This window comes from Camelus ferus, chromosome 3 (genome assembly GCF_009834535.1).
Source record: "Camelus ferus isolate YT-003-E chromosome 3, BCGSAC_Cfer_1.0, whole genome shotgun sequence".
NCBI lineage: Eukaryota > Metazoa > Chordata > Mammalia > Artiodactyla > Camelidae > Camelus > Camelus ferus.
Genome location: NC_045698.1, coordinates 2,293,876 through 2,436,017, shown reverse-complemented (window position 1 = coordinate 2,436,017; position 142,142 = coordinate 2,293,876). Strand labels below are relative to the sequence as shown.

General features: G+C 52.7%; 1 protein-coding gene and 1 long non-coding RNA gene across 8 annotated transcripts; one reads left to right on the top strand and one right to left on the bottom strand.

Moving 5' to 3' along the window:
• Positions 1–47,434: 47,434 nt before the first annotated feature.
• IRX1 (iroquois homeobox 1) lies at positions 47,435–91,369 on the bottom strand. Of its 6 annotated transcripts, none has more exons than XR_004315834.1 (6): positions 90,871–91,369; positions 86,999–88,019; positions 86,554–86,626; positions 55,175–55,309; positions 50,592–52,324; positions 47,435–49,743 (listed from the first exon to the last, which is right to left on the bottom strand). XR_004315834.1 is itself a non-coding variant. In XM_032469661.1 (5 exons), the coding sequence occupies exons 1-5, from the start codon at positions 91,141–91,143 to the stop codon at positions 52,162–52,164; spliced, it is 1,665 nt and encodes a 554-aa protein (XP_032325552.1). In that variant the 5' UTR covers positions 91,144–91,369; the 3' UTR covers positions 47,435–52,161. The 6 variants fall into 6 exon arrangements, 3 of the variants coding, with proteins under 3 accessions (XP_032325552.1, XP_032325576.1, XP_032325571.1); XR_004315833.1 differs by lacking the exon at positions 47,435–49,743 and having other exon boundaries at positions 50,355–51,369; positions 51,962–52,324; XM_032469661.1 differs by having other exon boundaries at positions 47,435–52,324.
• Positions 91,370–100,301: 8,932 nt separating this feature from the next.
• Positions 100,302–103,081, top strand: LOC116660372. Of its 2 annotated transcripts, none has more exons than XR_004315851.1 (3): positions 100,302–101,089; positions 101,218–102,223; positions 102,797–103,081. It is a non-coding gene; the product is annotated as an uncharacterized LOC116660372 (long non-coding RNA). The 2 variants fall into 2 exon arrangements; XR_004315849.1 differs by having other exon boundaries at positions 100,302–101,708; positions 101,895–102,223.
• Positions 103,082–142,142: the final 39,061 nt, after the last annotated feature.

The following is a 142,142-nucleotide window of genomic DNA, read 5'->3' as shown; positions in this document are numbered from 1 at the left end:
CAGCCTACTTTGCCCCCTTGCCTTCATACGTCTGGCTTCTGTGGTATGAATTCTGTTTCATTCAAATAGAACAGAATTCCAGACAATGTCTGAGAAAAGTCAACTTTAAAACAATTAAGTTTTACTTCAGCAGCTTGGCTATAAATCGCAACCTGACCTTTAGATGCTTGAGACACACGCATGCCATACACTGAGAAAGTCAAACATATGCGCAGTGCAATCCCAGGCAGCGTTCATTATCCTTTCCCAGGGGAGACATGGGAGGTCAGGCAATGTGAGCACAGAATAAAATCAGGCCACGAGCATTTAATCTGTAAGTAGCTAAGGAAGGCCCTTGGCTGGGGCGGCGGGGAGGGGAAGCTGAATTGTTTTAGAAAAAGATGAAGTCAGCACCCCGGTAGCAATGAGCACTCCCAGTGCACAGACTTTGATGTCTAAGACCCTCTCCAGTAGAAGAAACCAAGGTTCCTTGGAGAAATGGCTGACTCCTGGATTGAGACTGGAAATACTCGTGATGAACTTGGAGCAGCTTGTAGTAACAGAAAGTAAGAGAGAACTCAAAAAAAAAAAAAAAAAAAAAAGAGAGAAAGAGAGGGAGACAGAGTGGGGACATTTCAACAGAACACAGGAGACAACCGGAAAGTGCTCGCAAAGCTGGCCAGGGCTGGACTGTCTGAGCAACAAGATGAACAACATAGTATTAAATTTAAACCAAAGAATACAGGAAACATGCATGCTCCATACAGATGAAAATAAATTATTGAATAAATAAATAAATGAGGGTGAAGGGACAAGTCTTTTACATAGAGATTTGGGAATAAAGTATGTGGATACTCTACTCCCGGGGATGTGCAGTGTCACCCCACCTCCCTTCTCCCCCTGGGGTGTGGGCTGCAGTTAGTGACTTGTTTCAAGAGAGTACGGTTTGAAAATGGGGTAAAAAGAAACTTTACAGAAACTTGACAAACGCTGCTTCTGTTAGCTGCTCAGTTACCAGCACCAACGGAAAGTCATGTTGTGGCATGTGCCCTGGATAGGATACGTGCAGATGTCACTTTACCTCTATGTCTTCCTTCCCCAAATCCATACGCCCTGTCTAACCACAAGAAAGCCCATGCTGAAGGACATTCTATAAATTCCCTGACCAATACCCCCCAAACTTCTCAACATCGTCAAAACAAGGAAAGTCTGAGAAACTGTCATTGATCAACAGATTTACAAATGAATGGAATGTGGCCTCTGGTTGGGGACCTGGGATGGAAAAAGGGCACTAGAGAAAAACCAGCGGTGTCCTAATAAAGTGAGGAGTTTAGTTCCTGGGAGCGAGGTGGTAACATTGGGTCATCTGCTGAGTCAAATGTCTAGCCAGGAAAAGTGTTACCACTACGGGAAACTGATGGAAGGGTGCAGGGACTTCACTATGTTTGCAGCTTTTCTGCGAGTCTAAATATATTCTTAGAAGTTCGTTAGAAGTTTATGAAACACGAAGTTTTCATTGCAATTCTCAGACGCACTCACCTTCTGAGTCATCCTGTCCCTGAGATGGATGCCCCCCACAAGGTGATGGGTGACTGGTTTTCAAAACAAGGCAGTGTCTGCAGGATCAGGACCAGCATCGCAGGATCACGCTCCTGAGGCACAAAACAGCATTGCGACGGCTGATCTCTGAGCTTCGGCACAGGAAAGACAAAAGCCATCTAAGTCCACTCTTGCCGTCCAGGGAACTGCGCCCTCGAGGATGTTTACCTCACAGGGCAGGCGCGGGTGCTGGGTTTGTGTCATCCCAGGACCTGGAGCAAAGAGCTCGTTCACGATACACAGTCAGCAAAGGGGGAGGCCAGGGAGAGCTTTGCGGAATCGTGGCTCTGGGAAAGCAACGTCCGCCGGCAGGTGGCAGCACGCTCACTGCAGGGTCTGAACTGTCCGCTCTCAACTGGAGCCGTTATTGTTCACTCAGGTGGGGGTGGGACTTCAGGCTGAAGCTAAATTTCACACTGTTTGTTCTGTTTGTATAAAGCTCTCTTCAGACATGTAACCTAGACCTGGGCTTTTGCCAGAGCGAAGTCAAGGGAGCTTTTTATGAATAGAGTTTTACACCAAAGAACATTCTTTCCAGGTGAGCTATATGAAAAATCCTTTCTCTAAGCACAGAAGGATTAACGAATAATTAAATGCTCCCAAGCTCCAGTCTTGTCTGTTCTCCCTGTCGCACTTTGAGTTTAGCCGTCCACCTCAGCACACGCACACGTGCACGCACACACGCGTGCACACGCGTCCCAGGCTGGACTGGGGTCCCCGCTGTGGCTCTGGCCGGGTTACCGCTGCCCTCTCAGGGTGAGGCTGTGGCGATGGAGGCGGGCGGGGTGTGGGCAGAGTCAACAGAGGAGCAAGAGGGGAGCTCACCTCGTCTTCTGGAAAGCCCGGGTGCGGCGAGGAGGCCCCCGGCCCTGCCGGGGTCCAGCCAGAAGATGGACTCGTCCGTCTCTCCAAGGGAGGATGTGCGAGGAGGGAGGTCGCGAGGAAATTGGGAGGTCCCAGAGAGCACTCTGCGGCCCTGTGGCCGCTGCAGGAGGCGGCCGCGCACCCTGGGGCCGGGGGACAAACAGAGAGAGCTGAATCCTCAGCATTCAGAAACAGGAGGGGAGCCCCACAACGCAGAAACTCAGACCTTGGGGGGGGGGCTGTCCCGCCAAGGCTGCTGGGGTTGGGGTCACCTCGAGGCTGATTCGAGAAGCTGGGATATGCTGAGGCCGCTGGAATGGTCTGAGTCCTCCGAGGGGACCGAGCACGGCTGGAGCGATGCTGATGGGACCAGGAGACAAACGGGAAGAGACGGAAGGCCCCCGTTGGGCAGCAGACCCAGCCTCTTGGGGCGGCTGGTCCGGGAGACACGGGACGTGGGGCCCAGCCCAACACCGCAGGGAGGGTGTGTCGCCCTCCACCGGGCTCAGCCTCTCCCCCGGCTCAGCCTCTCCCCCCAACACTCGGTGAGCCTCTCAATCCGGCTCCTCCCGTCAGCGGTGCATTTCTGGGGCTCTGTCACCCACAGCTCAGGCGGCTCTGTTTTTAGTGACATGTCACTGGTGGAACCAGAAAACCCTTAGAGAATGGCGTCCAGAGCTTCAAAGTCAGCGCAGGGCCATCGGCAGCAGGGACTCAGTGCTGGAACAGGGGAGGCCGAGCCGAGAGTCCATTCTTAGTGCGGACCTTTCTGTGGCTCCGGGTCATCTCCCGGCGCGTGTCGCCGTGTTGCCAGGCCCTCCGACGCCACGTCCTCCGCCAGTCAGCACACGCCCTCAGAACACAGCGGCCGCGACCCTCGCACGTCTGAGCCTGGGGCAGGGAGCGTCCTGCACTCCCCGGGCACCCCCTTCTTAAACGTGCCCTCCTGTCCACGCCGGGCACAGGGAGGTGGTCAGAGCAGCGCCCCCTTGGCCAGGAGCGCCCCACATCGCCGTGGAGGCCCTGATGGAGGTGGGCGCACTGGAGCCGAGATCTGCGGCTGTGTCCCCGCGGCCTGCGGGCCTGGCGCTACCAGGGCCTCAGAGATGAGTTAGTATGCGGAATCTTAAAAAACAAAAAGACAAATGAACTTAGTTACAAAACAGAAACAGACTCACGGACCTAGAAAACAAACTTATGGTTACGGGGGAGGGGGAGGGGTGGGAAGGGATAAGCTGGGAGTTTGAGATGTGCAGATACTAATTACTACATGCGAAACACATAAGCAACAAGTCCATACTGCAGAGCACAGGGAACTACATTCAGTACCTCATAGTCACTTGTGGGGAAAAAGAACATGAAAACGAATGTATGTGTGTTCTCACGTGACTGAGCTCTGGGCTGCACACCGGAAACTGACACAACATTGTAAACCGACTATACTTCAATTAAAAAAAAAATTTAATTTAAATTTAAAAGTAAATATCCAAAAAAAAAAAAAAAGCAACGGGGTGCACAGATGTGCACCGTGGCTTCCGTCCCTCTGTTTGCAAGCATTTCCGTCCCAAGGTCAGTGGTTCCCAGGAGCAAATCTTTCTTTCGAAGCAGGAGGGAGGCTCTGCGAGGGGGCACATGAGCCGGGGGTGGGGGGTGGGGGTGCCCCGCGGGGAAGCCTGCCCCAGGGCCCTCGAAGACAGAGACCCCCAGTGACACGCAGGCAGCGGGAACTCAGGCCGGCGGGGACTCCACCTAGGTTGGCCGAGGCGGAACTTCGTTCCCTTTGTAGCCGTTTCTTTGTATTCTCTATTTATGTTTCAGATTGGGTTAAGGCAAAAGCAAGGTCTGTTCTGGACAAGCCATGTGGTTCTGAATAAACAAAGCATGTTTAGCAGTCAGTAAACTGGGAGTCGCCGTGAGCTCTGAAAGGAACTTTTGTGAGCACCCAGCGCGGATGAAGTTCTAGTTTATTCTTGTCTTCTGCACACGGAGGGCTGGAACAAATGTTCATCTCTGGCTTGTTTTGTTTTGAAAACGTCATGGGAAGCACACTGGTGTTTCTCTTTGGCTTCCCGTCCGACAGGGGCACCATCACGCCTAATGGTTTTCCCAAAGAGATGGGGACAAGGAAGTGGCAGGACCTCAGGGGCAGTCCCAGAGCCAGGACCCGGCGTGCGGTTCCTGGAGAGATGCTGAGGGGCGAACTGGGGGGAGCTAGGGGGAGGCCAGCCTGAGCCGGGGGGACCCGGCTCCCTCCCAGGTGCCCCTGGGCTGTGCTGACGTTGCCTCCCTGACGTCTGCCGGGCCCCCCAGCTCTCTCCGATGGCCCTCTCCACGCTCTCTGACCACTCTTGAGGCCTCTCTGCAGATTTCGTGTCTACCTTCCATGATCTAACTTTCACAACCTGTCTCTTCTTGAGTGTGAACCACTGTCATATGAGACCCCAGACAACCGAGACGTCCTAAGACACCCGCAGTGGGGTCAGACACACTGTGGTGACAGACATGGTGGACGTGGCTCTGAGTCCGTGACTTACCTACTGTCTCCAGCAGAAGTTGGGGGGACTCACCCCGGGCCAGAGACCCCGGAAACCAGTTGCTCACAGGACACGTAAAATACATATATACCCACTCCCTAGGGATTGGCATGCGAGACAGAAGTGTGTGTGTGTGTGTGTGTGTGTGTGTGTAGATTAACTGGTTAGAAGGAAAAAACGGCAGCCTTAAACAAGAATTTTTTTTTCCCAAAAAACCTTTGACTTTAAGGTGCAGGAAAAATCTCGCTGCAGGGGTGTGTGCCGGCAGCAACGCGAAGGGGACTGAGAGCAAAGGCATAAAGACTGACGGACACATTCTCCTGCCACGTCTCCCCCACGCCACCCCCGGGCTCACTTCCCGGGGGACGAGACTGGGCTGTGCGCGGCGGCCGGAGCGCTCCGCTCAGTGAAGGACAAGGGATTTCAGCGTCCGCTGCGGTTCTCGCGGGCCTCTTACAGCACCTGAAAAATAACTCCCAAGAGAGGGGGCAAAAAGAGAAAGACGCTGACACAGGCCCCGTCTGGGGAAGAGGGAGACCGAGAACCCCACCCCCGTGACTGTCCCCTGACGCCGTTTGTTCTGGGCGCCCCCTTCAGACGGCTGACAGCCAGATTTGCATTCACTCCGGACAGGACCTCCAGCAAGTTCCATTAGAAACACTTCAGAACTGCAATGGCCGGCCGGTGGCCGAAGCACATTTTGTGTCTCACACACACACACACACACACACACACACACGCACGTGCACACACACACATACAATCAGAGGGCATTTCTGAGCTGGAGGGGCAAGCACAACTCTCTCCAGGTCTGCAGACTGACGAGCTGTCAGCAGCCACACGACCACTTGCAGCAGAGCAGGCACTGAAACCAGGCACCTCAGCTGTTGTCGCATCCGTGTACGTGTCCAGAAGCCAAAACGGCCCACACACCCTTACTCTCGTCAGTGCCTCCGTGAGCCGGGCGTTCTGTTCACAAGCACCTCCCACACGGGTGATGTCCTGCCCACTTCAGGTGACGCTCAGAAGGGCATTCTCTTCCCCAGGAGCCCTTCGCTTCTGCCAGGTTCATGACAGGGACTCGGATCTGCCTCACGGCCGGGCATTCCAGACTCTGATCTCTGCGCCCGCCTCCGACGCCTGCGCGAGGATGCCCCAGGCTCCTCAGGAAAACAAGGGGTTGCTTTCCCCCATTTAAATGGAAATTAGTTTCCTAAATGTTTACCTTTAAACTTTATTAGTTAGAGCTAATTAAAATATTTAGGATAAAACTAACAAACTGAAAAATTTCTACTGTGAAGCAAAAATCAGTTTATTTGGCACCCGGACCATGACACTCAGAGGAAGCAGGGCTCCTTGGAGGAATGGCCGAGTCCAGGTCTGGATAAGCCGAGGACAAGACGCGCCTGTGGTGTGAGAGGAAGGATGCCACGCTGGGGTCAGGTCCAACGGGCACAAGAGCCAACTTGAAGTGGCTCCCGCGGGCTGAAGATGGGCACTTTGGCCTTATATGATGCTGGCGTAAGTCCTGCTGCGCTCACAGCGCGGCCCCGAGCTCGCCTCCTGCTGCAGCGCGGAGCGCCATGAACTTCCTCTCCACCGTGGCACTCCAGTGGGTGAGGGGTAGGCACTGATTCTCACATGTCATCCATTCCCCAGCTCCCGGGATAGCAAGTTGCCTGTATTCCACGCTCGATGATTTTTAAGGACCAACCTGCTCTCTGAACGTGGGTCCCCACAACTTGGATGCAGAGCTTGCAGGGGTCATCACTGCACGAGGGACTTGGGACCATCAGCTCCCTCTGAAGGACTTCTTCCTGCACTCCGTGATCGTGTTAGCTTGCCTCCCGGTCACCAGCTGCAAACAAACTGTTAACTGTTGTGCATCACTGACTGTCAAATTCAATAGAAAAAACTTAAAAATGAAATAGTGCCAATTGCAGCAACATGGGAGGCCCTAGAGATGACCATATTAAGTGAAGTCAGTCAGACAAAGGCAGATCTCATATGATATCACATATGTGGAATCTAAAGAAAAAAGATACAAGTAAATTTATGCAAGCCAGAAATAGACTCACAGACACAGAAAACAAACTGGTTACCAAAGGGGAGAGGGGTGGGGGGGAGGGATCAATTAGGAGTTTGGGATTTGCAGATACACACTACTGTGTATGAAATAGATAAACAACAAGGGCCTATTGGAGAACACAGGGAACTATATTCAATAGCTTAAAATAACCTATAATGGAAAAAATCTGAAAAAGAATAGACTTACGTATATGTATAACTGAATCACTTTGCTGTACACCTGAATCTAATACATTATAAATCAACTACACTTCAGTTAAAAGAAAAAAAGTTCTAGTTGGCATGAAAAATGTATGTTTCCGGGGTCCTTTGCAGGGCTCTGAGAAGGCAGTAGGGGGTCTCCGCGTGCTGAGCTGGCGCCTCCGTACGCAGACGCACCACTGGCACCAGCAGACTCTATCCATAGCCGCATTTTTGCTGGCGTCACTGGCGTTCATAAATGTACGCCATGATAAAGCGGACCACAGAGCACTTGCCAATCAGAGCTGTCAAAAAGCTACAGCCAAGAATTTTCAAAAAGAAACCATGAGTGTTTTTAGCTGAAAGAGGAAAAATTAAAGAGAAGCCAGTCTAGGTCGCCCTAATTTTACGAGCACTCCCCCCGGGAGGGCTGGGACTGGCGCAGTGACACAGGAGACACCAAGCTCGGGGTGGGTGGAGACTCCGGTTTGGTTTAAGCCTACACCAAACGTTCAGTGGTTGAAAACATCACTAAATAGGCAATATCACTGTTGTGTCCCCAAACCTCAACCATCTGAAGTCTGTTACGCAGACCCAGCCACAATTATCAAGTCCATCCTCAGACACATTTTTTCTTTCAAAGCAAAATACGTTCAAGCTTCTCTCGGGGGGATTTATGTTCAAATCTTGTATCACTTTGGCCTCCCTTCTGGAACTCCCTACGCGCTCATTTTTCCTCATTTCATTATAACTGCCAGACTCAACTCCCCCGTAAGGAATTGTGACAGTCAAAAAACGAAAGGTTCAGAGCGTCTGAGCCGGCGCCTCTCATGTTCTGTTTGGAGGGCCTGGCAGCGGGGCAATCTTTGTGCTAAACAACCAAAAATGCGACATTTAAGTGGGGACAGATGCCTGCCTTTCTGATGTAATAAACGCCGGGCACCACCGCCAGAAATCCGCTGGGCGCGCAGGTAGAGCTACAGGTCACTGTCCCCAGCGACCCCGATCCTCTGATGGCGACGTACCGCCTCACCGATGACCTAGCCAGGCAGGCAGCTGCCCTCGCGCTGTGCAGACCCCAGGGGTGAGCAGAGTGATTTCACACATGATACAAGCAGCCACTGAGAAAATCAAATCAAATCACGGAAACCCGTGGTGCAGACACAGCCACGGCCGGGGCTGACGGCTTCCAACCACGGAAGTCGCTTTCTAGTCCAGGAAAACTCACCAACGGTGCAAAGCCGGGGGTTGGTGTGCGGCCCGCGACAACCCACAGAGATCGCTCATGTTCGCAGACCCCTGCGTTTACAGAGAGACGGTTGTGGGAGAAAATGACGTCAGGAACAACCAAACTTAAGAGGCACGAGTTAAGCCTACAGGTAATACTTGCTTCGCTCACACATCCACAGTGACGCCCTCTGGTCCCGACGCTGTTGGCCAATGAGCAAGTCTATCATGAGAAAACAGCCAAGTAAAGAGGAGTCTGGGGGAGGCTGTCGCGCCAGTGGTAGAGCACGTGCTCAGCACGCACGAGGTCCTGGGCTCCATCCCCGTTCCCTCCATTAAAAACCAATTAAATAAGTAAATGCAATTACCTCCCCCTGCAAAATTAATAATAACAATTTTTAAAAAAAAAGATATGTCCTTGCCTTTGCCCTTTGAACTACTTAAAGAATCAACGACCATTTGATTAAAAGGTGCGCTGAGGGTGAGAAAGCCAAACAACCAGGAGCGGGCGAGACGGTCTGCACGGAAAACCCAGAGGGCGAACCCCTTGCACAGAAGACACAGCCTCGCTGTTACTGCACTCTGCTCTGAGCTCAAGAGTGTAGAATCAGAATATTCTTAGACCATTTTTTTTTCCAGAATAATAAGCTAGGTGGGCGTGAAGACACGAGTCACAATAATTCTGGTGTTAGAAATTACTCTCAGAAACAACTTCTTTAAAAAACTAAGGCTGTTTGAGGTCATTTTATCCATTAAGCTTTTGCTATTATGAGTCAGTAACCCCCATCTTTCTTCCTCTCCCTGCTAGAGACAAATTTTCCATTGCTCTTGGTTCTAGCGCATTAAAATGCATCATTATTTTAATATTCATCAAGGAATTTATTACCTATTTCTGGAAGCAAATACCAGCTGGGGGACTGGAAGGGAGTAAGGACAGTGTGCAAAGGGGCTGTTCCCTGAATGACCGCGGTCACCTCTGTGGGGCACTTCCGCCTGTCTCCTGGGTCGTCCTGAGTGGCCCCTCCTTGTCCAGGAGGCTGGAATTCTTCATGGTTTCCTTTGGCAGGGATGTTTCTAATAAGAAGATGTTTTCATCAGAAAATTTCCAGCACACCTTCGTGTTACTCCTTAGAAGCAAATTATGGTACAGTTGCTACACCTTCAAGCACAGTGAATCCCACCCATTCGCTCTCAGAAAAGGGCCAACGAGTTCAAAGTGCAGGCCCCCCACGCCCCCCATGCACAGGAGAGCTGGCTGCTTGGAACGGCGCCCTCCCTTTGCACAGCCTAACACAAGAGCCCCTGGATGACAGTCACAAGGAGGCCTCCTCTCTGAGGCTTTTGTGGCTTCAGGAATCCACGCTCAACTGTGAGATAAAAGGATTTGCTTCACATTGTTTTGAAACTGTGCTCTTTCCCGGTAGCGAGTGTGTAAACTTCATTTTTTGTTTTCTTTTTTTAAACTGGTTCCTGCCAATCCAAAATCATGGCAAGAAAGAAACATGAGGTCTAGAAGCCGTCCTTTTGTGGAAAGCATTCATACGGAGCCAAACTGCAAAGGGGGTCCTCCTGAGGGGGCGCTGGGAGGAAGCTGGAAGGTGCACCATGGGTGAGGAAGCACCCCACTCAGCCCAGCGGGAGGATGGAAGGGGACTGTGCCCGGAGCACAGGAGATCCGCTAGGTGTGTCCCAAGGTGGTGCGCGGAGGACGGCTCACTACCAAGGATCTTCCAGGGAGGAAGGAGCACGTACTGCATTCTGATCACAGCCCTGGTCACTCTGCGGGGACCTGGGTGCTCAGGGGTCCGCTCTCCCCACTGGACAGCAGGCACAGATGAGAGTGACAGTGTGACCCCGTCCTGTCCCACACCAGCACCGTGCCTGCCACCAGCAAGGAAATGAACGACTGGATGAATGGCTTTCGGTTTTCTCACCTTGATTTATGTGCTATTTTATAAGCTGTCCTGCTCACACAAACAGCACGTCCCGGTGGTTTGGGAAGTTGGTACCTGTCTCCAAGGGCCCTGCAGCCCCCGCAGACAGCCCGCTGGGCTGGGCTCCCAGGGCGGCCCGCACTGCAGAGGTTTATCCTCTCACAGCTCTGGGGGCCTGAAGCTCAAGATCGAGGGGCCAGGAGGGGGCTGCCTTCTGAGACAGCGGACCTCTCCCTGCGTCCCCGCATGGTCGTCCCCCGTGAATGCCTGTATCCTGTCCTCTTCTTACAAGGACACCCGTCAGATTGGACCAGGGCCCACCCACACACCCTCACGTCCACCTTCACGACCCCCTCAAAGATCCTGTTTCTAAGTGCGGTCGTGTTCCGAGATGGTGCGATTAGGACTTCAGTGTCTGCAGTGTGGGGATCTGGAGCCGGGGACACGTTCAGCCCATATCACCATCTTCTGCTTTCCGAACTCTCAGTATTTTCTTTTCATCGGCAATAAATTATTCCTGATCAGTTCTGAGAGGCCAGGAGTGAAAATGCCTCCTGTGGCCGCCTCCGACGGAGCTGCAGACAAAGGTCTACTCAGAAAAACGCAGTCTTTCCTCCAAGTAATCGCCCGCTGCTTCCTTCAGAAACTGCTCTAATTCAGCTACAAATTTATTTCTTTTACTAGTACTTCTGGTTACAAATAGATGCCTATTCTGAAACAGAACTTTAAAAATTAATGACGTCTTTAAGTAGAAGACTTTACAGCTTTTAAAACATAAATTTAAAGTGTTTCCATGACATAGGGTAATAGCTCTCTGAAGTGAGAATGGAACCACTGAGTCTCAGCTCCCCTCCGTGTAATTCCCGGCGACACACGCACACAACGTTTATAACGTATTTCAGAAGCAACGTTAATACTTCATCAAATCCGAAGCAAATAGCCTTTCAATCCGTATTATAAAAATCCTAACAGTCGCTATTACACTGCAGGTTAAAGGCAACGATAAACCAGGTGGAAACAGGCCCATTCATCTCCACCCAGAGTGCGCGTGTTCTCAGCAGATTCGCTGAGCCGTCGGCTCCCTGACAGCCCTGCTCCTGAGACGGCTCATGTTTATTGTATATCTTTATGGAAAAAGTTAAAAATATTATGAGTGAAATCTTAATAGACTACAGCCTGGCAAATCTCTAAGAAGGGAAGAACTGTTAGGAGAACATTGTTTCAAGGAGCAGAACTATGGGAGGTGGTGAAAACTCAGCGTGACGTCTGAGTGTGCCCTGCCCTCTGACGGCGGCCAGTTACAGGCTGGCGATGCCAGGGACCCTCGTGTCGAAGTTCAGCCCCGCAATGTCAGAACCTCATGGGAGCGTGTGATCGAGAAAGGCGACCCAGTGGTGAGTGGAGGGAGGCGTCACGCAGTTACAAAAACAATCCCAAAAGAGCTTTTTTACCCCTGAAAAATAAGTCACCTGTGGTATGTGTTGCTCTTGATGAAATGCTGTAAAACTGGGCGTGCTTTTTTTTTCATCTCATAAGCTATTTCGGGGAGACATCTGTCTTCTTTTAAAAGACATTTTAGCTTTATGCAAAGTATGTCTCAACTCAACCTTTAAAAGTTAGCATATTTGATTTTCATTCTCATTATAAATGCATGAGTAAATGTGTGTTTGTCTATATGTATCTCCACAATCAAAAAATTAGCTAGTAGTCACTTTGATGGTACAAAGATGAGTAATGTTTAAGGTAAGTTAAAGCAAAAGCCGATATATTTTTACCATCTTTTGAATTTTGAATTGCTTGCATCAACTGTTTAGTTTTTTAATTGCAAACTTTTTAATGCGATTCATTTAATTAATTTAACTAATTTAATGTGGCTTGTGTGGCCCCTTCAGAAACTGCACTTTGGTACACGTACGTGTGTAACGGATGAAACACACAGCTGGATGAGAACGTCTGTGGACAAGCTGGGGGCTGCTGTCATTATTTACCTGGAGACCACACGGCATCCGCTTTCCATTAGCACTGGGTGTTGTTCCAAACATTCTTAGAATTTGTAATTTAGACCCGTCCCCAGAGCCTGCCGCATATCCAAAGAAAGTAAACATTTGTAGAGTGCCTGCCCCATGCCAGACAGTGTAAAAAGCACAATGTAATCGCAATTTATTTACCCAATCCTGGAGAATTGTCATTTGTTTTCCGCCTGTTTGTTTGTTTCCATTTGGTGGTAAGTTCGTGTTGTTATTATATTTTTACAGATGAAAAGGCTGGGCTTGGATGAGATTAAGTGATATAAATTACCTCGGGGGTTTGCAGACTCCATTGTAGGAAGATGCATTTGGATTTGGGGAGCCATTCAGAGCCTCGTCTGTTAACGGATGTGGTAATCGAACTGGCGAATTCTGTAAACTTGATTTTTTTTAAGTTGTTCTAAAATACACTGCTGTGCGTTCACAAGGCAGCCTTCGTGCCAGCTCCCCACATCTGAGGTCGTGCCCCCCCGTGCGGACATCCCCAGTTCTGTGACTTTCAGCATCTCAGGCTGCCTCTCAAGGAGCCCTGGGGCCCGCCCGGTCCACGCAGCACACAGGGCGGGTTCTGGTCTGTCTCATTGTCCCTCCCAGGCCCGGATCCACGGCCGTGTCCTTCCTTGCACGTGATTGCTGCTTCTCCTATTTTCCCTCTGCTTGTTTAAGTTCTTTCAAAGTAACTACCTTAGTTCTTCCCCAACTTTAAAGAGGCCCCTTGAACCCCATGCCCTCTGTCTTGTGGGTGCAGATCAGTTATGCCCTCAAACTTTGCCCCAAAGCGTTACATTGAAAGATAGTGCTGCTTGGACCGTGTAAGTACTGATGCCTTGAAAACTGGCTCAGCGTGAGAGGGTGTGGCTCAGTGACGGGGCGCACGCCTAGCACGCACGGGTCCTGGGTCCAATCCCCGTGCCTCCATAACAAAAAAGAAACTTAACATAAACATTTTTTAAAGGACTCAAAACTACATATGAACCCTCCATATCAAATAAACACATTGTGCTGTGTTGAATTAGAAATTCAAAAGTTTAAATTAAGGCTCTTACAAGTGAAGTGGCAGACGGACAACTCACTCGGAACTAAGAGCAGAAGGCTGATGTGGAGATGTCTTTGGAAATGTGTTTCCCTCGCCTCCTACTTCTGTTCACCTGAGAACCACAAGCCCAAGAGCAGAGAGGCGGCAGAGCCCTCTCCTCACGCCCCTGCCGGGAGGGTCAGGGCCCGGCTCACAGGACGCGGCCTGAGCCGCTGGGGCAGAGGGAGGCGGAGCGGCTCCCCGAGCCAGCAGGGCGGCCACGGGCCAGTTCCGTGCCGGGGGCCCCACCTGGGAATGTCTGGACCTCCGTCTCCCGCCCTAGGTTTTGGGAGGGGGGGCATTCTGCATCCCCCAGCGTCTTGCGAGAGCTGTTCTCTGATTCCTCCCACCCTGAATCCCTTTCCTGGAGACATGGTTCCAATTAGCTCCTCAAGGCAGAAAGCGTGGCGTGTAGTTCGGCCTCAGCCCCGCTCCCACTGCACACATCTTTCGTGAGGCCGGCGGCTTGAATGTGTTCTCCCGGACACTCCAGTGGTCTGATGGGACCTCCCTACTTTACACCGGCCACAGACAGAGTCCTCCCCTGGAAACCCCACCTCCACTTAGTCTTAAGCCCACAAAACACCATGGAGGAGAGAGGAAGCGCCCTGCAGCATGAAGGCTTCCTCTCAGCCTTCCTCGACCTTGAACACGCAGCCAACCTGTGATGCTCTCCACAGCCCGCGGGACAGTAGAGAGTCAAACGCACCCTCCGCCAGCCCCGAGCGGATTTAGTGTCCCGGGCTCAGGAATGTGGCGGGGAGGCGGCGGCTTCAATGGCAGGTCCACGTCACTATCAAGACGCCCCAAGGGGGGCAGCTCACCCCCCACCCAGGCATGGCGTCACTCACAGGAGACCCTAAGGAGGTCCCGCCCAGTGTAAACCCGGGGGGCCAAGCTCTTAACCAAGCTTTTATGTTACGTTGTGTTGTGTTGTCTTCCACTGCAAATTGGATGACCTCACAGCCTGAGCCTGCCTTCAACGTAGGCTCAGGGGATTCCTTGTGTTCCAGCCCCTCTGCCCTGGATCCAGGTCAGGGGCAATGTTCCAGGGCATCCAGAAGGAATCTGAGTTCATCCTGGACCACTGGAAATTGATCGACTTGGTAAGTCCAAAGCCCACCTTGTCCTCAAGAGTCCCCGGATTCTAACACCTGTGTCTCAGCAGGTGACGAGACTAAGATGGACACCCGTGACCAAGATGGACACCTGTGACCCAAACGAGACATCCGCGCATCACAGACGCCTACCCTGGAGGCCTGTCATTCCACAAGAAACAGTCACAGGGACTCACATCGATTTAAAAACCATGGTGCCTGGAGGTTGGAGAAGGAAGAGACAGCATGAGGAACAGGTGAGGAAGGAGCAGGGCTTCAGGCTTCCCGGAGCCATGGAGATGTGCGGGTCAGGGGGGAGAGACCCCCTCCTGGGGCAGGTTTGCCCAAGGGAGGGTTTGTTGAGCCTGGAATTGATACCCCAGGGCTGCTTTCTGGAAATCCTGGGGTGGCTCCAAACCTGAATGGCTACCTGTTCTGTCCGCTGACCGAGGCGCACTGCAACAGGGCTCCGTGGACGAAAGCCCTGTGCTTAGTTATGTTCTGGTTCTTCTGTCAAACACTGACATGACAGCCTCTAGGCTCCAGACAGTCCTCAAAGGGCTAGCCTGTGTGGGAGGCATCCCCATTCTACGGATAAAGAAACTGAGGCACAGGGAGCTCACACAACTACTGGGTCAAAGATCAGGAATTCAAGCCCAGACAGTCTGTCTCAGCATCTCAGCGCTTCACCGGGACCCTGCGGAGCCCTGGCACAAACGTCCGGAGGCCAGGGATGAACCCTGAGGGGAGAGCAGGCTGGCTGTCTGCAGAGCCTCATTCCTGCCCATTGGAGCAGCCACGGCATCAGTCTGCATGTCTGCTCACATCTGCCCACCTGGGGGACAGCCCGGCGGCCTCGCCTAGCGGGTCCCTGGGCCTAGCCTGGCACTCCCTGCGAGCTGAGGCTCCTAGCACAGGGCCTGCCTCCTGGGCAGGCAGTACTGGCTTTACGGGGAGAATTTTTTAAAGCGAACAAAAGTGTCCATGTGAGTGTGTGATTTATACTTCGGGGGCTGGAAGGCTGTTCCATTTTCTCCCCACTTACGGCCCAGAGCGCACTCAAGTAATACTTCTATTCAGTGGGAGCAAATAGAATCACCCTAAAGGAGAGTCTGACTCAGGACGGAAGAGCCACAATTCATGGCATAAGGCATTTTAAAACGTAATCAAGTGATTTAGAAATAAATGTGCAAACCATCAAATTCCTAATTTACCGAATCAGGAAGAGATATAATTTGGGTTCTTAAAACCTAAGACCCACAGCAAATGCTCACCAAATGGAGAGTGGTTTGCAAGTGCAGGGGGGTCTCACGCCCGCGTTTGAATCACGTGAGTAGGTTCCTCTGGTGACGCACGCTGCCCACCTCCCTTCCTGATCAGTGAAGCTAGTGGACAGCCTTTCTGTGTCTGCAGAAAGCGCTGAATGGAGCAGTGAAGGGGAGGAACGTGGCCCTTGCGGTCAGGGACCATCAGAGCGTCCTTCCAGGCAGGGCCTCCACACTGACACTGGTCACACATCCACCTGCCTGACCACCCCCAGGAAATGATTTTGTGGTTTGGGCTCCATTCCCGGGAGGCAGGGCTTCCACCCCAAAGGGCTTCCTGGGTTCTTGTCCTGAGCCCCTGCGGAGAATGGAAGGGACAAAGGAACACAAGCTTTTGGCTATGGAACCTCCAGGGCGCACTCTCCGCGGGGCAGCGTGTAAATGTGTCAGGAGAGACCCCACACTGAGGCATTCTGAGGCTGGACAAAAGGCTTCCATTTTAATGGCACCTTTCATTAAAATTTCCTTTAAGGAAAAAGAGATATTTCAATGCTTGAAAGATTACAGACCACCTCTGCACCCGCCTTTGGACATGCATGAAGCTTGTTAATTACCTCGCAAGGTCACGGTTGTATCAGCAATAAAGTTCGCTCCGTGTGGGCCACCCGATTTTAGAAATCTCTTTAAGCTGATGAGGAAGAGCAGGAGGGGCCTGGAACCAAAGCTTCCGGGACATCCCACATTTTTCTGATTTTGTGAGGTTCGTTGCGCCTGACCCACCGCCTTGGCACGGATTCACTCCGTCTGTGTGGACTTCCATCCTCACACCAGCTCTGAAAGCAAAGCAGAGGTTTGCTGTGCGCCATAAATATGTAACAGAGAAGCTGTGCTGGCTGGCTGGCTTTGTGTTCCAGGCTTAATGACAGTTCTCAAGGTGTGAGCTTTGCAGATCCGAGATACTACAGGTGCCTCTGCCACCAGGCTACAGTCACGCTCCTGTGGACTTCATTTGAATATTTCAGCATCTAAGCCATTTGCGTGTGTCCAAGGCTAACCCAAGCCTGGAATCTCTGAGTCAGTGCTCCTCACAAACCTGGCTTTGGAATCACAAAGGAAAAACAAGTCAAAAGCGGAGACCAACTGAAAAGGCTCTTACAGGGTATCCGGCCACTCCAAGGGCAGAAAGACCCCATCAGAAACGAAACTTGTCCCAGTTTTCCAAGTCGGGCACAAGACGAAAGCACGTGACGAGTTACACGCCGTGTCTGAGCACAGGAGGCACAGAGCACGGCTGGAGGCGCAGAGCCGGGCTGCAGAGTCTGTGTGTGCGGATGGCTCGCGGGGGACTGTAACCCGGTGGCAGACCTTACCGCTGTGAACCCCTAGCTGCTGGGCTGACAAGTGTCCTGGAGGCAGAGGGGTGGGACAGGACAGGAATCCCCACCATCCTAATGCAACCTGTCTGTAATTATGACCTCCATCCAACTGTAACCTTTTGCTTATGATACCCCCATCGGAATGTAATAAGGTGGGGAAGTCCCTCCTCGCCCCCTGGGAAGGTGGGGCTGGAATGAAGATCAGGAAAGAGAACCCCAAGCCCCTCCCACCAATGAATACTCTGCCCGTTCACTTTTACACTCACTTAACAAGCTTGCCAAGGAAACCTGGGGCAGCCACCCACCTGGGTCTGCCCGCTCTTCCCTTGAGGGCGTACTTCCTGTCCCTCAGTAAGTCCTCGCTTTGCTTCCTCAGCCTCCACGCCTTCTCTCTGAAGTCTTTCTGCAGCAAGACAAGAGGTTCTCAACCCCAACAATGCTATTAAAAAACATAAGGATAAGAAGAAATGTCTTCCATATTTTAATAAGCCATTCTAAGTGTGCTTATCAGACCTCAGTTTTAACTTCTCAAGAATGGAATTGATTCCGGATTTGTTTCCGTCCAAGTTAATTGCAGTTTCATTGCTGGCTCTCACCCGCTCCAGCTCCCCAGACTGTAGCAGACACTACAGAACAGCGCTCATCTAACTGACACGACGGGTTCTTACCTTGTGCAAGGTCTGTTTATCGTAACAGGCGTAATTGATTGGTAAGGTGAGTTTGAGTTGGCACTAGTGTCTGAAGGATCTGGAAGTTCAGGATGAAAGCGGAATGCAGGACAGGATGGAGGGTCCAGTCCCCTCTGGGCCAGTGCACAGGGCGACAGGGCACTGACCTGTGCGTGGAGAGGCACCGTCAGGGTGAGGGGGTCGAAGCACCTGCTCACGTTAGGAACTCACCCTGCTTCATGTCTCGGATAGAAAAATGAGGCTCAGCTCGGTTACGGACAGGTGTGCAAGTGTGCTGTGACGCCTTTCCCTGAAGGGTGCTTATTTATATCCCCAATTTTAAAATGACAAGGGCTCCATCCAATAAAATCAGAACAGATGTGATCTGAAGGCTCTCTGAGATCTCACTACCGCCTGCCACGAGACCTCTCCCCACCAGCAGGATAGAGAATTTACTCCAACATGTCATAATTTAGTGAGACAAGCTTCACCCCTCATTTTCCAAAATGGAAATTTTTCCTCCCAAGCTCTTTAGAAACAGTTCTACACTTACCATGAAAGTTGGCAAGATTCTCCCAACAGGTGTGAGAGTGTCTGGATCAGACATGATTCCATTCCAGTTGGAGTCTTCCGATGATGGACAAAACAGTGTATTGTGAGTGTGTGATCAATGGAGAGGCCAGAAACGATCAGAATTTGAAAAAATTTTATAAACTTCAATCAAATGTTTTCCCGTCACAAAAGAAAGGTTAGATACATTGTAAACAATGAATTCAAAAGGCGTTGCCCTGTTCTTGGGGTTTTACCTGTACCAGCACCTGGGCGGAAGGCTGGGACAGACGCACCGTTCATCTACACGTGGGCGGGTTCTGGTTCCATCTCTTACACGCACCTCGACGGGACTGTGTTCTTCTCTGCACTCACAGCATCACGGTCTTTGTTGATTTTCTCAGCTCCTTAAACCTTCCATTTGTTTTACAAAATTATAAAGAGGAGGAAAGTCAAATGTTAACATACGATAATGAAAACCACGGAACAAGGCTGCACGTGTTGTGATCACAAGCTCAGCACAGCGTGTCCACTAAGGGCGGACACACGACTGACACCTGCTCCTGAGGCGGCACAGGAGGACGGGGAAGGAACGAGTCAGTCTCTGATACTGCAGACGGGACATTAGAAACAGAAGGCCCGGGGGAAGCAAGAGAAAGACGAGAAAGGGAGAAGGGAAGGAAGAAGTGAGAGAACTAGATTCAAACTAGAGCATTTTGCCTCCGGACCAGAAAATATCAGAATATTAACATGATGAAAAATGTAATGGTTGAAGCACAAACCACAGTACACGAGGAGGGCAGAGGACAGGCAGGCGACGCAGATGATTGGCCGGAGAAGCTCCCCAGGAGGCAGGAGAAGACGCAAAGGAAGTAGAAACATGAAGGAAAAGATAAACACGTGAAATAGAGGAAAAAACATCACAGAGAACATTGTTCAAAATGGAGACGAAAGAGCTTATGTTGCAAGTATTTGCAGGGACCAAAGGGACTAGGGAACAAACCCATTTAAGACACGTCGTAGGAATAACAAAACAAGGGGAAACATCAAGTAGCTTCAAGAGAAAAAGGGCAAATCAGCTACAAAGAAACAACAAGAACGTTGTTAGATTTCCCCACAGCAACACAGGACGCAGAAGAACATGAGTTAATATTCCCAAACTAACGGGGGGTTCCTGCAAACTGTTATCACCTGTCCAGTCAAATTCTTGTTTAAATGTGAAAACAGATTTAAAACGTCCTCAGACGCACAGAATCTTAGAGGATTTGATACAGAAAGATGCATCTTGAAAACATTCTTGGAGAAGGTTCAAATGTTAAAATATTATAATAATAATAATAATAATAAGAAGAAGAAGAATAAGAATAAGAATATATCCAGAAGAGTTCTGCAAGAGATGGTTAGAGAGATCAGATAATTTAGTAAAAGTTTTTATACAAAAAGTAAGAATAAAAGAAAAGAAACGAATAAATCCATATTCACCCAAAACTAGACTTGAGAAATTCCTCATAATGTAAACAGGAAATAGGCAAAAAGAAAAGCTCTCAACGGCACGTGAGAACATGTTAAAGTCTTGGAACGTCTGACAGAGACGTGGACATCTTCTAATGCGTCAGGTTGCCAGTGTTCCCCAAACTGATCTATAGATTCCATGCAAACATTAACAAAATCCCAGAAGGCTTTTTTAAAAAAGAAATAGGTAAGCTGATTTTACAATCTGTATGGAAATGTAAAGAATGTAGAGTAGTGAAAATGATCTTGAAGAAGAACGTATTTGGAAGACTGACACTATCTGATTTTAAGACCTACTGAAAAGCGACAAGACCACTCGATATTGGCATACGGACAGGCCAACAGGTCAGTGGAACAGAGCAGGCAGAGCCCAAGCAGACGGTCACATATAGTGCAGACTGATTTTCGTCCAAAGTAGCAAGTAAATACAAAAAAAAAAAAGAAAGTATTTTTAATAAATATTGTTGGAACAATAGACAGCCACATAGAGGGGGAAAAAAAAAAGAAACCTGGATCTCATCTCTCTCCATACATAAACAATAATCCAAAGGTGATCAGACACCTAAATGTGAAACCAAAACTCATGTTTCTAGAAGAAAAAATAAGAATATTTTCTGTCTTGAGGTAGATACAGATTTCTAGGACAGGATATGAAAAGTAGAACCTACCAAAAATAAAACCAATTATTCAGCTTCATCAAAATTAAAGATTTCTGCTAATTAAAAGGTATCCTTGAGACATTAAATCAATAAATCACAAACTTAAAAAATCCTGGTAACATGTACATCTAATATGTTTACATAACATTTTTGAAAGTTCAACCAAAAAATACAACCAAATGTTTTTAAATTGAGTAAGCAATTTAAATAGGCATATAACCTTTGAAGGTATATGAATGGCCAACCAGCACATAGAAAAATGCTCAGTGTATTAGTCAACAAGGAAATGAAAATTAGAATTGCAGTGAGATACCATCTCATAGCTACTGAAATGATTAAAAGGCCAGGTAACAGAAACACAAATGTGGAGCAACTGGTAATCTCGTCCTTTGCCAGCACATGTGTAAAATGGTACAACACTTTGGAGAACTGTTAGTTTCTTTAAAAGTTAACCATGCATATACCCTATGACCCCCCAGTTCCACTGGCGGGTGTTTACTCAAGAAAAATGAAAACGTATGACTGTAAGAAGACCATACAAGAATGTATACAGCAGCTCTGTTCATGATAGCCCAAATCGGAAATAACACTAATGTCCACCAAAAAAGAATGGAATTTTAAAAGCCATGTATATGTGTAAATTCATGGGGCAGAATGCTATTTAGCAATAAAAAGAAATAAAATACAGATAATTGCATCTATGAATGATCTATAAATAAGTGTTAAACAATGGACATCAGACACTGAAGACCTGTATAATTCCTCTTATCAGGGGCACAAGAGCAGGCAAAGACATCTGTAGAAGTCAGAATACCACCATCTTGGGGGACAGGACAGGCTGACTTGAAAGGATCTTGAGGGCTTCTGGAGTAAAGGAGATGTTCAAATTACAGGAGTGTATACAACTGCCAAAACTCATCAAACTAAAGACCTGAGTCAAGCGTTTTATTGTAAGTAAATTTCACCTCAATTCAAAAAAAATTGATAAAAGATAATAAACATAATTGTGGGTTTATATTTCTAGGAAACCAGGACAAAAATAAAAATAAAACATATAATTCCAACTTGTAATTTAAGCCTGACCTGTCCAATAAAGAAGATGAAAGAGGAGTAAAAAATAAACAAGTAGAGTAAATTGGAAGCATGAGCTGAGAGTAGAAGTAAGTGCTAATATAATGGTAGTGACATCAGTGAGAATGTGTTGGACTCAGCAACGGGAAGACCAGGGATGCCAGATGGGGTTCCTAACGCGATAATCCACTAGCCCAAAAGAATGAAGAGAGGTTAAACAGAAGGACGGAAAATACAGATAGGGGAATATTATCCATACAAAGATATAATGACAATTTTAACTTCTGACTAAATAAATATCAAGACAAAATTACTCAGAGGAAAAAGAGTAAAGTTATACTCATAAAAATAGCTTATGACTACGTGAATCTAGATGCACTTAACAATATGTCCTCAAATATGCAAAACAACTGGCGAACTGAGAAGATAAATAGATGTATAAACAACACTAGTTGGAGATTTTAACCCCCTTCTTCACCTGAAAGATACAAAAGTAAACAGATAGAGGCTATATGAATAATGCAATGAGTAAACTCAAGTGACTTTATCTGGAACTCTAACCCTGACAGACAGAGGGCACGGTCTTTCTGGTTACTTGGCGCCTGTCCGCCACTGTTTCTTTCCCGTCTGCAATGAGATAAATATAAAAACTGAGAGTGTTTAAAACCTTATAACTATTTGTTATTGTTGAGACCTCCACTTACATGATCATTTTCCAGTATTTCATTTTGTTGAATGCTGCAAAATAACGATCTGTAACTGATTAGAAATTAACAAAAACAAGACACCCAGATCCCTGGCCCTTCACCGCGGAGCGTTTGAGGAGCACGGTTTCTGAGTGTACGAGGAACAAGCACAGACGTTGCCCGGCATGCTAGCCCGCAGATGAGCGCTCAGCCAGTGTCATAAAACGATGTCCTCTTACTACAATGAATAAAACTATACATTACTTTGTAAGGTAGAAGCACACATTCTTTATTGCATTTCACTCCATTGTGCTCCGCAAATACTGCGTTTTTTACAAGCTGAAAATTTGTGGCGACCCTGTGTTGAGCAAGTCAATCATCCAGCCCCGTCATTTCTCCAACGGCATTTGCTTACTTCGTGTCTCTGTGTCTTGTGTTTATAATTCTCACTCTGTTTCAGAATTTCCCTCACTTTTATATGTGTTAGAGTGGTCTGTGGTCAGTGATCATTGATGCGATTATTGCAAAACTATTGACTTGCTGAAAGCTTAGGCAATGGTTAGCATTTTTTTAAAATAAAGTATTTTTTAAATTAAAGTGTGGACTTTGTTTTTACAGCCAGTACTATTGCACACTTAATAGACTACAGTACTGTATAAACATAACTCTTATACATGCATGGGAAACCAAAGAATTTGTGTGACTTCTTTTTGATAATCACTTTATTACAGTGCTGGTTTGGAAACAAAGCCAGCAGTATCTCCGAGGTGTGCCCGTGTAACTCAAAGGCTTCCCCTATTCCTAGGATCTCAACAATATACACTTTGCTAGAAAAGGAAGTAATAGAGGAAATTGTGAAATATTGAGAACCGAACAACATAATAATGTATTTTAAAATGTGTGGATACATCTAGAATAGTATGTAAAGTAAAATTTATAGGTTAAAATACTTTCTTTATGAGGCAAGAAAGATTGAAAACAAATGATCTAATCAAAGGGAAAATATGTTCAATTTATTACATTAAATAGGGATTGATTTTAATGAAAAACACATGGGCCAAGTTAGAAACAGATAACAGATTGAGAGAATATATCTGCAATGTCTAAAACCAACCAGGGGCCATGTTATCTAGAATATGCAAGAAATGTCTATAAATCAAAAATCAAAAGCGCAACAGACACGAAGGCAAAGAGCAAGAAGAGGACATTCTCAGGACGGGGAAACCCGAAACGCTAACGAGACGTGAAAAGATGCTCAGGTCCATTGGTGACTAGAGAACTGAAGGTTACAACAGCAAGACCTCCCTTTGTACCCACCGGACTGGCAAGTATTTGGAAGCTGAGCTGACACGTTTTGGCAGCTAAGCAGGAGAAGGAAAGCAACCCATCCTGCGGCGGCCCCGGGATGCTCACAGCCCTTCAAAGAGTAAACTGGCGCGACTGAGTTAAATTTAGTGCATATACAGCAGCGCAGCCAGCAATTCCACTCCCGGGAGCAGACAGTAGAGAGAACATAAGGGGCATGCACAGTGTGTCCCCGCAGCATCCTGCGTGGTGACGGGGTCGGAGGGATTGTAAATATCGACACTTTGGGAAAAGGTGGGTAACACATGGCCATTGCGCACCATGGAACAGTGAGTAGCAGCGGCCAGAGGCCCGGGACCGCACGAACACTCGGTCCTAACAGGGAGAGATCTCTGAAGTAAAATGAGGTTTAAGCGTTTTATCATTAGTATCTTGTTTTTTTACAAAATGGTAGTAAAATACGTAAAATACAATTTACGGTTGAAATCAACTTACCCATGCAGAGTTCTGTGTCATTAAGCACATTCACGAATTTGTGCAGCCACCACCCTCCATCTCCGGAGCTTTTTCATTACCCCAGATTGGAACTGTCCCCGTGAACCGCCAGCTCCTCAGCCCTCTCTCCCCCAGCCCCACCTTCTTTCTGCTTTCTGTCTCTATGAATTTGAAGTCCCCAGAAACCTCAGTAGGTGGGACCATACAGCATTTATTCTTTTGTGACTGGTCTAGCTTACTTAGTGTCTCTAAGGCTCATCCATGCTGTAGCCTGTATCAGAATCTCCTGCCTCTTTGAGGCTGAATATAGTCCCTGGTGTGGACAGGAGCACACTGTATTCACCCACTCAACTGCTGACAGACAATTGGGTTGTTTCTGCCTTTTGGTTGCTGTGAAAGATGCTGCTGTGAACATAGGCTGACAAATATCTGTTTGAGTCCTTCTTCCAATTTTTTTTGTGTACACACTCAGAAATGGATTTGCTGGATCACAGCGTAATTCTAGGTTCAGTGGTTGAGGAACCTCCACACTGTCTTCCCCAGGACCTACGCCAACTTGCATTCCCACTGGCAATGCCATTAGTGTCCATGTGAAGTACATGCACGCAAGACAACAGTACTCATCTTTGTAAGATCACACGGCTGCACAAAGGTACACATCTCATGCACTGCACAGGTGTGGGTTGAGGGGGTGCAAATAGAGAACGCAGATGCAGCAGAAGTGCACCAGGAGATGGGGGGTCTTCCTCAGACAACTGGAGTCCATGAGTGAGAAGCCCGGAGTCTGAGCAGTACCCCCCAAACCCAGAGCTGGCTCTTTGCTTATTTCAGAAACTTCAAACTTCTCTCTCTCTCTCTCCCTCTCTCTCTCTCTTTCTCTCCGTGGCAAAAGCAATGTCTACTTAACAATTATGCCGTTGGATAACTTTCCATTTCTTCATTAGAATTTCTTGTTTTATGAAATGGGAAGGAGTCAGTCTAAGCAGACGTGGAATATTCTTAGCAGTAAGATGCTGCCTTCCCAGCAGAGCTGCCAGGGCGCACGCTGTTCCTGGAAGGACGCTACCATTCCAGGTCATCAGCATTCCGTGCACTCCCCGACTGTGCAGAAAGTTCCCTGGAGAAACTCCACTTTGGAGAGTTGCAGTGTGGAGTGCTTCATTACTCCTGCAAGAATGAAAAAGATCTCTAGAAGATGATCTAAAATTATTTGTATCTACCTTTGCTTGGACATTTCCAAGCTGCCTCCACATACATAATCAGATGACTAAGGCATGGTGGCAGCCGGGGGAAAAAGCCAAGGGAGCACCATTAAAATGTTGAATGAAATGGTTTATTTGGCAGCGTAACTTTCTTCTCAAATCCTAAACTGCATCCCTGCTTCATATATATGTGGCTCTTGGAAGAGACTGGGAAAGCATTTATGAGGAGGGCTGGCAAAACTAATAATTTGTTTATGTGGAAATTTTTTCCAGAACAGTGCACTGGGGAAGCATCTCCGCAATGAAATCGTGCAAAGGCAAAGGCAGCCCGTTTGCTTCTTTCCTACCACAAGGCATGGCACTCACAGACCGCTGCTGTTTAAAAGAAAGTTCTGGAGCCAACAGCAAGTGGTGCTCTGCCAGCAAACAGCAGACTCCTGCCCTGTGGTGCTGCAGTCTCTCTGGGGTGCATGGCTGGTGTGGAAAGCTCGTGGCCCGCACCCTGGACAGGTGGGCCAGAGGGAACACTATTTGCCACCTCAAAGGGGATGAGAGTTTTCCCTGGAGCATCTTGGTGGGCTCAGATGGGAAGGCCTGCTGGAGCAGACCACACCACCTGCTCTCCAAGTCTGCCCATCTGTCCCCAACTGGGGAGTGACAGGACTTCCAGGCTGCAAAGCCGTTCCCCTCCTGCACAGTAAGCAGAGCATCCGGTGCCCTGGACACAGAAGGGACACACAGGAGCCTGTGGGTGATGCCACAACTTCCCTTTCTCATCCCATTGCTTTCAGGGCATCTGTGATTGCATGAAAGCTCCCCAGTGATGCAGCTCAGTCCTCACACTGGAGCACTGCAGGAGTTTGCAGCGACTGGTGCAAATGGGCAGACTGAGTCCTGGGAGCAGGCTCCGTGGCTGAGATCTCCAGCACGTTCCGGGCTCGATGGGAGGAAAGAGTGCTGTGCTGGGACCGAGTCCAGCATGAGACGCCCCCCAGTGTACCGCTCAGCAGGAGACTGAGTATCAGCCCGAGGGCCTAGAGCTGGAGAGGACAAGTGAAGACAGAGAAAAAGCCTCAAACCAGGCAGAATGAGCCATGATAGAAACACACATTTTTGCCTAGAATTAGGAAATGACTAGATAAGGAATGTAAGACGTACGAATGGAATCTCAGTTTTCTGGTCTTTGCACTAACTCCCTTCCTTCCAGTAAACAAAACAAAATCACCTCAGGAGGCACTGTTAATTACAGAACGTGCTGTTTTACGTGGAGCAGAATTTCAATTAATAAAAACGTTAAGAAGAATGGATCTTCTAACGAATTAACGGGTCAACTGAGGATTAAGCACAAATCATTTTTATATCAATCTTATTGTTGGAAAACTTTCCAAAACATGTTAGTTCTAGGTCATTATGTCTCTACTCAGTAACATTCCCAGCAGAAATGTTTGAGATCTTTCCGTGGATTCACTTACTCCTGAAAATCGAGTGTCCGCTGTGTGTGAGGCACTCCGATAAAGCCCTGAAGGCATAGAAATAGAGAGCTTACTAACAGCACGAAGTGAAGAGTCTGGTTTTCAGCCTTGCCAGATGGTCTCTGCTTCTGAACTGAAGAATCTGATTCCTTTACAGTTGCTGCTAGGATCCGCACACTTGAATGATATCCCTTCAATCTCCCTTTGTTGTTATTATTTATTTACTTGATTGCCTTCTTTTCCCTCTCCCTGAATTTTTTGTTGGTTTGACGCATTCCTCCTCCCCCTCATAAATTTAGAAATCCACTTACTCTTTATTCCTTCCAGCCTTACCTGCTCTTTCTTCACTCTTACAACAAGCACGTATCTCTTTAAAATATGAAACCAAGATAGTGATTTATCACATTATTCTATTCTCCACCTCCCCACCCCTGCTACACACACACACACACACACACACACACAATGTCTGCTCACATAAAATGTTGTGTTGACATGTTTAAAGTGTTTTCACTTCAGCACGGTTCCCCGTCTACCCTAAGATGTATTCTTTGGAACATCATTACTTCTAGCTTTTGGTTACAGAATTTAGTCGATTTTACTCCAGATTGCTAGAAGAATTTCCCTGGAGGTGTGTCTCTTCCATTCCCAGACACATAACTTACCCTTTAATTGCACACTGCCGGGTAGCGCATGATCATGCAGAGAGACGCCTGCGAAGGCTCAGCGTGGAGTAGCGCTGGCCATTTCTGCTCTCTCCAAATCTGACCCAATGTGTTTGTGGTCCATCTAGAGGCCTCTTCAATACCTTCCTCATACAGACTCCAGTTTGTACATTCTGACAGGCATGTATCTAGGAACATCTTTCCCCTTGTCAGGTCAGTGATAGCTCGGCTGGGTCAGTTACAGGCTGAGCCACCTGTAACTGACACAGCTATGTTGTGCAGTGTTTCCCTGTGTTTCATTTGCTCTGCTTGTACTTGAGAGAACTGATGGCGATGTGATGCCTCTGTTTTGTTAATGACTGAGTCATTGAGCCTAGAAGCTTATTAGAACTTTTCCTTAATTTTAGAGATGTCTAGGTCTATGCATTCATTCACTATTACAATCAAAAAATGTGCGCATCTTCTCAGCTCAGAAATTCCCATCTATCATTAGCTTAAATACTTTTCCCACATACCCCGTTTCTGCCTCTGGAACACCAATGTTTCCTAGCAGATCTCTCAGATCTTTTTTGCTCACAAGTCTTGTCTCTTGGTGTTTTAGTTCTTCATTTTACAGGCCATTAATTTCTCATGTAATAGCATCTGTATTCTTCCTTAATATATATCTTAATTTGTTATTTTTTTGCTACTTTTATTCTTTGGTTCAGGCCTATGTCCTTGGGGCTCCCAGGTCATGCTCGTTCCAGCAGAAAGAAAGTGTGAAAACAAATGTGTTCCTTGCTCTGCCTGTCAGCCTGGCACCCCAGGTCCTCTCACCCCAGGGATGGTGGACAGGCTGGCCTGAGCACCTAGAGCTGACGAAAAGGCAGATGCACAGGCCTTTGCTCAGAATCTCCACAAAAATCAAGATACAAAGGTTAAAAGTACAGAAGGTTCAAACAACCTGAAAAGAACCAGGAAAGTGCTTAGCAGCCCTGCACTGCACAGACACACATCATGCACTCACACTCACCCCGCAGTCTATTCACCAGGGTTCAGTCATAGCGAAACCACTAGACATGATGTAGTATTAAGAATTTCTCACAAAGATTTGACTTGATGCCGTTGCGGAAGCTGCTAACACATCTTTGGTGTCAGGCTCTGAGCCTGAGGTTCCTGGGCAGGTGGCTGAGATTGAAAGACGGGCCTGAGGTGGGAGCTGCTGGAAGAGCTGAACTTCCTGGAACCCATGCAAAAGGAGCTTGAACCCGCACTGAGCTCCCCCAGGGACCTTTGGGGGTCTCTCCCCCTCCCCAGGCCTCCAGCCTGGGTGACCCCCATCCATACAGATGTGCCTTTCAACAGAATCTGCACCGCCTCCAAGGCCACCATCATCCCCACGCTCCTTCCATCAGAGCCCAGGCAGGACAGATGCTGGTTAACATGACCCCCCAACTGTGGCCAGATATCAATGCAATCCACCCCACACAAGGCACAGGACACCACGTCCTCCCCAGAGCCCAGGGCTGGGAGTGTGGACCCCAGCTCCCGGTGACAGTGTGGGTGCCAGCTTCCCACTCCGGGTGGCGACCCCTAACCCATCTCTGCCAGTAACACCATTCTTTCCACTTTCCCCCTAGAATCGTCCCTTTCTTGGGAAGGAATGCCCCATTTCAAGGGCAAAAAAAATCATACCAAACCAAAGTGCTCATGCGCTGTTCTGTGTACCTAAACCCCGGGATTAAAATTCGAGTGTTAGGTGGAGTCAGAGGTCCATTAGCAGCTGGCCTCGGTACGTAACGTGTTCTTAAGTTATACTTAGTGTTGGAAGTAGAAGAAACGGAGGGGCTATGATTAGTGTTTACATTAAAGCCGGTGGGAGCACGGTGGGTAAGCGTGCCTCCCCTCACTAAGGCTCGGGCTAACCCAGATCCAGGCCACACTCACCTGATGGGTTTAAAGGGCTTTACGTGAAGTGTGGTTCATATTGAATTTCTTTGCTTCTTGTTTTGAAGGTCCCTGAAGACACGGCAACTACAAAGCAGCCCTGAAGAACAGGGATGTGGAACAGATGCTACGTAGGCACTTCCACATAATGAAGACTCCTGATGGTCCCCGATGCCCAATTAGCCGGCAGCTGTGCCGCGGCTCCCACGCGGGGCGTGATGGGTGCAGGCGGCACTGACTCGAGGGAAACTGCGATTGCTCTGGGCACAGGCGACGCCAGTCAAAGGGGATGTCTGTGCCAACTGACCCCACGGGCTTTCAGACCCAGATTAGCCAGGAACCCAGCTTTGCACTAACATAGACCAAGTAGTCAAGGAATAATTGTGTGATAAAGGCTATGTTCTCTGAGAGGGGAAAGAAATCTGGTATTTTCTGCATCTAGATCCAAACTCTACCTGACGTTTACCAGTAAGCAAGCATTATTTGGTGGTTGAAGGCATTTCCATTCTTGGCCCTAATCAGAAGGTAGTGAGGGACAGTTTGGGGAAAGACACTGCCTTTCTGCGGGGGTTTCTGTGCTCTGAGTGGGAGGTCAGGGAGAGTTGCCGGGCTGCTCAGAGACGGAAGGCGCGGCACCTGCTTTCCTGGTTTTTGAACAGTGAACGCACCAGCAAACTCCACAGATGTCGCTTCTGAGAAATTCCAGCTTGAAGAATAATTTCACATGAACCAAAGCAAGAGATTTCCACGCTTTCTCTTCGGGACCTCCTAGGCTGACACCCAACTCTGTGCCCTGACGATCATACGACGTTTAGGTCGGCCAGAGCTTGGAAGACCTGCCTCAGCCTCATGTCAGAATTCAGTATTTTTGTGTCAAAAGCCAGCGAACTGAGGGTTCATTGAGCTTCCTTAATGTCAAGATTTTCGTCTTTTACCGTCTTTGAAAATGACCGCCAGTCATCATCTCTTTCTGTTTCTACCAAATAGAAAGTACTTAGGAGATACAAATCCAAGTGTATCAGATAGAAATCCTAAGAAATGCAAACCTCTTAAAGACACACAATCCAGATTAGATATAATGAAAGTTATCAATGTGATTTTTAAAATATGCATCATTTAAGAAAACATATAGAAAGTTTGAAAGTTAAAAAATTAGAAGAGTAACAGGCCAATCACTAACACACGTAAAGCAGATACGATGATATTAACAGAGAGCAAAACAGGTGTTAAAGAGAACGGCAACACGAGTGCACACCTCAGCTGTAGAGATTTCAAACATTTAACTCAACAGGAAGAGATATAAATTCTAATCTTGTATAAACTTAGTTGCATAGCTCCAAATTAAAGCAAAACAATAAATAAATAAAGTCAAACTGAAGTTTCTACCGTGAGAGAGATTATAATATGCTTTTCCCAGCAATTGAAAGATCAAACTAAAACTGTCCCCAAAACCTTCAATATGCATGCAATTTGAACAGCAAATTAAATTTGAACGGCGTGATTCATAAGGTTTGACCAAGTAATGGGCTACATAACAAGCATCAAACATTTCGAAAGACCAACACCACACAGAGGCTAGTCCTAAAGGAGAAGACCGTGGTGTCCAGATACCAGGATGTAACCACAGCAGTAAGGAGTTTGTGGGATTCGCAGTGGACTTCAGTACAGCTCTGTGACAGAAGAGAGTCCAGAAAAAGCCCTGCACACACACAGGGAAGACCGCGGCAGACGTGCCTTTACTCATCAGTAGATTAAAGAACTATTCAGTAAGATGTTGCCGAAACGGCCATCTACACGGAGTAATTAATCACATACAAAAACCAGTTACAGACGAGGTAGAGTAGAAATTGACATAGGCAGGGTATCTCTTACGACTTTAATGCAGGAAAAGATTTTTTAACAAAGAGAAAAAAATAACATTTTAGAAGAAAATATATATCAGTTAGGCTGCATTAAAATTAAAATTTCCAAAAAGCCCTATGTAAAAATTGAGGGAAAGGTGCGGAAAACTGACAGAAGCTATTGACAATGCAGACAACAACAAAACGTCAGGGCTTGGATTTTCTAAGTCTAGATACTGAATGTAAACCTCTTTACTTTTAACTTTTTTTTTTTTTAATGGCGGTGCTGGGGATTGAACCTAGGACCTCATGCCTGCTAAGAACACACTCTACCACTGAGCTACACTCACCCCAACTGAATGTAAGATTCTTCTAGTACATAAAGAAATAACTTAGGAAAATAAGTGAAATTATGAAAAGGCAGCTCACAGCAGAAGAAACACACACACACAAAAACGAACACATGAAAAGACACTCAGCACCAGTGCGTTTACAAATTAAAACCTCAAAGAGAGCAATGCGTATCAGTATCCGATTGGAGCAGCCGATCCATCCGAGACCAGTTACTGGCGACGACAGCGCAGCGACGGAAGCCCTCGCGCAGAGACGGCTGGTCCGGCCTTTCTGTAAAGCTGGTCAGTACCCACCCACCCGGTAAGTGCGCTCCTAGTCGCGGGCACCCTGAGAAACTCTCACACCTGCTTCAGGAGACACGTACAAGAAAGTTTCTAGAAGAATGTTTGTTGTAGCAAAAATTAAAACAAGCTGAACGTCAAAGGACCAGAGGACGGCTACGCTGCAGAATTTTCATGAGAAGAAACGGCACACAGAGTGAAATGACTGAACTCCAGCCCAGCCCCACGTAGATGAGCCCCTGAAACACAACGCTGAATGAAAAAGGCAGGCCACAAAGACTGACTAGAACGGACCTTCATCTGCATGGAGTGAAAACATGCAAAAGTAAGCAGTCTGCGGCTGAGGTTAGATCCCTGTGCGACAGAACTGCGTGCAGGGAGCTCCAGGGAACTACAGCCACGGAATTCAAGATGGAAGCCGGGATGTGGGCAGGATCAGAGAAGAAAAGCAGGAGCCATCAAAGGTGCCGGCACTCCTGGTTCTTAAACTGTGATACGCGCTCAAAGGTGTTTGTTTTACTCCCCCTCCTTTGTATTATATTGATTCTTTTGACTACCTGTTACATTTCAGTAAATAAATTAACAACACAAAAAGGCATCCTCTAGTATGGGTGTGGAGCTCAGTGCTGCAGGGGGAAGAGAAAAAAAGAAGAAAAAATATTACAACATATGGGTGTCTCCTTAAGATGTTGCATTCAAGTCAGAAATGCAAAATGAGTTCAGCTGGAAGAATTTAAAATGGATGTTCAGTAGTAGCCAGGTTAAAGAGAGGGCCCCCGGGCTGGAGAACAGCAGGCGGGGCGTGAGGACGAGATGCACCGAGGAGGCACACATGAGGCCTTGGCCTTGGGCGCCTCCCGCCCGTGGTGCAGGGCTGTTCATGAGGGAAAGGCTCCTGAGCTCTGGGTGCCTGAAGTCCCCGGGGAGGGGGGGTTCTCCCAGCCCAGGCCGACGGTGGCTCACGGGGGTAGGTCTTTCCATGGTGCTCAGCTCCCATCCTCGACTCAGCCTGGCTGAACTGGACCCTGGACCATTCCCAGCTGGGAGGAAGGAGGAAGCAGGCATTGGATGGAGGACAGCTAGGCTGGAGAAGAGGAGGAGCCATTTTTCCAGCCCTTCTGAAAATCCACAAGCCTCATGACATTCTGTTAGCAAAGATTTCCCCAAGCACCATGAGTGGAGGTGATGGTCAGGTTTTCAAAAGGCTCAAGGTTGCACAGGGCTGCCTATTTATAGGGTGGCTATAACCGGTTTCAGCAAAGCCAAATGAGAGTCTTGGTCTAATCTTTCTGCTCTGTATTTCTTCCTGTGACCTGAGGTCTACTGGTGGAAATCTATTAAAAGGCTTCCTGATAATGATAAAAAAAAAAAAAAAAAGTTGACATTTCACTTGGTCAAAATTGAAACCCCAAGGGACAACCTCAATTTCTGATGAGCTGGGACTGACACAGCCATCGCAGCCTAGCTGCCCAGACTTCAGCCTCAGAGCACAGGAGGCCAGACCAGCCTGCCTGAGCGTCTCACGGGGGGACCCGGACCCAGCAGGCAGCGCCCAGCCAGCGCGCACGGCGGGGCTGCGGGGTTAGGCCTGGAGCACGCTCCTCGCATCACGATGCTGGAGCCTCTCATTCATCCCACGTCCACGTCAGGAGCAGACCTCACACGCGGGCTGGAGTGACGGGGGTGCCCGGCAGCGCCCACCTTCTCAGTGCTGAACGAGCGTCAAACTCTGCCTTGTTCTTGGGAGGTTTTCACTGTCTGACCCTCTTTGTGCCTCTCATGTAAGAGTTACACAAGATACACGAGGAGATTCATGCAATAAAAAGTCTGAGCTCACGGGGCCTGAAGGTTGACGTCCATGAACAACAGAGCTTGGTAAAAGCAATGACTTACACTGAAGCTATATTTTTTACATTTTATTATATATATATATATATGTGCGTGGGGGGGTGTATATATATGTGTATGTGTGTGTGTGTGTGTGTGTGTGTGTGTATTTTGGTGGAGGGACTGGGGATTGAATCCAGGACCTCATGCATGCTAAGTATGTGCTCCACCCCTGAGCTATACACACCATCTTGCATTTTCCACATTGTAAATTGCTCTCGCACTCTCCCTCTGTCCTCCTCCCGCTGAGTGAAGGGGGAGGGGGCCCGCTGTCTCCATGCCCCAGGGGAGGAAGAGATGCGACCTCCTGCCCCTTTCTGCCCTTTCTCCCAAAAAACCATCATGTAAATTGGGTCACGCAGCTGGAAGAGCGGCCGCTGGAGCAGAGGCGTGGACCTGGCCTCTGGGAGGGGTTCACTCGGCACAGAGACGTCCTCGTGATCAGCACGAGGCCCGCTCTGGGCGTTGGGTGAGCCTAACACAGGACACTGGCCCTTGGTCCTGCATGTGAGGGGGGCTGTGAGTTCATACAGGCAGATAACTGAATTTAAGTTGGATTTAAAACACAAAGGAATCTGTCAAATGCAATCATAAGTATTTTAAATAGTTTTTATGAGAGAATCTTCCAATTGAATGGAGGCCACCAGTTTCAGTACTCTGAGGCTTGATTCCTGGCTTCAAGGTCCTAGGGAAATCAGCACCCTGGCTCCAGTGCTGGCTCCACCAATATGTTGCGTTCAGGATGTGTCCCTGGCTTCTCTGCAGAGCCCCACCAGCCTCTGAGCACCCACGGGAACCAGTACAGTTGAGAAAGAGAGAAAGAGAGAGTCCTAGAAAGAGACAGAGGCAGAGACAGAGACTGGCCCGTGAAGACAAAGAAGCCCTAACCCAAAGACCACCCGTGGCTGCAACGCCCACCGCCGCGGGCGCGGGCGCGGGCCAGGCCCCAGCTCCCGGGTGAGCGCTTCGCGCATCAGCCCACTGGCTCCTCACCGAGGCCTGCCTGGCGACCCCGACTCCACCTTACAGGGGAGGAAGCCGACACCGGAGAGCCGAGGGCATGTGCCCCATGTCACCCGGGCAGTGAGTGGCGCGCTGCAATCGAAATTCTGTCCGAGGGCTCCGGGAGCGACCCGCGCCGGTCGCCATGATTAGACATGAGTTCCCTGTAACATAATCTAAATGCGAAGGTCTCACTATCTCACAGAAGAATGACTCTGACTAGTCAAAACAAGAATCACAGTAGGCACCATTGTTCCGAACGTTACAAGTCATCTTGAATCAATTCCCCACAACGTAAAATTAAAACGTGTCATTTATCAACCAAAGTGAGACTAAAACAACTCTCGTCCTGCCAAAATTAACTCAGGGAAAAAACTCACTGTTATAGAGACTCTAAGACCATTTCTAAGCTTCTCGAGGCCGCCCGAACAGGAAAGGAAAATAAAATTAGAAGGGAAAGCTAAGAAGAGCTCCCTGGAAGCATTAAAATGCAAAATAATTCCTTGCCCTCCGCCCCCTCCAAACTGGATGACTGTTGACTCTTCCTTTATGTCAACAGACTTGGGGTCCAATTAAAAAGCCATCAGCCCACCACCCGGGGAGCAGCCAAGCTCTCCCGGCCTGGGGCAGGGCCCTGCGCCCCTCTGGGGGCCCGGGCACCACAGGGAAAAGATGTGGTCATTCCAAACCAACTTTTTACCTGGTGGAGGTACTGACTTCCCCCTGGCCACTGATGCTCACAGCACTCAGCCTTGGTGTTAGAAGTGTCCTTTCCACCCTTGGGCAGCAGGGTGCAAACAAATACCTTTAGCTGGCAACACAGGGATCCTGGGGTCCTGGGGACAGCGGTCCTCCAAGCGAGGGGTTGTGAAGTTCCACGGAGCCCCACAAGTGCTCCCTGGACAGGTCCTCACAGCATGAACTTCTCAGTAACTAAGCTGTCCACGAGTGGATGAAACTCTCCACTCCGCTAGACTCCTTCCAAACATTTTTTGTACCCTAATACCACAAAGGGGACTTTCCAGATATTCATCCTGAGCCTGGCAACTTTATAAAACTTTCTGTAAGTGTTCCTGCCCATCCTCACAACACCTACAACAGGCTCTCATCTACTGTCCCATTTTACATACGAGGAAACTGACGGTCCTGGGACTTCCCTCCACCAGCTGGATGGTAAGGACAGGACATACAGCCAGAGTCTGGCTCCTTCCTCATTTCCAAAACTGTTCATATGCTAGTAAAAGCTGAATTGGTTTAAATATATATGTATTTATTATTTATTTATTTGCAGGGAGAGGTAATTAGGTTTATTTATTTATTTAGCCCTTTGGTGGAGGTACTGGGGATTGAACCCAGGACCTCGTGCATGCTAAGCATGCACTCTACCACTTGAGCTAGACCCTCCCCGCTGGTTTAAATATATTTTTAAGTTTTCTAAATACAAATTGCTTGATTGGCATGCTAAACTCAGCTGGTTTTTATTTCACATTATCTTCTTGAAGAGACCAGACCCACAAAGAACCGAAATGATGGGGTTGCTCTCCTATCTGGAAGCACTTGAAAGTATGAGATGTTTTGCGTCACTAGGCCTCCCTCTGATGGATTAAGTGATCAGGAGACAAAGCAGCGACTGCTCTGGAGGCGATCCAGGAGCTGCTCCAGACGGAATCCCATCTGAAACTGAGAAGAGGATGCTCTGTGTCTGTCAGAGCCCCTTACTTCCCCATGTCTCAGATAAATGGGGCTGGGACCCCATAGTTGACATGCACTGGTCATTCTGCTGCTAACGCTGAAAAAGTTGTGTCCAAATGCCTCTCTAATAAAAATAAAAGAGAAGAACCCCCACAGTACTGCCCTAGAGGAGTCAGATAAAAACCTTATCTGTGAATTAATTAGTTCTCCTCATATTCCTAAAATACCATTTTTCACAAAGAAGAGCATAGAGTAAAGAATTTCAGATTTAAAGCAATCAACTAACTCCATGAAAAAAATACAAATTTGTTTTTAATGTTCGGCAGTTTGGGAGTTTAATTTCCATTTGTGCCCCTAATGACTTGTAGATCTAGATCACAGAAACAGAGGAAAATGTATCCAACAGAGGTAAGTAGTCAGGGACTGATAGAGTGAAAAAACTTACTGTGAACGATCTTCCATGCAATTCCATCCCATGAGGAAATGTAAATTCAGTGGGAATCTTGAATATTTGTCCCATTGAAAATATTTGTGCCATCAATAAAATTGGTCATTTGATTGCAGGGGTCTTGTTTCCTGGAGTCATTTTTAAGAATGAGCCAACTAAGAACTTCATGGTTCATGGATATTTGAACAGATAGATTGACTGGTTGAATGAATGGAAAGACCATGAATGGAAAATAGAAACACAGAAGGAAAGACAAGTTGAAGAATAAAAACTATATGATTATTTCAATAGATGCAGAAAAACTTTTGACAAAATTCAACATCCATTTATGATAAAACTCTCCAGAAAGTGGGTATAGAGAGAACATACCTCAACATAATAAAGGCCATATATGACAAGCCCATGGCTAACATCATAATTAATGGTGAAAAGCTGAAAGCATTTCCTCTAACATCAGGATAAGACAAAGATGTCCCTTCTTATCACTTTTATTCAACATTTTATAAGTTCTAGTCACAGCGAAAAGAAAGGGAAAAGATAACCAAATTGGAAAAGAAGAAGTAAAACTGTCACTGTTTGCTGATGACATGATGCTATACATAAAAAATCCTGAGGACACAATCAAGAACCTCCTAGAGCTCATCAGTGAGTTTGGTAAAGTCGCAGGATAAAAAATTAACACACAGAAATCTATTGCATTTCTATACACTAACAATTAACTATCAGAATGAGAAATCAAGGAAACAATCCCATTTACCATTGCATCAAAAATAATAAAATACCTAGGAATAAACCTACTTAAAGAGTTTAAAGACCTGTACATGGAAAACTATAAGACACTGATGAAAAAAATTCAAGATCATATAAACAGATGGAAAGATATACAATTTTCATGGATTGGAAATTGCTTAAATAACCATACTATCCAAGGCCACCTACAGATTCAGTGCAGTCCCTATCAAAATACCAATGGCATTTTTCACAGAACTAGATTAAATAATTTAAAATGTGTATGGAAGCACAAAAGACCACAAATAGCCAAAAACCTTGAGAAGAAAAAACAGCTCTGGAAGTACCATGATCCCTGACTTCAGACTACACTACAAAGCTACAATAATCAAAACAGTATGTACTTCAATTTTTTTAATTAATAATTTTTTAAATAAAATTTTCCTTTTGCTCATGAAAAGAAGTATGATACTGGCAAGAAAACAGACATGTAGATCAATGGAACAGAATGAAGAGCTCAGGAAAAGTCTATGCACTTATGGTCAATTACTCTGCAACATAGAGGCCAGAATATACAATGGAGAAGACAGTCTCTGTAGTAAGTGATGCTGGGAAAACTGGACAGCTACCTGTAAAAAGATTAAAATTAGAATATTCTCTAACACCATATGCAAAAACAAATTCAAAATATATTAAAGACCTAAATGTAAGACTGAAAACTATAAAACTCCTAGAAGAAAACATAGGCACAACACTCTTTGACAAAACTCATAGCAACATTTTTTTTTGTATCTGTTTTCTAAGGCAAAGAAAAGAAAAGCAAAAATAAACAAATGGAATCTAATTAAACTTAAAAGCTTTTGCACAACCAAGGAAACCATCAACAAAACAAGAAGAAAAGCTATTGAATAGAAAGAAATATTTGCAGCTGATATGACTGATAAGGGGTTAATATCTAAAATTTATGAAAAGCTCATACAACTTAACATCAAAAAAAAAAAAAAATCCTGAACAACCCAATTAAAAATTTGGCAAAAGACCTGTATAGACATTTTTCCAAAGAAGACATATAGATGCCAACAGGCACATGAAGAGATGCTCAGCATCACTAATCATCAGAGAAATGCCAATCAAAACTACAGTGAGATATCACTTCACACGTGCCAAAATGGCTATCATCAAAAAGAACGCAAATAACCAATGCTGGTGAGGATGTGGAGAAAAGGGAATTTTTGTACACTTTTGGTGGGAATGTGAATTGGTGCAGCCACTGTGGAAAATAGTATGTAGGTTTCTCAAAAGACTAAAAATAGAACTACCCTATGATCCATCAGTTCCACTCTTGTGTATATATCCAAAGAAAATGAGAACACTAGTTTGAAAAGATAGACGCATTCCAATGTTCGTAGAAACATCATAGAAGCCAAGATATGGGAGAATCTAAGTGTCCGTCAACAGATGGATGGATAAAGAAGATGTGATAGATATATGGATATGTATATAATGAAATACACAATATTTATGTTTAAAACTAGTGAAATGTTGCCATTTGCAACAACATGAATGGACCTGGAGGGTACTATGCTTATTGAAATAGGTCAGACAGGGGAAGGCAAACACTCCATGTTATCACTTATAAGTGAAATCTAAAAAAAATAGAAAGAATAAATATAACAAAATGAAAACATACTCATATAGAGAACACATTAGTGGTTATCAGCAGAGAAAGGGAGGGACCAGTTAGCGGTATGAGAGTAAGAGATGAAATCAGTAATCATCAAGGATAAATGGAACAGCAACGGGAAAGGTAGCCATTGCTTTGCAATGACTTTAGATGGAGTACAATCTATAAAACTAGTGAATCACTATGTTGTACACTTGAAACTAATATAATAATGTGAATCAACTAAACTTCAATTTAATGAAAGAGATTTGGTTCTGATTTTGTTTATCATAGTATATTATGAAATAATGCAAGCACGTGTTATATGATACATTCATTCATTCATTGGACAAACATTTTTGAGTGCCCGGAATGGGTGAATGGCTGTTCGAGCACTGGGCAGTGGTGCGTAGGGGGCACTGATGGACTGGATGGCAAAATGACTGCCCCTGTGAACTTCACCTCCATGAATGATGCTTTAGCCAGAATGTAGCTCTCATAACCCTGTAAAGAACTCAGCTCTTCACTCAAAGTCCTGCTTGCACGTGCACCCTTACACACCTGTTGAATTTTCTTCTCAAGTTAAATTTGTAGAAGGATGCCTTTGGACCTGCTAGACTCCAGGCCCATTTGGAAGGACAGGAAGGAGGTATGTGTGGTTCATGGGTCAGGATTTTAGGTCTATAGCTCATAGATTTTGTCTGACCCCCAGAAGTGTCCTGCCCACCCATTCAGCTCCTGTGATCAGCACCCAGGTGACAGGTGTCACTCCTCTGCTGGAGGAAAAGCCCTCCTCACGGGGGCTGTTTGCGCTTGTACCCCTGTCAGTGTCACACAGGCATCACTGCTTCCAATCTTCTCCCCACTCGGAGTGAGTCCATAACTCTGCCAAGACAGCTCCCGGCCAGATCTGTCTGGACCCCTCCCAAGCCCTTCGGTCTTACCCCCACAGTCCTGGGCCTGGTTGCGGGCTGGATTGTGGCCCCTGTGGAATTCATATGCTGAAGTCTGAACCCCCAGCAGCAGGACTGTACTTGGAGATGAGGCCTCTGAGGATGTAATTAAGGTTAAATGAGGTCATAAGGGCAGGGTCTCAGCACGGTCAACGTCTTTACAAGAGGACACACCAGAGGACTCTCCCTCTCTGTCTGTCTGTCTGTCTGTCTCTCTCACTCTAAGCACATGCACGGAGGAGAGGTAGTTGAGCACACAGAGAGAAGACAGGCCAGGAGGAGCACTCCCGCCAGAACCCGGATTGGCTGGAACCTTGACCTTGGATGTCCAGCCTCCAGAAGTGTGAGAAATAAATTCCTATTGTTTCAGCCACCCCACGGCAGCCCGTGCTAATGTGAGTGGACTTGGAAGAGCAATGGCCAAGGCTGAGGGCGGCCCTGCGATGGGCACTTGGAGAAGATGTCAGGGGCCGCTGCTCCCAGGCTGTCTGGGGCCCCGCAGCCCAGCTGGACACTCGGACAGGCCCACAGGCAGACTCTGGGAGACGGTCGGTCACTGGCTTGGTGGGGGAATCGAGTGTGAAGCAGACAGTGATCTAGGATTAGGTAGTGATGTGTCATCTCTGAGTCGGGAGGAGAGGCTCTGAGAGGCTGCAGACATCACAGGGAGAAGGACTCAGTGGGTTCCCATCTCCTCTGCCTCGACTGCAGCCGCTGCTGTGGCTCTGAGGCTGAGAGGAAGTCAGGAAGGGATGTATCAAGGGCAGGGGAGGGAAGGGGGTCAGGACAGCGGAAAGGAGTTGCTTCCCCACCAGACAAGAAACATCCCTGGAGGCAGGTGCTGCAGAGAGAAAGACAGACGCAAGCGGTCTCCTGCCAAACCGCACCGGGACGCCGAGCTGCTTCCGCATGGAGCGCGGCGTCCCCTTCTCTCCCAGTCAGGTGGAGCCGGTAGACACTGAAAACCCAAGGAAAGCATCCGAGGCTCAGAGAAACGCACAGGTTCCACACAACGGCTGCCTGCCTCTGACAGCCTGACAGCCACGGTCTGGGGCTCCTGAAACATAAATATATTTATTGACTTCCCAATTCAGAGGAGAGAGAGCTCAGAGGGACTGATGCCTCAGATCCACCAGTGATCTGGTCTCCGCTGCCCGGCACTCAGCTCTCACACCTCCTGGCTGGAGGACCTTCGGGGGCCACTGCGTGGAGGGTGGACGGAGGCTGGGCCTACAGCCCTCGGGCAGCGGCTCCTCCGAAGGGACCGCCCAGCGCTCGGCCGCCTGCCGGGCCCCTGAGTGGGGCATCTGATGTGTGGTGGTGAGTCTGTTCTGCCGCTTGGGAACCTAACATCAAAGCACAGTGAGGAAAGGGGTCCCCAGGGCGTGGTCCCCCTCAAGGAGATGGATGTGCTTATCAGCTCTGTAACTCCTTCCCTGCCTCCCCAGCACATGGGAGGTACTGAGCGCATTTTGTGGTTTAGAGACAAAGGCGTCACATTCATGAGTTAGCTGTTTTTGCTTGTTTGTTTTTGTGGGGGTGGGCAATAAGGTTTAGGCTTGTTTGATTTATTCTTAGAGTAAGCGCTCGGGACTGAACCCAGGACCTCACACACACTAAGCCTGCCCTCTACCACTTGAGATATACCCTCCCCCTAAATTTTAATTCTTTCCATTTAACAGAGGCACTGGGGACTGAACCCAGGACCTTCGTGCGCACCAAACATGCGCCCTACCAGTGAGCTCTGCCCTCATCACACTCAAGAGTTAGAACCTCAGTGTGGGGCCGGGGTCTCGGGGAGGACGTGGAGCGCCCGCAGAAGGGGACGCAGAGCAGCTCTGGGCTCGGGTCCCACCGGGTGGCACACTGGCTGCCTGAGCCGGAGGACATCCCTCAGCGTCTCTGAGCCTCTGCCTTCTCATCCAAAAATGGAAGTTATTATAATCATCTCCTCCCAGCTTCCCTTGCAGCGTCCTCTGTAGCGGGCGTGTAGTTAACCAACGCCCCGTCCCCATCAGCCCCGCCACCTCTGGGCTTCTCGGCCAAGCGCGTGGCATTTAGAATGAAGCCTTTTTGCATCAGACATCTCTAATTTTAGGTCTCGTCTGTTGAGTAATGGTGGGTCCTGGGTCTGCGTTGGTCTATTTGAGACTTTGTTTCCCGTCTCTAAACCCTTGGTAATAACACCCAAGTTCTTTTACTGTTGTGAGAATGAAGTGAGATGCTCTATGGAAAGAGCTTAGCCCAGGCCAAGGCCATCATTAGCCTTCAGCACATGGTAACTCCTGGCATCCTTCCTCAGACGGAGCTCTCGTGGAAGGTGGCTGAGCAACCAGCAGAGTCTCTGCTCAGAACGAGCTGGGAATGTAGAATAAGCCACCAGATTCTAGCACGACAGGAATCCCGGACACTGAGAAATTCTGGTTAGGAAAGCACTACACACAGGGCCGCACCGTCAGCCTCAGAAAAAGCAGCTCGTCACGGCCGACGGGGCGTGTGCCCTCGGCTCCCTGTGGCGCTGTCAGTGGTGTTCGGTTGGGCTTATTTCCTCGTCCTGAAGTCACAGGTTCAAAAGACAAGATGACGCTAAGACAAGATTTACCCGTAAATGCTTTCCCAAGATTGTTACAAGCTGTTTAAAGTTTCCTAATGATTTTTCTAATAATTCTAACCTCAAATTAATTATACAGTCATTGATGTACTAGGAAGTGCATTTCACCTTAAACGGGCGAGAGACAAACAAGGAAACAGCAGAGAAAGAAGACGCATGTGAGCCTTGAGTCCACTCTGGGAGAATTTTCTTTCACAGTGACCAGGACGAAAGTCTAACTAACTCTTGCTCGATCTGGGGTGAGCCACACGCAACGGAATTAATCTGATCAAATACTAATTTTTTTTCTATTGAAACTGTGCTTCCAGAAGATATTTTATTATTGAAAATATGTTAGCAGCAGATCAGCAGGACCAAGAACGGAATATTCAGCTTTCATCCCGTCCTGATTGGCAGTCCCCCGAAGCTCTAAATAATTTAACAAAGAGGAAACTTCTAACAGCTCAGGAGTGACATGTGCAGACGCCACCTTCAAGCAGGTGAGGTTCCGCACACAGTGGAAGGAAGCCCTGTTCTCAGTCACACGGCTTCCCTCCTCCGCTCCAGAACCTCCTTCCTGTCTGAAGACAACAGTCCTGGTTTTATGGTCTCTCCCGCTAAGAGTTTGTTTTATAATTTACAACAGTGAGGTTGAGAGGAGACCTGGCAGACGGGGAGCAAATGGCCCGGGGTACCCCGTCATCGCTCACCTGGGGAAGGGGGGCTGTGCAGGCAGGGGGGCCCCGCCAGCTCCGGCCTCTGTCAGGGGTGCCCTGGCCACTGTCCTCTTGCCCAGACACCCTCCCATGTGCACGGTCATTTGGCAAAGACGTTTGTCTTAAGGTACTTGGGGTCCATCAGGGAACAGGATTAGCAAGGCTCCCCGATCCCTCTCTCCAGGGGGGGTGCATTCTGGGTGGGAGAGGTCACCCGCAAAAAATAAACATACAGATGAGCAAATCATCTCTGTGTGCAGTGCAAAAATACAAGAGAAGCCGAGACTGTCAGGACAAGCTGGTGGGAGGAGGGTGGTCTGGGCAGACTTCCTGGAGAAGGTGGTGTTTGAGGAAGGATGAGGGGGCGGGGATGAGCCCTGCAGAGAGGTGGGGGTGGGGCAGCCAGCACCAACAGAGCAGGTGGAGAGGCTGGGTGTGTCTGAAACCCTAAGGGGCAGAGCAGAGCAGAGCAGAGCAGAATGACCCCGGGGGGAGGACAGGACTGAGATGGTAAAAGGAGAGATGGAGAGGAAGGGCAAGCCCCAGCAGCCCACCCCAGGGACTGGCTTTCTCTGTAGGGGAAACTGGGAACCTTCACTGGGTTAGACCTGACAAATGAACCAAATTAAACCAGCAATTCAGAAAGTGAGACACCAGAAATTGACGCAGTATAACCGACCATACTTCAATTAAAAAAAAGAAAAAAGAAAGTGAGACAAACAGCATATTTAAGACAGGGAGCAACGGACAGGAGAAACGCATTTGCAGGTGGGGCTGGGAGGGCACTGTGTCTCCCCCTCCACTGTCCCCAGGGAGCTGCCGCGGAGCTGCGGGCTGTGGCTCGGGGCAACCTTGTCCAGATTCCGTTTGTCCTCCTCGCATGAAGGTCCAGAATCACACCAAACAAGCGACTATTTGGACAAGCATGGGTGGGAGAAGTGTTCAGACTTCTCTGATAATCACTGGTTTCCCAGTTTCCAGGGGGGCCTGTTCTTAAGTCCCAAACCCACATCAAGTCATGTTTAGGAATCTACTGAGAATAACCGAGATGATCCTGGGATGGTGAGCATCAACATTATTACTCGAGACGAGAGTATTTAAACTGTACAGTTTACATTTATGAATATATGGTCCCTATATCGACATGAGGGCACACAGTTACATAGGAACTTAAAAAAAGCGAGAACACAGAGGTGCAGAACCGTGCTTGGTCTGCACCAGCAGTGCATCACCACGTGTGCAAAAGCATTTGAACAGGATTGTACGTTAAAAAACAAATTCCTCGGATGACGCACGAAACCACGTAACATCGCTTGTTGGACAAGGAATGATGTCCAGCCTGCGAGAGTCAAAGGGGGATTTTATTTTTTTCCCCAAGTGCCCTTTCACTTATTTTTTAAAATTTCAAACCATAACATTGCATGATACATTCCAAAAAAAAAGTCAATTGAATATTTTGAGGACAGTAAGATTTCTTTGAACGGAAGATTAAAAACAGTTGAATTTGACCTGTGTTTCAATGTTCTCATTTATTTAAAAAAGAAAAAGCAGTTGAATTTGTTTGTGAGGAGATGCTTGGTGATGAATCATCACTGAATCATCCCTGACTCAGCACACCGGGAGAGCTGACCAAGCAAGGGAACTTAGCACCACTGATATGACATAATATAATATTCTTAAGCCACTTCCCTATCAGTGTCCTAAAAGTACATCCCCACAAGGACATCTCAACCAACTCGAGTTCACAGCTGCATACTCTTCAGAAAAGCTGGTCGTTAGATGCTCTGACTCAAAGGCTCCAGAAAGTTTATTGTTTCTTTTTTGTTTGTTTGTTTTTTAGGTTTATTTATTTATTTTAATGGAGCAGCTGGGGATCGAACCCAGGACCTCATGCATGCTAAGCACACGCTCTAGCACCGAGCTATACCCTCCCCCCAACAGTTTATTATTTCCTGAGGAGCACGTCCTCCGGACCAGGAGGACTCGACACACTCTCGGAAACCCACGCATCTGTCCCGTTGCAAGATGTTTTTAATTTTGCATTTTAGCTTTAATGACAATTAAAAGCGTAAGGACCTATAGGAGCTCTGCTTTATGGATGAATTGACCTTGGTTGTAGCCTGCTAATAAGAAATAATGAATTGGAATTTATTAACAAGTCATTCTTTTGTGCCAAGCCAGGTCCATCTGACACCGCGGTGACCGAAGGGCTATGTCTCCGTGCTTCAAGGAGAAGACAGCGATGAGGAGTTTTGTCACCACATAACCCAGAGTATGCTTAACGCAAAGGAAACAGAGCCCTGGAGGTCTAAACGGTGTTCACACGGAGAGCAGCAACTTAATTTAAACCAAACAGCATCATTTGATGTTATCAACGTAAATATGACTGACAGTAATCTTTCCTTGCGTCTAATTTTCAATTGTGTATATATCATGGCAAGTGTACAGGGTACACTTGTTTGATTTGTGCACATCTTCAAGTAACAGAAATTAAGCTAATTTACGTCAGCACACCAAGGACCTTGGAGGAGATGTGTCCTGCTACAGAGAGCCTGCGCAGTGCTCCTGTCTGAGGGCGCTACGTGGTGGAGGGCCCTACAAACAAAGAAAACCAGGTCCCTTTCTTACCTACTAAGAAAGCAGAGCCGAGCCGCCCTGCAAAGGGCCGTTCTCAGCCACGGTGGGGCTGATGCTCAGATTTTCGGCATCACCTTGGAAGCACACGTGTGAGGCCACATACCTCCCCCTTCCACTCACCTGTCCGGGTGCAAGCATCCAGGTGGGGTTTGGGCACCCTAGAACGTCTCCACTCTGAAGTTCAGCTGTGCTGTTATAGAACAATTCCTGACTGTTCTGTTTCCCCCCTAATTGTCCCAGTGGGTGAAGAAACCAAAGATAATGCATTTGGCAGCAGGTAACAAAACCCTACAAAGAGCACCTTCCACAGAAGGAGGCTTAACTCTCCTCCTGTAACGGAATCTGAAGCGTGACCGTGACGGTGCCAGGACCACATCTCGGCGAGTCTCTCAGCCTCTCTCTCCTTCCTGGAAGTCACCACCCTCCTAGTCTCAAGGCAGCAGTGGGGCCCCCAGGGCACACGTCTGCACTGTAAACTGGGGTAAGGGGTTTCAAGAGTTGGGACTATTTCTGTTCGCAGACTCAGGATGCAGGCAGACCAGCCAGGATTTTTCCTCTGACCCCTTGACCTGCCCAGGTCCCCTGAGATCTCAGGAGCTGCGCCAGTGACCAGAGAGGAACGGACCAGAGGAGGGGGCAACCCTGCCACAAATGAACCTTTTATTTTCATTTTTTAAGATACTGTCACACTGGCTGATAATTCTAAGAAAACTAAGAGTTGCAGGAATGTCCCAAATTTATGAAAACAAACTAAAGTTTTATAAAAATGTGCTCAGAATATCAGTCTGTTAGATGTAATAACAAAAACACCCATTTGGTGTATCCAATATTGTTTGGACAAGATTCAATTCTATTTTTAGTCAATTTCAATTTCCTTTCCCATAAACTCTATGAAATACTGTATGTGGCATATTTATAGTGACCCTTTTGAAGAGTGTTATACTTTTGGACCCTTTAATAAGTCTAAATGAGATGGTCCCCCCTTCGCCTCCCTGAGCAAATAAATAGATGCTCGTGACAATCACAGGAATTAGACCCCACGTCCCTTTTCCTCCCAGGCTGCCCCATCTGAAGGCTCCCCAGTCCTCTACCAAGATCTCTCTAAAGACAGTTCTAGGCAATAAAGACAATATTTAGGGCCTTCTGGTGATTCCATTCAATTTGTTTATTTGACAAGACGTATAAATAAGAAGGCATAATTTCCAAAAGCAATCATGAAATTTACTATGCAAACCACATGCGACCGGCCCCTCTGCACCTCTTCCTTGTCAAGCACAGGGGGCTTCTCGCCTCGTGAGCATTTTACAGCTCTTGGCGTTTTCAGAGCACTCTGCAAAATTAACCAATTTATTCTCAGAGCGGAGGGTGCTGTCCCCACTGCAGTGGGGTAAACCGGCAGGAAGTTATCCCAGGCTCACACGCCCTGCAGGGAGGCACTGCCCCCCAGTCCCTCTGGGGCCTCCCGTTCCACACAATGTGCCTTACGTTCTGCAGGGAACACAGCATCCTGGCCTCCCTGAGCTGTGGGAGCAGCAGGACCGCTGCCTGGTCCCCAGGGGAGCCCAAGGCCACCTCCCCAGTATCATCCGCCCCGAGTCAGCCCCAGGGGCCCAAATGGCCAGCAGCTGGAGTGGTACCCACTCCTCCCAGTGACCCCCTCGCTGAGCTGGGGCGCTGGCTGGGTTGCATGGGGTTCCCTTCACTTTTCTACGTGAGCCCCACCAGCTGTACAGCCACATCAGTAACAGCTCCTGCAATGGTGTACATTTACCCCAGGGACCCTGAAGTCACTCAGGACGTGCTGGGGATCCGCCCTTTGAATCTCTTCTCAGGGACTGTGATAACGAGAACCGTGTTTTAGAAAGTGCCTCTCCCACTCACCCCCGGGACGTTACCCAGAATGAAAAAGGAGTGAACTGTCAACACACAAGCCAGCCTGCGAGAATCTCAGGGGATTCATGCCGAGTGAGGAAAGCCAGACCCCAAAGGTTACGAACTGTGCACATCCATTTAGATAACATTATTTGAGAATTCTGGAAATCGGGAACAGACTGCTTGCTTCCAGGGGTGAAGGAGGGCGGGGCAGGAGGGAGTGGTGTGGCCGGGAGAGGGCAGCGCATCCTGTGGAGTCCCGGGGGTGACGGAGTGGGAACATCCTGGTCGGGGCGGTCCACACCTGAACTTGCACAGTGGTAACACCAGACAGGTAAACGAAGACACAAGAGTGTAAGCAAAATTTTAGTTGGACAGGACCAGGGTTCTAGCAACGTGGATGTCTGCTGTGATTTTTATGCTGTGGTTTTGCAAGAAGCTTATCGTTGAGGGAAACCAGGCACGGGGGCTGTCTCTGTATTATTTCCCACTAGTACAGGTCATTCCACAATTACCTCAAAACCAAGTCAAAACTTTAATTTAGAACAAAAGTGTTCGGGGTCCCAAGACTGCCTGGACGGCAGGCAGCACGCATTCAGTTCCATGCGCGTGCATTCATGGCGGAAGGCGCTGCCCCTTCAGTCCTGAGCGGGTGCTGTGATCCCCGCCCCGGGTCAGCATCTAGGAGGGTCCCGGAGCCTGGCGGGCGGGGTGGGCAACGCTTCCTCGCCAATTTGGGAGCATTGATGCTGCCTTCCGGTTGTCTTTTGGCCAAATCTGCGTCTACTTTCCCGGAGAAAGGCGTTTCAAAGTCGTTTCCATATTGTTATCAAATGTGGTCTAGGTCCCCCTGGCTTGGGGGTGGGGAGATGTTCCAGTAACTCTGCACCAATCTGAACACCCTTGGGTGCAGCCTGTGGAAACCCTAGGCTCCCACGGCAGCTGGAATCAACCCAGAAAGTGTGAGTGTGACCAAGATAACCCTCTGATCCAGCGCCCCCAGGGACCCCCATTTCTCTCTAGTGGAAGCCCGAATCGTGACCAGGGCTCCCCCAGGCTGCGTGCACCGTCCATTCACTCGGCACGCCCCCTGCCTGGCAGTCCGCACTCCGCACTATCTCCCCTGTCTCTGGAGAGCTCATCCCTGGACCCCTGCCCGCGGGGACAGAGCCAGTTTCTGGGGACAGAGCTCACACAGGGTGGGGGAGGGGAGAGAAACGGAGGCTTTTTAAAGAGAAGAATACAAAATTACCCAAAAAATTAGGCACAAAAGTGGATGTTTGTTTAGAATAAGAACATGAAACAAATTACACATTGAAAAAATTTGCAGACCACATAGACCACAAAACCCAAGACGGTAGCAGATTGTATTAGTCAGCGGCCGACACTGCTTCTCCGCATTTTTATTGCTGCTTCTTATGGCAGCGATTTACTAACATCACCTTTCTACAGAGAGAGGAGATAGATGATGTCGCACGGCTGATCTGAATCTGGTTTTTGTCTCTGGTGTTTGGAATCCGCAACCACGTGTGTCACACACAGGTGTGCTTGCTGCCCGTGGCGACGCAATGCGTCTGTGCTCCATGAATGAATTCTGGTAAACTCTGCTTTGGTTCATTTTCACTTTTAAAAAGAAAGAGAGAGAAAGAAGAAAAAGTATCCTGCATTCACAGTGGAAACCGCTTCATGAGAAAGAACATTCTGGAAGGGCAAGAGTTCCTGTTCAGAACGAGCGTGGAGAGGACCTGAATCCCTGCCACTCACAACTGTGCACAAGGACGAGCAAGGATGTCTGGCACCCCGCACTTCAGACCCGCCTTCCAGAGGGACCCCTGCAGCACCCGGGCAGCGAGCTGGTCCCTCGTTCTAAGATCCTCACTCCCCTAACGGTGCAGGGGCCTCACTGGGGTCCAGCACCTGCCCACTAACTGAGTCACTACACGACGCCCTGTTCACCGACCACATTGCATTCACCACACCCAGCTAGGGGGCCCCAGCTCATCCCGATCCAGATCCCCATATCCTGCCCGACTCCCCCTCACCCCAGGGAAGTTCTGCAGAAGGGGTCTCAGAGTGCGGAGGGTCCCACCTGCAGGGCTTGGTCGCCTGCTGTTCTGTGAGGCCCCTCCGGCCCCCAGGCCGTGCAGGAAGCCCTGTCCTCAGCACGGTCTCGGTTTGCACTGTGATGGCAGGGATGAGGAGGCTCCTCCCCCCCACTCTCCCCACCCCTCCTGCCCAACTTCCGTTTTCTCCTTTGCACCTGCCAATACCCTCTGTGTTTCACGTGAACGTCCTGATCGCTTCCTACCACTGGAACATAAGATGCCCATTCTATTGGGTCCATGTTGAGTCTCTGAGCCTAGAAGAATCCTGGCACAGAGAAGATGTTTGGTGAAGATTTGCTGGATAAATGCATCAGTCAGTAGCTCCCGTGTCCCTAATAACCCCTCCGCGAGCCTGTGCGTGTGCACCTGCGATGCGGGTCCCCGCGGCATGAGAGTGCGGCACCAGGACACTGCTTCGCTGTGGGCGTCACCTGCAGTGGTGGCTCCACCTTTGAGGACGTTTCGACTCTTCAGGAAGTCCCAGAAACAGGACGTGGAAGAACTCAGGGGCAGGGCTGGGAGAGCCCTGGACGCTGGAAGCCCACCGGCAGAGGAGGCCCTGAGAGGAGACGGGGACACAGGAGCCTGGAGGCAGGAGAACATGAGGCACAATCCCCTGCCCAGGCTCGGCACCGGGGGGGCACCTGAGTGGCTGCGCAATGCTGAATCTCCCTCGTGGCCGGTTTGCACCGGAGGTTCCCTAAGGAAAGCGAGGAACCCAACAGCTTTCCCAGCAGAGAGGAGCGCTGGGATTCGGCTGTTGGAGGCTCGGACGCCCGCTCCTGGGGTGCAGCAGCTCACAAGCAGCAGACACGGGACAGGCAGGGACCCGGCCGGGACTGCTGATGGAGTGACCGATCTCCAGGAGCGCCCCACGCCTGCTGACGTGAGTCTGACAAACTGCTGGCCGTCCTCGCGGAAACGGCAGTGACGCTGAGCACGCACAGGCTTCGGGTCGTTCTGCAGGAAAGACGCGCTCACCTAATTTAACCCAGTGTTTCCCAAACTCACCAGATTTCCTGGGGTTGGTGTGCTTTTTAACAGCAATTCTGAAGTCACCCGGGAAGTACTGTTGCGTCAAACGTCAGGTGAATTCCAGAAAAGTCATTACTAAGTTACTGGTGCGCACTACAGTCGTCAGCACCTTAGAATTAAGGAAATGTGATGTTTCAGTATTCACTGTTTTACCGTTTTTCCCCCTAAATACTGAGGCTGAAGTTTAGGAAAAGCGCACTGGGAGGAGAGCTGAGCTGACACAGAACCTCGGAGCCGCGCTGATAAGAGAGGACAGGGTAAAACCAGCCTAGAGCTCCGACCTCCTGCGGGGACCCCCCTAGGTGCCCCCTCGCTCAGCCCTGCTCTCTCTGCCTCCAGCTCAGGCTCTGAGGGTGGCGGCCCCTTCATGCAGGTGGGTGGATGCCCTGACCACTGGTCCTGCTTTTGATCCCAAGTCATGGCAGCTCAAGGCCTTCAGAATGGGGGCTGAGGGACCCCGACCTCAGCCCAAAATCCGTTATCCCAGCCCAGTCCTGCCCTTGGCCCCAGAGAGCCAGGTTCCTGGGAGATTTGCCTCAATTCTAGGAAGGCCGGTCTGGGCACAGGCAGGCGGGTCCTCAGGGGGCCTGTCACACCCACTGGGAAGCTTAGGGGACCCCAGGCTCCCCGTGTGCCAGCAACAGTAGGAGGCGCTGCTGCTCCAGCCTGGGCTCCAGGGGCGGGTTTCATGGGGGGCACACCTGAGAGTCTGAGACACACGCGGACTGTCTCCCCATGAGCCACAGAGACCTCGTGATTCTGCTGGAAACACAGTAGGGTCTGTGTCAGAGCCCCGTGGGGCGGGGGTCCCCGGGACCTGTGCGCACTGGACTGAATTCTAAACCGTCCGGGCCTCACATTTGACTTCAGAGCGTATTTCACTGACTTGCATCTGCTTGAATTAACAAGGGAGGAAGAGCCCCCGTTGTGAAGCAGTGAAGGGGTGTCCCCAACGGCCTTGCGGTGCCGCCAGGGGCGGACCGCCGGGAGCGGACGCCCTCTGCGGCTTTTTGTTGTGAGAGGCAAACGTTCCTCTGACTTGTTCATTTTGAAAAACTTCAAACCTACGAGAATTAAAGATAAATAAGTAAATAACACAATGAACATTCGTATACGTTTCACCTGGATTCATCAGCTGCTGTGTGGAGTCCCATTTGCACCTTTCCTGTCTGCTTGTCGTTTCTCCGTCTTTCTGTCTCTGTCCCTGTCTCACACACACACACTCACACACTTTTTCTCTGAAGCACTGGAAACTAAGCTGTAGACATCACGACACTTAATTCCTTCATCAGACATGCCCCTAGACTGCAGTGGGCCGCCGCCACCAGCACAGCCAAGGTCGGCAGCATCACTCAGTGCAGGTCACATTCACACGTCCTCAGTCGTCTCCACAATGTCCTTTAAAGCGCTCCATTTTCCATGCTTCCCAGGACCTGTCCCTGTCTGTCTTCATCTCCTTCCTTCCCCAGCTCCGCTCCTGGTTGTCGCTCCGTCTTCCCTGGTCTTGACTTTCTGGAAGACTGTGTCACACTCCGGCTTGCCTTTGTGTCCCCTCATGACTGGACTCGGGTTAGGCTTCTGGCAGACGTCACTTCCGGGAAGTGTCCCGCGCGCCCCAGAGGCCGCCAGGCCTGCGTCCCACCACAGGGCACTCCTTGGTGTCCTGGTTGAGGTGAAACAGCACAGGTCCCTCCCCACAAGAGAAAAGGTGAGCAAATGCTGCTGCGCCCGCACAGCAGGGTCCGCACAAGTGGGAAGGAGAGCCAGGAAGCCCTCTGTGCGATGACGTGAAGTGACTTCAAGGGCACTTTTAAGTAAGTTGCCAAAAAAAAAAAAAAGTGGAGAAGGCATTACTGTATATAAAGCAGCTAAACAACTAGGACCCACTGTAGAGCACAGGGAGCTATATTCAGTTTCTTATAACAGCCTCTGATGAAAGAGAGTATGAAAAAATACATATGCATGTATGTATCTGTATAACTGAATCACTTTGCTGTACACCTGAAACGAACATTTTAAATCAACTAAACTTCAATTAAAAAATAAAATTAAAAAAAATTGGAAGAAGAATGTTACTTTTTTAAAAAAGAGGATACCAAAGAAATGAATGTCTCTGTAAATTTGCTTATTTTTGCCAAAAGAAGCCAAGAAAGAGACCCTAAAACCAGTGGGAACGGATGGCGCACAGGAGACAGGTGGGGTGGGCGGAGAGACGTAAGGAAGAGGCTGAGATTTAAGAACTCCCTGGCATGTGATTTTAACTTTTGACCTGGACACATTTTCATCGCCAAAAGAGTAAAATTCAGTGGAAAAGGGATTCTGAAAAAGTGAATTCTTACACTGAATTCACCAAAAAATAAATAAAGCTCTGATTTATGGATATCATAACTATATAAAAAAAAAAAAAGAATTCATTTCCTTTACCTTGGAGCCGGGAGCACTTTCTGACCCCACCGCCCATGGGAAGCCCGATGCTGATGCAACCGCAGGTGCGGAGCAGGGCGGAGGGCCGCCCAGCGAGGAGGGACCGCGGGGGACAGGGACAAAGGAGCGGGAGCAGGGCCTGGGGACGGCTCCTCTTCCCAGCATGTGGTGGGGCTTTGATGGAGGCTCTCATTTCTTTGTCAGGGTTCCCCGCAAGGGGTGACATGGGGTGGCAGGGAGTCACCCCGCCACACTCACCAAACAGGCATGACACGGGGGCTTCGTCTCAGAGAAACGCTACTGTCGTGAACTGAATTAGCAGCCTGTACCCAGGACCCAAGGGGATGGTCCTGCAGCCCTGGGCACGGTCAGCGCTGTGGCAGGTCCTGTGTGTGGCGGCCACGCTGCCCAGAGAACTCAGGCAGCTCCAGACTTTGCTTCGGCCCCACGCTTTCACGTTCCGTAACGACTGTGCCGCCGTCATGCGGCCAAATGTCCCGGGAAGGCCGTTCCATCTCAGCAGACGTGGTTTAGAAGCATGTAAGTGGCACCTCCTGAGAGCGGTAATGGACTTATTTCCCGGGCTCTAAATCTTGACATAGCGTTTACTATCTGGATTCAGATGAAGACCATGAAAAATGTGCAAACACAGACATCTCCGTTAGGCAGGCCATCAAAGGCACGTGCTGAATAGCTTTTCAACACTTTTAGTGTCCTTCTCCCGACTCTGGAATTTGGTGACACTGTCGTGACTGGTTGGGTGACCGGGTTGCTGATCACTCTTATCACTGAGTTCCCACTGGGATTTAATGAAGAGTGAGACGCAGGCCCACAACATACAAAGCCCCCTGCATTTTTTATAATTAGAGGCAATATTCCACAGCGGGTTATGCACGTCTCGTCAGAGGTGTAATGTGATGGAAAAAATGCGCTTTTCACTCCAGCACACCTGGGTGCACCTTCCAGGCCTGCCGTGTTCTTAGCAAGACCTAGACCTTGAGTAAGATGTGTGAATGATCTGAGCCTCAGTTATCCCGTCTGTAAAAGGGGTTATTCTTCTGTCAACCTCTGTGAAGCTTGGAGGAGATGACAAAAGGGTAAGTGGACGTCTGCCACCTCAGAAGGGCTTACGATTTGATCACTGTCCATTGTCACCGTCTGTGTCCTAAGCAAGTCCCTCGCCTGGGTTAGGGGGCAGGACAACACAGGAGTCACCATTTCTACATGGCAACTTGCGGAACCAGTAGGCGTGACTTACCCGTCTCTGATTCTGAGTTTATAAGAAGGATGTCAAACCCCATCTGGCTCCCCAGGTAAAACCACACCCTCCTTCTAACTTAGTCCTTCGTTGTGTTTGTCCCGCTGTACAAGGCAGTCAGTGACATGGACTAAACTGACCAGGATATTTTGTCACAGTGCAAAGTCCGCTTGGGAGCTGCGTTTTAGGCACTGTTGATGTATGTGCACAGAACGGCGGGCCATCGACTTACCCTGACGTGACACACGGGCAACTGAGCTGCGTTATCAGGAAGCAGGGGGTTTTCATCGATGGCATCTCCAGCCTAGACCTGGGTCCACCGGAAAGTGCGCGAACGGCCTTCCCCTTCGACGGCTCCCCATCACACCTGGTCGAAAAGACCTGTGTCCTTTTCTGTGGTTTCCATAAGGACTGGTTTTCACACCCCATCTTCCACTTTTTCTGCCCAAAACTTCATCTTAGTCATCATCAATGACCAAAACTACAAGATTTTGTTGGTGAAGGTTAAAAAAAAAAAAAGAAAAAGCCGACTCTAGGTGAGAAACACCCTAAGACTATACATTACAGAAAACCTCAAATTAAGGTGAAAGTAGTGAAAAATCAGGGTCGGAGAGCGCTCAGGAAGCCCGACGCTGACGAAGAAGTAGGGGCTGAGAGTCTCAGGTGGAGAGGCTGACTTGCTTGTCACTCCGGGGCCTTCCTTGGAGCACCTATCACCGAGTGCTCCCAGTGGTCCAGGTCCTCCCTAACGGAGCCATTTCAGGGTGGACTTTTCCGAAATGAAATGGCAGGAAAGAAGCAGCAACTATCTGTCAGGGGTGATAATAAACAACTCGGAAGGAAACGTAGGGGGATGGCAGTATTAGCTGTGGACGGCGTGACACTGCCTTTCCGAGGACGTTCCAAACATCGAAATGCAGGACTGTGTTGCCGTCTCAGGTCCTGGTGTGGAAACGGCCACGCAGGAAGCAAAATGATGGCAGTCGGCTTTACTTTCTCTCTAAAAAGAACCGCAGTTACAATTTGAACTGCCAAGCCTGCTTGAGGAGTGAGTTTAAAGTCACAGCGTGGGCACGACACACATTGCTTTGAAGCCTGTCCCCTACACCCCCGGTTCAGGGTGCTACCCACCCTGGATATCCTGACCGGTCTGGGGTGCAGTCGGACGCACCTTGGGGGAGCGGAGTGGGCACCCTACTTGGGAGCCTCTCCCGAGGGACCTTGGAGCCCAGCTGCCTTCTCAGATGAGATTGAAGTGGGGCTGACATAGGTCGGACAGCCCCTGGGACTGCAGTCGGCTCAACACTGGATCAGCCTGGCGGGGACACTTCCCTGCCACCTGCTGGCTGCTTGACTTGGGGCAGGCCCCTTAGCTCTTTCCCTCAGGCTGCCCACCTCTAAGATGGGCTTGCATGGCCAGCAGGGTTGCTATAAGAAGTCGGCTCCCTCTTGTCCACGATGGGCCGGACGGGACACCTGGGACACCCCTCCCTGAGCGCTGGCCCCTGGAGTTGACATCTAGGGGCATCCTGACCGTCTGCCATCCCCTGGTCCTGGAGGTCCCCCAGCACCTCTGGGGGATGTCCCCGCATGCCCGGTCATTACTGAGACGGGGGCAGGAGGGTGGGGTTTCTCACGGCCTCCTGGGGAAGGGAGGACCCACAAGAACCAAAGAGCAGGGAACCTGCCATTCTTGACTCAAGAATGAAACCATGGTGGGTCTGCAGGCCCGGAGTCTCCAGGGAGGCTGTGACATTTGCACTTTGATGTCAGTACTAACCGGAGCAGGCTGAGCCTGGAATACTACTGCGGTCCTTCCGAGACACGGTGGCTGCGGGGGCCATTCCTGACATGGCGCGAGCTGGGCCGGTTCAGCCGCGCCCCCACGCAGTCAGGAAGGGGGAGGCCGTGAGCAGGCAGAGCTGTGAAGGACACAGGCTGCCATGTCAGCGGAGGGGAGGAGGCTGGTGGAAAGCTCAACCATTCCAAAAACGATGCTCATAAAACATTTTTGAGCAAATGACTCTGCTTTTACCCGTTATTGACTGGATTTTATGCCCCAAATGTTAACTGAAGTCATAAAAATATAATGACTTTGTGCAAAAGTAGCAAAGCTTTTCAGTTTTCATCCCCAGAACAGCAATGCAAGGCTTTCATGTTTAGTTGGAACTGTTTGAATGTCCCTGAATGTCCCAAAAATGCATTATAAATTGCTGTCAAAGTGAGAATTAATTCAACAGAAGTGGAAGGCATCGCCTCTGTCCCTGCCCTTCTCCCCACTCCCAGTCCAGCACCCCCGCCTGCAGGGCCAGCCCCGCCGGTGAGGCTGCCCCCAGGCAGGGCGGGAGCGCACCGCTCAGCCTTTCCTGGCACTGGAGCTTGGTTGTCTCCCAACCAAAGCAGCCGCGTCTGTGCCGGGCCTTCGGAATAGGGGAGGTTTGTTTCTGTTCTCGCTGACTTCCTGGCAGAGGGACTGTTACTGCTCCAAGTGGCACAAGATCAGGTTGTCCTCAAGTCAGGGCAGCGTCAGCTCCTGAAAGGTAAAAATGCCCCAAAGACCGGAAGCTCGAGCACACCTGGAGCCCGGAGCAGGAAGGGAGGTGCCCACAGGTGCCCGCCGGCCAGCCCAGCTCCGGGTACATGAAGGAGAGACTGGCGCAATCCAGGGGGTGCCCCGGCCCGCAGCCCCAACTTAGCCCCCACTCCCCTCACTTCCACTTCTGCTTCCTCACCAAGTTCCATCGGGAGCTTCCGTGGGCTTCTGAGTTCTGAGCCGCCCAGGGCAATTCTTAGGGAGCCCCAGTCTACGCCTACCGGGGCAGCCTCCCCTCCTGCTCCCGGGACAGAGCAGGAGCTGCCGTGTGCGGCCTCCGTCTGCTGAGTAATGAGGCTAACGGAACAGAAGCTCCGATTAGAGCTAAGTGTCTGCTGACAGCCACCGGCCCAGGGCCGGGCCGCGGGGCTCACCTCCCCTCGGTGGGGCCAACCAGGCTGAGTCCTCACTTCCCAGGCTCCCTGCAGGCATGGCTCACAGTGACAAATGGTCCTGAAGGCCCTGTTCCCCCAGAAAGACAGGTGCGAGGGGAGAAGACAGGATCCATCACAGGCAGGGACAACTTCCTGAAGCCAGGCTGAGCGATTGGCTGGCGCCCTCCTTAGAAGTCCAAACCTTGGGGAAGGCTCCAGAGGACTGCCGGGATTTTGCTGAGTCACAGACCATGTGCTGGCACACGGAAGAGTCCTTGTGAGGGCCTCTTAGGACCCCCTCCTCCACCCCGAGGACAGCGAAATGCAGCAGGGAGCCGACATCCATCAGACGCCTGCGGTGTCCCAGCGGCTGTGCTGAGAGCGGCCCTGCTGCTCAGTCCTCTGGTCCCCCGTCTGGTGCTCAGGTGGGCGGGCGTGCCCGACACTCAGGGATGCTGAGCTCCCTCCCAAAGCCTGGCTGTTACAGGGGACAGCGGGGCTCCCACCCAAGTCTGCACGGTCCCTCCCCCTCAGCCACAGCATGATGGATGTGATGGATGCAGGTGGATGGTCCTCACGCCGGGACAGGGGAGCAGGGAGCGACCCCCTTCTAAAGGTTAGGCCCCATCTCTGGCCCCCAGATCCTTGTCTTTTTGAACAGGGAGACTGAGGAGCAATCGGACCCCTGGGGGCCATGCCTGTGTCCTTGGGGCTGGAAGGAAAGTGCCCGCCTAGGGTCCCTGCCTTCACCACAGCAGGTGGACATTGCGCTGTTTCCACTGTCAAACAGGGCATCTACCTCTCCTGCAAACAGCTAAGACCGGACTGTGAAAAAGGCTTCTTGAAAATGAATAATCTCCACTTACATTTATCTTTCACACAAAGGGTCTTTTATCAGAATGCAGCAGGTTACCAACTGCATGTTCTGGGCTGAGGGCTCGCTGAACACCCGCTGATGAGCTAAGAGCTTGGAAAGACTTCACCTCTCTCGGTGGAAACAGCGCCCACCAGGACACCCCCTCCCAACCCTCCCGGCTTGGGGGCATCCCGCATCCTCGGGCCTTTGCGGAAAAGGGACGTGGCAGGGGAGGCCCCTCCGGAGTCCCGTGGGCCACAGCCAAGCCGGCCGTGTTCAGAGGAGGTGGTGCCCTCAGGAACACGGGCACGGACTTTGGAAGGCGCACGGCCCCTGCTAGGAGAATAGAGAGATTTTTAAAAATCTAGATTCTAACATTATGTAAAGTATGCCAACCTGGAAAACGACCATTCTTTTCATGTTGGACCATTAATCTATGAAATGGAGACTATCTCTGAGGACAGAATGTTATGATGTTAAAGAATGAATTTCTAGGTGTGTAGCCAGTGGGCACCCCTCACTCCCAGGTCCAGGGTGGGCAGCGGGGAGTCGGCCACCAGCTGCGGCATTTCCAAAAGCGGCCGGACTGCCTGTGGCATCCCCTGCAGGTGGCGGGTGTCGCTGGATGGGAGCAGTGCAGCCTGTCCGAGGGGATTCTCGTTAGAGCAGCAAAACGTGGGTGTGAGAGGGAGGCTGGGACTTGGGGAGCCAACGTCCTGGGGTCTGGGTGGCCCTCGGCTTAGGAGAAAAGGAAACCCTTGGTCCCCCAGGAGCGGGAGTGTCCTCGGCCCCTCTTGCCAGCCCCGCTGTCTCCTGAAGAGAGTGGGCCACGCAGGCAGGTGCGACCCCAGCCAAGCGCAAGTCCAGCCGCCAGCAAAGCCAGCAGGAGGACACTCTCTCCTTCCCCGCCGGGGCGCCCATGTGTCTGCTTAAAAATGCAGGGAAGTGGGGCGGGCATAGCTCAGTGTGTTTAGCATGCAGGAGGTTCTGGGTACAATCCCCAATACCTCCTAAATAAATAAATAAACAAACCTGATTACCTCCCCCGCCAAAAATTAAATTGTCTCAAAGAAATAAATAAATCAAAAAATACAAATTAAAAAAAAAAAGGTTAAAAAAATACAGGGAAACTGGTGGTTCTCAGAAAACATCCCGGGAGCAGGACTCCTGCCTCTTGGGCGCTTTTAGAGGCCCCCGTGGCCCAGGTAACTGTCCTTGGCGGGGAGCACAGAGCCCGGCTTTGCTCTGCAGGTGCGATTCTGGAACAGGTGAGCACACAGCAAACACGGTTAGCACCGCTCCGTCTCAGTGCCGGCCACACTGAGGCCTGCCACTGCCTTGTCCCAGGGCTGGCTTCCTATCCGCCCCACCCCTTCCCCCACTCACACTGTGAGCGCCCAATTCCTCATCGTCTCCATGTCCCCCAGAGAACTGTCTCCAAAATGGGGACCAGAAGGCCAGGTGGAGATTCCCAAATGCTCTAGGCAAATTGCATGTGTTCTGCTCATTTCCTTACTCGAGTTACTCTTTGCCATTTTTCACCTTAATTAACTGTGGCTGGCAGACTAGGGTGGGGGATAAATCCTAGTGCCATGCAGATCATCCTGGACTTAGGTTATTCCTAAATCCAATGACAGGCGCCCTTGTAAGAGCGAGTCAGAGGGAGGTTCAAGTCTCAGACACTCAGGGGAGGCCATGAACACAGAGGCAGAGGCTGGAGGGATGTAGCCACAAGCCCGGGGCCGCCCGGGGCTACCAGGAGCTGGAAGAGGCAGGAGGGACCCTCTCCTGGAGGCTTTGAGGGGAGAACAATCCTATGACACATTGATTTTGGATTTTGGCTCCAGAACTGAGAGCACAAATGTCTGATGTTGGAAAGTCACCAAGGCTGTGGTGCTTTGTCACAGCTGCTGGGGACCCTCACACATGGAGCACGAGTGAGTATTCCTGACCCCTCGCCCCCACCCACCTGCAAGTCAGGAAGAGGAAAACCTGAGTCCAGGCCTCCCACTCGGCCGCCGTGGCCATCAACCGCACGGGGATAGAAGGCTGTGCGGGGCTGTGGAGCTCCCTCTCGAACCTCGTCTCGACTTCCTCTCTTAGAAGAAGCGTCAGGGTAAGGGCCCCTCTGGCTCCCGTTTAAGGGTGTCAAGACGCAGTGCCAGCAGCAAATGAATAATCAGGACAGCTCCTGAGATGCACCCACGGGGGGAGCAGTAATATTTATGAAACAAAATCTGTGAGTGTTTTATGTGCTCAGATTAAACAAAGGGTAGCCCGTGAGCAAACACGCCGGGGGCTCAGATGGTGATGAGCTGTGACTGTCGGCGCTCGCGGTGGGGCCGCCGGGTCCTGCCACGTCAGTTTCTAAATTCAAGTCTCAGCAGCGGGCTCTGCCTGCAGGAAACCAGAAGACTTCAACTTGAGAACGTGGCTTCCCCCGTCATAGCCCTTTCGAGATGGCTCTGTGAGACCTCTATGAATGTCTTTGTAACGAGTTTCTATCTTAATTTTAAGAAACCAGGAAGACGTGCTGCTTGCCGCGTATAACCTAATTCCGTAATACAAATTAGACCAGCCTTCGGTGTCTTTGAAATGCAGTGTGTTACAAAGTGGTACGTACAGGTTAAAAGACACGGATTCGGAGCACCAGGATTTACATGAAGTTATCACACGGGCTTTGATAGAGGCCTGGACGGATTCAAAGCAGCAAGTTTCACACGAAGCTGCCTCCTTCTCTTTGAAAGCACCTTGGTCTCTGCACAGCCATCTATTAATTACATTACAGATCAGGTAAGTGGGAGCGTGGCTGCGTGGAGATCACAGCCTTCTTTTCTCTCGTGGAGACGAAAGGCGTGGACGCCTGTGAAGTCTGCGGGCAGCGGGGGGCGGGGGTGCTCTGTGACTGAGGGGCTGCGTTTATTTTGACACGTGAGGGAAAGATCTGAGGTCCGGTGGCTGAGAGCAGGGCCGGGTAGGGGAGACGCAGGGCAGGCCGTCTGGGGAGGGCTGGACGTCAGGCCCGAGCTCACGGTGCAGGGCATCTCGGGTTGAGAAACCCTGTCGCTGCTTTTTGCATTCGAGTAGACTTTCTGTTTTAGAGCAACTTGAGTTCACCGCAAACTTGGGGGGCAGCGCCGAGCCTTCCCACACGCCCCGCCGCACTCATGCCCCGCCCACCCCACAATCCACACCCACCAGAGCGAAGTGGCTGTCACCCACGAGTCTGCATGGGCTGGTCATTACCACCCAGAGTCCACACTTTCCACCAGGTCTTTTAAAACTCCTTTAATTACACAAATCGTGCTGTAAGTCCTAAGCAGAGACAGAGCGTTCTCCAACATCTGTGTGTGCGTTCCACGGAAAAGTGAGATGCACCGCCAGCACCCGTCCCTCACAGCCACGTGCTCAGGGACGCAGCACTGGGGGTCTTCCGAGGCCAAGGCGGTGAGGCTCACCTGTTCTAAATTTCAGGGAAACTACACCATCCCTGATCTCCTGCATACAATTCTAGAGTCCCCACCGTAAGTCGTCCATGTGGTTAAGCCAAGTCAGATTTGCTTCGGGGAAACGGGGAGACTGGAGGATGAACCGCAGACAAATGAGTCCTTCTGTGTCCCCACCCACGTCGCGGGCCCTGAGCCCAGGACGGAGCAGAGTTTAAAGGTTAGCTGAATGAGCGGGTCCTATGTCCTGTCTCCTTTTTTCCTCCCGATTTGGGCCCACTCCCCGGTGCCTGCAGTAAACCTCGGTGCTGGTGCGTTGGCTTCTACCTCCCACGTCCCTGAGCTTATTTGTCACCCTTTTGGGATATGTCTTTACTGCAGGCATCTTGGACCACTTTTAGAAATGAGACAACAAACCAGAGGAGGCGCGCGCCTCCGACGTCGGCGTCAGGCCGGCTGCGTTGCGTCTCGTTAGCCACCGAGCTCAGGGCCTGTTTTCAGCTGGGACTGAGCGTGTTTTTTGGTTGCTTCCACCTGACACACCTTACAGGGCTCTTCAGAAACCTTACGCCTTTCAGGCCCTAAAAGGCTCTGAATGAATCGGCCTCCTTCCGTGAGCTCCTCCCGGGGCTCCCACAGCCACGCGCCCTGCGGGTCCCCGTCGGGCGCCTGCGGGGCCCACGTGCTCACGATAAGTGTGCGCCCGCAGGTGCCGCCTCTCGCCCGGGTCCGGGCCTCCGTCTCCCCGCAGAAAAGGGAGCAAGTTACAAAGCCTGGGGGAGCCGGGGGGTGGGAATCTGTGTGAGTGTGTTCGTCCACTCAGGATGAAATTACTTCCAGAAAACAGACTTTATTGGAAATAGAACTCAGGGCTGCTTTTTGGCACATTTCAGAGAAAATAAATTTAAGAGTTGTCTGGCATGCTGAGGAAGACATCATTACTTGCAGACAAACCGTGGTCCCACACTGTCTCAGAGCCGTCCAGTGAGGGTGATGGAGGAGGTGGCTGTCAAGCCCAGCCGTGGTCCAGAGGGGCAGACCTGAGGTGACAGGAGGGCCTGGCGGTCAGGTCATTCAAAGCCCAGAGGAGGCGCGTCATGCCGACACTATCTCAGTAGAACCGGGGAAAGACGCAGGAGGCTGGTCGACATCCGGGCTACTCACCCAGGTGCGCGGCTGTGACATGGAGGCGGCCCAGGAGGGAGATGGCAGTGCTCCCGGGAGGTGCTCGGTCTCCTTGCCAGTCAGCCCACGCGTGCAAATAAAGCCTCGGGGGTCTGGAGACACCGTCCCCAGGGCAGCAGCAGGGAGCAGAGGGAGGGGAGCTGGAGTCCCTCAGATCTCCATCAGCTTCCCCCCAAATTCCCAAACGAAAGCAAACAAAACAACGTTTTTGCCGTGGAAACACAGCCTCGAGACGCAGCCCCAAGTCCCACCCTGAGTCTCGGCACGGGAATCCGGAGTCACCCAAGCCTGACCACCCACCTCTTCATCCGAGCGCCAGCCCTGAGGACCAGGAAGTGTGAGGAAAGCTCTGTCGTCCCCCGGGGGACACACACTGTCGTCCCGAGGGCAGCGGGCCCCGGTCAGCCCACTGGGCCGACCGTTGTCCACTTTCCACTCAAACTGCTCTCCAGCCACAGCGTCCCGTCTTATTTACGTTCGGCGTCTGCGGAGGCCATCATGGTGAGCTGCTACAATTTCCATTTGTAGCTACAGAGAATCCCATTCTATAAAAGCATGTTTAGCCAGCTAATTAATCCTGATCTTTTCACTGGAAAAAGAAGCTGCACAATTTCCAGCTGACCACAGCGGACACAGAACTTGAGCTTTCAGAATCTTACCGCAGTCCGCCATCAATGCACAGTGACACTTTGGATGGAAAAATCAATTTTCCCCTCCGCTCCTTTTAACCTCCTGAGCCATCTTCTTCCCTTCCCTGGACCCAGAGAACATAACTCACCATGAAAGCCGGACAGAAACGGCCTTGGGCATGTCTACAGGAAACTCAAATCCATCTCATCAGTGGAAGGTCCCGTTTCCCCAGGCGAAGGCTGCTTGATGCCAACGACCCAATCACACCTCTCAACTCTCCTTATTAATCCTTAAATTTCCCCAGGAAAAGAGGCGAGTTGTTTCTGTTAATAATGTGAGAAGACATGAGAGGCAGCCAGGTGGTTCTGGAGAAAAGGGTTATGACTATTAAACAGACACACAGACCTGTGCGGCCACTCTGCCCCTCGAGTGGAGCCCCGGGCAGGTTTCCCTGCTAACCCCGACATCAGAGGAGCCTGTGTGCTCAGCACTGGGGTCACAGGAGGGTCGGCAGCCCCCAGCGTGGGGTCCCTGCTGGACACAGTGATGCTTCTCAGATGCCTGGCGAGGACTGGAGGATCTCCCCCCAGTTACTGAGCCCTGCAGACAGACTCTCTGGGAATCGCCTGGCTGGAGAGGACGTCACCCAGGTCACACCCTCTTCTTGGGGTCCTATTGCTGGTTATAGTGAAGGCGCAAAAGCTGAGCCCACTCTCCCACACCTGTGAGCACCTTTCGAGTCCCTGAGGCTGCCTGCCCCTCCCTCTCTAGACGTCTCTCCCTAGAGGGCTTCCTCCATCCTCATCTGCATCTCGGCATCCACTCCCCAGGACCCCGACCTGCAACGGTTTGAACTGAATCCCACCATCCATAAAGTGCGTCACCTGCGCTGGTCACTTCCTGTCTTCATCTGTTTCTTCATCCTCGTCTGGGGAGTGGGAGTGAGAATGGTACCTCTTCCGTCAGGAGTCGAACGTTCAAACACGTCAGTTATCAACATACACAAGACTGGGCGACGACCTGAGCAGCTGATGGCTGTCAGGGACTGGCTTTTCTCCCGCGTGTGAGACGCACACTCGATGCTCTGTCTTGTAGACCAGGGCGAAACACACAGGGGTTTATTTAGTTTGGGGCACGTGACAGCCGTTGGCAGCTCCCGTTGGTGGGACGAGGTGCTATGACCTGGATTTTGAGAAGCCGTCCCTGGCTGCCTTCACCATTTCGTAGCCGGGCAGCAGGAGAGGTTAAACGGCTTTTGCAGTTATCCAGGTGACAGCAGGCGGACAGGGTGGTGACTGAGCAAAGGGCCAGAAGTGAGATTAGAGGGAGACGCTGGAAGGAGGGTTAGCGGGCTTGCCGGCAGGCCGGGGCTGAGGGAAAGCGAGTGCCCCATGCTTTGTAGGCCGAGCCCCCGGGAGAGTGGTGGTCCTGACAACCATGGCTTGTCCTAAGCTAAGACATCACAGAGAGATGAGTGGTCACCCCAGGCCGCCCCGCTCGGTAGAGACAAAAGCCACAACACAACCTGGGCTCCAGGTCCGCATGCCGACGCACCTTCTGTCACACTGCCTGGCTCGTTTGTCATCAGCGCTGAGTGTGAAATAATCACCTGTGCCAGTACTTTGACGGACCACACAGAGGAGGGCTTCCAGAATGACGGCGATGAGGGAGGAGTGAAAAAGGTACATTTTTAAAAAGGCAATTGTAGTTGACTTATCAGACCCGACGTCCTACAGTCGTCAGCGGCGCTGTTTCTCGCCCTGAGGAGTTACTGCCAAACCCAGGGCATCTGGCATCCTCACTGGGCCACCGTGGTGGTTCCACAGGCATGGGTGGGACTCCCTGCAAATACAGGGTGGGGAGGCGTTCCCCAGGCTGCCTGCCGATTCTGCACCTCGGTCTCTTGCTTAAGCTCTTCCAAAAATTCATTTTACAGCCAAAACATTCATTTTCATAATCTTAATTTGAGAAACTGGAGAATGTCATTGGAGGATTTCATCTGAGACATAAGCCTGTTGACTGTTTCAGGTTTGGGGATGAGGGACCTGGCCATTTCCACTGGGGGGGTTCTGCTCCAGGCGGACAAAGACACGGAGGTGCTTCGTGTGGTTAATCCTCTATGAGACTAGACCTTAATGGGGTCCACGCATGTTGGCCTCTCAGGACACACGTCTTCAGGTCTAAGTGTGCCTATATGAGGCGGCTTTTCACCTCCAAGTAGCATCTGGGCTCTGCAGCTCTTTATTTTTAACTTCCTAAAGTCTCGTGAGCGCTGTTGCCTGTCCTCGCCCCCGCCTCCCGCACAGGGTGTGAGAGTGCATGGGGACATGATCTCCACGTGTTCTCTCTGCACCTGCGTCCACGGCCTGGAACACACACCCGAGACTCAGGTCTGATAGTGAAGTGCATTCGGAGCCCAAGGCCACATCACACGGGGACATAGTTTAACTAACTTCATAACTTGAAGTGGAATTTATTCCAAAAATATTTGCATTCTTACATGTTTTTTTCATTACAAAATTTTTCTCTCTCAGTAAAAAAAGTCTGAAATTCATGTAAGTATTGAAAAAAAACATAAGTCAACAGTATCTCTCCATTTATTAGGAAAGACACAATATTTCTGCAAATTTCTCCCCAGGCTCTTTCCAGTGTACACGTGGATCAGCCCAGAAAGGCGGCTACATCTGTGTGTTTCCAGGATTGGGATCAGGTGAGTCAGTATTCCCCTCTTGTCACTCAGCGTTGCCATGTAGACATGTTCATATCCTCAGACAGTTTTGGAACCTGCGTTTGAATGCTTGTGTGTTTCCCACTGGGCGGGTGGATCGAAATCCGCTTACTCTTTTCCTCTGACCTTGACGCTGACTCCGCGTTTTGCTCCTACACGTGATGTGGGGACACGGGTCTTCCCTGAAACTCAGACCAATGTCCTTCCACTCCTCCCCTCTCTCCTCAGGCTCCGTACACTCCTCTTCCTCGGGCTTCTCGCTTTTTTCTCATATTCGTTCTCGTCTTTCAAAAACATAAGCAGCTCAATGCCCCTAGGTGGCTCTAGGGTTGAAAGTTAAAGCGAGTGTTCTTGCCTTGGGGGAAAAGCCATCTCTGCAGGACCCAGAACACAGCTGACAGGCAGAGCTGAGGTCCAGAGGGGACGTCAGAGACAGCGTCCCCCGGGCGGATGCTCCAGAAGCCAGCGGCTCACCCTGCGTGTAGATGGGGCAGTTCCCGGAGACCACAGAGCTGGCTTTTCAGAGCCCAGGGCTCCTCCAGATCTCAGCAGCGATGAGACCGGGGGTTCACTGGACAGAACGCGTCCCGGGGACGCCCGTGGTCCAGATACACACGGGAGTCCCGTTAGGATGGTTGAGCGCTTCACGGCATCTTATCAGTTCTGTGGTTATGGTGGCCCGTCTGTTGCGTCAGGCATCTGTGAGTTGGTCATCTGGCTTTAAAAGCAGCCCCACAAACGCAGTATTCTCTTCACCGAAATGCAAAAACCAAAAGTGGGGTATATTTCCCCAGGAGCAAGCCATCTGGGCCACCACGAAGAAAGCTCCAGCAGGCAGGGTGTGTCTGTCTGCCAGCCTGTCTGCCTGTCCAGCCTGAGAGCCCCGCAGCCAGAGCACGCTCAGCCCATCAGCCCGCTGGCTGTGAACCCACGTGAGCTCCTCCTGAGCCGGCGCCCCCGCAGGTGGGAGGCGGCAAACCACACTCTTCCACTCGGGAGGCGCTGCTGCGGCCCCTGCCTCCGTGACCCCGGGCGCACGCCCCGCCAGAGTGGGCCCGAGGCTCCTGAGAGTGGGGTCGTCTCCAGGCTCCCTGGAAGCTCACGTTTCCATGACAGGGGAAGCCAGGCATCCTAGAGCCCGATTTCAAACAAATGGGGTCCCACTGTGCTCCCCGAGGCGCACGTGGCTTGGGCTGCTTGCTCAGGACCCCAGACGCCTCTCAGCTGGTCCAGGCCAACGCGCCCACCTCACACCACTCCCCTTAATGGTGAGCTTGCTGGCTTTCTGAACGTCCTAGCCTTTCCTCTGTTGGCCCCTGCATCCTTCTGCGACTGGTTGCTTGCTATAGGCAGCTGGAGACACGTTTTGTACCTTCCTGTGGCTGCAGCGCAGGGGTTTGCACTTTGCAAAGCCAGGATGAGTCCCAGGCTCTCGGCAGCTGTGGGAGCAGCTTGTCTCCCCGCCTGCCGTCGAGGGCGTGCGCTGCAGAGCCTCCCGAGGGCTTCCGCGGGAGGGGCAGGCGCTGACCAGCCTCTGGCTTTTTCGGACTGCAGGCGGGCTTGGGAGGCGCCTCTGGCCTGGGGACCACACACCAAAGTGCGCAGCAGGGGGCCTTTGCTCCCCCCTTCACTCTCAGTCCCCTTTGGCCCCCGTCCAGGAAACGTCACGTCGGGAGACATTCATTTCAACTTGGTACCGTTTCTGTTTGAGTCACACCCCAGTTGTCAGGACCGCAGATCACCGCCTCCTTACAATGATTAATTGCAGTTTTAAGAGTAACAGGACACAGTAATTTGGGAGCAAGTGGAATTTAGAGACATTTGTTTCCCTACGAGCCAAACACATTGGTGGAGATGATCCAAAGGAGAAAGTCCAAATGCCGCTCCGGTCTTACTACTCTCAGCTGAAGCCCAGCTCGGACTACTGATGGTCTGTACTGCCCTCGGAAGTCAGTCGATGACAGCGCCGGCGGGACAGGGCCCGTCTAATCCATCTTGTCTTTGTTAGCCTTCAAAATGCCCACCAGCCATCACCAAGTGTCCCCAGAGTCAAAAGGACAGAAGCCTAGGAGATGTGAACTCGATTTAACATGGAGTATTCATTCTCCAATAAGGACATTTCAAAATGCGGCAGTGAACTGATACCTGGAATCTAGACAGTGATGAAACAAGGAAATGTGGAGACTGAGAAGCCATCCAGCCTGGACTTTCCTGTGGAGCCCCTGGGAATGGCTCTGTCTGCAGTGAGAGACTGGTGTGGACCAAGCCTGCAGAATCATGGAACACTGGGCAAACTCGCTCACGGGGCACAGAAGACAGCATAGAAAGATGCATTCTCAGAAAGTCCCATTGAAATTTGGAGGAAATATTAGGTTCTACTTTACGGTTTCAAGTTATTTGCCACTGATAAGAGCTGAAGCTAGAGTCAGGGAGCCTTAGCTACCCGAAACTGGGATCCTTGGGGGATCCTTGGGTCTTTGGGTCTCCTGAGTCAGTTAGAAGGTTGTCAGTGACATGTTATAAATCACATGTTTTGATCACAAGATTATACACTCTTAAACATCATCCTTATGGTCAAAGACACATCACCATGGTAGACCCAATAAAACTGGCCTGCCCTTTGATAAAATTACTCAAGCATCATTATATGATTGACACGTCACTTTCATTTGTGGGGAAGATCAACTATCTGTCTGAATTGAGTAATGGATAATTTTCCATTTGCTACAGTACATTTTTAAAAGACTCATAGGAAGAACCTCCAAGACTTCAGACAACACCACAGAGTTACAGTAATCAAAACAGTGGGGTATTGGCACAAAAACAGACATATGAATCAAGGGAACAGAATAGAGTCCAAAAATAGACCCACAGACCTATGGTCAATTAATCTTCCACAAAGAAGACAAGAAAATACAATGGAGAAAAGACAGTCTCTTCAGCAAGTGGCGTTGGGAAAACTGGACAGTTAAGTGTAAATCAGTGAAGTTAGAACACTCCCTCACAACATGCACAAAAATAAACTCAAAATGGCTTAAAGACTTTTAAACATAAGACAAGACACTATAAACCTCCTAGAAGAAAACACAGGCAAAACATTTTCTGACATACATCTCAGCAATGTTCCCCTAGGACAGTCTATCAGGCAATAGATATAAAAGCAAAAATAAACAAATGGGCCCTAATTGAGCTTATAAGCTTTTTCACAGCAAAGGAAACCATAAGCAAAGCAAAATGACAACCTACAGAATGAGAGAAAATATTTGCAAATTATGCGAGTGACTAGGGCTTAATTTCCAGACTATATAAACAGCTCATAAAAATTAATGACAAAAACCAAAAAGCCCAATCCAAAAATGGGCAGAAGACCTAAACAAGCAATTCTCCAATGAAGACATACAAATGGCCAACAGGCACTTGAAAAAATACTCAATATCACTAACTATCAAAGAAATGCAAATCAAAACTACAATGAGGTATCACCTCACCGGTCAGAATGGCCATCATTCAAACGTCCATGAACGATAAATGCTGAAGAGGCTGTGGAGAAAAGGGAACACTCCTACACTGTTGGTGGGAGTGTAGTTTGGTGCAGCCATTATGGAAAACAGTATGAAGACTCCTCAAAAAACAAAAAATAGACTTACCATATGATCCAGCAACCTCTCTCCTGGGCATATATCCAGAGGGAACTTTAATTTGAAAAGACACCTGCACCCCAATGTTCACAGCAGGACTTTTTACAATAACCAAGACATGGAAACAACCTAAATGTCCATCAACAGATGACTAGATAAAGACATTGTGGTATATTTATATAATGGAATACTACTCAGCCATAAAAAACAAGAAGAGAATGTCATTTGCAGCAACATGGATAGACCTGGAGGTCATCATTCTAAGTGAAATAAGCCAGAAAGAGAAAGAAAAATACCGTATGATATCACTCATATGTGGAATCTAAAAAAAGAAAAAAGAAGACACTAATGAAATTATCTACAAAACAGAAACAGACTCACAGACATAGAAAACAAACTTGCAGTTACTGAGGTTGGGGGGAAGGGGGTGGGGAGGGATAAATTGGGAGTTTGAGATTTGCAGATACTAACTACTTTATATAAAATAGATAAACAACAAGTTTATACTGTAGAGCACAGGGAACTATATGCAAGATCTTGCAGTGACCTATAATGAAAAAGAACATGGAAAGGAATATATGTATGTGTATGTACGACTGAAACATGATGCTGTGCACCAGAAGTTGACACAACACTGTAAACTGACTATACTACAATAAAAAATAGACTCATAGAACTCCAATATTCAGTTTGCATTCTGTTATTAGGACACACATCTTGGACACATCACAAAAGATGAGAAAGAAAGAAATGGTTGTATTTATTTTGCAGCCTCCTGAATTTAGCATCAGATGTAAAAATCATGACATGAAATTTTGGTAGGAAGATAAAAAAGCTGGACCACATGCCAGATGACATCCGTGGCAGCTGTGCTCTTCAGAGGGGCAATGGCATTTCCTCCCAATGGGTCCATGTGCTCCGCTAGCCCAGGATGTCAACACGACGCACAGAGAAAGTATGCTTTGTTCCGCTGCCTTCACATGGTCTCAGTATTGGCGCTTATCATTTACTTGTACTTTTAAAATCAAACACTATCCTGTCCCGTGTACAGATGCTGCCTGAGTGCTGTTCAGAGCTGGGCCATAGACGGCCGGTCATAACTGCCCGGATCTGTGTGCTAAAAATAAGTGTGGTGGGGTATATGGTTTTCCTTTTTCACTTAATCCAACTATATACATTTACATACATACATTCCTACATATACAAAAATAACCGATGTTCTCTGTTGGCTCCTGGATTTCAGCCCTGGGACGATTTTCCTGAGCACCAACGCCCCCTGCACGTAGCTTGTCGGCCCCCAGACACCCATTAATTGACTGCAAACACAACTTTATTGCAAAATGACTGCAGCTTTATTAAGCAACTGGATTTACAGGCAATAACATAATCAATATAACATTAATATAGCACATAATTAAATAAGATTTCCACAAGGTGCTGCCTGTATCCTGAAATATACAGAAGTTAATTGTTTTCACCGATGGCATTAACCAGGGGGTTCAAAACCAAACTTGGAAGAACAGAGTCCCCAGTTGTTCTCATTTTTAAAGAATTCCATCTGATACAAAGCGGGAACAATCCCGAAACCCACAGGAATGCGGCATCTCCGTGAGCACCCCCCAGACCCCCCCTGGGCCGCAGGCATGGCACTCGCTCGGCCAGTCAGTGCTCCTGCGGGGGACTGAGGGGTGCAGGCAAGTGCCAAACTGCGCTGAAGCTATTTTCCCCACCAGCAGGGAGACGGCCGACCACCTCGGGCTCTTGGAAAGTTCCCACGGAATGTGCCACATCTGCCGGGGACGTGCGTCTCAGTCCTCCAGGGACAGGGCGGCGAGCACTGTCCCCAGAGTCCCGTGCTCCTGGCTGGGGCTCGGGGAGGCCCCGGGTGCCGGCGGCAGGGACCCAGAGGCACAGCCCTGGGAGGAAGGGGCCGGTGGGGCACACGGCGCGAGCTCGGACCCGGACTGTTTGAAAGGCAAACACTGCGGACCGGGAAATGTCCTCAGGAAGGAGGTCGTTAACTCGCTAAGTCCACGCACCTCTCACTTAGCTCAGCCTCTTAGCCACGCCGGCCTCCGCCTCTCTGGTTTCAGTAAGTACCTTGGAACTCGCTGCTGGAACATTCCAGGCCCCTTGGTGGCCGCCCACCCAGCCACCAAAATTAAGTGCTTAATTGAAGTGAAGTGGACAAAGTCGGGGTCCCTGGTGAATAGAGGGGTGTGCAAAGCCCCACTATGGCCGGTTGGCATTAACGCAGGACTCGGGGTGACGGGAATTTTTTTAATTTTATTGAAGTACAGTTTACAATGTTGTGTCCGCTTCTGGTGTACAGCACAATGTTTCAGGCATACATACACGTACATATATTCCTTTTCATATTCTTTCACCAGAAGTTACTACGAGATATTAAATATTGTTCCCTGTGTTCTACAGGACTTTGTTTGTCTATTTTATATATGGTAGTTAGTATCTGCAAATATCAAACTCTCAATTTATCCCTTCCCACTCCCTCCCCTCACCCTGCCCCATAACCATGAGTTTGCTTTCTGTGTCTGTGAGTTTGTTTCTGCTTTGTAAATAAATTCATTTGTGTCTTTTCTTTTCAGATTTCACATATAAGTGATATTATATGGTATTTTTATTTCTCTTTCTGGCTTACTTCACTTCACATAATGATCTCTAGGTCCATCCATGTTGTTGCAAATGGCATTATTTTATTCTTTTATGGCTGAGTAGTATTCCACTGTACGAATATATCACAGGTTCTTTATCAGGTCATCTGTCAACGGACAGTTAGGTTGCTTCCATGTCTTGGCTACTGTAAACAGTGCTGCTATGAACATTGGGGTGCATGTGTCTTTTTGAATTAGAGTTCCCTCCAGATACACACCCAGGAGTGGGATTGCTGGGTCATAGGGTGAGTCTATTTTTAGTGACGAGAATCGAAGCATCACCATCAGGGTCCACTTCTTATGGGGAGCGGTTGCTCTGCACAGGAGCCCCTCCCTGGAGAAGGTCTCAGTCCAGAGGGAAAAGGAGGTCCCTGGAGGCTGGTCACAGGCTTCCCGGGCAGGACAAAGCACCTGGACATACTGAGACATGAAGCTTGAGGCTGAGCCAGAAGCAAAGTCCTTGCTACCAGCTGGGTGAATGTCAGCAGGACCTTGTGAAGTCTCACTGAGTAAGAAACTCGTAGAATCTCGCTATCTGGGGACAGCAGAGCCGCTCGGATGCAAAGGCCACTGAGATCATGTTGCCTGGATCCAGGCCGTGGTGACGGCTGTAACAACCACCACCGAGTAGGTGGGATGGGGAGGCCGGCCAGGCCCAATCCCGACTGCAGTGAGGACCACGACCGGGCCATGCCAGAGTCCTGAGGACAGAGGCTGGCCTAGGAGAGGACAGGGAGGCAGTCCACCTGGGGCAGAAGGCACACCTGGGGTAAGCCTGGCAGCCCTGTAGACAGAAGGTGGCAGCCTGCACCCAGGTCCCCCCCACCCGTCTCCCAGGTCTCTGCCTCTGTGTCACCACCTTCTTTGTCCCATCCTAATATCTTTGGGACGTGCCAACACAGGAGCTCACCCTCCTGAGACAGGGCTCACGGCGGGCTCATGCTGGCCATCGTGGTCCCCTCTCTGGAACCTCTTTCCTTCCCTCCATCCACAGGTAGACGTGGGCATCCTGGAAAGTTCACTTGACTTTGTGGGATCCGTTCTTCCAACTGCACATGGAGGCTTCTTGTGCCTTTTAGAGTCTGTGGGTCCATGAATATGAGACAAGGAATGTTTGGGATATGAAGTGCTCTCCAGATAACACAGCTCTGCCCCAGGAAATCAGGAAAAGGCAGGGTCTCTCGGCTTAACTGATTGTGTTGGCAGCTACACTGACCTCATGGACAAGGCTGGCCCTTCTCTCCTAGTCGGCACCTTTCCCGTGCCACTCGCCACACATGCACACACGGACACACATGCACACGCACACAACATACACATTTCACTTACTGACCTGTAAACCTCTAAAACTGGGGTACTGTTTAGAAAGGTCTCCAGATCCCTTACGTCCAAGACCGGAACCTACGGTCCCAAGACAGGTTGATGATGCGCCGTGTATCACCCACCCCAGGATTGGAGGTGCTTGTGCCCCCAGCCCTTCTGCACCCCGTGGGCTCCCACCACACCTTGCAACTAATCAGCCGTACTTTCAGGGATGCCCGGCCTGGTGTGTAAGGGCCTTGGGGAGTTTGGGGAGACAGGCAAAGAGAGGGGGTGCGGGGAGCACAGATGAGCCCGGGAGGCAGAGCCGGGGACCAGTGGAGAGGCTGCAGGCAAGCCTTCAGCACCACAGACCCCGAACGGCTGTGCCCGTGGAAAGTCAGTGTCTTCTTTCCACAGACAGAATGTAAGAAACGACATGCCAGCTTGTCCCATTTCTGCATAAAGACATTAAGAAAAAATAGCATTGCCTACTGATGACAGAAAAATAACCACCAGATTTTAAGGCTGGCTTTAGAACAGACCAGCTTCATCCCCACGGGTGAGGGCAACGTCCGGGGGCGACAGAGGTCCATCGGGGGACCAGGAAGTTCTGTCAGATGGCAGGGCACATCACTCGATGATTTCCAAAATAAAGGAGCTCCCACAGCCCGAAAACCTGAGAGAGACAGACACACAGTTGGTCGGTGCGGGGGAGGCGTGATGGAGCCCGGAACCTTCTTCCATTCCAGTCGGTTCAGCCGGCACAGATTGCTTAGAAACCTTACCCCGTCCCTGGCCCCTAAAATTAAGCAAAGAATAACTCCAACCCCAATGCATTATTGGGGATTCAGTCTGCTGCCACATGTAAGCTACAAACAGCGCCAGGCACCCAGCAGTCGCTCCTTAGATGCCAAGAATTATGATTATCCTAATTAGACCCAAGCTAACAATGTCTGTATCTGTGAGTTCTCATTTCACAGTCACGGTGTTCCCCTCACTCTGCCTACACGTGCGGGTGCGGTCCACACGCACCGATGGGAAGGCACTGACTCCTCTCCTCCGGGCTGGGTGATGGCAGACAGGTTTTACTACCCAGGATACGAACTGCTTTGACCACCACACAGGCCGCAGCACTGGGCCGAGGCTCACCAGAATGAAAGTCACACCTGCAGAATTCCAGCCGATAGGGGGACTTCTGGGCAGCGTGTTCCTGTCTCTGAACCATGGCTGACGGTCACCTCCTAAGAGGTCAGCCATTACAGCAAGGTGTCCTGGTGGCTTCCCACCTCTCCTTCCAAGGTGAACACGTTCCTGCCATGAGAGAGGCATTTTCACGAGTCTAATGCTCCCTGAGACTTACGAGTTAAGGACTTGACGCAACAGGCAGTGTGAGGGGTGAGGGCTGTGTACCTCCCCGCAGACGGACCCTTCTGCTGTCAAGCAGGGAGAGGCTGCGGGACAGGTTTAAAGCCCCACAGGGATGCCTGCACATCAGAATCCACTCAAAATGAACAGCTGACTCCGATACCTGTGAATACGTCAGCGACGTGGGCATGGGGTCCATTCCCCCTAAAATGCTGGCTGTGTGCCCTGCTGCACAGCATTTGAATGCCTCAAACTTTCTAAAGATATTTGGGGTTCAGAGTAAGCCTTTTAAGGAAAACCAAAGCCACCTATTTCTGATTCATGTATGGTTAGCTTACCAAAAGGTTTTTTTAACAGATATTTGATGTCTGAGAAGGTTTGGGGTCTTTCTTCTGATTTAAAACAACAAAAACAAAAACTTCCTTCTTAAAAATGGAAAGAATAATTTCCCAAGAGAAAATGAACTTCAGTCCCTAAAGGCTGGGCTCAGAAATTCTTTCCTGTCTTTACTTTGAAGTGCGGGTGCAGAGGGCAGGGAAAGGAGGCGGCGGGGGTGGGAGGGGCTTAGGGACCTTTCCCTGGAAGGGGTCCGGCACCCGGCTCCCCTCGCCCCGAGGGTGGAGGAGGTCGGCTGCGGTCGGCACCCAGCTCTCCTGTTGGACTCAGAGGCCAACGCTGCCCGCGGTGCTCTCTCTCTGCTGTAAACCAGAGGGCCTGGACCGGCAGCTGTCTGTCAGACATCCTCAGCCTGGTTGTTCACCGGAGAAGCTCTCACTCTTACATCCATTCAGGATGGAACAACCGTCATAGACTTTCTGATTCTCAAGATAGGAAAAAGAAAAAATGCTGCGCCCACGTAAAGGTTAATGACTAGCACAAAGAATCAGCGACCCGCGAATCGAGGGGAGCCCCTTGGAATGAACTGTCCGGAGCCCCGAGAGCCCAGAAATGCTGCTGCAGCCACTGCGTGATGAACAGGGGACCTGCCGCGCACTGAAGTCCCCGCCATTGAAGGGGTACAGGCAGCACGGTATCAGTTCCCTTCTTGCTGCTGGGAGTTGATAAACGGTCCTGCGGCCATGGATGCAGTTGGATGTCAGGGAAGAGCTGCTGTCCTAGTGCAGCTCTGCACAGCCCCGGGCGAGCGGGCAGTGAGCGCCGCGGTCCCCCAGCACCCACGCGCGCACGTCGCCTGGGTCCCCACCCTCCGCAGAGCGTGGACCACTCTCACCACCAAAGGTGCATCTGTTTGGTTCTGCAATGCTTAGAACCTTCCAGTTCCACACCCGCTCAAGGGCTCAGGAACCAGGAAGGGTGACACTCACTCCAGCCCTTTGTCAGCTGATCCTTTAACAGGAAGTACTCGAGGCAGTCCAGGATCCAGGTGGTGGCCCTCCTGGTGTGGGTTCCCCAACGGCTTCAGAATGACCTGATTTAAAATGCAGATGACTGGGCCCTTCCCGACCCCTGCTGAAACAGGAATTAGGGAGGGGGCTGCATGCCTTTTTATCTCTTAATCGAGGTACTGAGGATTGAACCCAGGACCTCATGCATGCTAAGCAGGTGCCCTACCACTGAGCTACACCCTCCCCCAACCCCAGAACGTGCATTTTTAACAGGCTTCCCTAAGGGTCCTGCTGTGTATCCTCTCTCAGTGAGTAAGGGCTGAGGGTTTCGGGGAAAGAGGGTGGAGGAGGGTAGGTTACCCAGCGGGAGACACACAGTTCTAGGCCTCTTTCTCTCTCTTTCTCTCTCTCTGGCTCTGCCTGTCTGTCTGTCTGTCTGTCTCTCACATGCACCCCACCCTGGGCAGCCTGCCTCTGCTCCGTGAGCTCACCCATCAGATCACCGCACAGCCTCGTGGCTTTATCTGGATGCCAAGAGGTGGTGCTCCCTCCCCAGCCTCACCCCCATGTTCTCAAGAAGAACAAGCAAGGCGTCCACGTGCCTCTCCTTCGGGAGCCCACACCCACCCTGAACTGGCCACGAGACCACTGTCGTCTCACGCTGCGGAATTCCAAGGGGGGTCACTAGAATTACCCCTCGACGGGACTCGGCAAAGCCAACTTGCCAAGTGCTAGTGGCTGATTATTCTCGCTGCCTCAGCATGAACACGTGCTGCTTCCGGGCGGGGCAATGCATTCCTTCTGTCTTTTCCTGCCCAGTTCTGAGTGCCCCCCATCTTTACCACGACGTTACACTCAGCATTAGTTTCTGGGTTTGTTTTCCCATAAGTAAGCTGTAGTCTGCTGAGTTATCTGAGGTCAAGTTGACCAACCCCATCCTGACACAGTGCAGAGCAAGAACCCGGACGGCTGACCTCAGGCAGCCTCAACAAGGAGGAAGAGGAGAACGAAGCTCGTGAGGCTCCTCGTGGGAAGACGAAGGGGCATGGAGCAGCCCCCGCACCCTAGTGCTGGGGACCACCAGCGAGGGACTGTCCAGTGCCGAGAACAGAGCATACAGGTGACAGGTGCGAAATCTGAGACTAACCAGCCTAAAAGCAAACTTAAGATACCCCAGGTTGGAGGAGCAACGTGCAGCCTCATCAGAACGCAGGGGCCAAGAGGCCTGATGAAAGGGCCCCCGGGGGCCTCCGGCTGGAGCCTCGGTGAACAGGCACCGCTGTGGGAGCACGAACCGCAGGCCTCAGCCGCGCCCGTGTCAGGCCTGGGCGGGGGAGCAGCTTCTGTTACTGTAAGTGAATCTCCCCGCCAGAAGCCAGCTGAAACTCCAGCCACGTGTCTGCCCAGAGGTGGTTCCACTTAGAAGCAATACATACACACATACATATATAAACAAATAAATAAAAACCTGCTGAAGAGGGCCGGAAGGAAAATCTCTTACGAGAAACTTGAACTTTCGCTGCATATTGTCCTCCGAAAGCCCATGTTTTCAATTACGCCATCCTGAATCTATATTGATGCTAATATGTTTGCGTTGCTGGCTTTCATTTTATTATTTTTTTTATAACTCACTGCAGGATAGCAAAGTCGAAAATATACCATTCTCATCAACAGGACCCATCTGCGGCGAATCCACACAGAAGCAATTAATTTCCTGGTGGTGTTTTTACACTGGGGGCCTGATGCAGGTCCCCATTAGACAAACAAAAACTCCAGACAGCTCCTGCTGCCTGATAAAAAAATAAATCAGATCGCAGAGGACTGCGTGGCCGAGGGCTGCTACAGGCTGTGACGTGCAGTGAGGCACCCTGACACTGATGATGAAGCTCATTAAACACAACCGTCCGACTTGTAGTGAGTGTTCCCTGTAATCACGTTAAAGGCGGCAGGCCCCTCGCCCAGCAAAGTGGGCCACTGGGCGGAGCCTGCACACGGGTGGAATCACAGAAACAGGAGGATGGTGTCGGGCAAACCGGCCGGGATTTACGATGGAGGGGCTGGTGAAGTTCACAGCCGCTCGGTGACAGTCCACCCAGCCGGGCCTCCCTCCCCTAGAACACCCCACCAGGGAAGGGTCCCAGGATCCTCCGAAGCGAACATCCAAACGTCGCCAGCGGAGTCTTTTATGATTACTGATTCGGAATCTTCTCTAAAGTGGCAAAAGCAATCTTTCAGAGTACTCTTCCAGGAGAGTAAGGGAGGAAAAAAAAGATTAATAAAGATGTTAGGAGGATGAACTGCTGTGAGATTTGTTTAATTATCCCCCACAGGTCTGCCCCAGCAATCTGCTGACATTTAGCATCGACCTTGCAAATCCTCAGCAAATATTAATATATCAACTCAAACAGGGTCCACGGTTTTATTGGTTCATGGAGCTCGGAGAGATTCGCCACCGCGGTGGAAAATAATGTGCAGGACCGAGGGAGATGGGCGGCTTTGATTTCACCTTCTGCTGTGCACATGGGCTGGGAGCACCGGCAAAGTGGCAACACGGCCCCTCTGCCACAGCTGCAGAGTGACACTTCAGATGCCTTCGCGTCCCTTTGTACAGCCTGCTGGAATAATCCCAAGACCGCGGTGGCAAGAGATTAGAAAGGAGGGAGGGGAGGCCAGGAGGGGAGGATCACACTTTATTATCTGGGATACTGGAGATTTAATAATGCCAGGGTCCGCCCTCCGATCCAGTCCGCTTCACCGGAACCGCAGGCCCAGGACAAGGGCCGGGAAGTGGAGAGCATCACTCCCAGGGCCTTGGGATGCAGCCTCCGCCTCCCGGATCACGCCCTGCTGCCCTGCTGGGCCCAGGCCCACACAATCCCATGAGCATATCCTAGCACGGGAACGGCGGGGTTCAACTGGGAGTTTGCTAAAGGTAAAAATCAAAATACTGGTTGCTTTTTAATTTTGCCGTACGTTTGCTGATGGTGGTGGTATGTTTGGAGGCTTTAGCTTCCTCACCTCAAACTCAGCTGTTATTGGCACATCGTCTTATAAATAGTCTGAAATTCCTAATGGCTGGATGTTTGCTGTGGGCCACGGAGGCCTCCGAAGTTCTTGGGTGTGAGTGAGGAGCGGCCTGGGCTGCAACTGGCTTTCAGATGCCCTGTGCTGCAGAGTTAATGCGTGATTAATTTTATTCATAAAAATGTTAATCACTCATTGTGAGACCCTTTTAACATTCCGTGCAGCCAGCACCTTTCTGATTTCCCTCGCCCACTGTCTCGCAGATGTATTTAATATTTTCAGACGTGGCTGCAGCTATCTGAGGGCCTGGCAATTAAACACATGTTTAAAATTCAATAACAAGCCAAGCGACAGCAGTGACAAACAAGCAAACAGGGAAAGACAGGAGGAGAGGCTGCAAGTGGCCAGCTAGCTTCGATCCCGGTGTTGGCGGCCGCCCCCGCGACCTGCTCCGCCCGGCCCGCCGGAGCCCCCTCTCCTGCTTCCCGAGCTCCTGCGCTCAGGCGGGGACGTGCGGAGGAAACCGGCAGCATCCTCTCCACTCCGAAGGGCAGCTTCAAGTAGAAGGAATTAAGAGGAAAAGCCCTGCGGTTTAGAAGATTTAAACTGTCTCAGCACTATTCCCACCACTGCGCTCGGCCACCGAGCTTGGGTCCCCCGGAGGTGGGGACGATCGGGGTGCGCTGGGGCGGAGGGGGGGGGTGCTTAGGCATGTGCGCCGCCCCTCAACCGGCCCCCTGGTGCAGCCCTCCATTGTGTCCCCACGTTCAGCCAGTGCTCAGGACGCTGGATAAATGGATTGGGGATCAGAGACACCCGCGGCGTCTTCAGAAACCAAACAGCAGCCCACAGAAAGGGCTCCACTTGTGTCTCACCCGAAGAGGGGTAGGGGCTGCTGGCAGGGGCAGGGGTGGGGGTATCCACAAGGCCTGAGCGCCCCAGGGACCTCCCTGAGTCCCCACTGCAGGAGACGTCACCCTGGGGCACTGCTCTGCCCACTCCTCCCCTGGGTTCTGGACCACACTCCTCCGACCTCCCACGGAAGGCCATTCCAGAATTTCAGGCCGCTCCAGGGGCCGCTCCATCTGGCATGCCTGGTGACTTTCACAGGTTCCTGGGCCTCCTCCTCCAATGAAAGCAAATGTTAAAAAGCAAATGTTAAGGCTGCTTGATATAAAGATGGATAGATATAAAGATATAGACAGAAGGATAGATCGTATAAGGACACTGATAATATCTATTAACACGTTTTCTTCACCTAAAAGTAACTTTTTCCATTTGAAAAGAAATTAAAACATTTGTGTGGGTCTCTAAGAGCACTGTAGACCCAGGTCTTTGCCACCAGGTCAGGTGGCCCCTCTGTCCCCCTGTGCGTTGCCCTAAGAGGGCCCATTTTCAGATATCTGTCCTGAGGGCACAGGGGTATGTGTCCAGCTTCAGTAGCTGGGGCACAGAGGTAGTCCGCAGTCCCCAGGGAGTGACCTTCTGAAGCCTTTCAGCTCCAGAGCTGTAATTAGGGCCGCTGGCTCGGTGGGAGCCGGAACAGACCTGGAAGCTCTGTCCCCAGCAGAGCAGAATGGGAACAGGCGGTGGCTGCGGGCCTTTTTACTTGGAGGGACCATTCATCCTCTGCCTCTGGGTGGGCATCCCTGGGGCCCTGCTCCTTCCACATGGCTTAGGGCACCCTGGAGGTGGCCAGGCCCTGCCATCATCCCCAGAGTGCACCCCCTCCACCTGCTAGCCCTGTCTCCTGGCCACCCAACCCTGGATCCCCCTCCCCCTCCCAGGGCCAACCATCCCCTGCTCACCCTCCCCACCTGGAGCCTTTGGGGCCACAAGTGTGGCAGGAAGCTCCCCTGAGCCTGGCATGCTGCAGGGCCACAAAGCACATGCTGGCTCAGGCTCAGGTACTCAGAGTTCTCCTCCCTGGTCCTTGGGAGGCCTGAGGACCTGGCTGACTCCGTCTCAGAGCTGTGACCTGCAATGTGGCCCACAGTACAGGAGATGGGCAGAGACCACTGCAGGCTGGTCAGCTTTCCAAGCCCCTACCCACTGTGGACCCCAAAACTACACCAAGCCACCCCAACCCAGCAACCCTCCCTGGGCTTGACATCCTTCCTGCCCTTCTGCCCCCCAGTTTGGGTGCCCCAGGGGCAAAACCCTACTCCCACCAGCACACTGGGCCCCGCCACCTTAGGGAGAACATTCTGGGCTCCAGTCTCCCCAGACCCCAATCTGTATCCCTAACCCTGAGACGTCACCCGGCAGCCCCAGCCCCAGCCCGACCCTGTCTCGGCCACCCGGCAGCCTAGGGCCTGCTGGAACCCCCCGGAAGGGAAGGAAACACCAGGGTGGGAGGACCAGAAAGAGTCCTCATCTCAGAAAAGCAGTGCAGGCAGAGGGCCAGAGCTGCTAGGCCCCTGAGTCGGGGGACAGTGCCCGCGCTAGGGCAGCGGGGCGCCTTGGCCCACCCTGACCTCTCTTTCTCCTTTCCCCTCGTCCCTCCCTCTCTCCAGCTTCGAGCTCTCTGGCAGAGTCCCATCTACAAGGACGACTGAAACTTTATAGGGCATGATTCATCGGGTGGCGGCCCCTCGGAGTCACGGCGCGTATTACATTAATCAGTGTCAGGCCACTAAAACCGGGAGATGAATATGAATTCTCCATATTGCAGGCGAGATAAATGTGCTGGGGAATATAACTGATCGGAGGCGGGTGGGAAGGGAGGTGGGAGCAGTGAGATTTCCAAGACTCCAGCAGGTCAGGGATAGGGATGGGGTCTGGACCCGCTCCCCAAGTCCTCCGACCAGGAACGTGGGGATGCTCATCGAGAAAGTCTGCACATCAGACCCTCTCCCCGTCACCTCTGCAGGCTGGAGAGGACGGTCTCCGGGTCAGATTTGTTCCTTAGCCTCTCCCCCAAAATGAGATCCCATAAAGACAGACATCCTCTGTCCTGAATAGAGTGTCCTTGCTGTGGGGAACCTGTCCCCTGTGGAGAACGGAGGCCAAAATGCCAACATTAATCAGGGTATGTCCCTCATCCTTAGGAATTTTCAGATTTTGTCTCCTCCTTACAGAATCACCGCTACCCTCTGAAACTGCTGGGCAGGGGTGAGGCAGGAGTGCACTTCGGCACACACAGAAAGTTCCAGAGGAGCTTCCACCTTGCCTTTAAAGGAAACGGGGTTCCTATGTCTCCTGCCAGGTATTTCAGGCGCAGAAGCACTGCGCTCATCAGAACCTCCCGGGGGCACCGCGTGCCCCTCAGCGTGCACACACTTAGGTGGCTGCAGTGGTGGGGGCAGATGTAAACTAATAGCACACAAAGGACAAAATGCTTTTCAATGCTTGATTAAAAATTCATGTCCAGCTCTTCACTGGAGGAGAATCATCCCGAGGCTGGCGATCTGATTTCTTTGCAGGGAGGCTTCGGGCCCCGGGAAGGGGCACGGACCCTCAACAACTTCTAGGCCACAGGGTTCTGAGGCCTCAGACCACCCCCCGGTGAGCACTGGGTGGTCCAGCCACCTGGGCAGCAGCAGGCAGGGTTCCAAATGCATCAGACAGAAGAGGAGACTGGAAACACAGGTGAGAGGGGCAGCCTGCACAGGCCATCCTCTTTGCTTTTGGGGGTGAGGGACACAGGGGTGGAACTGGGCAGGGCAGGGGACTCCACACAGCCCACCTGAGTCCCACCTGCTGCTACCAGCAGGAGCTCAGAGGGGGCTTCTCAGCACGTTTTCCGTGCCAGAGCAGGGTGTCTGTGAGCCAAGAACACCATTCCTCACGAGGGGAGGAGGACACTGCCGGTCCAAGATCTGTAAGAGCCCAGTCTGGCCAAGGACACAGGTCCATCTGGCCCCAGAGGTCAGGGTGGGGTCCAAGGCTCGTTTCCAGAACTCTGGAATGGGGAGCCAAGGCCCGTGGTGACCCTGAAGTCATAGTGACCCTGAAGTTGTAGTGTCAATGGCAGGTTAAGGACCTCCTCCTTGAATTCGCAAGCCCCACAGGGGACTATGAAAACATGAAAGCAGCCCAGTGGAGCCCAGTCCCCACTCCCCGCCCCTCCACCCCACGCAGCAGCCTACCCCGCAGGCCCAGCACAGCGCCGCCCAGCTGCAAACAGGTGCGGGGCACTCTAGAATACAGAGAAAGGCCCACTGCCGTAATTCGGGGCTCGCGCCCACAGCACCCCCAAATCCAAGGACCCCCAGATTTTGCACCACGCCCCGAGAACCAGATCGGCGCCTCGGTCAGGGCCCCTTTCAGGGCCCCGTTCAGCTTTCGGCCCATAGAGGGCGCCTCGAACACATCGGTTAGTACGGGAAGCCGCTCCACCGCAGCCGCCGCCCGCCCTCCGCTCGGCTCCGCAGCCCGGGCCCTCCCGCGGCTCCCACTCCGCAGTCGAGCATCCCCGCGTGCCGTCGGCCCGCGCTCACCGGCGGCCGCCCCTTCGCGCTTCCTCCCCGCCTCTTTGCGGCAACCTTTTTCCCTAGACCGATGGGGGATGGGGGCCACTGGAGAAGGACGCGGGCTCCGGGGACCGGGAGTTCCCCGCCTCCGGTGGCGCCCGCTGTTCACGGCACAAGCGCCTCTTTCCCGGCTGCAGAGGGGCCGGGCAGACAGCGCCCCCGGCTTTCCCCTTCCGCAGCCACGTCCCTCGCCGCCACCAGCAGCCCCGGGACAGCTGGTCCCGAAGGTTTCGAAAGCGAATATATGCGCCTCGGGCTGGGGTGGGGGAGGTCCTGTCCGACACCGGGGACTCGGCCTCCACTCCGGCGGACCCCATCCTCACTGGCAGTTTTGTAAACTTTGCTTTCTCTTCTTTCACGAGCCAAGTGTCCTACACCCTCTGGAAGTGCGGGCTGCTTCAGCGCGTCCTGCCCACAGCCTGACCTATTCGGTTCCCAGGGCTCCTGGACCATCTCCCACCCGCACACGTCCGAGGCCGGCTTAGTCCGCATTGCTTCCTACCATCACTCCCCTGGCTCCCAGGCTCCGGACCATATGGGAGTTGCTGGCTCCTCGGCTCACTGGGTGCCCCCAGTGCAGGGCGCATGAGTTTAAAGGGGCCTCTTTGGGAGACCAAGGCCCGGTCTCCCCATTTGTCACTCCCCTCCAATGCAGCCCTGTGGCTCACACACCGGGAGAAGCCCGCGCTGCACCCTGGCCACCTGAGGGAGGGTTGAAATGAACCTTCCAATTTCTCCACGATTGATTTACCCAAATAACTAAAAAATACACTGAAAGCAAAATTTCATACTCCATTATGTCCTCATTCTACCCACAAAACGCCCAGATGCCGCAATGCACCGCTGAGACAAGTGGTTATAAATTGATTTCAAATACCAAGTTCTCCTTTGGGGACACGATTAGAAATTCTTTTCATTTTTCACCCCATTGTTGCCCACTTTTAAAAAATCGTTTTATAAACTGCCTAAAATCAAACTCATTTATGTCCCAAGAAAGGCGTGCCCAAATAAATGTGTAAGAGTTGGAAATAACTGAACTGCAAACCAGAAACTGCCCTGGTGACAACAGTAACAAATTCAACCACCACCAAAAGACTGAGAAGCGCCGGCCTCCCGGATGGAAGCCACCCTGAGCCTCTCTCCCCAGCCACTGCACTTCAGCCCTGCCAGGATCCCAAGGTTGCAGGACGCAGGATTCCAGGACTGAGGACGCCCCCAGCGCCGCCCAGCCACACAGCAGCAGGAGCAGTGGCCATCATGTCATTTAGTTTATTAGACAAAAATATATGATTTAGACAAGTTTGCTGACGCGCTATTTACAATCTGAAATCACTCTATATACAGAAAAAAAAGACACAAGCACATGGGGGCATTTTGGAACCGATAATCACCCAGAGCACAGTGACAGCCACCCGAGCCGTGCGCGGGCAGAGGCCAGACTGCCTGGACGCGGGCTCGGGCCGGAGGAGCCCCTTTCTGCAGAAAGCGATGGATGGGGGTCCTTGACTTCGTCGCCAGATTTGCCCTTTACGCCAGTCTGAAGTATTTGTCTTAATTCCTCCCACCCCCCTCCCTCCTGAACTTCTCCCCCCTCCCCCCGCAAAAGTAAAAGAAGACCCTGAATCAGGCTGACGGGAGGCCTGCTAGGATCCGCGGCGTTCCCTCCTGCGGGGCCAGCGAGCTGCAGGGGAAACACAGCAAGACAAGAACACAGCACCGTCAGTAGATGGAAGCCGGGACCCAGCGTCGCCGGCTCTGCCAGCCGAGCGCCCGGGGGCGGGGTCGTCTGCCCCGCGCGCGGCTCCCGGCTCAGGAGAAACCGGAGGTGGGGGTGGGATCGGCTAGCCCCGGCGTGTCTGGCGCACGGCGCCCCTCTAACGTTGACTGACCGACCCCACTGCCGCCTGCCCCTGCTCAGCCTCTGGCCCCCAACGCCACCCTCGCCCCTGCCCAGTGGTAAACGCCAACTGCACTCACTTGTCGTGTACGGGCTGGAAGGGCGACTTTAACTGCTGGGCCGGCGAGTCGGGCCTGGGGACGAGGTCTCTCTCTGCGAGGGAGGGGAAGAGGCTGAGCGTTAGGACCCGGGAACACAGATGCCGCAGCGGTGCCCAGGCCACCTCTCCACCCTACCCGGCTCCACTCCATTCCCTCCCACCCCTCAGAAGTGTCTCCAGGGGAAAACTGCCCACCTCCTTCCCGTGTTGGGCCAGTGGGTAGAGCATGGGCTTTCTCGGGAGAGCCGAGCAGAGGGCCTTGGCCTCGCTCCTTGAATTCAGGCAGGGACAACTGATCAGCCCCGGCCTCGCGGTCATTGCTTCTCACCCTCCCCGGCCAGTGGTTCCACTCCACCCCCATGCCTTGCCTGGCCTCGGATTTCTCGCCTGGGGCGGGGCGGAGCGGACGCCCGCGGTCTGGTTACCTGGGAGCGAGGGGCTGCTGCGGGCTGTGGCCTTGTCGCCGTGGAGCACCCCCGCGGTGACGGTGATGGCCGGCTGCGGTGGCGGCGCGGACAGATGCGGGCCGTGGGGCGCCCCGACGCCCAGGAAGGAGCGCACGTTGAGCAGCGAGCCCTGCGCGAGGAACGCGCCGTTGGTCCAGTTGGAGAACTTGCCGATGTGGCAGGTGTACAGTCCGTGGCTGGGCAGGAAGGCGGGGTGCTGCAGCGGCGCTCCCGTGGGGGGGCCGTGCGCGCCTGGATGGCCCGGGGGCGGCGGCGGCGAGGCCTTGGGGGCGCCGTCGGGGCTGGTGGCCGTCTCCGCTAGCGACCAGATCTTGGGCTTGCTGTGCGGAGCGCCCTGCAGGCTGCCCGCCGTGGCGCCGGGGCTCAGCAGGCGCGTGCTGCCGGGCTCCGGGACCTCCTTGGACAGGCCCAGGGGCGAGTCTTGGTTCTTGAGCGCATCGGCGGCCGCCAGCGGCGAGCCCGGTTCCCGGGCCAGGGCGGTGGGCGCGGACGGCGCGTGAGGCTCCTCGGCCTTGTCCTCATCGTCCTCGTTGCTCTGGTCGCCGTCGTGCTCGTCGATCTTGTCGATGTCGATGCTCTCCAGGTCTATCTCCTCGTCGTCCTCGGCCTTCTCTTGGTCCCCCTCGGTGTCGCTTCCGAAGAGAGCGCCGTCCTCCTGGTCCTTGCTGCGCGCGCCCCACGTCACCTTGTTCTCCTTCTTGAGGCGCCGGCGCGCGTTGGCGAACCAGGTGGAGACCTGCGTGAGGGTCATCTTGGTGATGATGGCCAGCATGATCTTCTCGCCCTTGGTGGGGTAGGGGTTCTTGCGGTGCTCGTTGAGCCAGGCCTTGAGCGTGCTGGTGCTCTCCCGCGTGGCGTTCTTGGGCCGCCCGGGATCCCCGTACTGGAACTGGCCGTAGGGGTAATACGCTGGGGCCGTGTGGGCTGCGAAGGTGGCGGGGTGCACTCCCGGGTTGTCCTTGAGTTCATACTGAGAACCCTGCAGCCACCAGGCCCAGCGAGGGAGGAGAGTAGGGATGCAGAGAGAGAGAGGAAGGGAGGGAGAGAGATAGATGAGTCCCTACAACTGGGAAGGCGCTCCCCCCTGCATGGGAATCTAGCCCTAACACATCTCCCGCCTGGGAGGGAGAGGGGACAGACCGCAAGCCTCCTCCAGCAGCTGCCCTTCCACCCATCATGGAGAGCGTTGTCACTCAAGAAAAGTTCCAGACTCCGTCCACCTCTAGAAGGCCACAGTGGAGCCTCAGCCCCTGGAACCTCTCTAGGCCTCCCTCAGAGCCGCCTCCCCCACCTCCCATAACACCTCCAGAAGCCAGATTCCCAAGTTTATCTCACACTCGCCAGAGGGGAAAACCTTTTAACCAGGCTGATAAAACAGCTTCTCTAAGCGCAGAGAATCTAGAGCTGACGCCCCCCTCCCTTCGACCCTGAGGGGGTCAAACAAAATAAACCGTCTCGGGTTTTCTTCTAGTCCGAATCCATCAGCAGTGTAAAATGAAAGCCCTTTCCTTTTAGCTCCCAAATTAATCTGCATATAATGGCTCGCCCACACTTAAAGGTCTGTAGTGGGTGACAGGTAATTTACAATTTTAATCCTGACCATCATCAAGAACAATAACACAAACACCATTTGTTCTTTTTAAATACAAAAGGAGGTTTTATCCGGTAAAATATTAACGCGGGGACCCAGAGCACAGGCTGCACAGAGCAGAACATTTCCGAGGCCTCTCTCCTCAGTGACTTTATCGCTCAAGTTTGACTTTGATCAGGAGCGAGGGAGCGAGGGAGCACAAACTGTTTGCAGGCATTTAAAGGCCGTGATTTATTTGCAATCAATATTCTTTTTATCATTGGTAGTAAAACACAGCAAGTCAAATTATCCCATCAGGTTTTTTGGTAAATAACATTTTATCTTTCTAACAACCTCATTAGGCCTCATTATTACCATAAATTGCCCAGACAGACATTCACTCACAATTTTATCTTCTGACTTCCAAATCCCCAACCCTAATGGCTTAGAGACCAAGGCCTAGGATTTGGTTTAGGTCTAGGCTTCCTTTCCCAGAACCCGCAGGAGACCACAAGGAAACGCGGGGACATTCACACAAGCCTTGGGAGGGGGTGGGGGGTAGAATTTCAATATAGCTTCCTCTCTGAAAAAAAAATCAAGCATCTCCCTTCCCTACTCCGCCACAATGGGAGCAGATCCTCATCTCACAGCTCCCTCCCTCCCCCACAAACACACGCCAGCCGCTTTCCCAAATGGTACACATCTGTATTCAAAATCACTGTTAAAAAATTAGAATCTTCTATGTAAAAATTGTCGAGTTGCTGTGTTAGCAGAGGAGGACCCGGGACTCTGAGAAAGTTGCAAAAAACAGCAGATTTCTTTGACTAATTAATTTGGTGGGCGAGGCCACAGAGACAGGGTTTCTCTGGCTAGATTTCGTTTTTGCCTAATCTTTGCAAAAAAGTCCTTTGCACTTTTCTAATTATTTTGGTTGTAACTGTAAGGAAGACATTTCGGCCTCGTCTCTGCTGGGAATTCTTTTTGAAAGGATACCTTGTAAATCTCTCATCGCTTCCCCTGCATCCCGGCCGCCGGAACAAAATGGGAGCTGATCTTTTTCGATAGCAACCGATCTGAAAGGCCTCTGGGGCCGCTTTCAGAGAAATAGGCTTTCTTTTCAAAACTACAAGAAAAGTTACAGGAAAACACAGCGGCCGCTTTGCTGGTGTACGGTTGTCGGGTATTTATTTCCTATCTCTTCCTTCGGGGACTGGGGAGACCTGGGAGCATGAAAATTGCGTGATCCCGCCCGCAGCACTGCGGGCGGGGGCTGCCTGCCCGGCCCCCCGCGCCAGGCGCATAATTCCCAGCAGCCCAAAGTTTAAGCCGAACTTTGTAGTCAGACGTAAGGAAATGGATCCTTTGGGCCGACAGACGGGCCAACAGCCCCACGGAGCATTAAATTTGCAGCCCCCCCCCCATCTGACACCCGCTGGGACAGGAGTCTAAGAGGACAGCATTTATTTTAAGCGCAGGGACACTTCTCTTTAATCCTCCATTACGTAACGCGGGGAGAAAAGTGCTTTTCTTTCGGTACAAATGAAATCAAAACTTCGGCAACTTAACGAAAGTCAGAGCAAACACCGTTTCAGACGCCAAAAATTGTTTCGATTTTTTTTTTATTTCAAATTTGCACTCAGCCCGTAAGAGACCCCTCGGCCCGTCAGACCTCCATTGTTAGGCTTATTTTGACCGACTCTACTAAGCTTTGAAGAGTTTCCTCTGGCAGACTCGGATACAGCTGCGTGAGCTCTGCCAAAGAGGGAGAGAATCCAGTCTCCCCGGCCCAGCCCCAAAGCTGAAAAGGTCGCGCCAGCCGCGGGCCGAGAAGGAGCGTCTGGATAAACCAGGCCGAGCTGCCCAGCCGGAACCCTGCCCGCCCGCCCCGCCGCCGCCACCGAGCCGCGGGCGCTGGACGAGTTTGGCCCCGACCTCCAGCGCGGGCCGCGCGCCCCGGGCCTGCTCCTGCGGCCTCCCGACTCCCACTGAGACCCCCTGCGCGGCCCGGGCCTCCTGCCTCCCCGCCTCCCCGAGCCGAGATGGCGGGGCCGTTACCGGCCGGCCTCTCCGCGCTCCTGCGGCCCTCGCCGCCTCGGACCCGCCAACAGGGCCGCCCGGGCGCCTCGCCCGGGCCGGCTCCGCCCGCCCGCTCTCCCGCCCGCGCGCCCCGCCGCCCCGGCCGCCCTCGCCCGGGGCGCCGGGCGGGCGGGGAAGGGCTGCCCGCGGCGAACAGGGAGCGAAGCCGGCCGGGCGCACTCACCATCTGCGAGAAGAGGCTGAGGTCGGCGGCGTAGGGCAGGAAGGCGCTGTAGTTGGGCGCGCCCGCGTACGGCCCGGCCGCCGCGTACATGCCCAGCACCGAGGTGACGGCGGCCGCGCCCGCGCCCGCGCCCAGCTCCGCGGCCCCGGGCCGGCCCGACGAGGCGGCGGCGGCGGCGGCGGCCGCCGCCAGCACTCCCGGGCGCTCGCCGCCGTAGGCGCCGGGCCCCGCGGCGCTCAGGTACTGCGGGTAGCCCAGCTGCGGGAAGGACATGTCCGCGGACTCGGCGGCGGCGGCGGGCAAGTATTAAAACGGGCGGGGGACGGAGGCAGAGAGTGGGGGAGCCGCCGCACGGGGAGCCGGCGGCCGGCCGGGCGCGCTCGGGCCGGCCCGGAGGCGGGGGCCGGTGGCTGCTCCTCGGCCCGGTGCTCGCTGGCGCCCGGCTCCCGACTGCGCCCGGATCCGCGATCGCGCGCCGACTGCGGCGGCCGCCCTCCGCTCGGCGGCGGGGCTTTCAGACACAATTTGAAGTTGATGCTTTGATTGGCATCCCCTTGAGCGCTGGCCCCGCCCCCGGCTCCCCTCCCGCCCCCTCCCTGCCTCCCGCCCGCCCTCGCCGGCCTCTCCCGCCCCTCCTGGCGAGCACGTGGTGCCCCGCGCTGGCCGGGCCACCTCCGCCCGCCGTGGCCGCGCGAGCTGCCGGGCGGCGGGTGCGGGTCTGGCGGCCGCGGGCCCCTTCCCGACCGGCCCCCGCAGCTGTCTGACAACCTGTCGACGCCGGTTTACAGCTGTCGGACACTGGAGTGTGCCTTTTCGCAGCCGAGGTGTGTCTGCTCTCTCACCAAAACACCTCGGCGCCTGCTCTTCCACCGCTGGGGTGGCGAAGACGGGGCCCGGCGGAGAGCGGTGACAGCCGGCGGGGATCGGCCTCTCCTCCGAGGTCGGTGCTGCCTTTACCTCCCCGGGACATCTTTGGCAGAAGTGCCACTCAACCGGCGTGGCATCCCCTGGCCCCCACTAGGTATTAGCAGGTCACCTGGCAGTGACCGGCCTCGCTGCCCTTGGAGAAGCAGGAAGCGGCCGAGCGCTGCAGGCTTTTCCAGTTGTGAAAACTTTGAAAAAGGGCAACCCAGCAGGGAAGCCACTGGCTTGGGGGAAGCTGATGGTCGGTTCTTGTGAGTGAGCGGACCTTTTCTTTGCGGAGAAAACACCATTTCGGCGGGAGGGAAACAGTCTGCCCCGACCCCGGAGCTGGGAGAAGCCAGCATGGCCTGGACACCCCTCGTGTGTCCAGGAGGTGTGAGTGAAAACGCAGGAAGTAAACTTGTGCGGGGCGCGCCGGCCCGAGGCGGCGCCGCAACCGGGCCCAGGACCAGGACCAGGCGTCTTCTCCGTCCCTCTCCGTTTCTATCTTCCGCCTCCGGAAGAGAGAGGGGACGCAGCCAGGCAAGACGCGCTCAGGGATGGCTCCGGGTCGCCTGGGACCTGATGGGGCTAGGGCTTAGACCGGGTGCACTGTCCTCCTTGCCTCCCTGGACAGCTTGGATAGGCCACTTCTGAGCTGCACTCGCTGGCTCGATCCTGGAGGCCCGGTGGGGAACGCGCCCAGCGTACCCGCCTGAGCTCCCTTGGCCACTTTGCGCCCCATCTCCTAAGCGGCAGCCTGGGCCAGGAAAGTACCCCCTGCTGCGGCCGTTCAGGAACGCGGACCCTGTTGGCATCTCATCCAGGGACTTGGGTGTTGGCCTCGGTTTGGGCCCATTTGGGGCAACAGAATGGAGTACAGGCACCCAGCATGCTGTGCCATGGACTCCCGCGGGTTCAGGAAGACTCTCATTTCCCAGTTTTGGGGCCTGAGGACAGACACAGAGCCACTGCCTATAATTAGCAAGGAGAACGCCCATAATAGTCATTACTAATTACCAGCTGTGTAATCAGGCTTTATTTTCTGTGCTCAAAGTCAGCTCTTCTCCCTGTTCATGCTGTCCCTCCCCTCCCCACCTGCCTCTGCTCACTCCAGAAACCCCCTACAATTTCGCCTGGGCGCCTTTCCCACCTATACAGCTTCTGGTGGGGGCAGGGCGGGGGCGACTGCTGCTTGGGGGAGTCCCCAACTGCAGCTTCCTCCGGCTCCCCAGCCCACCACCCCACACTCCCCAACCCCCTCTCCTCTCCCCAACACCCAAAGCAAACTAATGGGCCAGCCCCACCACTGTCCTGTTTAGCAAACTCCAGTGTCACATTTCAGGGTGGCAGGTAAATACAAGTGAGATAAGCCCTCTTGTGTGACCTGGAGAGCCAGGTGGAATGTAAGCCCAGAGAAGCTGCTCAGGGTCAAGACTCAGGCACATGGATGAATCACCTTCCCACAGCCTGCCAGCAGCAGCCCACCATCTCTCCCGCCACAGCCCACCATGTCCTGTCTGTAGCAGCTCCATTCTGGTCATGAAATGATCGTAGGTTCCTGAAAACACCAGGGAGGCAAGCGGAAGTGCCCACTGGTTTTTGTACCTGAGTAAAGGCAGTGATGGGGGAACTGGCACTAGGAAGGCCAGTCAACTTGCCCCCCACCCACCCTGGAAATGTCCCTGAGGGCAACTGTGGCTGTTCTCTGCCCAGGCCCAGGGGCTGGAATCCTAGTGGAGCCTGGCAACCACCCCTCCCCCACCTCTACCCTTCTCTCTCCTTGGACTTTTACCTAAAAACGTGCATGTGGAAGACTAGGAAGCAATGAAGACCCAAAAAGGAAGAAAACTGCCTCCAAATTAGCCTGTTGGAGAGGGGGAGGGGCCGAAAAGGATCAGGAACTTCTCCAGGCTTGGGGGGGGGGGGTCTGCCCACTAGCCCTCTACTCACCTTTAGCACCCAGTGGTTAAGTAGGGCCGGGGAAGGCCTGGGCCAAGAGAGCGGCCCTGTGCTGGAACCTGAAGGCTGACCTGAATTACCGCTTAAGGGATCCGGAGCTTCCCCCAAAGAGGCAGCCCCAGCTCACCAGCTTAGCCCTTCTGCCATCTGGGGCCACTGCTCTGGTGGTCCGGGAGGCAGAGGGCCAAGACAAAGGACAAGTAAGGTCCTACCCCGGCCTCAGACCACTGGAAGGGTGTATTTCAAGTGCCCCACCATCAAAAACCAGTGGCCCCCAGCCCCACTTCTCTGGGTCCAGAGTGGGGAGAGACCTGCTTCCCAGACCCTGAGCCGCAGTCTCCACCTCACAAGGGGATGGATCATGCAGGCCTGATCGTTGGTCAGGAAGCTGTGCTGGCCAGAGCACACCCCTCCTTGTAGCCTCCGACTCCTTACTGAGCCAGAGGCAGGGACTCAGAGGGGCAAAGCCAGACCTAGGGGTCGCTGCGCAGCTGAATCAGAGCTCCACCTGGTCTAGGTGCCCCTGAGTTCCCTAACGACCCCTTCTCAGGGGCCCGTGACAGTTGGCCTTGATCTCAAGCAGGACCACATGGGGCTTCCACAGGGGCAGTTGCCAGGGACACCCTGGGTGGAGAGCCCGGACCCTCAGCACGCCCTGGCTAGAACAGGGCCTCTGGGTGCACTGGTGTGTGTGCAGGTTGCCCATGTGCGGACTCCGCTCCGGAGGGCGGGGACTCCTGTGGGCCCAGGGGGTGGGGGGGCGGGAAGGCCCTGAGGCCATGGAGTGAGCTGGAGAGGCGGAGCAGGTGAACAATGGGCCTTCCAACCAAGCTGATGGAAGTTTGCTTGCCTACTTTCATTATGGGTGTGGGGGTACTAATTTTCTAAGGGGAGGAAATTGTTACCGCCAATCTGAGAAGAATCTTGTCCCTTGTCTTTCCCCAGCTCCTCAGTAAAGGTGTGTCCAGCTGCCCTCCCTACTCCCACGCCTGCATACTTATATCAGGATGAGATTAAACAATCCGAACATCACCTTCATTTACAATTTTACTTCTGAAATAATTTCCTGCTTATTTTGAAGCCTTGGTGACCTAGGTCTCTGAAAAAGAGGAGGCAGCTCCTGGGGAACCAGCCCATCCTTGGAGCCGTTAAGGGGACCTGCTTTTGGCTCCGCACACCTGACTCCGGGATGCAGCGAGCTGGGTTTTGGCCTCCTCGTTTGCCTTTCAAAATGCATTATTTGCTTTGCAGATGGCAAGGCTACAGCGCTGGGCGGAAGCTCTGTGGCCAGGAGGGGCAGCCTGACCCTGGCCCCCTCTCCACCCCTCCCCACCCCTCGCCCCAGCCAGTTCCTTCCCCGCCCCCAGGCTCGCGCCCTGATTTATGAGTCTTGTTAAATACTCATTAAGACTTAGCACCTTTCTCTAGCAGGATCTAGGAAGCCACCCTGCTTGGCGACAACGAGACGAGTGTCAAACAGTCCCAGGCGGTGGAGACCCTTGCGGGAGCGCCCAGCTGTAACCCGCACGCACAGGGGCGCCAGGCCAGGAGCCGGGCGGGCGGCGGCGGTGATCACCGGGCCCTCTCAGCCCAGAACCCTGGGTCCCAGCCTGCGCGCTCCTGCCATTCCAAGCTCGGGCCTCATGCGGGTGACCAGGGACACCCCTGCTGCCTCCAAGAGTATCACCCAAGCAACGTTCTGAGCGCGCGGGATTGCGGAGACCCCGCGGCGAGACGTGCGCGCCTTGTCAGGAAGGACCCAGTGGGGTTGTCGGAGGAGACACCCACGGACTCCAGGAAAACCCCGGGAGAAAGCCGCCCAGAAGCGAGAGGCAGGACTGTCAAATGCTTGGGGCAGTATGCGCACTTCGCACTTGGGGCAACGCAGGAGTGTCTGGATGGGTTAGGCGCTTGGGACCCGAGCGCGGCGGGGGCGCGAAGTGCGCTCCCGGGCGCCCAGAGCCTCCGAAACCGGTCTGAGTTCCCCAGGGTAGAAAAATGGACTACAGTGGCCTGGTCTGGAGTGCCGCGATGCCGCCGTCCCCGAGTGTCGGAGGAAGTGAATTACATGCCTGTGCACACACGTAAATATTTTATAAACCTTCCCTTAATTAACCAGATCATTTCCATTCTGTCTCCAATATGATCAACGGCAACGGTGCGAGGGTTTTCAGGTTTGTAATTTGATGTCACCAGACGGTTGCTCGGGGGCAGAGGTGCCATCGCCGCGCCAGCTGCAACTTGTATTTATTTGTTTTTCCACCGTGTTCCTGTAGGGCGCCATTATGCAGTTTTTAATTAGTTTGTGTTTGTACTTCACCCGTCCCAAGTCAGCGCCGTCCCGGAGCACGGCGCTGTAAATTCTCGCAGTACAGGTGTCGCTGCCTGCTCTGGGACGCGGGCGAGCGCGTGTCGAGCAGATGAAAGCCGGGCGGCCGCGCAGCCGACCGCCAGCCCTGCGCAGCCCGGAGGCGCAGGTCAAAGCCATCTGGGACTCCTGCGCCCCCGCAGCGCCTCCCTCCGTGGCCGCTGCTCCTAATGCCATTAGAGGGAAACGGGCCGAGCACGGTGTGGGGGACAAAGTGACTTTTCATTTTACTCGAGTCCTGGGGTCCTTGGGCCAGCACTGGCCTCCCTCCCGAGCGCCCGGGGCGCAGGGCCTAGTGGGCGCTGGGCAGACGCCGCGCCAGGCTCGCGCCCGGGGGTCCAGGCTGTGCGCGCGCGCACGCAACCACCAAGCTCCCAAGAAAGGTCATTGCGACTTCCTTCCTGCCGGGTTCCAGCCTTTTAGTAGAACCCAGAGCAAGCAGCCCGAACTTCCGGAATCCCCAGACTGGAGAACCCCTCCTCAGCCCCAGATCGCGTGGGTGTTGGTTTCTCTTCTTGAAATGACCTCTGTGCGGTGCGTGTAAATCTATTCTTCCAGCCACCAGGGGATTCTTTCAAAGCTTTTTCTCTTTTTTTTTCTTTTTCTTTCTCTCTTTTTTTTTTTTTTTTTTTTGGTTAGGAGTAAGAGATTGTTCATGTTTAACTAGACCACATAGAAATTATGATTCCACAGCAGTGTGTATTTAATTAGAATAATCTCACTTGAATTTAATTACCTAATGAATTATTTGCTTAAAAGGTAGAACGTCTTGTTTGCCAAGTGCGGTGCAGACCTCTGATAAGAACTTGTGTTATAAGGACATTCCAGTTTAAAAGCAGTCATGTATTAAGCTTTATATTTTAACTCCTTGAGAATGTGACTGTTACTGCAGTGCTCACACACGGACTGCGAGCATCGCGGGAAGACGTGGGGAAGGCAGCATCCTGTCAGCAGAGGTTTTGTTCTCTTTGGTGCACATGCCCCTTTTGAAATTAGTATCTTCTAACGTTTTCTCATATAAGTCTGTTTTTAAACTTATTTTATTTTGCCTTCCGTAGCATTTTTTTTCCTAGTGCCAGATGACAGCTGCCTATTAGAAGACCCACTGCATGATGAGTATTTGCAGTGAGGTGGTGCATCCTTCAGGGAAACCCCAGCCCAGCTCCTCTGGGCCCCTGAGGCACCCTCACCAGCAGCAGGAAGGCTTTCTGAGGTTACCAGCCTTTAGAGGAAAGGAAGTTATGATCGCCCAGACTTCGATCTTAACCCTTGAGTCCTAAATGAGGGAAGGATTTCAGTTCCTCTTGTTTTACAAAAGCAAGAGCAAATAATTCCAAGCCCTGCCATCTTTTCTGATGGGTTCTGAAGATGACTTGTCTCCTGGTGACTCAATACTCAGTGCCATTTGTGCCAAGTTCATAGCTGGGGTCCTCGGGGAGGAGTGTGACCTGCTAGAAGTCTAACGCGATGGCTGTGTTTTCTGTGGTCAAGTTGCTGCAGACGCAGACTGCTTCATTCCCTCCCCTGCCCTGTATGATGGACAGAATTTTCTATCCCTGCGTCGTGGAATTTCAGCAGTGAAACGTATGTCTGGGATTGGGCGGGGGGGATGTTTCACCCTCTCACTAAAGACAGAATAGGAAATAAGGACACATCAAATCCACTTGTTTGATTCCCACTGTTATTTTCATTAATGGTTCATTAATCAAATAATTTACTCCAGTTGCAGGTTTGGACAGTATAATCACATAAATACTGAATATTGTCAATATAGTGTTCAACTAAGGAGGAATAGGCCTATAAGAAAAGTACAACACTTTGACCAGAATTATTCTGTTTTTTTAGGGCCCCTGATTTTTATCATAGCTGTGCATTTTAAAATTGATGCTTTAACAACCGATAGTGGTTAAATTGTAGTATAAACTTATTCTTATTAAATTATGATTACAGTAGCACCTTCCTTCCTAAGGAGCAGATCGACATGAGTACACATTTTTAAACTTATTTATGAATTTACTGCACATACTCTTCCAAACAGCAACTGACAATAACAACCAGAAAGGACACGAGATAAGAGCTCAGGAACGATAATGCTTTTCTCAGATCTGAGCGAATCCAAAGACGATTTGCTAGTAAAACCCTCAAAGGAAACGATATGTGAGGGACGGAGGAAGGGGAAGACTAAATGGCATATTTATGTCGGGCGCTTCCCAAAATGTTTGAAATGGAGACCAAACAGTGTCCTATCTCCTCTGCCTTCCTCTCAGCCCTCAATCGCTTATATTATTAAAGATAAAGCCTACCACTCGAAATACCTTTTTAAAATACCAGTTGACAAAAATCAGCCCACACAGCATCGGAGGTAGAAGGCTCCATCTTTCACGCACAGCGTGTGGACTGGACGTCACTGGTGACAGGTTAAAATCTGCTCATTTAAGGGACATCCATTCAACAAAAACGCCCACAGAGGACACTTTGGGGGCTCGGGTGCTGACAGTTTATCAGATGTTCTGAAGATGCACAGAGTCCACCAGCATCTTCCAGGCCCATGCCCACGGAAGAGCAAAGCTGGGGGTATGGGACGGTCTACGGGGGAAGCGAAGCATGCCCACACCTAGGGGTCCCGAGTCTGCTTTTGCTCAGGTGCCACTTCTCACTTTAAGGTCACCCACAGCTGTCCCCAGAGCTGCTCCAGGGTCACGGGTGTTGGACCGAAGCTCCACCAGCTTCGTGCAAGACAGACGGCACAGGGTCCCTCAGGCCTCCAGACTGATGCCACCTTTGGGGTGTTGAGTGTGTGTTGAATGATGTTCAGAGAGAAGGAAGGAGAGGAGGAGGGGCTGCCTTCTTCCCCAGACACACTTCCAGAGGGTTCTTTGACCAGAGAACATGACGCACCCACGGCCAAGGAGGCGGCCGCGCTGAGCAGAGCCCCGGGCCTGGAGGCTTCCCTTGCCTGCCCTCTGTCTGTGTCTGGGGGCCCTTCCTTTGCTGTCCCGCTGATGGCGGCTGCTGAGACACTCCTTCCACGCCACCTGCTCAGGGTCTGGGGCTCCCCCCTCCTCCGCAGAAACCCACCCGGCCTTCGGTCCACTCTCCGCAGAAAGCTCAGTGACTGACAGGCTAATCACAGCTCCTAATTCGACCTCGGATGGATGTGAATGGACAGAGATAGGTGCCCTTAATCTCCGGCATGGGGAATATTACATTTTCTCGGGGAACCGTCAGTGCATTGACCCGACGCTCCTCGGCCAGGTCCACACTCTGGACGGGAGGCTGGCTGAGGCGCTGGGGTGGGAGGAGCGTCCTTTCCAATCACTCTTTGGAGGAAAGAAGGATTAACACCCTCTTGGTCAATGACTGCTGCTTCTCAGTTGCAGCGGAGGGCAGAACCAAGTTTAGAAGAGGCCTCCAGAGCTCTGCCGTCTGTCTGAGGCGGCTCTGGCCGCAGTAACAAAATACCATCGACTGGGTGGTTTCAACAAGGGAAATGCATTTTCCCCCAGTTCTGGGGCTGGAAGGTGGAGACCAGGTGCGGGCAGGGCTGGTTTCTCCCTGCCTGGCCTGCACAGGGCCTCCTTCCTTGTGTCCTCACCTGGCCTTTTCTCTGAGCAGGTGTATTCCTGGGGTCCTCTGTGTGTCCAGACTGCTCTCCTGTAGAAGCAGCAGTCAGATTGGATTAGCACTGACCTTAATGAGCTCGTTTTAACAGAACCACATCTTTAAAAGCCCGTCTCCAAATAGTCACACTCAGGTGCCTGAGGTTAGGCCTTCAACATGCACATTTTGGGGGGCACAGTTCAGCCCAGAACACCTTCCGTGGCCACCTACCGCGTCCCACTCCAAACAGCACCAGGGTCTGTTAGCTGGAGTTACAGTCATTTCAGGGCCTGCAGTACATCCTTTAGTTTGGGGCAGAAGATCTTAGAAGAAGCTCTAGCATTTCCGCCTCTTTAAGTTTGTAGAAAACACGGGCACCTTCATTAAAACCAGAACGAAACGGTGGGCTGTCCAGCAGGCGCTGTGTTCTCAGCATGGACCCTCTTCAGCGCTGGCCGCTCTCAAAGGTTAGGTTCGGCCGCCCTGTTTGTTCAGGTCTAAGAGGACTGGCAAGTCTGCGCGGTTAGTAAACTCCCTGGGCAAGAAGGGCCTTAGTTTGGAAGCAAGCGTGTCAGAGAAAATGAGTTTTATCCGGAGCCCCAGATGACTCCCACTCTGTCCTGGTTCCTCCCAGGCCGGCAGCTGATGGCTCTGGCCCTGGAGGCCCCACACCACGGACGCTGCCCCGCACTCTCCATGTCATTTAACGCAGGAAAATTTCAAAGGTGCCAGTTAAACTCTGTTTCCCAGGTTTCACGAAAAAGGAAAAGACAGTAGTACCTTGGCCCCTGCCTGGAATCTACGCACGTCCCGAGGGGGAGGGCCGGTGTGTGCACATAAGTCCGTGGTCAGGGAATTGCAGGAGAAATGGGAAATTTGCGCCGGATTCTGCCTTTCCTCAGCGGCCGCACCGCACTGCCTGCAGGCGCGTTATCGCCGCGGTGGCAAGGTGCGGGAAGGGCCCCGTGATCATTTTACAAGCTGAAGACTGTGTGACATTATCTCTAGGGTTGAGTGAAGTGGTTTGTCTAAGGTCACTTAGCAAGTGTGTAATAAATCCAGGATTAGAACCTTGGCACCCAGCTCCACAGTGTGACAAGGGCCAACTTGTGCATCCCATGATTTAGCCCCCTTCCCACCCTCTCCTCTCCAACCCTGTGTGAGCCCCCTGCCCCCAGTGCTCCTGGATCCAGCTGATCCTGCAATCCACCCTACCCCCGAAAGCAGCTATTAGAAGCTCCTGACTCCTGTTCCCTGTTACCTCTTTTTCATTTATTCCTGTAACAGACACTTGTGGAGGAACCGCTTTAAGAAATGACCAGTGTCGTGTGCCGTGGGGGATGCTAAGCAAAGCAAGACAGTGGTTGAAACATGGAGGTGTCTAAGGTAAGTTAGACAGTTCAGTGAAGCACACACAGACACCTCATCACTCATGAGGCAGAAGTACGTGCAAGGAGGGACGTGCTAGTTCTTTAGCTTTGAGCTTCTAACGCCCCTTCTACCTTTATCCTGAGATGCTGCGATGCTGCGATGCTGAGACCTGTGAACCCCGCTTCTGCGTTGCCAGTTTCTCTCCGTTAGAGGCTGCAGGATGGGAGGAGCCGACTGGATCACTTCCCTGATGCTCAGCATCCTCCCGGCAGGAGCACTCCACCCCGGGAGCAGCCCTTCCTCCTGGGAGCACAGCTGAGTCCATCTGCGGGTTTCCGGCGCCCACAGAGCCGGTCCACCGTGTTCCCTAGGGAGCCAGAGACAGCGAGCAGCGTTCCGGCCTCAGAGGTCGGGGCTCCAGCTCCGCACGCTGTCTACAAGGTCTGCCCTCTTTCTCCTGTTTCCTGGCCCTGGGGCAGCAGCTGCTTCCCGCTCCTGCGTCTGAGCCGTCTTCTGTTCTCCTTTCGACTTTTCAATTAACTACTTGGAAAACTCTACACACTGTGTTTACCAGGGCGACTGCAGCAAAGTGTCCAGTCGGGGCAGCTTAAATGTGTCCTCTCGCAGCCTGGAGGTTAGACGTCCGAGATCGCGGTGTGGGCAGGGCGGGCTCCCGCTGGGGTTGTGAGGGAGGGTCCCCTCTGGGCCTCTGTCTCCCCTTCTGGGGGTTCCCGGTCATCTTCGGGGTTCCTCGGCTTGCTGGCGCCTCACCCCCATCTCTGTCTTCATCTCACATGACGTCGTCCCTGTGCTTGCACAGGTCCACATGTCCCCTTCTTCACGAGGACACCAGTCACATCGGATTAGGGCCTGGCCTACTACTCCAGTGTGACCTCTTTTGAGCTAATCACATCAGCAAGGACCCCACTTCCAGAGAAGGTCACATTCTGAGGCAGTGGGGGCTAGGAATTCAACCTGTGAATTGCGAAGGGACAGGATTCAACCCGCAACAATGCCTAATCAAGAACTGGTCCTATGAACCATTCACTGGCCACATCACTCCGTAGTTTCTGCCCCAGACCAGACCTGAACTGATGCCCCAGGGACTCAGACCCGAGGAATCAGAAGAGGAAGTGATTCGCTGTGTCGGTGAGGACAGAGTGCAGCGACCTGCCACCTGCAGCAGGGCTTGGAGGGGACTTGGGTGGGATGGGCAGCGTGTGAGCAGAGGGTGTCCCCACGTCCGCGGGCTCGGAGGCCGCAAGCAGGTCGGCCAGGCTGCAGCTGGTGCTGGCCAGGAGGCAGCGGGAGCCCGAGGCCAAACCAGAGCGAGCTTCCGGAGCACAGGGGCTGTTTGGGCTCTATTCTGGGCCACGAGGAGATACAGCAGGTGTTGGGCGGGTGTGCAGGACACCACTAGCTGCATCAGAGGAGCATCAGGAGGCTGTGTGGGTCCAAGCTGCAGGGCTGGGAACATCTCAGCCCGGGTGCCTGGGTGTCCCAGGGAGGGAAGGGCGAGCCGGGTCCGCGGCCCCTGTGCCCGGACCGCTCTGTCCTCGGTGCTCCTGTGGGTGGGTGAGGAGGCTGGTCCCCACCCCTCTGGCTGTCCCGGGCAGTCCGCTCAGGCACACCCGGGGCAGGTAAGAGGAGGCGGGCCTGGGACAGCCTGGGGGCTTCCCCCTTGTCCTCCAGACAGGACAGCTCTGCCTCCCGGTTTTGCAGCTTGAGTTTCCAGGTATGTTTGGCCTGAACACAGGGTTCTGCGCCTTCTTGTGAAGCTGAAGAATCGCTGACTTGCCCGGTTTTCAGGATCCTGACTCGCTTGTCTTCCGGGGAGCCGCTGACTGTTTGCGAACCACGGCTCACTGACCCACCTCCTCACCCTGGTCAGACTCCGTGGGGTTCTCCCCACGTCAGGAAGGTGCAGTCGTGTCTTTTATGACACTGTATTTAAGTATTTAGTTGATTCTTTACGATGTAAAAAGTGTTAAATTAAACAAATCTGGAACGACACCGATGTATGGGAAAAGTAACGCTGTCAGATAAAGGCAAATACCGTTATTATCATGACTAACACAGACGACAGGCATTTCCTTGCAAGCCTCCCCCAGCATCAAAATGTTGGCTGTTACCCAAAGACCGAGTTAACAGCTGCATCACGAGGGAAGAGGAAGTCAGCAGCCGTCAAGCAGGTAGCCACCCTTCCGTGTGTTGCGGCACAAAGCTCCCTACGGCCACGTGGGGGTGGAGCTGCGCGGGATCACAGGACAGGAGCGCTGGGCTTCTGTCCACACGCTTCCCTTGCTAACGCCGTAATGCGCACGTGTGTGCAAAACAGATCATTGATTCCCATCAGCCATGGAGAAGCTCAGTGTCAATTAATACCTTATCAGCACCCGTGGCGTCCTCACTGGGGATAAGCCCTGTCCTGCTTCCAGTGGTTGACTTGGCTTTATCTGGAGGGAGGAAGGAGGGGAAAAAGCTGCCGCTGCAAGCTTGTTAACAGCTGGGTAGTCCACAGGCTCGTCAAGTCCATAGGTAATTTCTGGGGAGCTCGCACCTCACTTAATTATATCGCGGTGTAACAACCAGGTTGGGTGCGAAGTTAACTAGAAGAAGCTCCATTAAAACCCTGGTGTTAACACTCTTCCCCGGAGGAAGGTTAGTCTTATCAGAAGAGATGTGCCTTTGTGGGGCGCTGTGTGTGTGTAAATCTGCCCGGCCACACGTGGAGGTCCCCTCGTCGCACAAGGATGGAAGCTCCTGCTTCTCAAGGCTCTTTCCGCGCGGGGCTGGAACACAGCAGCCCTGCCATGACATATGTTTGCTTCAACAGTGTGATTGTGTTGACTTCCTGCAAATTCTTCCCTGCCCCTTGAATTATTGGTTTCCTTTTTTCATCAAGCCAAGCGATCCGAGGAGAAACCACCTCTCCGAGCCTTAGTGTCTCCCACCTGAAGAACAAACCTGCGGGTCTCCCAGAGCCTTATTAAGATCAACACTGAATTTTCTGCCCGGAAGAGTCATCCGGTAGTCCCTCCCTCCCAGCCATCAGTCTGTCCGCCTCCAAACCTGTTTCCTCCTCCGATACCCGACTATCATCCACAGGGATGCTTATTTTTAGCTCGGCCTTTCTGTGGCCATATACCTCCACTGACTAAGACCCGTCACTTCTGCCTCCAAAGGGTCTTTCCGATCTAGTCTCATCCCACCCCGAGCCCAGCTCACAGATGGCCTCTTGGGTCGTCATCTTTGTATCCTTCCGTGGTGCACGGGGTCATTTACCAGCGGTCACATTCACTTCCTTCCCCTGCTGGGATACCCTCAGGTCCCTCGATCGCCGAGTAGGTGGGTCCATCTCCTGAGCACCTCATACGTCAGCCTTCAGGTAGGAACACAGTCCCTGAGCCTGGATGGAGCTGCGCAGCGGTGGGTCTCTTCTCTTGCCCAGAAAGGCTATTTTAAGGCAATTGAGTGCTTCCTTTGGAAGAGAGGGAGCGTTCCCGCTGAAATGTTAGATGCGGCCTTTGTCTGGATTTATCGCTCCTCTGGCTTCCACTTTCCAGCCCAGTCTGAGCCCAGGCTCGTCTCCTTTCCAAGCTCATCTTTCACTCCTGGCTCCTCAGAATCCAGTTAGGAAGTCCATATGTTATCCTGAACTTCTGAAGCTTCAGAATTCCTTGGAAAGCATGTTAAAATGAACGGTTCTTGCCTAGAAATCTCCTGATTCACTACGTATGGATTCGGGTCCAACATTTGAGTTTTAAATAAATTTGATTTGGATTTGGCTGAAAAAACACATTTTATGAAAAGCACAAGTCATGAAAGGGTCTTAGACCCATAGTTTGATCCTTCAGCCGCAAGGAACTTCCCTGAACTTTACTGCAGACCTGAAAATCTGACTTTGACTCCTGGCCCCGACACCCACTGTCACTGGCACCACCTCCCCCCCAATTTCCTTGTTTCTCAGCTTTCTCCTTCTCCGTCTGCCTTGCCCTTAATCTCTTCTTTTCCCCACCTGCGAACCCCAGGGCCCTCGTGAGCTCTGTTCTACCCCTTATTTTAGTCTGCCCCCCCCCAACTGGAAAACGTCACTCACACTCTGGGCTCTGACCAGTGGGCTCCCAAATCTGTGTTTTTCATCCGAATCTCAGCCAAGAGCTACAGACTCAAACAGTCCACTGCACTGGACGCATCTTCACCTGACAACCTGCCGATGGACCTCTCCTCTTCGTGGCTCTGTGATCCTAGCAAAGGGGACGGTCCTGCAGGAAGTGGCCAGAATCTTGGCCGCCAGCCTGACGCCTTCTTCATATGTCTGTCTTCAATTCTGTCCTGTTCACCATCCATTTATTCAGTGGTGAGTGGTTGAGCGCCCATCGTATTCCTGGATGTGACCTTGGAGATACTGAAGGAAAGGGAGAACGGAGAACAGGAGAGGTGGCTGCTGTCCTGCCCTCGTGGACAGACTGGCAACGTGGGACTTCACGGATGTCTCTTCAAAGCTTCTGTCCCCCTCACGCCCTCTGAATGAGGGGCCCATTCACTCCAGTGTGCCTGGGACAACCGCAGTGTCTCTCTGGGCCCACATTTCATTTCCTGGAGTGCCCCAAGTTGGACAAGTTACATGGTCACCCTACTTGTTAGCCTTCTTTTACTTCAGTTGACATCTTCAACAGACTAGGTCACTGCCGCGGTTTCCTGAATGACCTCCCTGCCTTCAGTCTGGCTTCGTTTTAACACATCTTCCATTCTGCTTCAGGGGCAACCTTTCCGCACCGCATACTGGCCAAGTTACTCTCACCGAGTTAACAGGTGTCCAGGTTTCCCCGTGTCCTAGAGAGCAGAGTCCAGCACGCTGGGCAAGGTGTAATCTGTCCACCGCCCTGGCCCATCCCCATCTGCCCCAGGGGAGCCCTTCATTTCCCTGTCCTCACAGGAGCTTCCCAGACCCCATGCTCCCCGGTGTCATTTCCTGAGAGTCACTTCCCTTCCCAGGCTGATGCGCGTGGCCCGGGGGTCACCGTCAGTCCCGGGACACCCCCCTCCAGCCCCTCCCCTGCATCTCTAGGGAGGACTCACACCCCCTGCAGGCAGCCCAGGATGACACATCACATCACATCATGCATCTTGTTTTTGTTTTTAACGGAGGGAACAACACGTACATATACTCTTGTCATTACAGTTTTCCCGTAAAATAAAAATATCCCCGGGCAACCCCACCGCCCCTCCCCTGTCAATCCCTGTTCCATTCCCAAAGGTGTTGGCTACCCCTTCCTGTGGTGATTCTTTCTGCCCCCCCCCCCGTGTGCTCAGATACGTTGCTCTGCACACTCACAGATGGATACGTGCACACCCGTGTACGTGCGTGTGCGTAGCTTCGTGTGTGTCTTTGCACAAGCGATGCAGGCACAGTTGGCCAATGTCTGCAGGTCAACTTCCCCTTAAGGACGTCTTCCCCATTTTTTTTGTGTCAGCACGTAGCACCTCACCACGTGTCAAAACCTGCCGCTCAGGACGCCGGGGCGTGAGTGTGCTGGCTCGCTGAATCAGCTCCCAGTGCAAGGGCGTCTGGCTGGGGTCGGATCAGCCAGCAGCCCATGTGGGGTCACCGAGCCATCCTGCCTGAGCATCTTGCCTTCCTGCCCCGGCGAGGGCGTCTCCACTTGGATGCGTGTGACATTTGGTTAGGCTTCCGTTGAGGACAACACCCCACCTTCTCTGTGGTTGTGATGGGAAGCCCGCCTGAGAGCTGGGGGATGAGTCCCCGGGGTGCAGGGACCCCTTTTGTGGAGGCTGGGGCCCTGGTGAGATGGGAGCCCCACTGCATCCCTGCGGCCGGCTCTGCATCCCCCCATGGCAGGTGCTTCGGGGGCCTGGCTGCACAGAAAGCCTTCCTAACTCACCTTTTAGGGTGGGTCGGTCACCCACACATTATTTTAGAAAATAATTTATTATTTATTTATTACTGTTACTACTTTTCACCACAGACGTGCGCCATGCACTGTAAAGTCGGACTCAGACGTCCAAGCCCTGCCCAGGCCTTGGCTGGGCTGTCATCGGAATGTGAGTGGTGGCGTCTGTGTGTCACCGCAGCCCCAGTGTTTCTTCATTTCGGTTTTCAGAGCTGTTCTAGCCCCTTCTGCCCATGTGTTCATGCTCAAAGGGGCAGGCCTGCTTTTCTCTCGTAAAATGACTTGGGCATCTGTGGCTGAGGGGTGTATCTTGATGATAAATTCACAAAAGTCATTCAAGGGAAATTCTACTTTTGTTTTTAGAACAGGTGTCCCCTGCTGTGTTTGTCCCTTCACCTGCGGAGTGACCAGCGCAGGTGGGGAGGTGGGGGGTAGAATTAATGACCTTAATAATTGCCTTAATCACCCGTAGCCACACCTTTAAAGGATCAGTTTTGGGGCAAAACAACTTTACATCAGTGCAATTGACTTTAGAAAATGCAGTTACACTACAGGGCTTCCTGGCCGACTTAGCAAGAAGGCCCTGAAGAAAATGAAATGTCTATTTCTTTAATTTCTTTGTAGTTGTTACATTGTCCCCTGGAAACTTCTTTGGGGATTCATGGAATATTCTGGACGTCTTCTCTCAGAATACCTAATCACTTTATATTTTTATTTTCTCTATTCATGAAGTGTCATCAATAAACACAAAGCAGAAAGGTGAGCTGGTTCCTGTTCAGAGCTCTCCCGTTCGCTGCGAGTTTGGAGTTTGGACTAAGATGACAAGAGTGAGGAGGGTCCCGGCCGCGTCCAAGGGGCGGCTTCCCCGGCCGTGAGGTCGGTAAATCAGGACCCCGTGGAGCATGTCCTGCCTGTGTGAGACACGCAGACGGAAGCCTCGGACTCGGGGGGTCACTGGAACTACATGCCGGCGGCTTCAGGGAACCCGACAATCCGGTGGAATGATGTTCTAAATGGCCTTGCTGAAAACGTAACACCTGGGTGACTTACCACTGTGGGTTTTGGCCCGAGTTTTCTGCGTGAGATGCCAAGGGCACGGGAAGTTTTTTCTGAAGTAGGTTTCATAGCAGATCGAGAGAGTGTTGCTGCGCAGAGATTCTGGAGTGAAGGCCTGGAGTCGGCCGGGGGCTCAGGGTCTGGAAGCCCCGGAAGCTCCAAGCTCTTTAGGGTCTTCGAGGTCCCGAATGTCCTGGGGCAAGAGCCGGCCTTCTGGGGCCCGCCTGCGGCAGTCACGCAGCGAGGTGGTCCGTGCCTCGTCCCAGCTCTGCCGGTGTCAGAGGCCTGGGGAGGAGGGGTGTCTGGAGCCGAGGGGCCTGGCGGGGACCCCATCCCTTCACGGTCCACCTTTGCCACAGCAGCGGGGAGGCAGCGCCCAGAGAGAAACTCGGCAGGTGCCTCTGCTCAGCCGGGCTGGCGGGGCCTCAGGTGCGTGGGGCTCGGGTGGGGGCCCCAGGGGCCCTGACAAGGCGCTGGGTGACCTAAAGCAATAGACCTTGGTTCTCTCAGAGTCTGGGGGCCAGAAGTCCGCCCTCAACATCGTGGGGCCTTGCTGCCTCCAGAACCCCTCCTGCTTCTGGGGGTCCAGGCATCTCCGGGCCTCCAGACTCCATCACTCTGCCCTCAGCCTCATCTTCACGTGGCCTCCTCTGCGTCTGTGTCTCTCTTCTGCTTCTCATCAGGACACTTGTCACTGGATTTAGGGGCCATCCAGATAATCCAGAGTGATCTCTTCTTATCAGCATCTTTGGGTTAATCCCATCTGCAAAGACCATTTTTCCAAATGAGGTCTCGTCCCCAGGTTCTGGGCGTTAGGACCACTGTTTAACCCACGGCAGGGCCTAGCTCTGGCTCTTCTTGCTCTGGTGCTGGGGATCTTGCACAGACTCCCCGTGACTGGGCCACGTGGACAGGAAGTTCTGACATAACCTTGGAGACCGCAGCCTGGGCATCTGAGGGGAGGAGACTCCTTACAGCCCCCAGGCCTCTGCCCAATGATGGGCGGGCAGTCTCAGAAATGCCTTAGAACGATGCCCAGGGCCCCAGCCCCGGACCAGAGGGCAGCGGGGCTGAGCCCAGGCGTCTGGGGTTTATTCGCTTCTGTCACTTCCCGGCGGAGCCAGGACTCCCTCTGGTTTTCCTGAACATTCCAGTCATACTGAGGACTCAGAGGACACTTTCTTTTAACTCTTCTCATGCCTGCTGTGATTTAATGGAGTTTCACCCATTTCCTCTTTCCTCTCCAAGCTGAGAAGCAACGCGCTTTTACCTTGCACGTCACCCTAGGCGTGCAAGCGCTCGGGCTGGTGAACTGAAAAGACGCACTTTGAGAGCTGGCACCGAAGCTGTCTGAATTACAGCTGATCAAATCCAAGAGGCTAAAGCTGCCGGATTTTAATGTCACTTAATTAAAGCGACCCTCATTCAGGACACGAGAGGGAGGTGGGGCCCTTTGAAAGCTCCTTCAATGGCTGTTGCCCGGTATGGGCTGCTGAACTTTTCCACAGTTAGCTCCACTCCGAGTTCGCAGAGCTGCGTCTCACCCGGGAATGCTGCGGCGCCCCTGAGCTGCTTTCAGCTTCCTATTAAGTCGGGGCTGTAGGCTGAGCTAGACCAAAGCTGGAGCCCGTGCCCGGGGAGGCGCAAACCCAAACTGAAAGGGCGTGAGCAGGGGTGGATTCGGTACATGCAGCAGGTCTGGACTTCAGTTCCCCGCTAGCTGCCACGAGGCACAGCCTCGGATGCACCCAGGGGTCCTGCTGGTAACGCCCCCTCCCTCTCTCAGCCCTGCCTCTGCTCGTGTGGTCCTGCTGTCCGGAAGGCTCTGCCACGTGTGGCCCAAAGACGCTGACCTCTCTGAGCTTCTGTCCAAGCAGCCTCCCAGCTGGAGGGTGACAGCACTGGCAGCAAATAACCTACCTTGACCAGTGCCCCACCCCCACCCAGGACCCAGCGCAGAGTCTGGTGCCCAGTCGGTGATGAGCAAATGAAAGGTGAGAAGAGAGGGCGTTACCCCCTGCCCCGACCCCGCATGCTGGGATGCTGCAGACAGTCTCCTTGTGCCAGGTTCCTACCAGTTTGTAGCATCTTTACTTCTCAAGAATATCTCCCCAGCAGCTCCAGTGCAATTAATCCCCCTTCACATCCCCTCACTGATTACTAGATCTCTATTGTGATGTTCGTGATAGTCCACCTTCTGTCTAGTTATTTGCAGAAGTATGATTGAATCAGTTTGGATTCATTCAGCTACACACAACGAAATATGTCACTGGTCCTGACTTAAGCGGAAAAGTCACTCTGTCGTCCCACATAAGGAGCCTGGAGATGTGCAGTTCAGAGTTTGATGCAGTGGCTCCATGGTTTCATCGATGCCAAGACTCTCTGTTTTTTCTGCTCTACCATCCACAGCTTGTTGGTGTTGCCTCATGGCTTCGATATGGCTGCCACAGCACCAAGCATCACATCCTCAGACATACACATTCATGTAGCGAGAAAGGCAGGCAGAGGAAAGAGGCCTACTTACACCTGAAAGAGTGGTCATTCTCAGGAGTCCCCCAGCAGAGCTCCCACATGTTGCAGTGGCAGAACTGGGTCAATGGCCTTGCGAGACACTAAGGACGTTGGGGCACCCAGCCTTTTGGTGAAGGGAATAGGGTGTCCTGAGTAGCTTGGTATTCCCAGCTTTGGCCCTGGGGCCCAGAATGGTCATGTTTGTTGTGGCCCCTAGGTTTGCTCTCACATCCCCAGCCTCTACTTCTGGGAACCTGATGTGGGTCTTGCTTTCTCACTTGAGGCTGGGTGTGGCGATGTGTCTTGTGGAGGGTGAACTGTGAGCAGAGGGACAGGTGTCATTCCCTAGAGCACAAATTAAGGGCTGGTGCACGATTCACATGTTGAGATGAAGCCTTCATCAGCCTGGGAACCTTCACTGGGGGGTGAGCAGAGGTCCTGTGTCCTCCCTGGTGGACACGTGATACGAACAAAAAAGAAGCCACTGGTGCGTGAAGTCCCTGCAAGTCTGGGGCTCGGAGTTACTTGCAATGTCAGTGCGCCTTCGGGGAGGCAGAAGTGATGCAAGGACTGTCCAGGGGTGTCTCAGGGCCTGCCAGCCTCCTCCTCCATCACGACTGTGGGGAGAGAGCCTGCCCCTCTTTGTTAGATCTTATCCTTACATTAAACTCCATGCACAAAAGCTGTTCCTTACACTGATTTACATTTAATTAAGACCTGCTCTTTTTACTTACCCATCACTGTTTTAAGGGGGTAAGGAGGGAGGGTAAAAATAAAGAAAGAAAAGTGGAGTGGGAGCAGGAATGGCGACGCGGCGTTCTCCATCAGTCTGGGCTGCGGGGATGGACCACGTTCTCCAAATGAGAGGGAGCGTCATCCTTCAACCCCTCCCACCTGGATCCATCAGTTCTGCCCGCAGATGATGGATGCCGTATTCTGGGTGTGCTTGCCTCTGCGGAATAGAGGCTTCAATTTGAGAAGAAAATGTGTGTGTGTGTGTGTGTGTGCATTTGTGTGTGTGTAATATAAATGAATTAATTTAAAATAGATTCGGAAGCTCAACATTTAAGTGAATGAAATCAAGAGCTTATCCTTAAAATATCAACACGGTTACTTAAAATAGGATGTGTCTGTAGTCAGAAATGGAGACAGAAAAAGACCCCAACAGCCCCCAAATACCAGCATTCAAAATCTGGGGGGATGTCTGAGATCGCTGCCCACACACAAAAGTTCAAAACACGAGTCCACTCACTCAGTTAGCTCTTGTCCCTTTGTTTTCTTTTGAAATTACCCTCCTGAAAGGAAGAAATGCATTTTTGAAGTTAGAATCAAAAATAAAACTTAAGGAAAATAACCAGTTCCTACTGTGCAGCACAGGAAACGATACCCAACATCCTGCAATAACCTATCACGAGAAAGAGAAGGAGAAAGAGTGTGCGCACGTACGTGTAACCGAGTCAGCCTGCTGCGCACCTGAATCTAACACGACACTGCACATCAACTCCTCTTCAAAACAAAATTTCCCAGGGAACTCGCTCCTGCCACCGCTCTTCACATTTGCGCTATTTTATACTCTGTTTCTTCCCCCAGCCAAGATTCAGGATGTAGAATGAAACCCTATTACCACTCTTGTAGGATCTTAAATTGGGGGTATAACAGACGTTTTGGATGCATGGCTTTTCGGGCTGAACTTTGCAATACTACAGCTTTACGATTCCGATGTGCAATCTGTTTCTGAACATGGGCGAGCAGCTCTGAGCTCGCACGCGGGCGTGGATGGGGGACAGGAGGGAGGCCGCCCGGGCTGGGGAGCCAGGGCTGAGTCTCTGACCGCCAGCTGCACTTCATCCATTGGTGAAAGGCACCGGGCGATTCATCATCCATTCATTTATTTTTAAAATTGGCACCTTCTTGCACAAGGAGTTCAATACAGAAGAAAACATTTGTGATTTAAACTTTATTTTGCTGATCATTTAGACTTTGATGATTTTCTAAAAACATCAGATAATGGTTGTGTCAAAACAAGAATATCTAAGTGAGATGTGAGGGTCACTGCTGCTTTTGAAAGTCCTTTTCATCAATTATTGATTTAGAGGGTGTTTACCTTCCGTGGGAAGCGGTGACTGAGGGAGCGGAGGGAGAGTGCTTTCTGACAGCAGGAAGAAGTTTTGACAGGGGAGAGGGTACCACTTCTGTGCGAAGCCACACTCCTCTTGCCACCTGTCTTGGGAGGCGAGGTGGTGGCAAGACAGGCTCACGCCTGGGGCGGGATGTCAATTGGGCACCTGCTCTCCTTCAGCTGATAAAAAATAAAATAAAATAAAGTTTAAGATTTGACACGATTCACTAAGTTAGTCATCACAAGTTTGCATGGAGCTCAGCTTGGAGCTGCCGCCCGGCCCTCCCAGCAGCGAGGGATTAGACCATGCAGTGTGGGGAGCGGTCGGGCCTTCGAGCCACAGGGCTCACCCCAGCTGCAGGACCAGCCAGGCCTGCAGCGCTGGAGGAACACGGTCCACGAGGAGGGAGCCGCTCCCTCCACCTCCCAGGGCGTCCAAGCGGGTGCCTTGCTGGAAGGCATGAAGGCAGAAGGCAGTTACTTCTCCAAGCCCATCACGCCGTCCCGGGGTTTTTGCATTTGACCATTTTGCAGCTGTTATTATTTTAAATAGATGAGTGTCCCCAGCATCGGGGTCTATGCCAGGTCACTCTTGGATCCAAAGATTCTCCACGGGACAAGTGCAGAGCTGCACACAGCAAGGAAAGGGACAGGCTATCGGGCAGGGACCCACACGTTAAGCCAATAATCAATTGATTTTGTCAGCTGAGATTTGCAGCTAAGTCGTACCCTGATGGCATGAACCAAACAGGAAGTGCTGAGAGCAGCCTCCTCCGCTCCCCGGGTACCATTTACTGTCCCAGATGCCCATGTCCGAATGACCAACAGGTGGACCAAACAAATTCATGCCACTGATCTTTTCCTTTGTTAAAAATAATTTAGACACGTTTAAGAAAATATAGAAAATTATAAAAGAGAAATAATTTTTCTGTTCAGCTCTGATTCTGGGCAGTGTTTTGGGGATGTAAATACAAACATAAATAAGCTAAGAATCACATCTTATGTAGTGTTTTGTATCCAGACATTTTGATTAAAGTTATATTGTAAACACTTCCCAGTGTCATCTAATATTCTCAGAAGTACGCCATCAATCTATTTAACCTTTTCTTCTATTCTTGGGCTCTGAATTAGTTTGGGGTTTTTTAAATAACTCTCAATAACAGCATTGTTTATAATCGTGTCCCTAGTCTTCCTCTGAGGCCTCAGTTAGCTCTTCAAGATAAATCTCGGAATGAAATTTCTTGGACGAAGGATAGGCACTTTTAAAACATAGTTTTGATAAATGTTTCCAATGGCATCCCCCCAAACTTGTATCAATGTGTATGAGCTCTGTTGGTCTCTGTGGGGGCATCTGTCCCTGTGCTCACCAACACTGAGTATTTAAATGAAAAAAAAAACAAACAAAAGAAATATTGCAAATATGTGTTAAGTTAAAATAGTTTCTGGTTTCATCTGCATTTAACTACAAAGTGTCTTTTTTTTTTTTTTTTAACTCTTGCCAACTGTTCAGTCAAAGTTCAGAAACTGCTGTCCAACAGGGCGGCCACTTGCCATCCATAATATTACATCTAAATGCAAATACAATACAATGCAATTTTAAATGTGGTTTCTCAGTCTTGCAGGCACATTTCAAGGACTCAATAGCCGTGTGAGACCCGTGGCTTGTGCCGTGGGCAGTGTAGATACAGGGCATTTGCATCATGGCGGGAAGTTCTGCGGGCAGTGGGCTGGAGTCACACCCGGGGGTGGGCTGGGAGGGGCCATCTGATTAAACAGACGTGGGTGCTGGCCTTTCAGGGCACTGGCAGCCCCTGGTAACACGCTAACTGGCTTGCGGGCCAAGCACTTCACTGCCTCAGGGTGGGAGCCACGTGAACCTGTGACCCAAGGGGCAGACGTCACTCAGTGGGCGTGGCTCCCACTTGAGGCTCTGGTTCAAGCTGCGTTTTGATACCATTTAAAAATGTTCAGACCCCTGTTTTAAGTTAAAACACAGGTCCTGTTACCTTGACAGATATTTACCAGAACGTTCCATTTCTGAAGGGTCCTGCTGCTCGTTTTCAGTGATAGCAGTCCTGGTGACTCTGCTTCCTTCGGGCACTGAGTCTCGGGGAAGACAACTTAACGGGAAAACTGACTTTGTGTTGTGATGGTACGATTGTTATCAGCACCGTTCTCTTTCTGAGATTTGCCACCTCATTGAGTTAGTCCCCACCACCGTGGAGGGACAGAGCAGGGGCCAGCTCAGCAGGTAAGGGAAGGGCTGTTCTTTCTGAGCTGTGAAGTCACTCTGCAGACAGACCCAGGGACAATGGTCAAGTTGAGATCCATGTCCAGGTTGCTTTGCTTTTTGTTTTTATTTTTTCATTAAAGCTTAGATTTGAGAATGTGGATAAAGCCCAGTGGGAAGTATCTCTCAAAAACAAACCATCAGATTTGGCTTCCAATAAGAAAAGACTTCATTCAAGCTTCTGGAGACAGGCGGCCTCTGCGACAACACGGAGCGGGCGTTGGCGATGTCCCTCTTGAAGCTGGCCCTGCGGCTCCACCCTCAGCCCTCGGCGGGGCTCACTCTCAGCACCCCCCCCCAGTCCGGGCACACCCAGTGCACATCCTGTCCTGAAGCCAGTCCCCGGAGGCGGGAACGGGTGGCAAGGCCCCCAACGTGTTCCCCCACGGATGGGCGGCCCCGAGGCTGGGGGACAATGGCGTAACCAACAGGGATGGGCATCCTGGGACTGGACAGAAGGTGGTGGCAGTGCCGTGAGCATGCTGACCCACCTCCCAAGGAAGCAGGACCGCCATGCAGTGGGGATCACCCACCCTGGACCCTCCTCCAGCCACATCAGAAGCCCACACACTGCGGGAAAAATATTTATGGAAGTAAATTCCTCCTCAGCAATGCTGCCTTCTCTCCTCCTGCCACTGGGAGCATTGCCTACAGCCTCTTGGGAGGGATCTGATACTGGAGGGGAGGGTGACTGGATGGCTAAGAAGGAAAATCTTACTAGTCTATTCCTAAGTGCCGGGGGGTCCAGGCATAGCGGTGTGGAGACGCTCCTTCGTGTGGCCTCGCCTCCAGGAGGGGGGACCCCAGGGCCTGACGATGGCCTGGGCCAGGCAGTCTGCGCCAGGACCCAGGTGGGCCGGGCTTTGGGATAACCGCCCTCAGGTCCAGGAGTTGTGGTCTGAGCCACACACGCCCAGCGGGTCCCCTGTCACGTAGGGTCACATGCACAGCCGAACCACGAGGTACGTGCGGGTGACCAGCTCCTCCAGTTTGCCCGGGGCTTTCTGGTTTCCACACGGGAAGCCTCAGTCCCCAGAGCCCCCTCCTTCCTGGGAGAATCCAGACTGTTGGTCATCCCTTGTGTCCTGGCAAGAGTGGCCTGAGTTCCCAGTTTCCCTAAAAGAGCGCCCCCTTCTGTGTATAGTTGCCTGCAGATGACTATGTGGGGGACAATTAGCCTCTTACCTCCCATAATCTACTGTCACTTACACAGAACTCTGGCTTCCGGCCTGGGGGTGGGAGCTCGGTCCCTGGGGGGGGGGGGCTTTTGCAGGCTCCAGGGCAGCACCTGCCGGTCGGAGACCGGGACGCCCGGTTCACTGCTGGGGAGGTGAAGCCGGGGCGGGAAGTGGGGTCTCCGGGCAGGCGGCCCAGGTTCCCGGGCCGGGCGGCTGCAGGGGCGACCTACTCTCGGAGGTTTAAGTGCAGATGGAGCCGCAGCCCTGGGAGCACGAGGAGCCCGGGGGAAGCGGTGCATGTGGCCCCGCGAGAAGCGCCCCAACCCCAGCCCGGGGTCCGCGTCAGGCCTGGAGGCGGTGGGGCGGGGCTGGAGCCCTCCTGCGTGTTTGCCGAGAGCCTGAGAACATTCTGTCTTCAAGGAAGCACTCTCCAGATTCTTTCTAGCTCATTACAGAGCAGGAGAGTATTAAATAATTTGGTCTGAACTCTGAAGTGCCCGGTGAGCAGGATGAATGTTCGGCTTTGTTTTGGTGGCGCTGAGAGATGGCTTTGATTTGTAGTGTTTGCTAACCTTTCCGTTTCCCTGAGTGCAGATACTCTATTATAAATTAACAGGGGAGCGTCAAGGAACAGAGGGGTTTTAATTGCATATAATTACTTGGGATGCCAAAGTATTTTTCAATTGAGATAATTTGCCTGAAAGTGTCGGCATTTAGTGAATAGAATTTATGGTAATTCCCTGATTTTCCCCCAACCGCCTAGTAATCTTTATAACAAGGCAGTGGAAGCCAGTGAGAAAGCTGAACTGAGACAAAGCCGTACATGAAAGTGTTTAACATGTATCTGTTTGTCTTTGTTTCGGGAGGAATCCAAAACAAAGGCACCTGATCGAGGATCGATGGAAGAGTGAGGGAGAGGAGACTCCTGTTCCTTTGAAGCCAGTAGCGGCAGGGAAATAATCCTCCCAAACAGCGGAGGCCTTTAATTCACAGGCTCCAGCACGGAAAGCCATTGTGAAGTGGGATTTGCTGGGTTTCAGGTTTTAATGTGAACTGTACAAGCAGGTGGGGCGATGCCGCTGCCACTGCTGGTGAGTGAAACGCACGCCTAATCCCGCTTTCTGCGCGTGATCACGGAGGTTCCGCAGGCGCCGACCCCCGTCCGCGGGCTCTGCCCGTCAGGGGCTTCCCTTACCTGGGGCCGTGGTATCCTAGGAGGGCCAAACCAAACAAGCAGAGGCAAGTTCTACCTCAACTCTGAGAAACAAAACTTCATTTGGAAAAAAACTCTCATTTAGCCGTAGAAGGGTGAGGGCAGAAACGTTCTGGGGGCGGCCAGCCCTGCAAGGGCCTTTCCGACGGCTCAGGCACCTAAGGCACTCCTGTTGCCAGGCAGGAGGTGAGACCTGTGGGGCCCGTGACATCTGCAAATATTGTTGCTCCCAGACTCAGGCTCACTGCACCCTCTCGTCTGTGACCTACGAGTAACTGCGGATTTAGGGAACTTGAAGCCTGGCTTAGTCCTTGCAGGAATGGATGAGTGAGAATCTCCCCCCTGCACTGTCCTCCTGACGGTGGCCGGGCAGTCTGCACTGCCAGCCGCAGACGCATGGAGGAGAAGTGGCCAATGCAGGTGTCCCCACCCCCAGAGACGCGTTCCCTTCTGCCAGCACCATGATGCTTTCAGATGCCTGCCCACAGTCAGGCACAGCTGGGGCGGGGAATGCCGAGGGGGTAGGGGTGTGTTCTCAGGAGCTCAGAGCCCAGCAGGGACCACACCACGCAGAGATGCGGGGATGTGGGGGAGCCACCGCTGAGGGCAGGCCCTGCTCAGCTGACTCACCGCATCTGGGGCCCATCAGGGGCTGGGCTGATGCGCTGGGCTGGGCTGGTGAGCGGCCAGCCATGCTGGTGAGCCTAAAGGGCTTTCTGCTTGGGAAGCCATGTGCAGAGAGACTCAGAGGACCGTGGAAGCGGGGCAAGTGTGAGGATTTGGGCCAGGGGACTTGGCACTGGGAGGGGTGAGCCCAGTGTTGTGGGAGTGAAGGTCCCAGATGGCACAGGACACGTGAGCGAGGCAGAGTTCACCCCACATCCCGAGGGCTGTGAGGAGCTTGGAGCACGTCTCAGCCCAGCAGGAGGAGATGAAGTGTCCAAATGCCGGTGCGACAGTGATGTGGAGGGTGGTTCAGGGGAGGGAGGGTGGGGCGGGAAGCTGCTCTGTTGGGAAGTCCAGAGAGGACCAGCCCCAGTTCTCCTCTGTCTTCTTGTACCTCCGTGAACTTGGGTGTGTTACTTACATATCTTTTGAACCATGACTTTATTTTTAAAGTGGAAATAAAAAATGACCTTCTTTCTGGTTCTGAGAGCTGAGTGAGATGCTGTCGGCACACGGGTTTAGAAGCGGCATTTTTCTTCTCCTATTGCTTGTTCTACCAGGAGGAAGGGGGGGCTCAGCTCCAGCAAACCTCAGGAGAAGCTCGGAGGCGGGTAAGTCTGAACTGACAAGCGTCAAGGAAAGAGGACACTAAACAGGATACTATCCTTTCCTGTTTAGTTGTTCCTAGTAAATCCCAGAAGAGGGCTTTCCCCCCTGAGCACGGACCGGCCGATGGGCCATCAGCTGGGTATGGAGGATGACCAGGGTGCTTGCTACCTAAACAGAGCAGGGAAGAACACTTGTTCAAAGCAGCTGCGGAACCCAGCTGCCCTGGGGAGGCTGCTGCCAGCGACCACCGCTCCACTCTGCCGCACGGCCGCGGCGCTGACCCTCCTGAACCCCTCCACTCGCCCAAAAGGAAATCCGTCCTGAAACAACCCTGCTGCCCACTGAATGCCTTCTCTCCTTGCCATCTCCGTGTGTGCCATCTTGGCGTCCTGCACCGTCGTGAAACATGGGAGCCACTTCTGATGCTGGGGGTCTTTTGAAAGAGAGTGTATCTTTTTTTTTTCAATGAGTGCTTTTTTTTTTAATTTTTAATTTTTTTAATTGAAGTATAGTTGATTTACAATGTGTTAGTTTCTGCTGTGCAGCACAGTGATTCAGTTATATATATATATATTCTTTTTCATTATAGATTATTGCAAGTTATTGAATATAGTTTCCTGTGCTATAGAGCAGGTCCTTGTTGTTTATCTATTTTATATGTGGTAGTTTATCTCTGTTAATTCCATACTCCTAGTTTATCCCTCCCCCAAATTTCCCCTTTGGTAACCATAAGTTTGTTTTCTATGTTTGTGAGTCTGTTTGTTTTGTAAATAAGTTCATTTGTATCATTTTTTAGATTCCACATGTAAGTGATGTCGTATGGTATTTGTCTTTCTCTGACCAATTGACTTCATTTAGTATGATCATCTCCAGGTCCATCCATGTTGCTGCAAATGACATTAATTCATTCCTTTTTATGGCTGAATAGTATTCCATTGTATAAGTATACCACCTCTTCTTTATCCAGTCATCTGTCCATGGACATTTAGGCTGTTTCCATGTCTTGGCTACTGTAAATAGCGCTGCTGTGAACGTTGGGGTGCAGGTGTCTTTTTGAATTAGAGTCTTCTCTGAATACATGCTCAGGAGTGGGATTGCTGGATCATACAGTAAGTCTATTTTCAGTTTTTTGAGGCATCTCCTTAGTGATTTCCATAATGGCTGCACCAAACTGCATTCCCACCAGCAGTGTAGGGGGTTCCCTTTCCTCCACACCCTGAAAAAGAGTGTGTCTTGATGGTAGATGTAAGAACTGCTCTTAAAATAACACTCAGACAGTGTCTCATTGAGCTCTTACTTTCCCCCAAAACAGTGCAAAGTACGTTTCAGTTTTTCCCTCCTCTTATCCTCAGCTCCACATGAGATTTCTTTTCCTCCAGGGGCTTACAGTCCAGGGGTCTCATGGCTAATAGTGAAGAAACCAGGATTTCAGCCCAGGTGGACCCACTCCCAAGTCCTTGCTTAAACATCACGTCAACTGGGTGGAAACTGAGACCCACTGGTGAGCAGCTCCGCGTGGTTGATCCTTCTGAAAACGGCCGGGGGGTCTGTATTTCAGGATAGACGTGCTGGGGTTCCCACGTGGGTTCTGATAACTCAGGCTTTTACCTCAAGCCCGACGTGTATTGTCAGGCCTCTCTCTCGGCCCATCCCCTGCTCTAGCATTAGGTCCTGGTGGTCACTGAACTTATTGTTAGGGTTCTGCCTCCAGGTCCCCCCGGCAGCTGAGCTGGGGTCCCTGAGCAGAGGACCACCCTGCAGTCCCAGTTGAATTTTGCCTCGCCCACGTGATTTTCAGTTGTGGCCATTTTCAGTGGGCACGTGTTGAATGACAAACCAAGTCTTGGTTGCATCGTTGCTTTTTAGTAGCTCATCGGTGAATTATACCGAGACTGAAGTGGGGTCTGCCAGCCTCTCCATCCTGGTGTCCCTGTGGAGTCCGGACCCTCCCGTTACTGCTTCAGGTTTGCGATTCCAGTGCTCACACCTGGGAACAGAAGCAGGTGGCATTGCGTCCCGCTGCTTCTGATCCTTCGGAACGTCACACTGTCCTGGCTCACTGGCCACCTTCACTTTGCACAAGGACCTAAAAGCTCTTCCTTTGAGGCTCTTATCCTTGCTGTGGTCTGGACTCTCTGCCCCGGCTGCCCTGGAGTGCGCGGTCCCTCACCCACCGGGGTCCTGGGCAGCCTTCACTGACGAAGGGCAAGGGCAGGTGCCTTTCATAGCAGAGCGTCCCTGGGTCGACTGGAAGGGCCGTGGACCCCCAAACCACCCATCCTGTTCCGTGTGTAGTTATCAGGCCTTTTATTAAGCTGTTTCACCTTCTCTTTACAATGGTCTCGGCCGTTTTGCGTCCTCATCTGAGGCCAATGAGCCGCTCCCGGTGCTTGATCTTCCCTGAAGTAGGCGCCGCTCTGCGGGCCGGGCCGAGCCGCCTGCTCTCCGCCCCGGCCCGCGGGGCTCTGCATTTCCACCTCTCCGGCGACCCGCGCACTGTTCCAGTGTTTCTCTGGAGCCTGCCAGCTGACTCTATATTTTCTTAAGCTTTTTTTGAACTTTCCCCCTCCGTCTGCTGTTAAACATTTTCTTCCCAGTTTTAAGCCCGTCCTTTTGAAACTCATTGTTTCTCTATTACCCCCGGGGAATCCCCGAGAGCTTAAAATATCAAACCTGGCCGAGCATCGCCCACTGACCCTCGGAGGACCCATCAGTCCTCCAAGTCATTTCCTGAATCCGAGGGTCTGAATGCCGTTTGAATAGTAAGTTATGCATTAGGTTCTCCTGCAAGTCAGAATAATGGGTTGTTTTCTCAGCACTCTTGTGAACACAGTGGTGGATTCTTTCCAGACTGGCTGATGATCAACTAGGAAAACGCATGAAGGAGCTGCAGTCCCCCGCCCCGCTGCCCCGCCCCGCTGCCCGCTTCCCCTCCAGATGCCACATTCCCCAGCTAAATGGGCTGGAGTTCCTTGGGGGCGCTGGGCTCTCTGCGCACAGAGCCTGGAAACAGCCGCTGGCTCTCTGAGCTCCAGCGTGTGAGGACGGCAGCCTGAGTGCTCGGGGGTGCTCGCAGGTCAGGCAGATCTGCGGCTTCATGAGACGGGGGTCTTCCTGCCACGAGGGGCTCAGAGGGCCAGCAGGGGCGGTCTGGAGGGCCTGTCTGCACCCCAGCCCTGCTTCCAAGCCTCCTGTTGGGTCCGAGGGAGCATCTGTGACTGTGTACGTACCGGTTTCTGAATCCCAGTCCTCCGTTCTGGACTTTCTGTTGAGTATGAAGGAAAGCCTTTTATCTTTTCCCCCACTCAACTTTTGCAGATAAAGTCTGAACCCTTTGGAGAATACAGGACTGAAAAGTGTTAAAATGACCAGTAAACCCTAATCACTGAGAGGTAGGTGTCGCTGGAAACCTAAATTCTACTCGGAGGGCTGGTTGCCACGTGGCCCCTCGCTCCCTCCTGTCTGATCGAAATGATGGAAGTCAGCCTGGCTCCGTCACCTTCGTCCCAGAAGATGCCAAATATCCCAGCTTTCCAGTGATGTGCTTCGTGGAGAAATTCAGGGAGCTTCTTTGAACAAGTACGTTCGTAAAAGTGCAAGCTATCGAAGAATCAAGATTTCAGGAGTCAAAAAATTCAACATCCACTGTCGACTTGCCTGGAACCAGATCTCGGCTTTGTGGGCTCACTGATTTTTCACAGCACTTACTAGAAACATCATGCATCACTGCATCACAAACATCTCTGCATCACAACAGAAATGCATCACTTCTCACAAAGTGACGGTTTAGCTTCCGGAAGGAAGGGGCTGCCCCCGGGACCCCTGTGCTAATGCCCATCCGGAGCCCCACGTGCTTCTGCACAAATGGCTGTTGGTGGCAGTAAGTGGAGCAGCCAGGGCGCCCTGTCGCCCCACTGCCGCCCTCCCAGTTACGCTCCTCACACAGCGCAACTTGGGTCAAGAACTCCAAGTGGGAGTCTTTCTGTAGGAATATTCTGGGGTCAGAATCACGCCAAGTCTCTTATTTCCCCCAAATAATGACGCGGCCCCCAGAGTGGGGTTTGCTGTTCTGTCGGGGAGGTCCAGGGAGGATGGGGCAGGTGTCCCTTGCGGCTGGAACTCCAGTCTCGGGGGGCGACTGGACGGACTGTTCCTACAGACCTGCTCTGAAGTGAAGATGCAGTTTTGGGGACCCCCACACGCACAGCCCCCCACACTATGCAATAAATGTGCTCACCCCGGTGCCGGGTCTCGACGTGTTGCAGTCGGGTGTTGGAGCCACAGTCAGTTAAGCCCTCGGGGTGTCCCTGTGTCCCCCGCAGCCTCCCGTCTGACTGTTCCCGTGTCGGCTGCTGGGGGCCCGGGGGCCTGGGGAGGAGGGGGTTGAGCTGGGCAGACGGTGGTCTGCTCTTTGTGGGGAGGGCTCTCTGTGCTGTGCGTCCTCCACGTCGAGCTGGGGCTACACGTGACCCAGGTCCCCAGACCCCTGCAGCCTCCCCTGCCGCCTGACACCCGGACAGCGAGCAGATGAAGGGCAGCGTGCCCCAGGCGGGACGGACGCCGTGAGAGGGCAGTGGTGACGGGCGGGCGTCAGCCTGTGGTGGGGTGAGGTGGGCAGTTGCGCAGTGGGCTCAGCCCTGTGTGGAGACCAGAGGGTCCACAGTCCACTTAGCTGTACCCGGGAGTGTGCAAAGCCTTTGAACTCTTGGGGAACTGCCTGCAGCAGGAGGTAGGGTGGTTCAGACCTGGGGACCCTGGGGAAGGTCACGGGGGGAGGATGTGGGGCCGATGGCCGGCGGGACACTGGAGCTGCTGGGGGTCCAGGCGAAGCTGCATGGGAGCCCTGTGTGTCGTCAGCAGGAAGGAGGAAGAGAGTTGTGGGTCCCAGGACTCATACAAATTCACTGAAGCCCTAGTAACTTTGTGTGAATTCACAGAAGCCCTAAGCCCCAATGTGATGGCTTTTGGAGGTGAGGCCCTTGGGCAGTGACTGGGCCTAGGTGCGGTCCTGAGGGTAGAGCCCCCACTGTGGGATTAATGCCCTTCTAGGAAGGGGAGCAGGCTGGAGCCCTCTCCCTGTGCCCTAAGAAGTGCATCTGGGGGAGAATCTGCCGGCACCTTGACCTTGGGGGGGACCTTGGACTTCCAGCTTCCAGAACCAGGAGGCATGAATGTCTCTGTGGGGCTTTGTGATCACAGCCTGCACTGTCAGAGCAGCAGAGACAAGGCGGGCAGAGTGCCGCGGCGGCTCTGGTCACCCTCGGAGGCCAGGGAGGCTTCCAGGACGGTGCGACCAGAGGGAGCTGGATATTCAGGAGGAGAGCAGGGGCCCCGAGGTGCAGACTCCAGGGTGGCGTGGAGCAGTGAGAGGGCAGAGAGCTGTCCAGCGAGAAGACACCAGACCCCTTCCCCACCCCCCAGCCCTGTCTGTGAAGCTCAAGGTTGGAGCAAACGTGACGTGTGGGAGGAGGGAGACAGGGCGGTAGGGTGGTCGGGGTGGGAGGAAGGGACCGTCAGCGGCCTGGAGTCCTGCCCTCTGTCCTCCGCCCTGGGGTCCCAGCCACTCCAGAAGGGGTCTGCCTTCCCTGAAAAATGAGCCCAGAGGAGCCGCAGGTTGGCTGAGCATCCCTGAATAGTCGGCAGTCCACTCAGGAGGGGCCTGGCATCCGCCCTGACCTGGACTACTTCCTTCCACCAAAGAGCATTGCTGAGTGTTCAGCCCCCTGCTCGCCGGGGTCCCCTCCCACCTCAGCTGCCCCTCCTGCTCCTCTGGGGGGTGGGGGCGGTGGCCACTCGGAGCCAGGCCTGCCCACCGCCAGGGCTCCCAAGGACGGCGCACCTCCCAGGTTCCGGGGAGCAGGGGCGCTGTCTGTCAGCCTCGGCGTCAGTGAGAAGGAGAGACTTGCTCCGGTAAAGCCTGACATTGGACCTGCTCAAAGCGTGCGTGTGAGCAGGAGGACCGTTAGGGGACAAGAATGACGGTGGGGACAGGGATGCAAACCCCACAACACAAGAGGGAAGATTTCAGGGGAAGGAAAGGACACGGGCGTTAGACGCGGTCCCCGTGCAGTGCAGGCGTCGCCCCCCGCCCGTGGCCGCACAAGGACAGGCTGGCCTTGCGCCAGGGCCTGTAACTCTGTTTTGCAGGTTTTCTTCCCAAACCGCAGGCCCCCGCTAGGACTTGGGCCCATGAAGACAGCAGAGACCCTACCCGGGCATTTGTCTGACACCTTCTCTTGGGTTGGGTCCCTCTGCTTTGTTTGCAGAAATGCAATTCTATGTTAATGACCAGTTAAATACAAATAAAGGAGTTTAAAACAGGCAGATTTTGTACAACTCAGCTGGTTCATTTTGAAGATGCCAGTCTATCAAGCTGTCGTCTGACCGGAACTTTGGTGAGAGCCCGAAAGCTTATTAAATTGTTTTGATACCTTCCCCTTTGCCCCTTCACTCCAGTTTGAGCCACTCTTGGTTTTCAGGCTAGGATCTCTGATAATTAAGTAAATGAGGGGGTGGATGCCGCAATCTGGGATTCCAGCCGGTTCCACCCAGGAGAAAGGAGGGGGGCTTGCTGTGAGGCTGGGAGTTCAGGGGCCCCGGTGGTTGGAATGTTGGTGTCGGTCTGTGGCTGCAGGGAGCAGTGACTCCAGGCTCACTGAATCCCGGAGACCGGCTCCCGGGACGTGCCGGCCCGGCAGGGCCCAGAGTCCCCGGCTGGGTTTGCGGGGAGACAGTCTATCAGCAGCCAGGCAGGAGAACAGAGATAATAATGACACGGCGAAATAAAAAATGTTATTTATCATGGCTCCAGTGTCACCAACCTGTTATTTTTATTGTTCTTCAGAATAATGGGATTTATTAAGTCCATTTATCCTCAAGTCACATGGAAAACGGTACGTTTCAATGATGAAGAATGTGCCTGCATCTCCCAAACGCACAAGACGCTGAAAATGAGTTACAGAGCCCTTTCCAAGTAAAGCTGTCTTTTAAAACTTTAAAATGCTGCCCTTTTAAGAGCTCGGCGACTCCCGTGATGGAGCAGTGCCGCAGAGGCAAAGAGAACGGCTCAATTTGGGAAAATGTGAAAATTACATGACATCGGTGAAACCCCAGACACAAAATAAAACGAAAACAGCTGTGGATACAAAACCCTGTGTAGACAGTGGAGGGCCCTTCATCTTGAAAGTCAAGGAGAGAATTGCCTGCCTTACTGACCGGTGTGCATTTGGGGCGGAGCCGGAGCCCTGCACCCTTCCCCCGGAGCTGGCTTGTTGGCCACGGAATTCGAGGGGTCACCAGGGCAACTGCTGAGGTGGTGCCGACTCAGAGTAGGAAGCACGTGGGTGCACCGGGGTCCTGGCAGAGGAGCTTTGCCACGGCTTAAGAGACGGGGTCCCACTGTCCCGCGATGCAGGTGTCTGCTGCGGGGTTCCGGCCGAGGCAGCTGTGTGTTGTCATGAACCCCGCCTGCTGGCAGCCCAGGCAGCTCAGGATCTCTGAATCCTCCTCTTAGGACAATAGACTCATTGGCGCCCGCCCTCCTGCCTCTAACACACCCCAGCGCCAGGCAGCAGTGCAGGACCTAAGCCTCCAGCTGTCTCCTCAACTCGAGGGCACGTCTTTCCTGCCCACCTTGTTTGGGGCTCACCAGTGAGCAGGTTGGCAGAAACTCGTGGGGGCAGGGGGTACCAGGGATGTGGTTCTAGGGGGCTCTGCATGACTGCACACGGAGACGTCCACTGCCTTGAGTTATGGCTGTTGGGCTGTCTGAGGATGTCAGAGTCCTTCTGCAGATGAAGCTCAAGCTGAAACCCCCTCCGTGGCTGGGATGGGAGTGATTTAGAGGAGCCCCTGCGGATGAACCCGCGGGCGGGCGGGCGGGCCTGCGTCTCCTCCCGGGAGAGCCAGCTGCCTGCCAGTTTGCCCGCAGCGGCCACTCTCTGTAGCCCAAGGCGCCTTGGCTAGGGGGTGCCCTCAAGTCCCAATTAGAAGAAAAACACTACCTTAGAGAAAACGCAAGATAAATATGACCAGTCTCATCTTAATTAAGTTTGATGGCAAGTTATTCTGCATCCAGGGAAGCCAGAGCCTGTTCCGCGGTGCGGTTTTCAAACCCAAGGCAAGGCTTCCAAGATGACAGGAGAACACAGTCCCCTACATTTGGCCCGGGGTCACCTGGACTGTTCCTTCAGGCAGTCCACACAGAACGCACACATTCTGTGGCTCCTAAGTGCCCAGACTCCAAATTGGCTTCTTCCCGTGATCCCGGTGGCTGAGACCCCCCTTCCTTACTTGGATCCTGGAAATGCTTCCCGTTCTCTAGGGGTGAAGTCCAGCGTGTGGAGCAGAGAGCTCTGGGGCCAGGTCCCCCCTCCCTATGAGTCTGCAATTTGCTTCCTAGGGAGGCTGGAGTTGGGACCACAGAAGGAGAGAGGGTGCCAGTTCTGAAGGCGGCACGTTGACAGCATTCAGTGTCAGGGAAGAGACAGTTTCAGAGCGATGGCTGATTTCTGAATTAATAATATATATATAAAATACACGTATCTTTTCTCTGCTGGGTGTTGGAGGAGACAGTCATGGTTTCTTAATGTCCCAATGAAAATTAAAGTCTTTCTGCAGAAAACACACACACTTACATGCCAATTGCCTCCGTCTGATTCCAGAGGCACCAGGACGTCCTGCTCCCACACAGTGAAGACAGAGCCAGCGTCCAGCAAGGGCCAGGCATGCAGGGGCTGCTCTGGGGTCGCTGGCTCCGCAGCAGACACCCGCCACCCTCCCCATCCCGGGACACAGGCCCTCCTCTTACCTGAGGGGGGACAGGTGGGTCAGGATAGCAGCGGGGTGGGATGGGGACAGGAGGCCTGGGAGGGGAGGTGACTCACCCAGAGGCTGCCTGGGGGGAGTGGGAGCAGGCAGAGCAGAGCAGCCCAGGTCCTCCTCCATTCCTGTGTTCGGGACCCACCTCGGATGGTCGGCCCCACCCCTGCCCCATCCCACCGCCTCCAGCCACCCTTGTGGGCTCTCCAGTTTCCCGCCTGGCCGACCCTGGGGTCCCACCAACACCCGCCTGTGGGCTGGGTCTGCAGCACCCCCAGCCACACTCCCCTCCTCCAGGCTGCTTTCCAGAACTGCGCCCGAGTCGAGGAGCCCCAGGCGCCCAGGAGGGTCCACAGCCCACCCAGCACGCCCACCAGCTCGGAGGAGCAGAGGGCTTTCGACGTGATGGTTCCTTTGACACACAGATGAACAGCGTAGATTGTCCACTCAAGACTCGGTGTCCAGGCGAGAAGCCTTCGGAAGCCCCATGATCGACCCCACCTTCTCTTTTTGATAAATGACATTCCTAAGACAACATTTAATAATAACTGTGGAGTCTTTTTATTTGGGAATTTACCTCCTTGTGTGTGTGGCAGGCAGACGTCTCAGATGGCCCCGAGACGTCCCACCAAGCCCAAGGCTGCTCCCCCTGGGGGTCCCCAGGACAGGCACGGGTGGATTCCCCTCTAGTGACGAGGCTGTCACGTGACTGGAAGAGAGGAGGGTGGTCATGGTGGACCTGACCTCATGCCAGGAGCCCTTTAAAAGTCAGAGCATTTTCTCCAGCTGGTTGCCGGCCAGGAAGCCAGAGGCTCTGAATGTGGGAAGGACTTGCTTCAGGAAGACCCTGCTATGGAAAGGAGGTGGCGTGGAAGGAGCTGAGGTGGCCTTGGGGACAGCCAGCAGAACCTGGGGCTTCTGTCCTGCAGTCACCGGGCTAAATTCCGCCCGTGACAAGGCTCAGCTGGGAGGTGAGTTTTCAGCAGAGCCGCGGGTGTGTGAGGCCAGCCCCCCTACTCCGTGACTCCGCAGGGATGCGCCTGGCAGGCTCTGCGCTCGGAGCCGCGGGTGCCGGCTGGATGCTCCAAGTGCCTGCGCTCCTGGGGGCTGGCCACACGGCTGCAGACACGGCCCGTGACTGCTGCAGGGGTGCCCTGCGGCCCATGGCCGTTACAGGACGTCCCCGAGTTTTGTCAGTCGGTAGAGCAGTGGTGGGCAGAGATGCAGACAAACCCTAGGGACAAATGTGACATCACTTCATGGGCCGCAAGGTGGCGGCCTCAGCGCTGTTCACAGGTGCTGCTGGGGGGGAAGCTCTGCGCCTCCGTGTTCTCATCCATAAAATGGGATGTCGACAGAGTCTGCTTCACCGGACGTGCTGTCTGTGGAAACGGCTCCAAGCCAGTGCTCGGCTGTAATACCCACTGCAGGGTTTTCTGGGTTATTCTCTGCTTTTATTCTTCTAGAAATTTAAAGTTGATTTTTTCAAATAAATGTAGGGGCTTTTTGTTTGTTTGTTTGTTGTATGTGGCTTGGCAGGAGGCTAAAATCTAATTTATAGATTAATTTCGGCAGCTTTCTACTATGCATTCTTCTCATCCAGAAAAATGGACATCTCCCTAGTTACGTAGCTGAACTTCAGTTCCTTTCATGTTTTGAACATTCTCCTGTATTTTACACTTCTATCATCACTGGGGCTAAGATCGTTAATTCACTGTATTTTTAACTAATTAGTGATGGCCAGCAGAAGAAAACTGTATTTTACACATATATTTAGGCACTGAACTTTCTCATGAATGCAAATCCTTTTTTCATTTGACTTCCTTAATTATTCTTGATATCGTAACATCAGAAATAAATGTTTGGTGAGTTTCCTTGCAATGTCCGACATTAATTTTTACTTCATGTCTGGGTAGGGTGATCATATAATTTATTGGGATACTTTTGAGACTGAAGGAGGTGGAGCTGCTTCCACAGGACAGTCCCCGAGTGGGGGCGTCCTGGGTGGGCAGTGATGATGGTGGTCTGGTGTCACCAAACTGGATGACTTCTGTGATTATCTGACGTGTACACATAGGGCTGCACGTGTGGTGAGACGCTGATCACACACACACGGGTATACACATAAAGATACAGAGGCAGGTATACAGATGTTAAGTTAAAGAACTTTCTCCTAACTTTTTAAGGCTTTGAAAAAAAGATTTTTAAATTCAAGAATGTTTGCAGAATTTTGTAGTTGTTTCCAAACAGCTTTTTAAAAATTTTTTAATTGAGGTATGGTTTACAATGTTGTGTTCGTTTCTGGCGTACAGCACAGTGATTCAGTTTTACGTATATACTCCTTTTTATGTTCTTTTTCATTATAGGCTATGACAAGGTGTTGAACGTAGCTCCCTGTGCTGTGCAGAAGAAACTTGTTGTTTATCTATTTTATATATAGTAGTTAGTATCTGCAAATCCCAAACTCCCAATTTATCCCACCCCACCCCTTTTCCTCCCTGGTAACCCTAAGTTTGCTTTCTCTGTCTGTGAGTCTGTCTCTGTTTTGTAAATAAGTTCATTTGTGTCATTTTTTAGATTCCACATATGAGCGATCTCATATGGTATTTTTCTTTCTCTTTCTGACTTACTTCACTTCGAATGACATTCTCCAGGTTCATCCATGTTGCTGCAATTGGCATTACTTCATCCTTTTTATGGCTGAGTAGTATTCCATTGTATAAATAAACCACAACTTTATCCAGTCATCTGTCAATAGGCAGTTTTTTTACCCTTCTCTCTAGGGTCAGACACTTTTTGCAACCATGCAGTAAAAGTTACCGGTCACAATATAGCATTCTTAAAGCACTGGCAGGTTAGGTTGCTAGCACTGTATTTAGAACATGTGTATCCTGTTCACAAGGAAAGGTGAGCTAGAGGTCGGGTGAGCATGCCCTGTGTGCGTGTGTGTGGGATGTGTACCTGTCGGGTTTTATTTTGTATGTGCTTGCGTCCTAGAAGAGATCAGAAGAAATTAGCTTCCACCTAAACCTGTTCCTCTCCCTGTGTGATGCACCACAGTGACGTGCTGCGGGTGAGGTCTTGAAGCCTCTAACCCGAGGCTGTGGCTTTCAGCCCACAGGCGTCCTTAGGATGGAACTGTCCCGTGTTTCTGCAGGACTTTTCTGGAATGCGCTCCGAGCAGCCCTTGCTCCCGTGGTTTCTGAAGGAGCCACGCAGAGAGAGAGGCTGAGTTCACAGGTGCTTCCGGTAACGAGTGCGCGGGCTCCAGGAGCCCTCCTCTGGCCCCCGGGCCGGCACCGGCCGAGGCCGCGTCCGTCTCAGCAGCAGCGATGGGGGACGTCCGCAGAGGGGAGCGGGCCGCGCGGCAGCGCCCCTTCTCGTGGGAGCCCGTCCCCACAACTGACGGTCTGAGCGGACACAAGCTGGACGCAGAAGGGCTTTCCTCCCAGGCGCCCCTGCCATGTGGCTGCTCTCAGGCCTGACCCGTGTCCCTGCTGGGCGCCTGGCCGTCACCCAAGAGTGCCTTGTTCTCACAAACCCACCAGGTTGTTCCCCGTAGTCAGTGGCCAGTGGCCACTGGCACCCTCAGCCTCCCTCTCTGCCCGTTGTCCCTGGGCGGGGCTTGTCCCCTCTCGGGCCCAGCACACTCCTTCACACGCCTGAGCCTCCCTGTGCTGGGGTGCGGGCGAGCCTCGCGCCGGCGGACCCGTCCTCTCTGAGCACGGGTGGGGTCCTGAGGGCTTTAGAATTCCGAGCCCGTGGCGCAGGGCCCAGAACCTGGGAAGCGTAGCTCTGGGACCACACTGAAGAAATGAGTTACAGGAGGCCCGGTGGCTCTGCCCGGGGCAGCCGGGGGTTCAGAGCGGAGAGGCGGTGGAGGTGACGGACCTCTGCCCTCTCTGACCGCCTGCAGACACCATGGGCTCTGCTTCCAGGGGCGCGGCGCCACCGAATCCCAGCCCCGCACTTCCGTGCCGCAGCCCGCCACGTCTATGAGCTCGGGAGCACACCCGGCTCCCAGCACGGCTCTGAGCATTATTTTCATTAACCACGAAACGGTTATAGGAACTCATTTACCGCAACAGTTTAGGGCCTCAAAGACACAGCCACGCTTTAGGGATGGCAGAGAAATGTTACTTACAAGCCACACTCCACTGTAATTTATCGAGATTTACCCCTGGGTTGCTGGAATTGAATGGGAACGTGAGGATAGCGTTTCCAGATTCCTCATTTGCATATTTATTGGTGTTTATCAGCAGACCTGATGCTCGCCTGTCTTTCCCGCGCCACCTCCCCGCCTCCTGGCCACTCTCCGTGGTCACCGCAATGGGCTCACTGAGCCCCACTGTGCGCCAGGCACTCGACTAGCCACGGGGTGTAGTGGGCCCCGGACCTGCCCTCCAAGCATCGTGTGTTGGGGAGGAGGTGGGCAGGGAAAGGGGCCTTGGGGTTATGTGGGGTGTCTATGCTGGGCCCCCTGCATCTCCTGCCTCATCCATCCCCCGGGGAAGATCAAAGACGTAGTAAACAGGGCTGCCTTCAGGGCAGGAAGAGCACTGGACACGGCAGGGGCCAGGCCAGGCTGGACTTCCCTGAGGGGCCCACAGAGGCCTCAGTGGCTGCCAGCTCTGTGCTGACACCCCCAGACCCATGCAGCAGGTTGGACAGCCCAGGGAGTGGCTGTCTTTCCCCCTACCCCCCAGTGCCCTGCTGCTCCCCCCAGCTCGGGGCTGCATGTCTCTCTGGGGAAGTGCAGGTTTCCCTTGGAGCCGGACAACACTTGGGGACAACTCCAGTGGTCTTGGTGGTCAGTGGGTTCAGGGAGCTGGGCGTGACCCACTTGCTGTGGCTGCGAGCCCCCTGGGCTGGTCTCTGAGTAGAGGCCAGAGATGGTTCCATGACTGGGTGGGTGCCAGCAGTGTGGCGCAGGTGGGCCGGGGGCAGGTGGGCCTGGAGGGGACCGAGGGCATGGCCGTCGGGGCATCAGCCCCGTGCCCTCCGACAGGCTGGGCGCAGTGGCCAGCGCCAGATCTGGCTGACCGCTCTGGTCGAACTGGGCAAGTCCCCCCCCGGGACTCTCAGGACTCTGTCCGTGGAGCCCACCCCAAAGGGGCTGAGTGGCAGTGGAGCAGTGGGCGTCCCTCAAGAGCAGAAGCAGCGGGGCTGAGGCGGGACAGCCACCCCGTTTGAGGCAGGATGGAGGAACCAGCCTCGAGAGCTGACACCCCCAGTGCCACGTCTGACCAGGCGGAGGCCGGGGACACCATGACGGGGCTGGGGGGTCAGTGCAGGAGGAGGGAGGCTTGCCGGCCGAGTAGCAGCCTCGGGTCGTGGCGTGGTGGAGGAGGAGCCTGTGCATGTCTGCCCAAGTGTGTGCTCCGGGCCGCTGGGGACCGTCTCAGCCCCTTAACCTCCTAACCTCATGAGGAGCCGTCGGTGATGAGAGGGAGGCTGTCCCCAGCCGATCCCTGTGAGACGGGCCCCCACGTACTCACATGCCCAGACTGACGGGCCCGTGAGCTGCTCCAACATCTGATTCTTGGGTCCAGTTAAACTGGTCCATTACTCTGAGTCCTGCCCGACTGGCAGTAGCCAGTGCGCTGGTTCCCAAGAGAGATGGGCAGGCATCGTGGGGAGGGCAGCATGCTGCCTGCGGGAGAGAAGCCTGCGGGGTCACGGGTCAGCAAGGCCCCTGAGATCCCGGGTCAGCCTCTGCGTCATCCCGGAAGTTGGCAAGTCACTGGGAAGTCTGGGCCCCGTCTCACTCAGTGGGGAGAAGAGCCTCGGGCTGGGTGATGTGAAACCCCCCTGGCCTCACACCACAGGACTCTCAGCAGGGCTCTACGGGGACCCTCGGGCTTGGGGGCAGATCTGAGCCCTCACGGGGTCTGAGGTGGGTGGGAGAGGGGAGCGAGGAGCTCACTCGGGGAGCGGGGGTCTTGCTCGTGGAGCAGACGTTCCAGGGCGGGGGTGGGGGTCCTGAGATGGAAGCATCTGGAAGCAAAAGACAGTGCAGGAAGGGCTGGGTGGGCTGGGGCTTGGTCCTCGCTTAACACGGCGCCCGCCTAAACACAGGGAGAGACGAAAGGTGAAACATACTCACTGTATGTCTGATGTGGGCTTCCACGCCGCTGGGCAGAGAAGCAGACGGAAGCCCCTTTCCCCTTTCCTCAGATCCTCTGCTGAGGATCCCCCCAGCCCCCGGCCCACCCCTCCCTGCTCACTTCACCCCAGCCCACCCCTCCCTGCTGGACTCCCCCCGGCCCACCCCTCCCTGCTGACTCCCCCCAGCCCACCCCTCCCTGCTGATTCCCCCCCAGCCCACCCCCCTCCCTGCTCACTCCCCCCCAAGCCCACCCCTCCCTGCTCACTCCCCCCCAGCCCACCCCTCCCTGCTCACTCCCCCCGCCCACCCCTCCCTGCTGATTCCCCCCCAGCCCCACCCCTCCCTGCTCACTCCCCCCCCAGCCCACCCCTCCCTGCTCACCCCCCCCCAGCCCACCCCCTCCCTGCTCACTCCCCCCCAGCCCACCCCTCCCTGCTCACTCCCCCCCGGCCCACCCCTCCCTGCTCACTCCCCCCGCCCACCCCTCCCTGCTGATTCCCCCCCAGCCCACCCCTCCCTGCTCACTCCCCCCCAGCCCACCCCTCCCTGCTCACTCCTCCGGCCCACCCCTCCTGCTCACTCCCCCCCAGCCCCACCCCTCCCTGCTCACTCCCCCCCCAGCCCACCCCTCCCTGCTGATTCCCCCCCAGCCCACCCCTCCCTGCTCACTCCCCCCCAGCCCACCCCTCCCTGCTCACTCCCCCCCAGCCCACCCCTCCCTGCTCACTCCCCCCGCCCACCCCTCCCTGCTGATTCCCCCCCAGCCCACCCCTCCCTGCTCACCCCCCCCCAGCCCACCCCTCCCTGCTCACCCCCCCCCCAGCCCACCCCTCCCTGCTCACTCCCCCCCCCGGCCCACCCCTCCCTGCTCACTCCCCCCGCCCACCCCTCCCTGCTGATTCCCCCCCAGCCCACCCCTCCCTGCTCACTCCCCCCCAGCCCACCCCTCCCTGCTCACTCCCCCCAGCCCACCCCTCCCTGCTCACTCCCCCCAGCCCACCCCTCCCTGCTCACTCCCCCCCCAGCCCACCCCTCCCTGCTCACTCCCCCCCCGGCCCACCCCCTCCCTGCTGACTCCCCCCCGGCCCACCCCTCCCTGCTGATTCCCCCCCAGCCCACCCCTCCCTGCTCACTCCCCCCCAGCCCACCCCTCCCTGCTCACTCCCCCCGGCCCACCCCTCCCTGCTGACTCCCCCCCGCCCACCCCTCCCTGCTCACTCCCCCCCAGCCCACCCCTCCCTGCTCACTCCCCCCCAGCCCACCCCTCCCTGCTGACTCCCCCCCAGCCCACCCCTCCCTGCTCACTCCCCCGGCCCACCCCTCCCTGCTCACTCCCCCCCAGCCCACCCCTCCCTGCTGATTCCCCCCCAGCCCACCCCTCCCTGCTCACTCCCCCCGGCCCACCCCTCCCTGCTCACTCCCCCCCAGCCCACCCCTCCCTGTTCACTCCCCCTCCCGCCCACCAGTTACTTATTTTCCATAGTCACTTAAAGAATTCCCCAGTGTGAGCTAAGAAAGGTATGTGGGTTTTCTAAGGGAGAGAGGAGGCCAGGTTGGGAGAAGGCAGCTGATGGTGACCTTGGGCCCTCCTTGTCTTAGATGACGTTTTGTTCTGAGCGTGCTCGGAAACCTCTGACGACCCAATCACTAATTTTATTTTGTGTTTTTCTTTTGCTTCTCACTATGTTATCGATGCATTTCTTGTCCAACAGTCAAACCCAGCGCCTGGGAGAGGGGAGGTGACAGCATGCTCTCTACACCCCTGGGAGGTTTCCTCATTGCTCTACAAACTGGCCCAAGGGCTGAGGGCACTTGGCCTCAACTTGCCATCAAAACTCACGCCTTGACCCACATGGGCACTGGGACCCCTGGAGGCTAGTTCTCAGGACAGACATGAGCGCTGAGCAGAGCAGAATCGGGGATGGTCCCAATGATGGTGCTGGTGACAGCCACAGCCACCATAATAAGGTGAACCCTGGCGGAGCCGGTGCCAGCGGAAGCAGAGGTCTGAGGCCCGGGGCTGGCAGCAAAGCTGACTCAGGCTCCGTGAGACCAGCATGTGAGTTCTCAGAGGCCCTGCCACTCCCGTGCTGAAGCACTGTCCACGCCGGGGCTCTGGAGCTAATGCCTCCCCGGCTGTGCTCCGCAGGAGGCGGGCCAGGGCAGCACCTCCCATCGCTGGCTCCGGCTTGGGACACCTGCTTTCTGTGCAGTCGGCTACAGAGATGGGCCGGGCACCGGACTCTCCCTCTCTGAACTCCTCGCGCCAGTTCTGCACCAGCGACGTGCATTTAGGAGAAGGTGGTGACTCACTGACAAACGAGCCTGTAACAGGAACTCAGCAAGCCAGGCTGAGTGTGCGAGCAGAGGCCCAGCATACCAGGCGGCCCACAGAAGCCTTGGTCCTCAAAGAACTTCGGCACATCTCTCTCTGTTGCTGAGTCCATGCTTGTGCTGCTGGCCGCAGGACACGCCAGCATATCAGGAGCTGAATTGTCAGGGCAAGGAATAGTGACTTTACTTGGGAAGCCAGCAGACCAAGAAGACGGTGGACTAGTGTCCTAAAGAACCATCTTTCCTGGGTTAGAAGTCAGTCTTCTTTTATACTAAAAGGGGAGGGAGTCAAGTCAAACATTTCCTGTCTCCCATAAGCCTCCAGAAGGGATGTGCTAATTTCTTCCTTCACAGGGGGGCCTGGTCAGGAGGTTTCCTGTGAGCTAAACAAAGATATTTTAGCTTAATGCGCATTCCCTGGGAGGCAGCGTATTATGAGTCGTTATGCATAATTTAAGCTTACAGGCAACATCCCTTTAGTGATGAACTTGTAGCAAAAGCAATGGAACACAGAGGCTAAAGCAAAAGAAACAGACCCAACACGCAGTCAGGTTTGTCCTTCCTGTTCTGTCTCAAGCCCACACTCACAAGTAGACGAGCAGGACAAAGCTGAGCGGTGAGAGGCTGGCGGGCAGGGAATGCCTCTAGCGTGGGCTTCTCAAGGGCGCAGCCGTCTTGTGGGGTACGTGCCCCTCCCGGTCACCCTCATCCTGCTGGGGTCCCACCAGGAGATGCCTCTGAGAACTGGGCTGATGTTTTCCTGTCAGCTCAGACTTAGTGAGGACTCTGCCTGTGGGTTAGAAGAGATACATGTGCACACACATATGTATTCTGCGTGTTTTAAACAATTCATCATGTCCTCTACCTTAGCTCTGCGGGTAAAGTATGTTGCAGAATGCATTCTATACGTAAATAAGGTTTCTTTTTGTAGAAAGATTCATTTCAGAGACATTGTGACAGCTGCCCTGTCACTTCAGCGTGGAGCTGGGTGGCCGGCCCTTCCTCGTTAGATCTGCGCACGTGCTGCACTGGGTGCCCAGGCCTGGATGTGCCTGTTTCCTTAGTGTCCCATCAAAAGAGGGAGACGGCGGTGCCTTCAGATCTTCTCAGCCCATGAAAGTTCCTGAACGTGACCAAGAAGCCACTGGGAAAGGCACCGGTCCGTCGGCACAGAGGTTCCCGGTGCTCCTGGGAGGCGCGCCCACAGCCTGCACCACGTGGATGTGCCCCCCGAGCAGCGTGACGGACTGTCGGTGCCTGGCCCCAGCCAGGAGCCGAGCTCTGCCATCACAGCCTCGCGCGAAAGGTCGGGCTTCAGGAACAAGGGCTCCGTTTCACTTAATCTTTCCTGGGTTGGGAAACCTGTGTTTTGAAACCCTTTGTCACTGTTTTCTTTTTGAAGGAGCTGCCTTTAGTTAATTTTCGTCACATGCCGAATTGGACTCCGATGGGCGGCACCCCAGCCGGTTCAGTTTTCCTTGGCACTGAGCTCAGCCCGCTGCATGGTCAGACTGATCCGGATGTAGGTGGCGCAGACCTGCGGGCCGGGGCGGCGGTGGCGGGGGGCGGAGGGCTGGTGCGGATGGCAGCTCCGGAGCGCCGTCTTCACACTCGAAAGACGCTGGCAGAACGTACTGAGACCAAAGACACGAAATGCTTCTCGTGGGAAGTTGTAATAGTCTAATGAGACGGTCCGATACGGGGTTACCCAATCCCGCCCCCCACCAGTTTTATGAAGTGTTTTGGCTTCACCAGGGGAAAACGGGTCAGCGTGTTGTCTTCTCACTGTTCAAGGAAGCAAACAGAAGTCTCCCCAAGGAAACTGTCCTGCAGCAGACACAAGACGAGTGTTTTCCGAGAAGACAGAAATTTGCTGGAGAACAGACACAGCCCTGGGCCTGACACAGAAGGGGTGTTGCATCCGTTCTCATTAAAAATCGCAACGAATGTCTGCAAGAGGAGCAGAGGGAACTCCACTTGGCGTCGCGATGACGGCATTCGTGATCCAGAACCATGAATTTCTCCCTCTGGGCTTCAGTAAGATGAGGGGTCGGACTACGTGACTTGAGACCCCTCCGGCTTCTAAGCACTTTGACACGACCCACTTCCAGGGCCAGCTGTGGACCGCCCTGCTCACGCACCGCCTTTTCTGGAGTTGAGGACGGCAAGGCCCACGTGCCGCGCACGAGCCACTGAACCCGCGGAGGAGGCCGGGCACCTTTCCCAGGGAAGGGGCTAGGGGCCATGTGTGTGGCCGACCGCATTCGGAAGGCTCGGTGCAGACCCTGTGGAGCCCTGTGGGCTGGAGTCAGCCCTCCCAGCCTGAAGCGGGACAGGGCGGGCCTGGGGCGCGGGGCTGCCGGAGGGCAGGGCCTCCTCCTGGTCCCCCGGGGAGGATGCTGCCTCCCGTGGGCCCCGCCCCTGCCCTGGGCTGGAGCTCTTGGATTTTCGTTGGTGACAAGAGTTTCTCAACTTCAGCACGATCTCCATGCGGCCTTTGTAACCCTCTGTGTGGAGGCTGTCCCGCGCCCTGTGGAACATTCCCAGCATTGATGGATTCCGTTCCCTGGATGCCAGTAGCTCCCCCTCAGTGGTGACAATCAAAATGCCCCTAGTGCTTTGCTCTGGGGGCCCAAATCACTCTGGATGTAGGACCACTGTGACAGACGGATGGTGACTCCACTTTTTTAAAGTATTCACCCGGGAGTGGCAAAAAGCGAGCCAATATATGTAAGATCGTTCTTAGATCACAGACAAACTGCTGACCGTATGGTGGTATGAAGGAAGTTTAAGTTCTCTGTGCACGTATTTCTAACTCTCACCCTGTGCTCTGTGGGTCACCTCTCACATCCTCAGCTTTGGAGATGACCTTTAAGAACTGTGACGAACTGCTAGAGGTTTTTCAACAGCAAAGTCAAGGCTGGAAAAACAAAAACAAAAACAAAAACAAAAACAAAAACGAGGGGAAAAAAATGTCCAGAAAGAGTCACCTTGGATAAAATGCTGTTGATACTGTTTACAGGACAAAGTTAAGGTTTGTAAAAAAGACACCCAGACATGGCCTGGATCTGCATGAACTGGGGACGTACTCCACCCAGAAGCCAGGCAGGCACGGCCTCTGGAAGCTTCCGGAAGTTTCAGCGCTGCAGTGGGGAGAGGGAGAGGCTGGCAGCCCGGGACGCTGAACTTTGGAGGGAGGTCCACCCAAAACCCCCAGATCTCGTGCCCTGAAACCCGGAGGCCCTGCAGTGAGGGTGTTCTGATCGCAGCGCATCCTGTGCCAACGACGGATTCTGAAGTTAAGCTTCAACATGAATGAAACTATAAAATTATATGCAAACAAAGGGACACGCCCCTGACCCCCTTCAGAATTCTCCAGCCCCCTCTCCCCCCACAATGAGTGCTCTCAACCCTCCGGTTTCTCCAGATTGAGTTTTGGGGCTGATATTCTCACGATCAGCTTTTTCTTGGAAACAGACTGTTTACAGTGAGGGCCACACGCTGCGGGTCACCTGCCCAGGGGCTCAGGGTGATCACCTGTGGTCACCGCTCATCTCTGAGACCTAAACTCCTTGCTGTCTGTACGGGCCGGCGGGGACCTGCACCCGTGGCGGGGGGGAGAGGGAGGAAGGTCGAGCTGGGGCTTGTGCCTCAAGCACGGGAGCCCACAGGGTGTCCCCGGGGTGCCCGCCCTCCCTGGTGCCCTCTCGCCAGGGCACACTGCTCTCCCCGGGGCTGCGAGGCGGTCGCCAGATCCCTGGGGGTGGGAGGGGCCCCCAGCACAGGGTATTCCAGCTGAGGCTGCAGCCCCTCCCCCCATCCCAGCTGAAAACGGCAGTTCTGATCCATCTCCGTGCTCACCACGCAGGACCCCACCTACGTGCTGGGAATAAGGACCACTGGGTTCAGCGGCATCTGTCCAGACATCCCAGCACAGCCCTGCTTACACCTCGCATTCACTCGTTCAGCAAGCACTGATCCGGCTTCTCCCGGGCACCAGCCACCAGGCTGGAAAGAGCGGGGATGGAAGGTCCGGGACACACGCCTTCCCCTTTCCAAGGGGCTCCAAACCAGATCTGCACCCCAGCCTGCTCGCGCTCTACCCCTGGACGGAGCTGCCAGCCAGACTGTCCACAGGGCTGGCATCTGGCACTATGGCTGTGCAGCTCTGGGTGGGCCCTCCGCATACTTCCCCGCCTTGGACCCCTGACCCCTTGGGCTCATTCCCAGAAGGACAGGTGCAACTGGAGTCTCCTATGGGAAAAGACACCCAATAAATAAAGCCCAAATGAAACGCCCTGGTTAGTGGTTAATGTCCGTTTCAGCTGCTGGACTGCAAAGAAAATGCGAAGGAAACCCCAGACCCTTAGTACTGACTTCAGGGGTCGGGGCCACACTCTTTAGTGAAGAATCCAGGTGTTGCAAACCTGGGACCGGCACGGGGGCACTGGCCGGGGCAGAGACGGCAGGGATGCAGGTGTCTGGCGAAGAGAGCCCATGTGGCACAAGAGGGGTGACCACACCTCCTGGGCAGGCGTGGTGACACTCCTCACTATCCAGGGCAGCCAGCAGAGAACAATCGTTGTTCCTTGTCAACCGTGTAAATGATGTCAAAGTCCGAGTCAGTGGGAGAAAGGGAGCAGAGTCATTTGAATCACATTCCTGAAACCGCCAGGCAGCATCCAGCACCTGCCCTGCCCTGCCCTGGGTGGGCACCAGCCGGCCAGCTCCCCGGGGAGCCCCACGCTCTCCGCGCTGAAAGCAGTTCCCTCCCGTCCACTGAAGTCAGAGTGAGCTTCCGTGTTCCCTGGCTGCCCCGATACATTCTGTCTTTTTACCATTTTTGCCCATTGGAATTTTTTTCCTGGGCAAACAGCAGCTACAGACAACTGTCTTTCTAGAAAACTGAGTGAGGTTATTCAGTACAAATGGAATGAACCTGATTTTTTTTACCCCTGATCAAAGCAAAACTCTTTTGAAGTTTAGCTATTTGATAGAAAGTGGCTTTTATAACAAGCTGATATAGGAGTTAATAGGACATAAAGATATTTTATTAAACTGCAAACCATTATTAATATTGCAGTTCTAACTTGAAAGAAATATGTGGAATGACACCGGAAATTAATTAGATTATTTCATCATTCTTTTACATTACAAACTTTGATACACTTGCATAGATATATAGGTACATTGATAAAAAGACACAAAGACAAACAGAATTTTAATGAGTGAGGAGCTTTTATCTACCAACACTTTGTGACTTAATTTTCCCTGTTTATTCCGTCCATTGATTCCACCCGAAACCTGCTGTTTCAACGTTGTTATTGATATTCTCCCTGGGTTTCCTTCTAATTCTGGCATTGATAGTACCTTGATCGGATTTAGTTTATTTGACTTGCCTGTAGGTTTTGGTCTCTGGAGTTTTCCACTGCTTATAGACATGCAAAGATAAAACCTCTCTTTTTATCTAAAAATCCTTGAGAGACTCTGAAAGATACAGCCGTTTGCGGAGAACATTAAAAAGCAGGAGGCAGCAGTCAGAAGGAAGGTCGTCCTCCCCCGGCTGATTCGAGGCCACGTTTCTACACGCCCCGCACTTCCCGACGCCCGCTGACTTCTCGTCCCCCCAGTTCCACCGGCTTTTGCACACTGCGCAGGAGAAATGGTTTTATCACAGCGTCACAAGGGGCTCAAGATCTGGGTCGCTCACCTTGGCTTGGAAGTGGCTGATTTTTGCAGAAGAATATTGTTCATAAGAAATGCAGACTCCTTGACAAGGATGTGTCTTTCTTTACTAAAGGAGGCGTCCAAGTAGGTGTTCATGGGAACCGTGGGGAGCTGTGAGATTCTCTGGGTCAAACAGGGCCAACTGTAGGCCACTTCAAGTGGTTCAACCTAGTCTTAATAACTGCCTTCCAGGATGGGACACGGGTAATCGTTCAACCACTTAGAAATGGGCGACCGAGTGCATTAATGACTTACAAACAGAAGGGAGGAGATTTTGGCCAGGCGGGGGTGAAATACAGGCGGTAATCTTGAACCATTTTCTGAATTCAATGACTTGCACACAGAAGCCACTGCAAACTCCAGAGACAAGCAGAGCACAGTTAACAGAGCGGCATCCTGAGTGCCGCCGTGTTGATCGGTGGCTCCTCGGCTTTAGGATCTGGTGTGCGCGCCTTGGGTTTCCCTGGCTTTCGTCTGGGGTTCCTGCAGCTCCCTCCATGGTTCTTCCTGCCTGGTGATTA

What these genes read in the sequence shown, in the direction of transcription:
- IRX1 (XM_032469661.1), bottom strand. Translation starts at nt 91,143, where the DNA reads ATGTCCTTCCCGCAGCTGGGCTACCCGCAGTACCTGAGCGCCGCGGGG. An exon ending in TCAGCCTCTTCTCGCAGATG is followed by an intron (nt 88,020 to 90,870) that starts GTGAGTGCGCCC and finishes TGGTGGCTGCAG; the next exon opens with GGTTCTCAGTATGAACTCAA. An exon ending in CAGCAGCCCCTCGCTCCCAG is followed by an intron (nt 86,627 to 86,998) that starts GTAACCAGACCG and finishes CCTCCCTCGCAG; the next exon opens with AGAGAGACCTCGTCCCCAGG.